Source organism: Lycium barbarum, chromosome 12 (assembly GCF_019175385.1).
Source record: "Lycium barbarum isolate Lr01 chromosome 12, ASM1917538v2, whole genome shotgun sequence".
NCBI classification, from domain to species: domain Eukaryota; kingdom Viridiplantae; phylum Streptophyta; class Magnoliopsida; order Solanales; family Solanaceae; genus Lycium; species Lycium barbarum.
This window is the reverse complement of record NC_083348.1, coordinates 62,786,387-62,930,565: the sequence shown is the minus strand read 5'-3', so window position 1 is coordinate 62,930,565 and position 144,179 is coordinate 62,786,387. Positions and strand designations below refer to the sequence as shown.

At 35.4% G+C, this 144,179-nt stretch overlaps 5 protein-coding genes, 2 long non-coding RNA genes and 3 pseudogenes across 9 annotated transcripts; 4 read left to right on the top strand and 6 right to left on the bottom strand.

The window, feature by feature from the left end:
• Nucleotides 1–1,635: 1,635 nt before the first annotated feature.
• Nucleotides 1,636–5,451, bottom strand: LOC132621252 (uncharacterized). Its single transcript, XR_009575472.1, has 3 exons — nucleotides 3,251–5,451; nucleotides 3,082–3,140; nucleotides 1,636–1,931 (listed from the first exon to the last, which is right to left on the bottom strand). It is a non-coding gene; the product is annotated as an uncharacterized LOC132621252 (long non-coding RNA).
• Nucleotides 5,452–21,055: 15,604 nt separating this feature from the next.
• Nucleotides 21,056–22,686, top strand: LOC132624326 (geraniol 8-hydroxylase-like; annotated as a pseudogene).
• Nucleotides 22,687–22,812: 126 nt separating this feature from the next.
• On the top strand, nucleotides 22,813–25,165 carry LOC132621250 (uncharacterized). Its single transcript, XM_060335441.1, has 3 exons — nucleotides 22,813–23,332; nucleotides 23,746–24,515; nucleotides 24,830–25,165. Exons 1-2 carry the CDS (start codon nucleotides 23,266–23,268, stop codon nucleotides 24,150–24,152), a joined length of 474 nt encoding a protein of 157 aa, XP_060191424.1. The 5' UTR covers nucleotides 22,813–23,265; the 3' UTR covers nucleotides 24,153–24,515; nucleotides 24,830–25,165.
• A 174-nt stretch (nucleotides 25,166–25,339) lies between these two features.
• LOC132621251 (uncharacterized) lies at nucleotides 25,340–28,612 on the bottom strand. The gene is made up of 3 exons (XR_009575471.1): nucleotides 28,373–28,612; nucleotides 26,689–26,754; nucleotides 25,340–25,750 (listed from the first exon to the last, which is right to left on the bottom strand). It is a non-coding gene; the product is annotated as an uncharacterized LOC132621251 (long non-coding RNA).
• Nucleotides 28,613–45,063: 16,451 nt separating this feature from the next.
• On the top strand, nucleotides 45,064–51,155 carry LOC132624325 (geraniol 8-hydroxylase-like; annotated as a pseudogene).
• Nucleotides 51,156–55,518: 4,363 nt separating this feature from the next.
• Nucleotides 55,519–61,419, bottom strand: LOC132622538 (autophagy-related protein 101-like; annotated as a pseudogene).
• A 4,336-nt stretch (nucleotides 61,420–65,755) lies between these two features.
• On the top strand, nucleotides 65,756–73,919 carry LOC132622467 (upstream activation factor subunit UAF30-like). Of its 2 annotated transcripts, none has more exons than XM_060337076.1 (6): nucleotides 65,756–66,224; nucleotides 69,590–69,704; nucleotides 69,816–69,987; nucleotides 70,716–70,817; nucleotides 71,132–71,298; nucleotides 73,459–73,919. In XM_060337076.1, exons 1-6 carry the CDS (start codon nucleotides 65,887–65,889, stop codon nucleotides 73,582–73,584), a joined length of 1,020 nt encoding a protein of 339 aa, XP_060193059.1. In that variant the 5' UTR covers nucleotides 65,756–65,886; the 3' UTR covers nucleotides 73,585–73,919. The 2 variants fall into 2 exon arrangements, with proteins under 2 accessions (XP_060193059.1, XP_060193058.1); XM_060337075.1 differs by having other exon boundaries at nucleotides 65,759–66,224; nucleotides 69,816–69,990.
• Nucleotides 73,920–74,543: 624 nt separating this feature from the next.
• Nucleotides 74,544–78,797, bottom strand: LOC132624324 (uncharacterized). Its single transcript, XM_060339121.1, has 4 exons — nucleotides 78,455–78,797; nucleotides 78,066–78,164; nucleotides 77,885–77,977; nucleotides 74,544–74,591 (listed from the first exon to the last, which is right to left on the bottom strand). Exons 1-4 carry the CDS (start codon nucleotides 78,569–78,571, stop codon nucleotides 74,544–74,546), a joined length of 357 nt encoding a protein of 118 aa, XP_060195104.1. The 5' UTR covers nucleotides 78,572–78,797.
• Nucleotides 78,798–88,989: 10,192 nt separating this feature from the next.
• Nucleotides 88,990–93,119, bottom strand: LOC132625012 (LOB domain-containing protein 36-like). 2 transcript variants are annotated; one of them, XM_060339777.1, is made up of 5 exons: nucleotides 92,821–93,119; nucleotides 92,412–92,475; nucleotides 90,995–91,685; nucleotides 90,333–90,620; nucleotides 88,990–89,224 (listed from the first exon to the last, which is right to left on the bottom strand). In XM_060339777.1, the coding sequence occupies exons 3-4, from the start codon at nucleotides 91,635–91,637 to the stop codon at nucleotides 90,373–90,375; spliced, it is 891 nt and encodes a 296-aa protein (XP_060195760.1). In that variant the 5' UTR covers nucleotides 91,638–91,685; nucleotides 92,412–92,475; nucleotides 92,821–93,119; the 3' UTR covers nucleotides 88,990–89,224; nucleotides 90,333–90,372. The 2 variants fall into 2 exon arrangements, with proteins under 2 accessions (XP_060195760.1, XP_060195761.1); XM_060339778.1 differs by lacking the exon at nucleotides 92,412–92,475.
• A 10,669-nt stretch (nucleotides 93,120–103,788) lies between these two features.
• Nucleotides 103,789–109,358, bottom strand: LOC132624322 (uncharacterized). The gene is made up of 6 exons (XM_060339120.1): nucleotides 109,076–109,358; nucleotides 108,839–109,008; nucleotides 108,179–108,742; nucleotides 104,631–105,329; nucleotides 104,331–104,337; nucleotides 103,789–104,279 (listed from the first exon to the last, which is right to left on the bottom strand). The coding sequence occupies exons 1-6, from the start codon at nucleotides 109,356–109,358 to the stop codon at nucleotides 103,789–103,791; spliced, it is 2,214 nt and encodes a 737-aa protein (XP_060195103.1).
• Between the last annotated feature and the right edge of the window lie 34,821 nt (nucleotides 109,359–144,179).

The following is a 144,179-nucleotide window of genomic DNA, read 5'->3' as shown; positions in this document are numbered from 1 at the left end:
CTTACTCCAGTTGCCCCCAACTATCTATAGAATCAGGTTCAAGATCCGTGTACCAATTAAAATCATTTTTTTAGAGATCAGATGAACTGCTTGACGAGATAATCACCGTACGTCCCAGATCGTTGCAAGTCTCGACGAAGTGCACTATATGTTGTTTTGGATTTCCTTTGCCATCAAATTGTTGGAACTTAGGAGGTTGATATCCAACATGCATCTTTAAGTTATCAATCCTTTGTGTACACGGCTTTGCATACGTGAGAAAGGATTTGGATGAAGACTCAGATTTATCTTTGATGGCCCCCATGATGAAGTCCTTCAATTGGTCAATAGGAATCAGACCTTCAGCTGAGCCTTGGATCTCTTTGATCATTGTTGTTTGCTTTATCTAGAACTCTCCTTTCTCTTGAATTTTATGAAGCTTCATAGGAGCTTGACTTGATTCTCTCTCATCCATGCACTCCATCTTATTTGTCAGCTTGGAAAGTTAAGCATTTTGTTCTGGCACGTGCTTCGTCAGGCTTTTAACTGATTTAGTGAAACTTGCAAGTTGTTCTTCTATAGTGAAAGCGTCAATCATCATTGCTTGCACGACCATCATGGAGGATGAAGAATGATATGGACAACTACTTGAATAAATCTTGGATTGGGGAGCGTTCTGATAGAAAATTAAAGCGTATATAGCGTTTAAGACATTTTCATCTTCTTCTTGCATGAAGAGGTTTTGGGACTCGCAATGTCATTCTTGTGGCAGATTAAGTTGAGCCAAAGTTTTTTTTACCACCTCAGCAATATTATTTCCCTCTTTTAGCATGCGAGAAGATGATATCATTTCTTTTGGAGAAGATGAACCAGAAACATGAGTTTTCTTGGATGGTACTTGAAGTACTTGTTGTCCTAGCGTTTTGATCTTGCTCCTTTTGATTTGGTCAATAATCTCCATGACAGCTTTCAATCCACTTTTAGAGTCAACAGCCGCAATAGCATCGGATTTGGGGTTGATCTAAATTTGAGTCATTTTGATGTTCTTCAACTTTTAAAGGTAGAGATGAGAGGTATAGATTGTCCCACTGGGCGTGCCAGAATTTGTAGACAATAAAATTCGCGTCAAGAAAATAATAATCAAGACAGGAAAATATCGCAACCACTACTAAAAAAACAACGTTTAGTGACGGACGTATTCCGTCGCTAATCAGCATATATCTGTTGCTAAACATGTGTTGCGACGGATTAGCGACGGAATGTCGTCTGTTGCGATTTTGCGCGTTGCTAACCTATTAGCGACGGAAAAATGAAATCCGTAGCAAACTTAGCGACAGAGTAGCGACGTATGAGAGCCGTTCCATATTATAGCAACGGATTATTTTGTTGCTATTGTTAAGAATTCCGTGACTAATTTCATATTTCATTTCGTCGTTTTAGTAAATTAGCGATGAAAACCATTGTTGCTAATTCGTCGCAAAATATTTGAATTATTTGTGCCTGCATTTAGCGACAATCTGTAGCCTACTGTTTTCCCTCTAGCAACGACCAAAATCCGTCGTAAATCTGTCACAAATATTTTTCTTCCGATTTTTTTTTTTAAATACACCTGTTGAAACATACTAAATACAAAGTAATAAATACCCTTAAAAATAACTGACATTCACATAAAATAATATTTATAAAAAAGATTCAAAATAGATAGCGGAATCCTAATCGTTAAGTCCAAAACACTGACAACACCAAGCTATCAACTACCAAAAGAACCCACGCATCCATCAAGTATTGTTAGTGCATAATTTTGTTCTTTCCAACAAAAAGCAAATAACATAAAAAATTAATGCATGGGTGAAGGACTACGATCATTATCAGAAACTAAAGGATCAACATCGTCAATGTTAGCAATAGTAGTGAGACTGTGATTTTTCCCGTAATACTTCTTGATATCTTTCCTGTAATAAGTAGTGAAATTAAAACATCAAGAATACTAATCATTCAATTTCTACCAAATAAAAAGAGAAATGAATTCCAAAGAAAAGGGAGCAGATATTTATCCATTTTTCGTTGGAATTGAAGTCTCACGATGACCAACGAAAAAGAGTTTCATACAACTTGGATTTAAATGATCATATACACTGTCTCATAGTCAAGTAACATAACATGAAAACAAAGACAATTAGAGTTCCTAAACAATAAATGTAGTATCATGTTCAAAATAAGAAAAATATTTAACGTAAGCATCCGAGTATCAACATGAGGCAGCTCTTTCCAACAACCTCAGACTAGTAGTTTTTGACCTTTGAACTTGCTCAAGTATAACAATTTTATCTCCAGCCCAACATCAACTGTTCTGCACTGTATTGCAGTTTCAGTATTTTTGCACTGCATTTTTTGCATTTTCTGCACAGTTTTTCAGCATTTCTGCACGGTTTTCTAAACTGCGTTTCAGTATTTTTTTAGTGTTGTGCTTCAGCAGTGATTTTTTTCTGCACTGCGTATTTGTATTTTTGCACTGCATTTTTTGCATTTCTGCAAAGGTTTTTCAGCATTTCTATACTAAGTTTCAGCATTTTAGTACAGTATTTTTAGCATTTTTGCACTGCATTTCAGAAATGCTGAAACGCAATGCAGAAATGCTGAAACGTAGTGCAGAAATGCTGAAAACGCAGTGCAAAAATGCTGAAAAACTGTGCAGAAATGCTGAAACATTGTGCAGAAATGCTGAAACGCAGTGCAGAAATGCTGAAAAACTGTGAAGAAATGCTGAAACGCAGTGCAGAAATGCTGAAAAATTGTGCAGAAATGCTGAAACGCAGTGCAGAAATGCTGAAAACGCAGTGTAGAAATGCTGAAAAACTAGCATTTTTGCACTGCATTTCATTAGCATTAGCAGTACAAAAATGCTAAAAATACTGTACTAAAAGCACACCAGTAACAACATAGAACATCAACAGCAATGCAACTTTATATCCCATTTGTAACAAAAGCATACATATATCTGAGCATACATATATCTGAGCAGTAACAAAAGCATACATATATACCATTTGTAAAAATATAAAGCAGATTAAAGGAAACATATGAAAATATATATAAATATACCTGGAGATGGCTTGCCACATTCCCTCTTGTAACTCCTTCAACATTCATCAGGTCAAAATCTTCTTACGGACATTAGAAACAGGACGAAAAAATTAGTCCATTAATATGGAAGTATCCATATAATAAAAGATACACAAAGACTAACCACAGTGATGCTAAAGAAAATCACCTCCAATGCATAAATATGACTGCAATTTGCGGATACCATTTATGAGGATGACTGCAATTTGAAATCGATTATAGTAGAAAAATCATAGTACAACAGTAGATGATATACTTTTTTTATCTTTTAATATGTACAAACAAAAAGGTTCCTATATACTTTCATGCAGTAAACAAGAAATGAGATACAATTCTTATGTAAGGTCTGTAAAATCAACTTTTCTAGCAGCAGTGGAACTGCTGAATTGCCTTAAGAAATTACAAATACCAAAAGAAGCTTCAGTTTCCATATTCCAAGGGAGCAAATAATACTCCACACCACCTGTCCAACAAGAAAGTGCTAGAATCATTAATTATCGGTTGGCTGCTATAGTCTTGCAACTACAACTTCATAGTGTTACAAATCACCAAATAGCAAAGGGCATATTATACTCCGTAAGTAGAATCAGTAAAGCACAAAAACATAAACTTGGCATGATGTCAATCTATGCCTGCACACATAGCTACAATACAAAAAGAGCAAGAACTGCCGAAACGCCCTAAATAGACTCAGCAAAAATCATTCTCACCGTTTTGTCAATAATAATTGAATTTTGACATGAGTAATCGTCTTATCTCAAGTAATCGTACTAGTTCTCCACAATACAACATGAACATTTTAATAACAAAATGACGGAAGGAGATCTACGAACTACGCAGATTTTGCAGTCTCAATAAATGTCATTTAAAAAAAGTATATCATCTTCTGTGTTTTAATAAAATGCAGTCATTTCAGTGCAAGAACAACACCAAACTTACTCAAGTTTCAGCCAACATAACACAGCAACAGAACGATCAGAAAGGCTCAGCAGCTATCAAAACAACAACCTTGTCTAGTGTAGTATCTGTTTAAACACAGAATCCTTGATCAGGTATAGTAACCTGTTCATTTTTATGCAATGACTTAAGCCAACAGAGCCTAGCTGCAGCTCAATCACACACACGCGTGAGAGTCAGCATGGCATATGTGTGTTCTTTGAACCAAAGCTGCCATCAGAGCCTAGCTGCAGCCTTGGGATGGGGTTACAAATGCCAGAATCAGTCATGCCTCAAGATGCAGTAGCATCAGCAGTTATGTATAGCAAAGAACACCTTTTCTCCTGGTGCAGCCAAGCATGAAGCCACAAATTGGCTCAAAATGCCACAAAGACGGCTCAGAACATAGCAACAAAATAGCAGGGCTCAAGGTAGTAGTAACCTGATTCAGAATCATCCTCAAGTGTTGTATTTCTTTGCCTTCTAAAAGACAACAATCATGTCAAGTGTAACAGCTTCTATCAAATGCACAACTATATATTAAGAGCAACAGTTTTACCCCAACATACAACAGCAAAATGACTAAAAGTGCAGCAATTTTTATTCAGGATTTTCGCAATGTAGCATCAATTCTTGTTTGGCAAAAGTAGGCACCAATCAAGTATAGGAGTTTCTATCTCAAAGACCACATATGTTTGTTGTAAATGCAATCATTCAAACACAGTAAACAACTCTCAAAGTGCAGATACAAAACTCATTCAAATGTAGTAGCAGTTCATCAAATAGCAAAGTAAGGCACAAAATATGTCTCCACTATAGCAGTTGCTTGCCTAAAAAACAATCAGCAACCTGACACTTATTTCAGCTTCTAAAGATGCAGTAACATTTCAACCAGGATGCATCATTGAAACACTCACAGCAGCAGCAAAAGGCAACGCAGCCAGAAGTTCTGTCTTCGTATCATTAATACAACTGAATGACCTCTAAATGGAAGAACAAGCTGAAATAACTTAGTGAAACAGAAAATATCATTCACCTTTTAGTTAAAAAAAATGACAAACTGAAACTGAAACAAAAAAAATTGAGTAAGAAACCCAGTTCACTAACACTGATTTCAAATCACAGAATATAAAGAATGTTGAGTTCTTCAAGCTTTTTCTCGACATGCAACAAATTAAAACAAACTTTAACCACCAAATAATATTATCCTACAAGATTTAGCACAAACAAAGGTCGAATTTCCATTTTCATCAGATTTTGGCCGAAATAGAGATTCCCAACACTTAACCTTCAAATAAATTATAAACCCAACAGTTTTCAAGACACCCAACTTTGATTTTAGCCAAAAAAAAAAACTTAAAGACACTCTGTCCTTTAGATAATAAGCAAGAAAACACATATATCTTAATTTCGTTTTAGATTTAATGTCAGAAAACACAAAGAAGGAGATAAATAATAAAGAAACTGTCCATAAAACATAGAAAAATCAAAACATACCTTTCCTTTAGATAAAAGTTGCAGTAGAAGAAGAGAAAAACACAATAGAAACCCTAGATTCACATTATTTTGATCTATGTTGTGCTCTCTCTCTCTATGTTAGCAATTTCGCACACACTCTCTCTCTCTCTATCTATGTTGGCTACTGTGTTTGAACTGAAATGAAATAATGTGTGCCCTAGCTAGGAGATATCTTTTTTTTTTTACATTTAACGACGGACTAGCGACAGATTTTATAATCCGTCGCTGAATAATATATTGATTTCTTTTAATAATTAATATTGCGATAAATTTTTCCGTTGCTGCAAATATATATATTTTTTTCGAGAAAAATTAAAGGCCTAGCGACGGATTTTTCGTTGCTGAATCCGTCGCTAATGAAAAATAAAATTTGTCGCGCCTTTTCTGTTGCTAAATCTGTAGTGAAATTTAAGGCGCCAAAAATTCGCGCTAATTATTAGTGAAGAAACTCGGTTTTCGTTGCTAATCCGTTACTATATAATGAGATAAAATTTTAGTTGCTTTTCTCGCGAGAAAATGAGAAATCCATAGCTAATCCGTCGTTAATTAGCGACAGAATATGGTCTGTCGCTAATATTCCGTCACTAAACGCTGATTTTTTAGTAGTGAACAATCGTTGTATTTGATTTCAGAATATGAGTGTTACAATCTCAACGAATCCACTGATTTTTATTTTCAATAATAAATTCAAGGGCTTTTGAGCTCGATGTTGAACTTGATGGGTTTGATCTTGACTTGTACTTGAATTCAAGGGCTTTTGAGGTTGATCTTAAATTTGATGGTCTTGATCTTGAACTTGTATTTGAATTCAAGGGCTTGAAGCTTAGTCTTGAATATGGATTTGATTTTGACTTGAATTGGTTCGTCACGAACACTTTGATGGCCACCACGAACAATAATTCTCAGACAAACAAGTGGATTTGATCTTGAACGCCTTGGTATTTAATTTGCCTTCGTTGACTTTGATCTTGAACGCCTTGCTATTTGATTTGCTTCGATTTTGATCATCGGGTAATTTAAAATTGTAAATTAGTGCTTGAATGCTTGCGACTTGTAGAAAACTTGTAGCGTTTGACCCATGAGCTCTCTCTGGCTTCTTGTTCGAATTTCTGGTCCCCCCTCTGAATTATGAGACCCTTATTTATAGTTGTAGGATGAAAGAGTTGTGATAAAGACAAACCCCTTCTGACCAATTAGAATGAAGTGACATGGCGACATTTGATTGACTGGAACATGTCACTTGTACACTAGGTATGTTGCATCATTTTGACACGTGGCATGATCATATTGGCTCCTTCATTTGACTTGGCGTGTCACATCATTTGACAAGTGGCACCAATTTGGGCCTTTTGGATAAGAAGACATCTTGGGCTTGGCAAAGTGGGATCATTTTGTAGCCCAATTAAATGGACTAGCCCAATAAAAATTGAGTTTAATTAAATTCATATTTATTGAACTTAAATAATTAACCCAATTATATCAATCCATAATATTTATTTGGACTGATATATCTTGAATTTAATATAATCCGAATTTCTCTTGAATTCAAATTCAATATAATTTTGTTATCCACAGATTCATGTCACTTAGAAAATCCAAAAGCAACAAGAAACTTGCACCAGGTCCATTCCCTTTGCCAATCATCGGAAATCTTCACTTGCTTGGTGACAAACCCCACATATCACTTTGCCAACTTGCAAATATTCATGTCCCAATTATGAATGTCAAATTAGGCCAAATAAACACAGTATTCATTTTCTCATCAGTGTTGGCAAGACAAGTCATGCAAAAGCAAGATTTAGCCCTTTCCAGGAGGTTTGTTCCTGACTCACTCCGTACCCGCAATCGCTCTGATTACTCTATAATTTTTCTACCTGCCAATTCTCACTGGAGAACACTTCGCAAGATTATGAACTTTCACATCTTCTCAGAAGACTGGTCATGAACCAACTCAAAGTTTGCCTGGGGCAAACGAGTTGGATTAAGATTGATCAAATAATAGATAATAAACTCAATTTGTCCCATATGACCCAACCTTCCTTTTTTATTTTTTTTATTTTTTGTTTTCTGCATAAAATGTGAAAATTAATTTGATTTTCTTTAGTTAGTAGTCATTTCGTTACAATTTATGTAATGTAGTTTGACTAAGCATGGGATTTAAGAAAGAAAGGACTTTTGAAAAAATTATACTTTTAAATATGTCATAATATTTGTGTAGCTATACGACTTTTGAAACTAATGATTTTGAACGTGTTATATAAATTGTGTGGTTATAAAAGCTTGTTGTTATAAAATAGATTGATTTTGTCACCTCTATTCTCAGGTAACAAGCTTGATGCTAATGAGCATTTCAGGACAAAAAAGATTCAGGAGCTGATTGATTATTGTCACAAGAGTAGCAAAAATGATGAACCAGTCGATATTCGCAAAGCAGCTTTTAGGACTTCGCTGAATTTGTTGTCCAACACCATTTTCTCTAAAGATTTGACTGACCCATTTTCTAAATCTGCTAAGGAATTTAAGGAATTGGTGTGGAACATCATGGTTGAGGCTGGTATGTAAGATATTTACATGATTCAAAGCATGTAAATCATCTGCAGAGCAAAAGCGCAGCGGAAAAATAGATAGCATACCTCCGACCATTGTTTCAGAATCGTTGTTGGCGTTTCCAGTGACGGTTTTCAACTCGGGTGAGTCTTCTAGGCACTTGGAATATCTCACTAGATGGTGTAGTAATTAAGAGAAGATTTTTCTGTGCTTAGGGACCCAACCCATATTTTCCTTTTATACTGCTCGTCCATCAAGAGCAGTTATTGAGAGGTTACCCTAGTGGACATCAGTTTACTAAGTTATGGACAGTTACCAGATATGGGAAAAAGTTGGGAGTTTATCTCTTTCGTATACGGGACATGACAAAGTTAAAGTTTTAAACTTTCAACTAACATTCTCCCACTTAGTCCGTATACATAATGCCCATTGTCATAATACTTACATAGAACAATAATACATGAATCATGGCGATAGTTCCTCTAGGAGTGAGTAGTACCTTCCATGTATCACATTGCATTAAGCCTTCTCAAATGTTTGCCCAAGTTTCTTAATGAACAAACTCAATGTTTATTCTAGGTCCATACTTTAGCGATATTTCTCAAAGCAAACTGAATGTGCACATAGTAATAAATACGAGAAATATCATATAAAATAGAGTTTCAACAATATTCATTGTTACAATGATATTTTACATAGGGGAACTAAGTCCCATTGTGACTACATGATCCTTAAATTTATGCGGTGGCAAGCCTTAAGTTAAAGGATCAACTAACGTCAGTTTAGTGCTAACGTGTTGAATGACCACTTTCTTATCTTTAACACGTTCTCTTATGGCCAGATACTTGATGTCGATATGCTTGCTTCGACTACTACTTTTGTTATTCTTAGCCATAAAGATAGCAGATGAATTGTCACAATATAACCTTAATGGCTTAGATATAGAGTCGACAATTCTAAGCCCAGAAATGTAATTCTTCAACCATACACCATGTGAGGTAGCCTCAAAACAAGAAGTGAACTCAGCCTCCATAGTGGAAGTAGTATTCAGAGTCTTTTTGGCACTCCTCCAAGATATAGCTCCACCGTCTAACATAAAAATATATCCCAAAGTTGATTTGCGTGAATCAACACAGCCAGCAAAGTCTGAATCCTAGTAGCCAATGACTTCCCAATCATCTGATCGTTTGTACATAAGCATGTAGTCTTTTGTCCCTTGAAGATATCTTAAGACTTTCTTTGCATCCAATGGCTTTTACTCCATTAGGCAACTCGAGAAGATCCCAAACTTCGTTACTTTTCATGGAATTTATCTATTCTTTCATGGCATTGTACCGAAATTCTGACTCTTTACAACTCATTGCTTGTGAAAAAGACTCAGGATCATTTTCAACTCCAATGTTAGATTCTTGCAGATACACAACATAATCACTAGGAATTGCTGATTTTCTTTCTCTAGTAGATCTCCTTAATGTTGTGTCAACATTTTCCTGAGGAACATGTTGTTCAATAATTTTTGGAATTTCTTGAACAACTTGATCTACTGGAATATTTTCAGCAGCTTGTGGAATCTCATTGATTATTTGCTCAACACCCGGTAGTACTTGAGGGGTGTCATGAATGATAACTAATCTTTCTCTTGAAGTAGAAGGTTGATCTCTTACAGAATTTGTATTCTGAAAGTGATCACTCCCACTAATCAAGTCATTCTCAAGAAATTTTGCTTTTCTTGATTCCACAATCCTAGTGTTGTTAGATGGACAGTAGAATCTGTATCCTTTAGACCTTTCGGCATATCCAATGAAATATCCACTAATGGTCCTAGGATCCGGTTTCTTTTCTTGTGGGTTGTCGATTCTAACTTCAGACGGGCATCCCCATACGTGTATATGTGTCAAACTCGGTTTCCAACCTTTGAACAATTCAAAAGGTGTCTTTGGGACAGCTTTAGTTGGAACTCGATTTAATATATACACTACCATCTTAAGAGCATCAATCCACGATGACTTAGGTAGCTTAGAGCTACTTAACATGCCATGCACCATGTCTAATAATGTTCGGTTTCTTCTTTCTGCCACACCATTTTGATCTGGAGAACCAGGCATAGTGTATTGGGCAACAATCCCATTTTCTTGAAAAAAATTTGCAAACGGACCTTGGGCTTGTCCATGCTCAGTGTATCTACCATAGTACTCACCACCTCTATCAGTTCTCACAATCTTAATTCGTTTTCCGCATTGTTTTTCTACTTCAGCCTTGAAAACTTTAAAGGCTTCTAATGCTTCGCTTTTATTATGAAGCATGTAGAGATACATGTATCGTGAGCAAGCATCTATAAAGGTGATAAAGTATTTCTGACCATATGCGTCCATGTCTGGACAACATATATCTGAATGTATGATTTCTAATATAGCTGAACTCCTCTTGGCACCTTTCTTTGACTTGTTGGTCTGCTTGCCTTTAATGCAGTCAACACAAGTATCGAAATCAGTAAAATCTAATGTACTAAGTACGCCATCATTAACTAATCTCTTGATTCTATCTATGGAGATATGTCCTAATCTCCGATGCCATAAAATGGAGGAATCTTCATTCATAACACAACGTTTAGTACCAGCTTGGACATGCATAACAATAGGAGTGGAATCATTTTGTAAATTAAGAGAGAAAAGACCATCAAACAATGTACCATTTCCAACAAGTTTAGATTTATAAAATAGATTAGAATAACCTTCTAGAAAGAAGGAATATCCCAAGGGCACAAGTCTTGAAACTGAAATTAAATTTCTAGAAAATTTACGTACGTAAAAGGTCTTTTCTAACTCTAAAATGAAACCACTGCTAAGAACTAAAGTACATGTCCCAATAGCTTCCACACGCGACTGCATCTTGTTTCCAGAATAGATGTTTCACTCAAATATGCATTGTAGAAGCAGAATCAGTCCACCACGTGTTATGATTAATATTAACCATATTAGCCTCATATCATACATGTTACATATCGTGTTTTTGTATGTTAAGATAAGTCATAAGTACTATGTATGCTCAGAGAGAATTATTATTCTTAAGGTTGTAAGTGTTTAAAACCATGTTTGGTATGTGTTGGAAAGATTAGAGGTTAAGCTAAATATTTTTGGACCATTATTAATGTGATCAGTAGCAACATGGGATAGTTCCACATAAGGACGCATACATGCAATGAAAGTAATAATTTTTTTTGTTTCGCTGGAGACTTCGAGTGTGCAAGCTGGCACACATATTCAAAACCAAATGACAATCCTTACATTTCATACATGTGTATTACTTGGTCATAAAAGGGAATTATGAGATCAACTTTTATCATTTAGTAGAAAGCCACTTTACTTTAACTTGTATTAAAGAAAACAAAGGCCATTTCATGTGTCAAAGTCGTCATTTTTTTTTAAGACACAGACAAAACAAAGGACTAGGTGACAATAGTTGAGAGGGATCACGACCAGACCCATTTCCAATTTATCCGAGCCTTGAGGATTTGGTCATATTAAGTATGGGGATCAACAGATCAATGTGTAAAAGGAATGACGTCCCAAAATTATTTAAGACTCGAAAGTGGAATGATGGTGATTGAAAATAATATTTGGTGTGTGTATAAAGAGGCTATGGACTATGTTTTACTACATGATTATGATAATGAGTGTAGGAAGTGTGCTAAAATTATTGCTATTTAAATAAATTGTGATTAAGAATTTATCTTGGATTGTGGAGTAAATAATATAAATAGGGTCCATGCATGATGGACAAGTGCCAGCAATGTATTTAATTGCATGACACATAAGGATGTTGTTGCTTGGTATAGTGATAAAGTTTGCATGAGTAATTATGATGAGTTACACGTGCCTAGGGGGAGTATTATTAAAGGTATCTACTTTTTATTTTCTTTGTCCCTTTCTTATAAAATATGGGCTGCTACACATGTTCTACGTTGGGGACCTTCCCTTTAAGGTTGTAAAGCAAAACCAATATACAACAGCCTCTCAATTGAGTTCTTACAACATTAAAAAAAAAAGACACATGAGAATAACGCATATCTCCCTCTCGGAATGCCCGTGATGCTAGTTAGCTTGATTATCTCATTGTGATTGTAAAGTAGAAGTTGCTCAAAGGGGAAGGAAGATTTGGAAGGGCCGGCTCTGGTTATCAAAGGTAATATTTTTATTTTCCATTATGTGGTTAAGCTTATCTGAGTCATGGCCATATTTTGGATGGAAACTTACGGGGTGACAATTGGGAGTTGTTAAATTAATTGTTGTTGTTGTTTATTATCGTGTGGGCTATTTTGGAAGTAATTTAAGAATGGATTTAATTATAGTTTGATATGGAATTATTGGTATTGTTGTTGTTGGTATTTTTATTGATGTTTGGCTAAGTTGGGATTTCGAGGATTGTTAAGTTTATAGGGGAAATGCTGCTCGAATTTTGTTAAGTTTCATTCGTACTTGGATTGGTTAGTAAGTGATGTGGATAATCTAACTATGGCCTATGTTATCTTAATTTTAGACCTGCGAGCTCGAGAAGTAGACGTTGGACATTAAATAGAGTTCAAGGTATGTGAGGCTAGTCCTTTCTTTCTATGGCATGAATCTTATAGCTGGACTCTCTTTTTATCCATGAGTTTCCTTAAGTTCCGAAAAATACGAGTCTATGTCCATAATTAGCCACACAAGGTAATGAGTAAAGTATAGAAATCCCAATACTCATGTTGTGATGATCCTATGATGTTAATGATGCTATTTATTGCTTACACTCACCTTATATGCTAATTCCTTCAAGGTGAGGCAGGATGTCAATGAATGTTCCATAATGATGTCGGAAGCCACCGACCTTACGTCACTCCGATATAGTTATGGCTTTTGATTGGGCTCTTATGCATGCTTTATATATATACGTATGTATTTTCTCACACCGCGCCGCGCTATAGTCGGTCGGGCAGGCACGTAGATGTGCACACCACTATAGTGGGCAGCTTATACCCTGGACGCGGGAGGCCTGGACGCAGGCTATGATTATCACACCGCTCCTACATGGACGGGAAGCTTATACATTATCACACCGTACCTATATGGACGGGCAGCTTATATATGTATAGATACATGACATGATAATGATTATGAGTAAGTCAGCATGCATTATTTCAGTTATATTTGATAGCCAGTACAGATTGCTCTTTCTTGATGCCTCCTTATCTCATTGATGCCTTCATATTTCATTGATATATTGTTACTGTTTATGCCTCTCATACTCAGTACAATATTCGTACTGACGTCCGTTTTCTTCGGACGCTGTGTTCATGCCCACAGGTATAGACAGGGAGGTGAGCTTGATCCGGAATCTTAGTAGCTGTCAGCTGATTGAGAGCACTCCATTGTTCGGAGGTGCTTATGTTTATTCTTTTGGTTCCTTTATGTATTTCACGCACGACGGAGTCTTGTTCTGTCTATATGTATAATATGTCAGTAGAGGCTCGTAGACGCGCAGTGTGGGTTAGATGGTCTCACAAGATTACTATGTTATATTTGTATATGTTATTTTGATAGCCTAAGAGGCACATGTTATTTTGTTCGGGAATATCACAAATATCAGAGAAATTTGCAGGTTGCATAACTGCAAAAATATACATACATGCTTAATAAATTTGAGGCAAATAATATAAAATTGAATCTACTGACATAAAAATTGCCTATAGGCTAAATTTTTAATTCAATTAGATCCAGTCTTTACGATAGAATTATCAATTCACTAGCAGGATATTCTATCTTTACGATAAAACTATTAAATTCTCGTTCACAAACCCTGTGGGTAATTATGAAAAGTATTTAATATTTTATCCTAATTAATTATGCAACCCAATAATAAAGATTCTTGAGTTATTAAATCGTGCATAATTAATTACAATTATAATGTCTAAAATTTCTTTATGTGATCCTTAACTTTAAAATTTTATTCAATTAAAGATGTTGTGGCTAATTTTCAATCAAATAAAATTATAGACCACTTAGACATCAGTCCTCATTTATTGTCTATAATTTCCTCATGTGATCCTAGACAAAATATATAACTTTACTTAATAAGGTTGTTGTGGCTAAATCTTAATTAAATAAAATCATATGGATCACAAGGCATTAATTTTGAAATTTTATTGCTAAAACATTATGCAATAAACTTATAGTTTATGTGCTTAAATATCTGATTTCAATATATGCATGTAAAACGCCCAACAGTAATATCCATACAGTCATCAAAATAAAAGCACATAAACATTTGATGATTAATGATTAAACTTCCTAAACCTAATATCAGAAAAGGAAGTTATATTAAAATTCTCCAAGAAACATAAACGTAAAAGGGGTCATATGCAGTGGGAAATATCACTGGCAGCCAATAATTTCTTTTTAAAGGAAACTTATATTATAAAATATTATAAATCCATCTAGAAGTGGCCCACATGGGAATCTTATGTCATTTTCTGACCTTTGAAAACAAAATCAGTTCTTATAGATAATCCATAGAACAGTGTCATCTTCTTCCTTAAACCGGGTCAAAACATACCCAATTCATTTTCGCCATAATAGACCCCGAAAAATATATATGAAGTCACTGATATGTTAGAAAATCTGTACTCTTATGATTTCTAAGATTAATTTGCAGCAAAAGTTCAAAAATTATAGATCCGAAATCAGAACGCCATTTTTACATGATTCAAAGCATGTTAATCATCTGCAGAGCAAAAGCGCAGCGGGAAAATAGATAGCGTACCTCCGGCCATTCTTTCAGAATCGTTGTGTCATTGCCGGTGACAATTTTCAACTCCGGTGAGTCTTCTAAGCACTCAGAATATCTCACTAGATGGTGTAGTAATTAAGAGAAAATTTCTTAACTAAACTTATTGGAAATGGTACATTGTTTGATGGTCTTTTCTCTCTTAATTTACAAAATGATTGCACTCCTAATGTTATGCATGTCCAAGCTGGTACTAAACCTTGTGTTATGAATGAAGATTCCTCTATTTTATGGCATCAGAGATTAAGACATATCTCCATAGATAGAATAAAGATATTAGTAAAAGATGGAGTACTTAGTACATTAGATTTTATTGATTTTGATACTTGCGTGGACTGCATTAAAGGCAAGCAGACCAACAAGTCAAAGAAAGGTGCCAAGAGGAGTTCTAACTATATTAGAAATCATACATTCAGATATATGTTGTCCAGACATGGACGCATATGGTCAGAAATACTTTATCACCTTTATAGATGATTACTCAAAATACATGTATCTCTACATGCTTCATAATAAAAGCGAAGCATTAAAAGCCTTTAAAGTTTTCAAGGCTGAAGTAGAGAAACAATGCGGAAAGCAAATTAAGATTGTGAGAACTGATAGAGGTGGTGAGTACTATGGTAGATACACTGAGCATGGACAAGCCCAAGGTCCGTTTGCGAAGTTTCTTCAAGAAAAGGTGATTGTTGCCCAATACACTATGCCTGGTTCTCCAGATCAAAATGGTGTGGTAGAAAGAAGAAACCAAACATCATTGGACATGGTGCTTAGCATGTTAAGTAGCTCTAAGCTACCTAAGTCATTGTGGATTGATGTTCTTAAGAAGGCAGTGTATATATTAAATCGAGTTCCAACTAAGGCTATCCCAAAGACACCTTTTGAATTGTTCAAAGGTTGGAAACCGAGTTTGACACATATACGCGTATGGGGATGCCCGTCTGAAGTAAGAATCTGCAACCCACAAGAAAAGAAACCGGATCCTAGGACCATTAGTGGATATTTCATTGGATATGCCGAAAGGTCTAAAGGATACAGATTCTACTGTCCATCTAACAACACTAGGATTGTGGAATCAAGAAAAGCAAAATTTCTTGAGAATGACTTGATTAGTGGGAGTGATCAATTTCAAAATACAAATTCTATAAGAGATCAACCTTCTACTTCAAGGGAAAGATTAGTTATCGTTCATAACACCCCTCAAGTACAACCTGGTGTTGAGCAAATAATCAATGAGATTCCACAAGCTGCTGAAAATATTCCAGTAGATCAAGTTGTTCAAGAAATTCCAGCAAGTTGAACAACATGATCCTCAGGAAAATGTTGACACAACATTAAGGAGATCTACTAGAGAAAGAAAATCAGCAATTCCTAGTGACTATGTTGTGTATCTGCAAGAATCTGACATTGGAGTCGAAAATGATCCTAAGTCTTTTTCAAAGGCAATGTGTTGCAAAGAGTCAGAATTGTGGTACAATGCCATGAAAGAAGAGATGAATTTAATGAAAAGTAACGAAGTCTGGGATCTTGTCAAGTTGCCTAATGGGGTAAAAGCCATTGGATGTAAGTGGGTATTTAAAACTAAAAAAGACTCATCAGGCAACATAGAAAGATATAAAGCAACACTCGTTGCTAAAGGATTCACTCAACGGGAAGGAATTGACTACCCAGAGACTTTTTCTCCTGTGTCTAAAAAGGATTCCTTGCACATCATATTGGCATTAGTAGCCCATTTTGACTTAAATTGCAATAGATGGATATGAAAACCGCATTTCTCAATGGTAATCTAGAGGAAGAGGTTTATATGAAACAACCTGAAGGATTCTCCTCTAGAAATGGTGAGCACTTGGTATGCAAGCTCAAGAAATCCATATATGGACTAAAACAAGCCTCCTGTCAATGGTACTTAAAATTTCATAATGTTATCTCTTCATTTGAATTTGTTGAGAACATTATGGATCAATGTATATACCTGAAGGTCAGTGGGAGTAAAATTTGTTTCTTAGTTTTATATGTGGATGATATCTTGCTTGCATCGATAAGGGAATGCTACTTAAAGTGAAACAATTTCTCTCTAAGAATTTTGATATCAAAGACATGGGTGATGCATCTTATGTCATTGGCATTAAGATTCATCGAGATAGACATCAAGGTACCTTAGGTTTATCTCAAGAAGCTTATATCAATAAAATTTTAGAGAGGTTTCGAATGAAAGATTGTTCGCCAAGTGTAGCTCCATTGTGAAGGGTGACAGGTTCAATTTGAATCAGTGCCCGAAGAACGATCTTGAAAGGGAGCAAATGAAAAATATTCCATACGCTTCTGCTGTTAGAAGCTTGATGTATGCTCAGGTTTGTACAAGACCTGACATTGCATTTGCTATTGGAATGTTGGGAAGATATCAGAGTAATCCAGGTCTTGACCACTGGAAAGCTACAAAGAAAGTCTTAAGATATCTTCAAAGGACAAAAGACTACATGCTTATGTACAAACGATCAGATGATTTGGAAGTCATTGGCTACTCTGATTCAGACTATGCTGGTTGTGTTGATTCATGCAAATCAACTTCAGGATACATTTTTATGTTAGCCAATGGAGCTATATCTTGGAGGAGTTCCTAATAGGCTCTGATACCAAATGTAAGTTATTTACATGATTCAAAGCATGTAAATCATCTGCAAAGCAAAAGCGCAGCGGAAAAATAGATAGCGTACCTTCGGCCATTGTTTCAGAATCGTTGTTGGCGTTGCTGGTGACGGTTTTCAACTCCGGTGAGTCTTCTAAGCAACTCAAAATATCTCACTAGATGGTGTAGTAATTAAGAGAAGATTTTTCTGTGCTTAGGGACCCAACCCATGTTTTCCTTTTATACTGCTCGTCCATCAAGAGCAGTTATTGAGAGGTTACCATATTGGACATCAGTTTACAAAGTTATGGACAGTTACCGGATATGGGAAATAGTTGGGAGTTTATCTCCTTCGTATACAGGACATGACAAAGTTGAAGTTTTAAAATTTTAACTAACATTCTCCCACTTGGTCCGTATACATAATGCCCATTGTCATAATACTTACAGAGAACAATAATACATGAATCATGGCGATAGTTCCTCTAGGAGTGAGTAGTACCTTCCATGTATCACATTGCATTAAGCCTTCTCAAATGCTTGCCCAAGTTTCTTAATGAATAAACCCAATGTTTATTCTAGGTCCATACTTTAGCGATATTTCTCAAAACTGAATGTGCACACAGTAATAAATACGAGAAATATCATATAAAATAAATTAGAATAACCTTCTAGAAAGAAGGAATATCCCAAGGGTACAAGTCTTGAAACTGAAATTAAATTTCTAGAAAAGTTAGGTACATAAAAGGTCTTTTCTAACTCTAAAATGAAACCACTACTAAGAACTAAACTGTATGTCCTAATAGCTTCCACACGCGACTGCATCTTGTTTCCAGAATAGATGCTTCGCTCAGCTCCCACTGGCTTCCGCTGGTTTCTTAAACCCTGAAATGAATTCGTAATATGGATTGTACAGGCAGAATCAATCCACCATGTGTTATGATTAACATCAGCCATATTAGCTTCATAACATACGAGAGAGATTGAAGTACCTTTCTTTTCAAGCCATTTCTGATACTTGATACAATCCTTCTTATGTGCCCCTTCTTTCTACAGAAACGACACTTGGATTCTTTCTTGATATCAGGTTCAGGTTCAAGTGCTGCTTTTCCTTTCCACTTTCTATTGGCTTGGTAGGTCTTCTTTCCCTGAGTAGCCATGAATGCACTTTCTCCTGTTTCCATCAGCAATCGACCATCCTCTTGAACACACATGGCCATAAGTTTATTAATAGACCATTTATCTTTATGTATGTTATAAGAGATCTTGAAGGGGTCGTACTGTAAAGGAAAAAAGTTTAAAATATAGTGCACAAGGAAAGTTTCAGACATTTCAACCTCAAGAGTCTTTAGCTGAGCCGCTAAGTCTCGCATTTTCATTATGTGCTAACGCACACCTCTCACACTGGTGAGCCTCATTGATGAGAATTTCATAATCACGGTGCTGGCAAGTGCCTTATCTGAAGTCTCAAACTGTTCATCAATAGCCTTCAGTAATGCCTTGACATTGTTATATTGTTCAACAGAACCACGAATACCAGTAGAGATTTTGGTCTTAATGAACATAACACTCAAATGGTTCGAGCGCTCCCATTGTTCATGAAGAGCAATCTCAACTTGAGTGCTAATTTCATTAATAGGTGGTTCCTCTTTCCTGATAGCATAATCAATGTCCATGCACCCTAAGTGATGAAGAATTATCTCTTTCCAAATCTTATAGTTCTCACCATTCAGTTCGGGAATATCACAAATATCAGAGAAATTTGCAGGTTGCATAACTGCAAAAATATACATACATGCTTAATAAATTTGAGGCAAATAATATAATATTGAATCTACTGACATAAAAATTGCCTGTGGGCTAAATTTTTAATTCAAGTAGGTCCAGTCTTTACGATAGAATTATCAATTTACTAGCAGGATAATTCTATCTTTACGATAAAACTATAAAATTCTCGTTCACAATCCCTGTGGGCAATTATAAAAAGTATTTAATATTTTATCCTAATTAATTTTGCAACCCAATAATAAAGATTCTTGAGTTATTAAATCGTGCATAATTAATTACAATTCTAATGTCTAAAATTTCTTTAGACATTGTAAAAACTTCGAGAAAAGGACCAAAATCATCCATAATGTTTGGGTTTGGATCAAAATCATACATATTCTTTCACATGGTGCACTAATAGTACATTATGTTTGCATAAGTGGTGCACTTTTAGTCACAATCCCAAATAAATTTAACGCAAAAGAACAAAAATGCCCCTGAACTTTTAGAAAAGGTATAAAAATACCCTTTATTCATCTATTTTGCTAAAACTACCCCTCAATTCAACTTTTTGAGAATTTATTCCCCTTGACTAACGGACAACACTAATCTTTTTTTAAAAAAAAAAAAATTTAAATTGCACATGACATTTTATTACTGAAAAATTGATTTATTCTTTTAAAAAGAAATCTGAAAAATCGTTATTTGTAGAATAAGGAAAAATAATATTTCAACATCCATTTCTTTAAAAAAACAAATGTAGTAAGCCTTTTATATATATATATATATAAAAAAAAAAACAGAATTGAATTTTCATTAAAACATGTGGAATTTTTTTAAGTTTGGAAAAAAAAATTTAACGGGTGGAAACCCCATTTTTTTTTTAGAAAAATCAATTTTTAAATCTGAAAAACTGATTGTTTTTTTAAGTAAAATGTGCAAAACTAATACTCCATAATTTTCTTCTAGATTTAAAAAAAGATAGTTTTTTGGTTTTTTTTTTAAACACAGTTTTTCCATAAAAAATTTAATTTTTTCAGATTTTTATAAAAATCCAATTTTTCACATTTTGAAAAGAAAAAAAATTAGTGTTGTCCGTTAATCAAGGTTTTACTCGTTAAAAAAAAGTTTTCCAAATTTAAAAAAATTCCAAGGTTTCAGATTTCTTTTTAAAAGAATAAATCAATTTTTCAGTAATAAAATGTCATGTGCAATTTATTTTTTAAAAAAAAATAAAAAAATTAGTGTTGTCTGTTAGTCAAGGGAAATAAATGAGCCAAAAAGTTGAATTGAGGGGTAGTTTTAGCAAAATAGATGAATAAAGGGTATTTTTATACCTTTTCTAAAAGTTCAGGGGCATTTTTGTTCTTTTCCGTTAAATTTATTTGGGATTGTGACTAAAAGTGCACCACTTATGCAAACATAATGTACTATTAGTGCACCATGTGAAAGAATATGTATGATTTTGATCCAAACCCAAACATTATGGATGATTTTGGTCCTTTTCTCTAAAAACTTCCCATAACCTCTTGCAACTGCTGTCCATCACAGCAACTGCTGAAAACCGTCCTTGATGGAAGCACGGTTATATATTCTGCATTTTGGTTCAAGGATCCCTAAGCACATTACTTCTTTTAACTCCATACCATCTAATAGTGAGGTTTTGAGTGCTTAGAAGAACCTTGGAGTAGAAAGGACTCACCGGAAGAAGGCGACGCTGCTGATACAAAGGACGACTTAGTAACAATGGCTGGAGGTATGTCAATCTACTATTTCTGCTGCGTTTTGCTCTGAATCATGTAAATAACTTACGTGGTAAACCCAATTTGTTGGACTATTTTCCTTTTCTTCAGAAAATTGATCCACAAGTTATAAGGCGGCGCATGACTAATTATTTTTACTAAGATAATTCGCCTAATGAGTGATCTAATTGATGAGCGACTAAAGGAACGGAAACTGGGAAACCATTCAAATGTTGATGTCTTAGATGCCCTTCTCAACATTAGCCAAGAAATTGACAGGAATCAAATAGAGCATCTGTGACTGGTTAATTTATTCTCTACTCCGATTCTCTTTCTGCCAATCCTCAACTTTCTGTCATTTCTTTTATCTATTCGTTTTTCTCCATCGCAAAGTATAGTCCTCTGCAAATGTGTTCGGTTGTCATAGATTGACAATCAATTTTTTTGAATGAAGCCATCACCTCATCTAAAAATTTTGACGGCTACATAAAATAATTTATTAAATACTATTATACTCTATTGGTGTTGATCTAATTCTTTTTTAAAGGCTAAACATGTAAAAAAAAAAAAAATTGTTTGTTTTTACTGGTAGTGAATTTTGAAGCCTAGGACCTCTTGCCTTAATTGGTACCTTACTTAATTTTCGAGCATCTCAGTTAAAAGGCTAAGTTGTTAAAGAGAACAACAATTTAGTTAGAGATGGTTCACAATTTAAATTTTATGAGTTCAGATTCTACCGCAACTCATTTAATTTACTGGGTTTGAGATCAATTTATTAAGTCTAATTATTTTGCCCTTTTTTCGGAACAACATTATTTTGCCCAATTGAAAGCAACATGTGTTTTGGAATCTTTAAATTGATTTTATATGGTATCAATGTCAGAGGATCTTAAACTAGTAACTTTTACAGGACTTGTTTGTAGCAGGAACCGATACTACATCAAATACATTGGAGTGGGCCATGGCAGAACTATTCAAGAATCCACATACTATGGAGAAAGCACAAGTAGAACTTTCTCAAGTAATTGGCAGAGGCAAACTAATAAATGAAGCAGAGAAACCTTTCGAATACACCCACAAGCTCCTTTCTTAATTCCGCGCAAAGCGGAGGAAGATGTTGAGCTTTATGACTATACTATTCCAAAAGATTCACAAGTTCTTGTGAACGTATGGGCAATTGGGCGCGACTCTAGTTTATGGGAAAATCCTTTGGACTTTAAGCCAGAGCGGTTTTAGGAGTCAGAAATAGATGTACGCGGTCAGGATTTTGAGCTAATACCATTTGGTGTTGGTCGAAGAATTTGCCCTGGACTGCCTTGGGCTATCAGAATGGTTCCAGTAGCACTAGGTTCAATGCTAAATACGTTTAAGTGGAAGCCGCATGGTGGAATTGCACCTAAACATTTGGACATGGAGGAAAATTTTGGTATTACCTTGGCAAAAGCTCTGCCTCTCCTAGCTATCCCTATTCCACTGTAATTGTTGGAATAAACATTAAGATTCTCAGTACACAAGAATACCACAATATCTATCATTTCTTTGTAAATGTAAGAAAGCTAGAATGAATTAGTACATTATTATTTTAAGAAAAATATAGTCAACAATGTCTATAATAAGCCAAACGCATCGGATGAATCCTTGAGCACTGTCAAAATGCTATATGTCATTGCATATGTAGATCTATCCTCAAGTATCCTTGGCATTCAATTATTCGACTAATTTTCTCTTTTTTTTTTCTTTTGGTTTTCACTCTCTCCAATAAATGTTCACTTTGTTAATGGTAAAGAGTAAAGCTGGAAAAAAATCCGTAACTAATTCTTAATTTTTCGAATATGATAATTATTTTAGGATAACTGGATTTGTCAAACATAACAAGTAAATGAGAATAGGTAGAGTAGCTCTTTAACATTCTGCATATCTCTTTCAATTACATTCTCTCTAACATTCTGCATATCTCTTTCAATTACATTCTCTTCATTTACCTTCATGGTATCAGAGTTAATTCCGGCAAGATTCTGACTGGAGAAATACGATTTGTGGTATATTGAAGTGGAGGTTCATTTTCTGATAGTCTGAAGTGAATCTGTAACTGTTTCTGATTTGTTAATCGCTTCCGCAACAAATTAAAGTCAAGAATTCTTGATTGAAGTGTGTTCTTGAAGATCAAGATATCCAATAATATACAAAGTCTAAATAAATAAAATTCTGAGGAAAATGGAAAACAATGGTTCCACTGCACTGCCAGCTTCCAACAATGGTGGAAATGCTTCTACAAGTGAAGGTATCGATTATAATCATCCCTTGTACTTAAGTCCTACTGATATCAGTGGCATAAGCACCATATCTTTTCAATTGTTGGGTACTGAAAATTACACTCTATGGACTAAATCAGTCAAACTAGCACTGTTAGGTAGAAACAAGATAGGCTTGATTGATGGTTCTTGCAAAAAGGAAATATATAATGAAGAATTATGGGGACAATGGGAAAGAGTAAATGCAATAGTTCTTTCTTGGTTAATGAATTCTGTGTCTAAAAGTATTTTTGGAGGAGTTGTTTTTGCTTCTAATGCATGTGATCTGTGGGAGATTTGAGGGAAAGATTCAATCGAGTAGATGATTCAAGAACCTTCAGTCTTCATAAAGAAATTGTAACCCTACAATAAGGAACAACTTATGTGTCTATGTATCATACAGAACTGAAGAATTTGTGGGATGAATATGATGCATCAGTTCTTGCACCTGGCAAGGTGTCAGCTGAGTTCTTGGCTCATCTCAACAGGCAGAAGTTGTATCAATTTTTGATGGGATTGAATGACTCTTATCAACAAGCAAGAAGTCAAATCTTGCTGATGATTCCTCTTCCAGCTGTTAATCAAGCTTATGGTATGATAATTGAAAACGAGGGACAAAAATCTGGAAGTACTAATGCTGGAAATCTTGGAATGAAACTATTTCTTCAAAACAGTCTGGATTCAATTTCCATGTATTCAAAAACTGGTGGTGGTTTTAATAATGGAAATCAAAGGTTCAATAAGAATTTCAATGCTGTCTGTGAGTTCTGTAGGTGCAAAGGACATAAAAAGAAACTTATTACAAATTAGTAGGATATCCTCCTAATTTCAAGTCAAAAAAGAAGGTTAATGGAACATATGGAAATGAAAATGGTATTGTGAATGCTAGAAATGGAAATTCTGCATATAATGTGATGCAGGATAATGGCAAGGGGTCTGTAGACACTCAACAAAACCAAACATCATCTCAAGCTAACTTCACATAAGGGATGAATACTAATGTTGCTATGCCTATGGTATACAATCAAGGTGCTTCTATAAGTTCTTGTAACTATGCTAAGCAACTAAGAAACTGCGCATTCACCAAAGAGCAGTATGATCAAATTGTTCAGATGCTAGGAGGTGGTGCCATATCAACTGATGCTGAAACCATGAATGCTGCAAACATAGCAGGTAAAGCATTACTTGTTTATGAAAATAGTGAAATATAGATTATTGATACCGGTGCTACAAATCACATAGTATCTAGTATTGATATGTTAACTAAGGATTCAGTGGTGAAATTACAATCTCCAAAACTCGTGTTTCTGCCAAATGGTGAAGTTGCTAAGGTCACACACTTAGGGTCAAGTGCCATTTCAGCCAGAACATTAATCACAAATGTGTTTCATCTTCCGCAGTTCAAGTATAATCTAATGTCTGTTAGTAGAATAACAAAGGAGTTAGGATGTTTAGTCTCATTTTTCCCAGATTTTTGTGTCTTCCAGGAGCTTTACAGTGGCAAGGTGAAGGATATTGATAAAGAAGAGGGAGGATTGTACATTCTACTGAAAAATATACTACAACAAGATGTGAAGAGTTCTTCATTTGCAGTAAAGAATCCATCAAGTAGTCAAGTAGTGCAGACGGATATAGAGCTGTGGCACAGGAGGCTTGGTCATGTGCCATCAATAGTTTTGAATTAGATTTTTAGTTTGAATAAACAAGAAATGAGTAGTAAATTGGACAAATGTATAGTATGTCCTCATGCTAAGCAAACAAGACTGTCTTTTCCTACAAGCTGTATCAAAAGTACTAGCAGCTTTGATTTAATTCATATTGACCTATGGTGTCACGACCCAACCCCGTGGGCCGCGACTGGTGCCCTACTTGGACACCCGGACAAACAAACATATCAAATCGTAACACACTTATCCATATCGAATCACATATAAATAGCATATGCGGCCATAAATACTATATGCCGTCCCAAACTATATCAAACTGTATCAGACACATTTCAGCGCAACCATATACGTATGCATATATCAAAAAGCCGGCAAGGCTATCAAATGTATCAAAAGCCGACAAGGCTATCAAAAGTATCAAAAGCCGACAAGGCTAACAGATGGCGCAACGGCCCAAAACATATACAAAGTGCACGCCGACAAGGCTGCCATAACGAACAGGGTCATACAAACACATCTGTACAGAAGTAGGCACACACACCCACAAATACGTCTACAGACCTCTAAACAGACCAACCGAAACATATGGCGGGACAGGACCCCGCCGTACCCCTGAACAAATATATACATATGTACAAACTAAGATATATGCCAAAAGGTAGGCTCCGAAATAAGAGGAGCACTCCAAACAGCAGAAGAGGGTGTCCTAAACTGGTGGGTCACCAAACTGTGCATTTGTACCTGCGGGCATGAAACGCAGCCCCCCGAAGAAAGGGGGTCAGTACGAAATATGTACTGAGTATGCAAAGCAGAAAATACAGAAACAAATCTGAGGCATAAACGAAATAGTAGTACAGAACATAGTAAAAATCCAAAATATCAAAATTTGTTTACTTTAAAAAATATGTAAGTCATGCGTAGGGTACAGAAGAATATGGTCGCCCGCCCGTCGATGGCGCCATAACACAGCATAACACCAGAATGTTTCAAATCTCCGTATCCCCGTCACATATCACATCACAACATAACGCCATACACAGCATAACACCAAATATATGTGGAACCCGACCCTCCTTTGCGAGTAGCTCGGTGAACCATAAACACAGCATAACTCCGGAGTATATCAAAGTGCGCACGATAACAGAACCGGCCCGGGAACCGGCGAAAGATATAACAAAACGCACGAGCAGAGTCATGAGTAACCATATGCATAAAATCATTATCATAGACTCAAATATAAGTAAATGACCATACTTGAAATTCGAAATGATAATCATACCAAATTCTTTCAAAAGTCGTCCGAATTACATAAAGGAAAGTCGCAGGACCCACGGACGGGTATTGACCCGAATCGGGACCGCCTATGGAAAACATACTCATTATACATCATGCAAACTCCTATAAAAATATTAGAGCAATCCGAGCCTTTATGCAAAAGATATGGCATTTCGTAGTTACGGAATTCTTTAAAACATCTTTTTGTACAAAGTTTGGAAATCAATGCTTTCGAAGACATAATGGTTCATACTTCATCACAACATACATAAGAATGCCAAGAAATATATATATAAAGATCATAACGTGCTCGGATTTCGAATTTGGAATTTCCTCGAGGCTCGTGATATAGCCTATTGAAAACTAAGGCATGCCAAAAGAAAGAAGGGTTGCGCTTTACATACCTCGTACGCACTCCAAGATAGCCAATCTAAAGTAAATCCCAATCTACGCCTCGGGCTCCCCAAGGTCTACAAATATGCCAACGAATATCCAATATTAAACATAGACACTTAAGCCATTCATTCCAAACTAACATTAAATTCTACAGAAAATTCGGCAGCATTTCCCCTGTAAATAGGCCAACCCGAGAATTTAACTCGCTCAATATCAACAACAACAACCACAATAACCAACCTAGCAACTCCAATAACCAATCCGAAAGACAATATTACATTAATACTCTCTTTTTCATCATTCGACAACTTTCCAAATATTCAATTCAACGGCTTACCTTCAAGCCAACATCAACGCCTATACATTCAAATACTAACCCAAACCCATACTAACAACATCAATAACAAGACACAACTCAAGGACATAACAAAATCAGCCCCATATGCACTACATACACCATTGCTATCATTCTTTCTCTTTACATCCATGGAGTACAACAACCACAACAACAAAGTGATTAATACACTAATTCCTTATGTTTATCCATCCCCTTTAACAATGTTAGACCAGCCATCAAGAACAGCCTATACTCCAGCAAATATACTACATATATTGTACATAATCATAACTATAATCCCTGCCTTTCGACTCAACAAGAGCAGCCACGGAAATTACAACAAACAGCCCCCAAAATGTCACCACAAAACAGCCACGAAATTTATAACAAGCAGCCCCAAAACAACCACAAAATTCATCACAAAACAGCCATGAAATTCATCACCAAACAGCCACGAAATTCATTACAAAACAGCCCCAAAACAATCCTTATTTACCACATAACAGTGACCGATAATCTCACGAACATCTAAGAATATACCAAGCAGATCGACACACTTCGCATACGATATTTTATACGCTTCTTTCCTCCAAGTTTGATGATTCACATCAGCAACAACATCAACCTCTATATGCAAGAAAACTATCGTAACATTACAACAAGTTCTAAAACAGCCCCATCCATTATAACGTCACAATACAAATCTTAACTATCCTTAGTTCTCCAATTCCTCAAGAACAGCCCCTAACTACAATTTAACCATAACAATGACAACCTCAAATAGCCATATAATCACATGAGATTTTCCACCAAAAACCTTATCAAAACAGCCCACAACAACAACAACATCAACTATTATATGCAAGGAAACTGCTCTAATTTCACAACAAGTTCTAACATGATTTAAACTTTCCTTTCACCTTTTACACATAATCCATAACATTAATAACAACAACCATCCATGTACAAGAAATTACTTCAATTTCGTTTCAATAGCAAACCCAAAACAGTCCATCAACACTACAACATCGAAATACAATTTTCGACCTTTATTCCACAAAATTACAAACACATGGAATCGAGTGTAATTTTTACCATTGACAACAGCCCCTATACATGTCAATAACCATATTTCCAGCCCTTCAACATAAACAAATATTCTACAAATATCATACCATAATTATGACAACACTAATCAAACTCAACCCAATTAAAACAACTCCAAATCTGCCCACTTTTAACGCCAACTTTAATCAAACAATTTTTCTTACTTCCAAATTCACATAATACAACTTAATAGATCCATTACAACATCATTAACTCCAATCCTATAACAAAAGAAAACGAAATCTTACCTTAACAAGTTGGCTTCTTAATTTGGTTAGAAGTTGTGAAATGAACTAATACTTGTTCTTGTTGCTCCAAATGACTAATCCACGTTATTATAGCCTTCCTAACTGGTTGGAATACTTTGAAAAATCTGATTTTGGATCAACAAATTTGAGCTCCAATTTGCTAGTTGTTTTCTCTCTCTCTCTCTAGCTTATTGTGGAAGATGAAAATGAGGGTTTGGGCACAGATTTTTCACTATATTTTCAGCCCCTAGGAGTGACAAGTGTCCCACTCAAGGCTTGAGCCAATTAAATTTGGCCACATGTCTTGGTGGGACCCACTTAGTGCACTAGTGACTTGTTTAATGAATAATTAAATTTTTAATCCCCACTTAATAATCTAATCATGATAAATTAATCCCAACTTTTCATTAATATTTTTACACTAAGTAAAATTCATAAACAATTCATTTTCTAATAGAGACCGGAAATTAAACATTTTCTGTTTCGTGCCCGAAAATGATCCCGTCTTTAACTTGAGTCGATTCTCTTGCGAATAACTTGACGTATAAAAATACGGGATATAACATATGGAGTCCTTATAAGACAGAAAAATTTGATAGGAATAAATACTTTCTTACAATAGTAGATGATTTTTCTAGAATGGTATAGTTGTTCTTGCTGAAAAATAAATCAGATGTTTGTGTGTCTATTCAGTTGTTTTTGCAGTATGTGAAGACTCAATTTGATAAAACAGTCAAGACAGTGAGGTCAGACAATGGTACTAAAATTGTTAACTCTGTATGTGATAAGTTGTTCAAAGAAATAGGGATCATTCATCAGAAAACATGTCCTTATTCTCAGCAAAATAGAGTTGCTGAGAGGAAGCAGAGACATGTGCTAGAAGTAACAAGGGCACTCAGATTCCAAGCAAAGTTCCTTTAAAGTTTTAGGGTAACTGTGTGTTAATAACATCTTATTTGATAAATAGAATGCCAAGTGGTGTTATTAATAATCAGTCACCTTATGAAAGAATGTATGGAAAGCAACCGATGCTTAGTCACCTTAGAGTTATGGGTGCTTTATGTTTTGCCAAAATACAGACAGAAAGTGATAAGCTGATGCCTAGATCAAGAAATACAGTGCATATGGGATATTCTGAGACTTAAAAATGCTATATTTTGTATGATATGAATACTAGATCTTTTTTTGTAAGTAGAGATGTGATATTTAAAGAAACTGTATTTCCCTTTGCTGACAAAAAAGGTGATGAACATCAGCTGTTTTTACTGATGTTTTCAATGACACTTTTCAAATTTTGAAGTAGTTGTTGAGTCTACTTATAACAGTTCTCATGCTCCTCACACAAGATGTTAAAATACAGAAGTAAGGAGTATGCAGCATGATGCTGCTACTAATGTTCCCCAAAGTACATAGCAATATGCATTAGATCCTATAGATGAGGTTCAGGGTCTACAAAACGAAAATGTGGAAATCCCACTTCAACAAAACTTAGTTGTTGAACAAATGCAGCAGGACCATGGTATACCAGCTCCTGATCATGATGACATAGAGCAGCAAATTCAAGCTCCAACAACTGATACAAGAAAGTCTACTAGAGGCAAGAATCCACCTATTTGGATGAAGGATTTTGTTTCTCTGAACATCAACAAAGAGGCTCAATATCCAATGTGCAACTATATCAAATATGATCATCTGTCACCAGTATATCAAGCATATATTGCTGCTACTTCTACTCTCACTAAACCTAGCACCTATGCAGAAGCAGTCAAAGATCCCAGATGGGTAGAGGTAATGCAAGCTGAGATTCTAGCACTTCAAAGCAATAAAACATGGGTGATTTCAGAGTTACCAGAGGGTAAGACACCTATAGGATGCAGGTGGATATTTAAGATCAAATAAAAGTCCAATGGAGAGGTAGAAAGGTTCAAGGCAAGGTGGGCATATACGTCAAATGGATGTATACAATGCATTCTTACAAGGAGATTTGTTTGATGAAATTTACATGACATTACCTTAAGGTTTCACCAGTCAGGGGGTGGGGGAGGGGGGGGGGGGGGGGGGGGAGGTTTGTATACTGGTAAAATCATTTTATGGGTTGAAATAAGCCCCAAGGCAGTGGAATCACAAGCTTACAGAAGCTCTACTCGAACTCAAGTTCAAACAAAGTCAACATGATTATTCACTGTTTATCAGAAAAACCAATGAAGGAACATTTATTATCTTGGTCTATGTTGATGATATGCTGATAACAGGCATCAGTCTCAAGTTAATTAAAGAAACAAAGTTTTCATTACAACAAGCTTTCAAAATGAAGGATTTGGGTGAGTTAAAGTACTTCCTTGGGTTTGAATTTGCCAAGTCCAAAGATGGAATTTCAATGCACCAAAAGAAGTATACTCTTGAACTTATTTCTGAGGTTGGACTAGCAGGATCTAAACCAGTAGGAACACCTATAGATGTCAATATCAAACTTACATCTAGATAGTATGATGAATATGTAAATCAAGACAAGAAAGTTGATGAAGATCCTCTTGTAGATCAAACGACATATCAAAGGCTTATTGGCAAGTTACTATATCTGAATATGACTAGACAAGATATTTCCTTTAGTGTGCAGAATTTGAGTAAGTTCTTGCAACAACCAAAAAAGTCTCACATGGAGGCTGTAGTAAGATATCTCAACAATCAGCCTGGTCAGGGACTGTTAATATCAAGCAAGGCAAACAACAAGATAAGTGCATACTGTGATGCAGACTGGGCAGGTTGTCCACTCACAAGGAAATCAGTAACTGGTTACATGATCAAGATGGCAGATTCCTTAGTATCTTGGAAGGCAAAGAAAAAAAACAGCAGTGTTAGGAAGTTCAGCTGAAGCTGAATATAGAAGTTTAGCAAGTACAATGTCAGAACTGGTATGGTTATTGGGAATTCTAAATGAAGTTGATGCCAAGATTGAACTACCAGTTCAAAAATACAGTGATAGTTAAGAAGCAATTCAAATTGTTGCAAATCGTGTATACCATGAGAGAACAAAACATATAGAAATTGATTGTCACTTTGCAAGGGAAAAGCTTCAACAAGGTCTGATAATGATCAACTATGTGCCTACTCAAAATCAGCTTGCAGACATATTAACTAAGTGACTCAGCAGATGCCAACATGAACATCTAATGTCCAAGCTACGAACTTTAGACATTTTTACCATTCCTAGCTTGAGGGGGAGTATTAAGGTACGAAAATGTAATTAGTCAGGGCCTTAGTGTAATTACTCATAGTTTAGGAGTTGATATTAAAAGTCCCAAAGTTAGTTAAGTTGGTTACAAGGTAGTTAGATAAACTGCCTATATATCCCTTTGTATATCAGTGTATATTCATTACTTCAAATACTCAATGCAAGAAATGTTCTCTCTAACATTCTGCATATCTCTTTCAATTACATCTTCTTCATTTACCTTCAAAATCCTTACAGTCTAATTAATTACTCTATTCTTATTGTGTGATTTAGAAGTTACAAATACTAAATTAACACCTATCATGCTTAGTTCAAAATTGCGAAAGTAAAACATAGTTTAGGTCAAAAGTAATTAGCAAGAATTAGGTTGATTAAGAAATTAATCTAGCCTCGATTACTGGAGACAAACCAGATCCATTCCTAACGGTACCCACCCTTACAAGCCACTGAGCAAGTTTGTGATATTCTGCAATATTTCTAGAGTTGAGTTAGGGTGTGTTCTTATGTAGGATGATGAAGTAGTTACCTATGTTTCTAGAAAGCTAAAGAATCATAAGAGAAATTATCCTACCCACAATCTTGAGTTGGCAACAGTTATTTGTTGTCAACTATGAGGGGCAATGTGACATCATCTATACAACTCACAGAAGTTCATGATATATTTTCAAATAAAGGAAGTTGAACCCAAGACAGTTAAAATTTCTTGAGGATTAGGATTGTAATATCCTTTATCATCTGACCAAAATTAATTTAGTTGTTGTCGCCCATAGCTGAAGACATATGGAAAGTTTAGTCGAGTTGTCAATAGTCCAACGCCTCACACTGAGGAAAGCCCAGGAAATAGCCAACCAAGGGTTTTGACTTAATGAAACAAATGGTGGGTAGTTGATAGCCAGTGTGATTGATAAATCCACTATAGTAGAGCAAGTTAAAGATATTAGACAATTTAATGGTGCGAGCTTACTTAAGCTCAAGGAAAGGGTCCTTAGTGGTAAGATCAAGAATTTAATTGATTATGAGAATATGGCGTTAAGGTTCAATAGTCGTTTATGCGTACCTGACGTGGATAATCTCTAGAGAAAAATTATGGAAGAAGCTCATACTTCTGTACACCAGTGTGTAGCAAAATCTATCATGACTTTAAAGATATTTACTAGTTGAATACATGAAATAACACATTGCAGATTTTATGTCCCGGTGCCTTAACTTTCAACAAGTAAAGGGAACTATCATCAGACACCTGGTGGTTTGGACCAAATAATAGAGATACCAGAATAGAAGTGGGAGAGAATACTATGGACTTTGTGGTTGGCTTGTTGCAGATTAGAGATACCAGAATAGAAGTGGGGGAGAATAAATATGGACTTTGTGGTTGGCTTGCCGCAGACTTTCAGAAAACATGATCAGTTTGGATGATTGTGGACATATGAACAAACTCAACCTACTTTTTAACAGTTAAGATGACATGCACAGATCCAAAGTATGCATCATTATTTATAAAGTAAATTGAGTGATTACATTGTTCATCGGTGTTGATCATTTCTGGCATGCGCAGTTCACGACCTTTTACCCACAAATAGATTGGCTAGCTGAGTGAACTATTCAAATAGGTGAGTGAACTATTCAAACTTTAAAGAATATTTTGTGAGCTTATGTGATGACCACTTGCCCTTGATAGAGTTTGCTTATAATAATAATTACGAACGAAGTATCCAGATGGCTCCGTTCGAGACTTAATATATATGGGAGACGAATCGTTCACCTATATGATGGTTTGAAACTAGTGAGATACATGGTCATAGGTCCAGATATAGTTCAACAAGTATTTAAAAAGGTGACGTTGATTCAAGAACGACTCAAAACAACTCAGAGCCATCAGATATCATATTCAAATGTAAGGTGTCATGTCTTCGAGTTCAAAGAAGGTGATTATGTGTATTTAAAAGTGTCACTACTGAAGGGTATCATGCGATTTTGTAGTTAAGCCCAAGCTGTATTGGGCCCTATCAGATTCTTAAGAGAGTCAAACTCATGGTGTATCGACTTGCAATGCTACCAAATTTATTATCGGTACACCAGTATTTCATTTGTCCATGTTGAAGCAGTATTGTTATGATTCTAGCCACGTGATTGATAGACGAGAGATAGAAGTGATGATACTTTGTCCTATGAGGAAGTCTATGTAGCCATTGTGGGTTAAAGCTAAACCCTCCCCGCCCCACTGTCATCTCTAAAAGTGTTAGATGAACCCTCGAACACTATCAAAATACTATATATGTCATTGTATTTGAAGATCTATCCTCAAGTATCCTTGATGTTCGGTACCCGCGTCGATAAAATTTAAGTTCGCACCAGAGAGCCTCACATTGAAGGGTAAAGCGCTCCCTAACAAAGGCGGCTCCATACCCAGCAGAGCTCGAACTCGAGTCAGCTGGTTAAGGATACCATTACACCCCAACCCTTATTGCTGCTCTTATTTATTCTTTGAACTTTCACTATATGGTCTCTCTCCAATAAATGATCGCTCTATTAATGCTAAGAGTAAAAGAGGAAAAAGAATTTGTGAATATTTCTTCATTTTCTAGAATGATATCTATATATTTTAGAATAACTATTTTTGTTAAACATAACAATTAGGGATGGGAATTCGGTTCGATTTCGGAAATTCGATTCAATTTGTGGTGTTCGGTTTAGTGACTTCCAAATTTTGGAGATTACTTTTCAAGTCAAAGATAATGAGGTGTCAACTACGTTTATTCTGATTATGTCACGACCCAACCCCGTGGGCCGCGACCAGTGCCCGAGCTGGGCACCTATACGTACCCGATACCCCAAATTAGCATATTAACAGAATAATAATATAATAATAATATTAGTGGTCGCTACAGAACTTAGCAGAAAAGCAGACTTGGCACACATAGGCCGATAAGGCCATCACAGAACAGAATATCCCAAACATATGTACAGAACCCACACAGATGTATCCACAGACCTCTACAGAACATATCATAATCATAAGACGGGACAGGGCCCCGTCATACCCTGAACAAAGTACATATCCAGATAGCAGTGACAGACTGTACCAAAAGATGGGCTCTGTAGAAGAGAGCGCCCCAAATAGCAGAAATAGGATCCTAAACGTGTGGATCAGCGAACCTGTCGTCAGTACCTGCGCGGCATGAAAACGCAGCCCCCGAAGAAAGGGGGTCAGTACGAAATATGTACTGAATATGTAAAGCGGAATCACATAAGTCAAATCATATTGGTTACAGAAAATGAGTACAGAATCCAGAGTGTCAAATGCATATTTCCAAAACAGACAGAATGCGTACAAAAACATATGTCATATCATATCATATCCGGTCCCTGACACGGGACTCGGCAGACAGAATGTGGCCACCCTCCCGACGCTGGTGCCACTATACAGAGGAATCAGAAAAAGGGGCGTGGCCCCGTATCATATAATGTCATATCAAAATGGCCATACAGATCAGATCAAAATAGGCGGACATGGCACATCATACTCCACAGACCCATGTACGCGTATACCTGCCTCCTCACAACGGGACGCGGCGAACAATGCAGAGAATTACGCTTGACAACATATCCTGGCCCGGGCTCAGTGTGGGAAACATTGGGGCATCCACGAACGAGTAGTGAGAAACTAAATGCACTAAAAATACCATATATATATTTCCAGAGACTCAATGAGGCATATCGAATGTCAAATCAAATCAATGAAATCGGACGGAAACATAGTAAGTAAATTTAGATGTCATAACGGGTTACGGAGGCATAATCTATCCGAGATCGTTTTCAAGATTCAAAACAATTTATAAGACTTAATGAAATATTTAAAATAGTTTTTATTTAGTAGATAAAGGAGTAGTTAGAGTATCTCTAACGAAAACGCTCGAAGACAAGTCATAGACACATAAAGGGTAAAATTGGAAATAGTGGGCCCACCTCGGAACCAATGAAGCGGTGGGCTCAAATTACGTATTTTTAAGCTTATGGGGTCACCTACAAAGGTTCTAGGACATTCCATAACTTCCTAAGCAATTTGGGAAAAAATTTCAATTTTTCATCAAAGCATACTTAAGGAATTCAATTCTATTGAATGAAAAAGCGACGATTTCAAACGCGGATTCCGATGGACAGAATATTCCCCGAGGCGTAAATCCAAGCCTAGTACATCTAGGACATGCCAAGAGAAGAATCGGGATAGCTTTACATACCTTTCTTGCCCTTTACGCTTGCCAAAACTCAAATCCCGTTTCGTCCAAAACCTACAAATGGTCACATTTACCAATTTACTATTCATAAGACTTAAAATTTCAACCTTAACCAATTCTTGTCTATAAAAATTTGAGCAGCATCTCCCCTATATATATATCATCCCCGAGGTTAAAACTCGGCTAAAACAACAACAACCATACCAACAACAATATATACAACATCAATAATCGACTAGGAACGCATTCTAGCGTAAATAGTCTTATTTTCCAAATAATGCGACAATTCCAAATCCAACTTTGCACTTACAACCCGATATCAATATTTTCATATTCACATACTAATATAAGACCATTCAAACATAAACCAAAAGTATTCCAAGCTATATATTCAATATTCAACAATTCCATCAACTTCCATATTCAATCCAAAATTCTTATATATGCAACAAAACCATTCCAACACATTTTCTACTTACTAATTCATCTCCAACAACAATCTACCACACGGCCAACATGGCTTCTTTCCAATTTCATCCAATTTTCATTCAACTTCCATTTCCAATACAAATTCCACAATAACCACAACTAGTATACAACTTAAGATTCAACTCATATATGTATACAACATATATACACCCATGGCTACATATATAATATATATACATACCCACTTTGCAAACTTTCATATTTCCATAAATTCTACTCATTTCTACATACTACAACACAAACAAACCTTCATAACATAAGAAAAAGGAATTGATTCTTACCTTGTTTTTATGAAAGTAGCAAATTCTTCAACATCTTATTGTTCCCATGCTCCTCTAACTCCAAACAAAATTATATTCGTGATTATGCGTTGCCCGGACTTCGATTAGTACTTCGTAGCTTGAAATTTCACTCACAATCCTCACTTTTATGTGAGATTTAGGCCCCTTTTTGTTGCTGAATTTTCTGGAAAATTTGAGAAGTTTTTAGATGATAAAAATGGGGGTTTGCCCCTTTTTATAAGGGCTGAAACGGCGTCACTGTAGCTACAGTACTGTAGCAGTGCTGTAGCGTACTGTAGCAGTGCTGTTTCTGCGCGACAGTTCAGTTTGTAGCGTCTATAATTCTCTACTCCGACGTCCTATCGATGAGTGGTTTGTTGAATCATAAACTAGACTTGACGAACTTCATTTTAGGCTTTTGAAACGCCTTAAAACTCCAAATATGCATAGAGATATACCCCTCCAAAGTTGACTAAAAAGCTGTCCAGCATTTCTCAAATTTTCGTCGAACTTATTTTCTTCAACTTGCTCGATCTCGAAATATTCCGAAACCTTCCATACATGATATTTATCACTTATGATAATGACCATATTCTTGTATTTTAAAATACTCTTTCCCGATGACGACTTACAAGATCATAATCATCCATTATTTAAACAATATACTTAATAATGCCTCATTCCTCATACTCCAAAGTTGTTTTACCTAGTCGTAACTCGACATTCTTACATTCAAATTTAACAGTGTTTCTTCGAAGTACGGGGTGTAACATTCTCCCCCCCTTTAAAAACATTCGTCCTCGAATGTTGAGGTAGAGTTCTCCCCGAGGTAGATATCAATGTTTTTTCCCGTATTTATCAGTATTTACTTTACTTACTTTCAGTATTGCTTGCCCGGTAAAACTGAACTTATCCAAACTATGCAATCCATTCTTCTTCTTTTGTAGCCAAGATTTACGCCTGTACTCAAGGTCATCCCTTTTTCTTGTTATTTGTCTGTCCACTAACTCTCCATGCTTTATCGCTTCAGTCGTCTCTTTAGTCTGTCGTCTCTTCAGTCTTCGTTGTTATATCCTTGTATGCCCCTTTCATTTCGTGCTTACCACACACCCTTATCCAATTTTGATCTCATTCTTTCATTCGTCTCTTGTGGCTGAATCTTTGGGATTTCGTACATATTTCCCAGGGGGGTCACCCATCCTCCCACCTTAGCACGCTTAACCTCGAAAACTTCAATACATTTAGGTGCGTTAAGGCCGGTATAATCACGTCAACTGCCCCGCGCGACCTTGGTCACGTAATTTAAGGCAAATTGGGGTTTTAACAACTTTCAAAACGCCCTCGTAGCGGGTCCCACCCCGACTTAGAGGGGATTCTTTTACTTTTCTAACTATATAGTTACCGTATCGCCCCTGTAAATCCTCAATATTCACCTCCATGTGTGTATATATGTAATTTTAGACAGCTCACGAGTTTAAGTTTTTATTCCACAGATCCCATCTCCAATCAGTCGATGAAAACTAATATAATGTTACTGTGAGGCATCTTCCGACTACCAGCAAAAGAAAACTAGAATCCGACGAACTTCGCGGAATCTGTTAGTACTTAATTCACATAATTACCTCCATATTTGTATATATATATATATATTTGAGTCGTAAGCGGACCACTCAATCCTCAACTGCCTGTCATACACTTTGTATTCTTCCAATTAGAGGAAACTTAACCGTTGGGCATCTTTGCCCTTCCACATATTTTTGCCCCTCAACCTAGGCTGTTCTAAAGCAAAATGGGGTTGGAACATATTTCCGGTCCGTTTAAATAAATTGAGAATTTGCTACTCATATATGATTTCTCGGGATAAAAATTTTCCAAATAGGGATAATGCTTCTTACAAATGACATGGAGGGTATCTCTTAAACTTTAATCCAACATAATAGATTTACCCTACGGTATCGATCTTCAAGACACGTTAAGAATTTATATCTCATTTTCCTCTCCGTATTTCTAGAAAAAATTGGGCAGAGGTTCCTCTGTATTTCTTACTATCCCAAAACCTGTACACAGGAAATACCAACCATGCCTCACAGGGCCAACACATATACATATATACATATCGTATCATATCGCCTCATAGCCACACGGGGCTAATAATTTCAAATAAAAGTATAAAGATGCTGAGGCTTACCTCACATGCCCAACTCAAACTGCACCTACTACACTTTCCTGCTTGTTTTTTTCTCTTTTCAATCTTCAGCTTCATGTTTCAATCGTATTTCAAACACCTTACCCAGCATACATCTTTCATACCATTACTTACCTGTGTACTGTGTAGCTTCCAATATCATCAGTCGCTGTCTTACGTCGATACCGTTCTCCAGCTGCAATCAAGGGTTAGTAAAAAAAAAAGGGGTTCATTTCCTATAGCTGGCTCTATCGCACGATCTAAGATTCAAAGAAAAGTAACACACTAAATGTCCTGTAGCCTCCTGTTTATAGATGTGGTGCACAACACACCGATAAACAAGACTCTACTAGACACGGTCTGTAGACATTCCGAGGACGAACTGCTCTGATACCACTTTTGTCACGACCCAACCCCGTGGGCCGCGACCAGTGCCCGAGCTGGGCACCTATACGTACCCGATACCCCAAATTAGCATATTAACAGAATAATAATATAATAATAATATTAGTGGTCGCTACAGAACTTAGCAGAAAAGCAGACTTGGCACACATAGGCCGATAAGGCCATCACAGAACAGAATATCCCAAACATATGTACAGAACCCACACAGATGTATCCACAGACCTCTACAGAACATATCATAATCATAAGACGGGACAGGGCCCCGTCATACCCTGAACAAAGTACATATCCAGATAGCAGTGACAGACTGTACCAAAAGATGGGCTCTGTAGAAGAGAGCGCCCCAAATAGCAGAAATAGGATCCTAAACGTGTGGATCAGCGAACCTGTCGTCAGTACCTGCGCGGCATGAAAACGCAGCCCCCGAAGAAAGGGGGTCAGTACGAAATATGTACTGAATATGTAAAGCGGAATCACATAAGTCAAATCATATTGGTTACAGAAAATGAGTACAGAATCCAGAGTGTCAAATGCATATTTCCAAAACAGACAGAATGCGTACAAAAACATATGTCATATCATATCATATCCGGTCCCTGACACGGGACTCGGCAGACAGAATGTGGCCACCCTCCCGACGCTGGTGCCACTATACAGAGGAATCAGAAAAAGCACCCAAACGTACCCAATAATCCAAACCAGCAGACTAGCAGATTATATAAATATAAAAGTCAGTCGACATTACTAGTGTCATAGAGGAACATATATAACACATGGAAGCCGATAAGGCTATCACAAATCATAGCAACCTAAAACATATACAGAACCCACATGTATGTCTACAGACCTATGTACGCGTATACCTGCCTCCTCACAACGGGACGCGGCGAACAATGCAGAGAATTACGCTTGACAACATATCCTGGCCCGGGCTCAGTGTGGGAAACATTGGGGCATCCACGAACGAGTAGTGAGAAACTAAATGCACTAAAAATACCATATATATATTTCCAGAGACTCAATGAGGCATATCGAATGTCAAATCAAATCAATGAAATCGGACGGAAACATAGTAAGTAAATTTAGATGTCATAACGGGTTACGGAGGCATAATCTATCCGAGATCGTTTTCAAGATTCAAAACAATTTATAAGACTTAATGAAATATTTAAAATAGTTTTTATTTAGTAGATAAAGGAGTAGTTAGAGTATCTCTAACGAAAACGCTCGAAGACAAGTCATAGACACATAAAGGGTAAAATTGGAAATAGTGGGCCCACCTCGGAACCAATGAAGCGGTGGGCTCAAATTACGTATTTTTAAGCTTATGGGGTCACCTACAAAGGTTCTAGGACATTCCATAACTTCCTAAGCAATTTGGGAAAAAATTTCAATTTTTCATCAAAGCATACTTAAGGAATTCAATTCTATTGAATGAAAAAGCGACGATTTCAAACGCGGATTCCGATGGACAGAATATTCCCCGAGGCGTAAATCCAAGCCTAGTACATCTAGGACATGCCAAGAGAAGAATCGGGATAGCTTTACATACCTTTCTTGCCCTTTACGCTTGCCAAAACTCAAATCCCGTTTCGTCCAAAACCTACAAATGGTCACATTTACCAATTTACTATTCATAAGACTTAAAATTTCAACCTTAACCAATTCTTGTCTATAAAAATTTGAGCAGCATCTCCCCTATATATATATCATCCCCGAGGTTAAAACTCGGCTAAAACAACAACAACCATACCAACAACAATATATACAACATCAATAATCGACTAGGAACGCATTCTAGCGTAAATAGTCTTATTTTCCAAATAATGCGACAATTCCAAATCCAACTTTGCACTTACAACCCGATATCAATATTTTCATATTCACATACTAATATAAGACCATTCAAACATAAACCAAAAGTATTCCAAGCTATATATTCAATATTCAACAATTCCATCAACTTCCATATTCAATCCAAAATTCTTATATATGCAACAAAACCATTCCAACACATTTTCTACTTACTAATTCATCTCCAACAACAATCTACCACACGGCCAACATGGCTTCTTTCCAATTTCATCCAATTTTCATTCAACTTCCATTTCCAATACAAATTCCACAATAACCACAACTAGTATACAACTTAAGATTCAACTCATATATGTATACAACATATATACACCCATGGCTACATATATAATATATATACATACCCACTTTGCAAACTTTCATATTTCCATAAATTCTACTCATTTCTACATACTACAACACAAACAAACCTTCATAACATAAGAAAAAGGAATTGATTCTTACCTTGTTTTTATGAAAGTAGCAAATTCTTCAACATCTTATTGTTCCCATGCTCCTCTAACTCCAAACAAAATTATATTCGTGATTATGCGTTGCCCGGACTTCGATTAGTACTTCGTAGCTTGAAATTTCACTCACAATCCTCACTTTTATGTGAGATTTAGGCCCCTTTTTGTTGCTGAATTTTCTGGAAAATTTGAGAAGTTTTTAGATGATAAAAATGGGGGTTTGCCCCTTTTTATAAGGGCTGAAACGGCGTCACTGTAGCTACAGTACTGTAGCAGTGCTGTAGCGTACTGTAGCAGTGCTGTTTCTGCGCGACAGTTCAGTTTGTAGCGTCTATAATTCTCTACTCCGACGTCCTATCGATGAGTGGTTTGTTGAATCATAAACTAGACTTGACGAACTTCATTTTAGGCTTTTGAAACGCCTTAAAACTCCAAATATGCATAGAGATATACCCCTCCAAAGTTGACTAAAAAGCTGTCCAGCATTTCTCAAATTTTCGTCGAACTTATTTTCTTCAACTTGCTCGATCTCGAAATATTCCGAAACCTTCCATACATGATATTTATCACTTATGATAATGACCATATTCTTGTATTTTAAAATACTCTTTCCCGATGACGACTTACAAGATCATAATCATCCATTATTTAAACAATATACTTAATAATGCCTCATTCCTCATACTCCAAAGTTGTTTTACCTAGTCGTAACTCGACATTCTTACATTCAAATTTAACAGTGTTTCTTCGAAGTACGGGGTGTAACAGATTATTTGGGAGTAATCAAAATTTATGATGAGAAGTAGAGAGAACTTTGGGCAGCAACGTTGATTCAAATATATTTTAAAAGTATTGTTGATAAGAATCAGTTACATGAATAAAATAAATAAGAAAGTAATGTGAAAGCGAAAATATAAAGACTAAAAAATAATTTTAAAGATATTCTAAATTGGAGAATAAAATCCCCAAATTTCAAGGTTAAGTGTTAAAAAATAAAAAAAATAAGAAAATAATGCGGATGCAAAAATACGAAGATTAAAAAAGATATTTAGAAATATGGGAAATTCGAGAATAAAATCCCCAAATTTCAAGATTAAGTGTTAAGAACCCTAATTGATCTTAGTATTTAAAATTAACAGATTAAAGTTAATTATGGTACTAATAGAGTCAATTCAAAAACTTAGATCAAAAGGAGATCTAGACCCCTATTCGATGAAATTAGAGACAATAATCAGTATAAGACTAATTGTCTTCTTTAATTAATAAGAACCAAAGATATCCAGTAAATGGATAAATCTTATCTCTTAGAGGATCGTTTTTATAAGGTTGTAAGATAAATCCCAAGTAACCACATGCAAATGTGTAAAGAAGAAAAACTTTCAAATAATAATAATAATAATAATAATAATAATAGTAATAATTTTGTCTTACGTAATTAAAAACAGCAAACTTCACCCCTATGTATATAGGGGAAATCTATCCTAAATAGCAATGGCGGAGCCAGGATTTGCGATAAGGGGGTTCAAAATATGAAGAAGTAAACACACGAAGAAGTTCAAGGGGTTCAAAATCTACTATCTATACATAAAGATAATTTTAACCATATATAAATAATATAATTTTTGGCTGAAGGGGATGAACCCCCTTAACCGTATGTGGCTCTGCCCCTGTTAAATAGCATGAAATTCGAATTATACTTTTATGGAAATAATAAATACTTAAAACTAACTAAGGAATTTTAAATCAGGAAAGCATATAAATCCAAAGGTTTAGCATGAAATTTTAAACTTCGGGAAACCTATCCTAAATAGCATTGAAATTCACGCATGTGGGTCATGTGACCATGGCCGTCCGTTCTATCTTAGCATGTCTTTTCATGGACCTAATTTAAATAGGGATATTTAATTATAGGTGACTAAAAATTTTCAAAATTGAGTGGAGGTAACACAAATTTTTTTAATTGAGTAAAGGTGATAATATTTAGATTAGTGATTACGGACTTTTGACCATATTCCAACTTGCCCAATAATTTTGTTTTTAACACTTTAACCCTAAGTTTTATTTTTAACACTTTTCCTTCAAATTTTATTTTTTTACACTTTGGCCCAACTTAATAAAATCCTAATTCCCTAAAATGGATGGGGAAAAAAAATCCCCCCCCCCCCTTCCTCCCACACCTCAGCCCCATTTTGAAATTTGTTTTTTTCACCATCCCCCCCTCCCCACCCCGTTCCTCCTCCCACCCCCGTGACCCAACACCCCACCACCTCTACCCTCCTAAAAAAAATTAATTTTGGTAAAAAAAATTGGAAAGTTTTTGTTTTTGGTTTTTTGCACCCCTCCAACTTTTTTCTAAAAAAGTTTTTTTTTTTTTAAAAAAAAAAAAAAAGTTTTGAATTTTTTTTTTTTTTTTTTTTGGTTTCTTACTCCACCCACCCACCCTAAAAAATTTATTTTTTGGTTTTTTGCACCACCCATCCACCCCTCCCCACCAAAAAGAAAATATTGAAAAGAAGTTTTGAATTTTTTTTTGTTTCTTACTTGACCCACCCACCCTGCCAACCCCCCCCCCCCCCTCTCCCTCTTTTGTTGCTGCTGCTTTCTTCTTTTATTTAGAAAAAAATTGCTCAAGAAAAAAAAATCTCATCTGATTTTTGTAATTGTCGGACCGGATTTCATTCGTGTAGCACTGAGCATTACTTCATAGATTATTTTCGTTCATTTGGTAAGTAAAACAAAGTTGTTTTAATTCAATTATTCATCTGGGTATACCTGCTGATTTTCCAACAATTTACAGTAGTAGCAAGTGTTAAAGATGTTGTATAAGAGCTTCTGAATTTATTGCAATAGCTGTTGTAGTTTTTGCAATAATTTATGCAGTTGTTGCAACTTATGTACTAATCTGTTGCAACAACTGGTAAAATGTGTATAAATAATTTAGCCTACTTGTTGCAACAATTATGAAAGTTGTTGAAGAGCTTCTACTCTTTCCAACAACTCACTGACTTATCACAACAACTACATTAGTTTTTGGACATATTTTACAGCTGTTGGATGAAACAGAGACAACCGAAGTTGGCAGCAACAACTAAGTGATCAATTGCAACCACTCACCTAAATGATATGTTGATCTTATTCAAATCACAAATGTATGCTCTATTGTTAATAAATTGTTGAAAAATTTCTAACAAGTAATAAATATGTTGCAACAACTCTGTAACATGTTGGGGTTTTCCAACAAGTAACAGGACTTGTTGCAACAACTAATTAGTTGTCGAACATATCACAACAAATAGGAGGACTTGTTGAAATAACCATTTATCTATTGGACTTTATCCAATAAGTGACAGGACTAGTTGCAATTAACAAATCTGTTCTAGCAACTAAGTTACTTGTTGCGGATTGTCCAACAAGTGACACGACTTGTTACAACAATTAAGTTGATTGTTTGAATTTTTCCAACAAGTGGAATGACTTGTTACAGAAACTAGGTAACTTGTTGTGTTTTATCCAACAAGTGATATGTCTTGTTCAACAGCTATGTTACTTGTTGCAACATATACTGCAATTGTTGTAATAGATACTGCAATTGTTGCAACAACTATGATATGGTTCACTCCTATTTACTGATCATCAATGATATTTAGTGATAAACAAAGGAAATTAATTATATTTAGTGATCAATATATATATATATATATATATACACACACCATCATCAATTTGATGGTATTTTGAGTCATGACAGATGATCAACTAAGTCACTATGCACTAAATCGAGTGATCAATATAGTGATTTGATGTCAACTACTTAATTCCCCTATACTTAGCGATGAACAAAGGAAATCAATGATATTTACTGATCAATATATATATATATATATATATATATATATATATATATATATATATATTTAATCAATTTGATGGTATTTTGAGTCAAGACAGATGATCAACTAAATCATTATGCACTAAATCGAGTGATCATTATAGCGATTTGATGTGAACTATTTGATTCACCCATATTTAATCATAAACAAAGGAAATCAATGATATTTAGTGATCAATATATATATATATATATATATATATATATATATATATATATATATATATATATATATATATATATTTAATCAATTTGATGTTGTTTTGAGTAAAAAAAAACAGATGATCAACTAAGTCATTATGCACTAAATCGAGTGATCATTACAGTGATTTGATGTGAACTACTTGATTCACCCATATTTAGTGATAAACAAAGAAAATCAATGATATTTAGTGATCAATATATATACTTAATCAATTTGATGGTATTTAGAGTCAGGACAGATGATCAAATAAGTCATTATGCACTAAATCGGGAGATCATTAAAGTGATTTGATGTGAACTACTTGATTCACCCATATTTAGTAATAAACAAAGAAAAACAATGATATTTAGTGATCAATATGTACACTTAATCAATTTGATGGTATTTAGAGTGAGGACAGATGATCAACTAAGTCATTATGCACTAAATCGGGAGATCATTTGAGTGATTCGATGTGAACTACTAGATTCACCCATATTTAGTGATAAACAAAGGAAATCAATAATATTTACTGATCAATATATATACTTAATCAATTTGATGGTATTTTGAGTCGGGACAAATGATCAACTAAGTCACTATGCACTAAATCAAGTGATCATTAAAGTGATTTGATGTGAATTACTTGATTCACCCCTATTTAGTGATAAACAAAAGAAATCATTGATATTTAGGGCCCGTTTGGCCATAAATACCAAAAACAAATTCACTTTTTTTTGGAATTTTTAAAGTTCGAGTTGAAGTTGGAGTTGGAGTTGTGTTTGGCCATAGTTTTTGAAATTGTAGTTTTTGGTGAAATGTAATGTAAAAAGGTGAAAAAAGTGAAAAAAAAAATTAAAAACAAGTTTTTCTTGTTTTTAGTATTCCGGAATACAACTCCGGAGTTGTATTCCGAATATTTATGGTCAAATGCCTAAAAGTAAAAAAAGTGAAATAAAATTCCGGAAAAAAGTGAATAATTTTTATGGCCAAACGGCTACTTAGTGATCAATAGAGTATTTTACAACAACTAAGTAGAGATGAGCCATCTGTTGTAACAGATAAGTAGCTTGTTGCAACATTTGAGCCATCTGTTGCAACATATTAGTAACGTTTTGCAAAAATTCAGCAACTGTTTGATTTGTTGCAGCAGCTGAGCCATTTGTTACAACAGATTGCTCATCTGTTGCAACAATTTACTCTGTTATTTGATTTTTACCGACAAGGTCAGGAATCTGTTGCAACAAATTATTCAGCTGTTGTAACTATTTACTCAAAGCAGCTCTTTGATTATTTCCAACAGTTGTTTAATCTATTGCAACAGATGGGAAAACTGTTGCAACATCTACAACAACTGTTTGATTATTACCAACAGATTTGGAATTTGTTACATCAGATTTAGAATATGTTGCAATAGATTTGTAACTTGTTTGAAACTACTGAACATAAGGAAGCTGTTGGAACAGGTGAGGAATCTGTTGCAACAACCTCAACAACTTTTTGATTTTTTCCAACATGTGAGGAATCTGTTGCAACAACTTCCTTAATTATTGCAATGACTTCATGACTTGTTTGAAACTACTGAACATAATTTGAACAACTGAAATATATATATATATATATATAAAACAAAAATTGCATAATGTTCATCATCTACCATAACCCACCAAGAACATAAAATACAAACTTATAAATAATTGTTCGTCAGCCCCCCTTAGGGCTTCAAAGGTACAGATTAACAATTATGTTCAACAACAAACTAGTTGTTGCAACAAGTCATGTTACTTGTTGGAAAACCCCCCAATATGTTACAGAGCTGTTGCAACATATTTATTACTCATTGGAATTTTTTTAGCAATTTGTTAACAACAAAACATACATTTGTGATTTGAACAAAATCAACATACCACTTAGGTGAGTTGTTGCAACTAATCACTTAGTTGTTGGTGACTGTTTCGGTTGTCTCTGTTTCATCCAACCGTTGTATGTCCAAAAACTAATGTAGTTGTTGCAACAAGAAGTCTACTTGTTGTGGCAAGTCAGTGAGTTGTTAGAAAGAGTAGGAGTTGTCCAACAACTTTCACAGTTGTTGTAACAAGTAAGCTAAATTATTTATACACATTTTAGCAGTTGTTGCAACAGATTAGTACAAAAGTTGTAACAACTGTATAAATTGTTGCAAGTGTTACAAAAACTACAACAACTGTTGCAATAAATTCAGAAGTTCTTATACAACATCTTTAGCACTTGTTGCAACAACTGTAACTGCCCCTGTAAATTGTTGGAAAATCAGCAGTTATACCTAGATGAATAATTGAAATAAAACAACATTGTTTTACTTACCAAATGAGCGGAAATAACCCATGAAGTAATGCCCAATGCTACACGAACGAAATCCGGTCCGAAAATTACATAAATCGGGTAAGTTTCCCCCCTCCCCCCCCCCCCCCCCCCCCCCCCCCTTTTTTTTTTTGAGCAACTTTATTCTAAATATAAGAAGAAAGCAGCAGCAGCAAAAGAGAAAGAGGAGGGGGGGAGGGGGTAGGTGGGTGGAGTAAGAAACAAAAAAAAATTCAAAACATCTTTAAATATGTCATAATATTTGTGTAGCTAAAAGACTTTTGAAACTAATGACTTTGAACGTGTTTAAAATTTGTGTGGTCATAAAAGTTTGTTGTCATAAAATAGATTATTTTGTCACCTCTATTCTCAGGTAACAAGCTTGACGCTAATGAGCATATCAGGACAAAAAAGATTCATGAGCTGATTGATTATTGTCACAACATTAGCAAAGTTGGTGAAGCAGTCGATATCGGCAGAGCCACTTTTAGGACTTCACGTAATTGTTGTCCAACACCATTTTCTCTAACGATTTGACTGACCCAATTTCTGATTCTGCTAAGGAATTTAAGGAGTTGGTATATCAATGGTTGAGACTGGTAAACCCAATTCAATTTGGTGGACTATTTTCCCTTCCTTAAAAAGATTGATCCACAAGGCATAAAGCGGCGCATGTTTATTTAACTAAAGGAAAGAAAACTAGGAAACCATGCAAATGTTGACCTTCTCAACATTAGCCAAGATAACCCTGAAGAAATTGACCGGAAACAAATCGAGCGACTGTGTCAGGTTAATTTATTCTCTACTATGATTCTCTTTCTTCCAATACTCGATTTTCTGTCTTATTCTCCAATTGCAAAATATAGTCCTCTGCAAATGTGTTAGGTTGCCATAGATTGACGATCAATTTTATTGAATGATGCCGTCACCTCATCTAAAAAAATTGATGGCTAGAGATTTATTTAAATACTTAATCTTATTGTATCTCATTATACTCTTTTTGAGTTGATCTAATTCTTTTTCATAGGCTAAACATGTGCAAATATAATTCTTTTAATTTTAAAGGTAGTGAAATTTGAAACCTAAGACTTCTTGCCTTCGCTGGCACCATGTTTTTTTTTTTTTTTTTTTTGGCTTAAACGGAAAGATTTTATTTATATATTAATGTTCGTCCGTAGACATACATAAAAGAACTTATCTATATGAAATAGTTCCACAAGCATCTCTATCAAGAGTAGTAGTTTCAAAAGAAGGAGATGCTTCATAAATATAAGGATTATTTCTTTCCATATAAGGTCCCATAGACTTCCTTCCGTATTCCGCCCGCAGATCTGCAATCATATTAGTTTCCCGGGGATGTGGTGCAGCGACGGGTTCCCCGGTTGAAGTAGAAGTGACCTGCAATCAGTGAAAATATTTGAGTGTAATAAAGTATTACCATTCATAGAGTTTAATAATACCTGCGAATCAGTCTCTACCATTAATGGCAAGAGATTTTTTGATCGAGCTAATTTTAGCCCATGTAGCAATGCTAGCAATTCTGCATGAAGAGCAGATCCAACTTTTATGTTGCATGTATAACCCATGATCCACGTTCCTAGATGATCACGGAAGATTCCTCATCTGCCTCCATTTCCAGAAGTAGAGTCAAATGATCCATCAATATTTAGCTTTATGAAACCTTCAGGAGGGAGTTTCCATGAAACAGGGATTACTTGTTGTTACCATGTTTAATTGTTGGGCATCTCAGTAAAAGGCTAATTAATTGTTAGAGAGAACAACAATTTTGATTAAGATGGATCTAGAATTTGAATTTTATGGGTTCAGTTCAGATTCTACCGCAACTCATCTACTTTACTGGGTTCGAGATCAATTACTTATTTCTATTTAATAAAAAATTTAACACTAGAAGTTACTGAATTAGGATAAACTCGTACCTCACTGTCTAGATCCACCCCTGATTTTGATAATTTAGTTGTATATTGTCTCTACTAGCTTGTGTTAAAGGCTTGTGGCAATAACGCCGCGCCTTATTAACAGGGTGTGTCCCCTTTTTTCCGTGACAACATTTCAATTTGTCCAATTGAAAGCAACATATGTTTGGAATATTGTACTTGATTTTATATGGTATCGACTTCAGAGGATCTTACACTAGTAATTTTTACAGGAGTTGTTTGTAGCAGGGACTGATACAACATCAAATACATTGGAAAGGGCAATGGCAGAACCACTTAAGAATCCACATACTTTGGAGAAAGCACAACAAGAACTTGCACAAGTATTTGGGAGAGACAAACTAATAAATGAAGCTAATGTTTCACGATTACCTTACTTGAGGTGCATCTTTAAAGAAACCTTTCGAATACACCCACAAGCTCCTTCTTGGTTCCGCGCAAAACAGCGGAAGATGTTGAGCTTTATGGCTATATTGTTCCAAAAGACTCGAAAGTCCTAGTGAATGTATGGACAATAGGGCGCGACTCTAATCTATGGATAAACCTGTTGGTTTTTAAGCCAGATTGATTTTGGGAGTCAAAAATAGATTTACAGGGTCAGAATTTTGAGCTCGTTCCATTTGGCACTGGTCGAAGAATTTGCCCGGGATTACCTTTGGCTATTAGATGGTTCCAGGAGCACTAGGTTGAATGCTAAATTCATTCCATTGGAAGCTACATGGTGGAATTACACCTAAAGATTTGAACATAGAGGAAAAGTTTGGTATTACCTCGGCAAAAGCTCAGCCTCTGGTAGCTATCCCTATTCCACTGTAGTTGGGGAAAACTTAAGAATTTTAGTATATATGAATACCACAATATCTATAACTTCTCAGTAGATGTGCCGGCAGGATAGAGTAAGAGTATTTTAGGAAAACACAAAGTGTGTACAATGCTATCCTACAACCTTCATGTTGTAGGTTAGCAAAACTCATATATATATATATATATATATATATATATATATATATATATATATAAAAGTACATAATATGTACTTATTATCTAGTGTATAATATGTACATAATAAGCCCATTGGATACCCTCAAACGCTGTCAAAAGCTATATATGTCGTTGTATTTGTTGATCTATCTTCAAGTATCCTTCAAATAAGAATTATTCGACTAATTTGCCCTTTTGTATTCTTTGATCTTTCACTACATTGGTCTCTCTCCAAATAATTCTATCAATGCCAAGGGTAAAACAGAAAAAGGAATCCGTAATTATTTTTTAGTTATCTAAAATGACAAGTATTTTAGATTAACTATTCTTTGTCAAAAATGGCATGTAAACAAGAACAGGGATAGTAGTTTTAGGAATGTTAATATAGAAATCTAGCATAAGAAATTAGTCTTGTTAGACTTAGTATGTTTTGATGATTTGGGCTAAATGAATGAGCCGGACCAAATGCATAAACATGGGATAGATAGGCTAAACTTCATGAACTACGTAAGCAGTTTCACGTTCCATTCCAGAATCCAACATGGGTAGGAATCTTGGAATGAAGGAGTCTTTTGATACTAATATCGTGTACAATATCTTGGAGTCTATGGTGTATTTATTTGGGATAAGCTTTACACATAATTGGACTTCCTTCCTTCATTCATATCTACAACCGTGTGATAGCAAAGGAGTTGCCTCCACCTCAAACACTATCACATTTCCTAGTCTTTATCATATAGTGTTTGTGATAAACCCGTTTGTCTTCATAGTTTGCTAGGTATATGCAGGTCTTTCATTGAAGAGATCTACGCACTTATACTGGGAGTAAAAGCGGAAATCAAGCAAATTTGCAAGAGCATATTTGAGAGAAATCTGAATAGCTATTCAAGTGTGACCTGATACAAAGAAGCAGTTTGAAGAACCTGCTTCATATTTATATGTCTTACGGTCTTCCAAGTCCAGATGACTTGTATTAGAATTGTGATTGAGTTGTACCTATTTTCATTTTTCTTCGAAGCATTGTTTTAGGTAAAAAGAAACTTCGAACAATTCAGCTCCAAATTAAGGGTACCTCATAGGGGACTCAACAGTCTATGTAGATTGTTGTAAGGGGGATTAGAATTAGTTCCTAGATTGCATCTCTTGTAATCTGAATTTTGTTAAGGCTCACAGTTTTAGTGAAGTTGGGAACAAATCCTATAAATATGTAGGTCGTGGTTTTTCACCTTTTGAGTCAAATGCTTTCCACATAAAAAATATAGTGGTATTACTTTATTGTTCTTTACATTTTGCAATTTAGTCTAAAGAAATAGATTAAATAACCTGATACATCACCTAAGCGAAAATTAGGCATAACTCAATTCAACCCTTAGAACTTTTTAGATGTGCGTTATTGGAACTCTTTTAAGATAGTTTAGTTATTGACATAATTTCTAGTTTTCTACTTCATATATATAACTTAAATACATCTTTGGTAATTAACTAATTATTATGTCCACCAGATGGACTTATGTACGTTATTTTTAAGAAGAAATATGGTTGTGAACTGAAACAAGAGTACGACAATGGATAAAGATTTTCCTTTGTACTTAAGAAATCTCTATACTTCACATGCGGTCAAGCGACAGATGGTCTGTAGAATCTTTGGCAAAAAATACATGGATTTTGTAGAAGGAGGATGTAACGTGAGGGAGCAGATTGTTATGGAAATTAAATAAATGAGGTATAAAGCTACTAGATGGACACATATTTTTTATAGTAATTAGACTTCTTCGTCCATACTCTTTAGGGTGTGCTCTTCATACTGCACAGAAAATGGTTCATTGTCGTACATAGGTATGTAAATAGGTGGGCAGGTCTACCCTTGACCTGCTAGGATTTTGACCCGCCCTGTCCTGCCCCACCCCCTTCAGCATTTTCTTAATATTTTTTCTCTTTATGTTCACTTTACAATGTCGTATTTAGAGTTTTTTTTTTTTTTTGAGATCTTTGAAGTAATTTTTTCAAGAAAAATACTGAATTACTTACGATATATATTTTTCTATATTTATTTGGGTATTTAACAATTAAGAATCTCATGTTTTCATAAAATTAGGCTTTCATAGCTTTACTTGTGACTTAGAGTAACGGAAATAGACTCACAAGTCACAGCTAATATCTAGTCGATTTATTTGTCATTCGTGGGAGATATTATAATAGCTCAAACTACCTCATGAAATGGAACATTGCTGTATAAACCATATTTTCTTATTGAAGTAAATTCTTCTATATCATCACTAATCTAAACTCTATTAAAAAAGATCCAGAGTATATTACCAAAAAAAAAAAAAAAAAAAACAAAGATCCAGAGAAACTAATCTAAGAGTTTTCACCAAGTTGACTTCTCTAAGCTGCTTTAGGGTGCGACGGTAGGAAAAAGAATATGTGAATCCCATTCTCCACTCTGCCAACAGCAATTTCATTTTTTATACTGAAGTGAATTTGAGCAAAACTCTGCCGTACCACCTGCCTTGCCCCGTTTAAAATTTTTTGAAAATGAATTTTGACCTGCGCAGCCGTGCCCTGCCCTATTGTCATTCCTGGTTGTATAAAGTCAAAATCTATTCAATATTCTTAAGTTGACTTTCACATCAAATCGTAAGAAAAACAAGATTTCGGCCATTAAATATAAATTCGTTCACCTGGATTTCAACAAATGCGAACATGACTTGTCGTCTCCATGTCAAGATTTTATTTTCAAATTGACTATTGTGTTCACCTTTGCCTGCCTCTACTATAAATTGCACTATTTCCATGCGTTTTGCTACAAGGGAAGAAACTGCTCTTGCTCAATGGGGTAAATGTTATGACACAAAATTGAATTGACAAATTTTAGTTGAAGAGGCCAAAAAAGATCATTTTTTTGCACGGATTGCCCTTCTTTTGGGGTGGTCTTTAAATTTTGCCCCTCATATTTGTGGTCTTTAAATTTTGCCCCTTATATTTGTGGTCTTTAAGTTTTGCCCTTCGCCTGGAAAGGTGGGCGAATACCTAAGGCTCTGGGTTCAAACCCCCGCTCAGGCATAAAATAAAAAAATAATTTCGCAAGGCAGGGCTAGGGGAGTGTATGTCGGATCTGGCATACACTTCTTAAAAAATAACTAAAGTTATGCCGGACCCGACATACTTATGCCTTATGGGGCAGACTTTTGGTTAAGGCATAACTAAAAGTCTGCCCCATAAGGCATAACTTTTCCTCAAAGCATAGTTTAGTTATACCTTATGGGACAGAATTTTAATTAAGGCATAACCAAAAGTATGCCCCATAAAGCAAGAAGTTTTCCTTAAGGCATAGACTTGGCCTTATAAGGCAAACTTTTAATTATGTCTTAAGGAAAAGTTCTGCCTTATGGGGCATACTTTTAGTTAAGACATAACTAAAAGTTTACCTTTTAGTTAAACATAGCTAAATGTCTGCCGGAGAGGACATAGCGAAATTCAAACTCTGCCTTGCAATTTTTTTTAAAATTTTTGACTGAGTGGAGGTTTGAACCCGAAACCCATGAGTTTTAACCGAAGGCCAAAATTTAAAGACCACAAATATGAGGGACAAAATTTAAAGACCACCCCAAAAGAAGGCTAATTTTGCGAATTGCCCAAAAGAGATTAATCAGTCCAAGTAAAACTCCAATAGGCCCAAAATGAAATAAGTGAAATGGCGCGTATTTGTTTGTGATCTTTATTGTTATAATGGATAAATTTTAGGGATGATGCATGATATTTTTTTTTTTTTTTTTTTTTTTTTTTTTAATGTTGGACAATCGACACTCTAGTATACGAGGACATTATGAACTAGCAATAATAAAATAATCAAAGGCCTTAAGCATGCCCAAGTTTTGTGATATGCTCAATCAGAAGTGCTGCATTGAATTATCAAGAAAGCGGGGGGGGGGGGGGGGGGGGGGTGTTCTTTTATTTTAGGGGAGGTGGGGAGTGGTTGTGGAAACAAAAGAAAGAAAAGGTTTCTAACGAGGATAGAAGAGCCTGTTTGGATGGGCTTATGCCTATAAGCTGTTTGCAGCTTATAAGCTAAAAAAATAAGTTGGGTAGTCTAACTTATTTTTTTTGGTGCTTTAGATAAGCTAAGTCAAATGGGCTCAATTATTTTTTTGAGCTTATTTTAAGCACAAAATGACTTTAAGCTGGCCAGCCAAACACTCAAAAAAGCTAAAAACAGCTTATAAGCAACTTATAAGCCAATCCTCTGTGACATGGTTTTAAGCAAACAACCTAAAATGTAGCAATGAGTAATAGTTGCAGGACCAAATAATCTGGGCCAATCTCACTCAAAAATTTTAGAGCTTAGCGGAATTTGTTTCTGTAGCATTTCAGAGATTTGGCAGAATGCAAAATCTTTTACCTTCGGGACTTCATTATGCTGGATGCAGACAGAATTTATGGAATAAAGATTCAGGCGGGCACCTATGGCATGTCAGGAAGCATCATTCATACAAGTTAAACTATCTTGAAGAAACTAAACAGGATGCGGAAAACAAAAACATCAGACAGACAACAGGGGGGAAAAAAAAAAGGATACGACCACCCAGGCTGATTCAGAGATCAAATCAGCTGGAGTAAACAAAATAGAATATACGAACAAGAGGGGAGAGGCAAAGCGGGCGGGGGGTAGTAAGCAAATTTAATTACATTGATCATGTAACAATATTCAGCAATATATTTTGTTTACTATAATATGAAACATGAAAAAAAAAAAAAAAAAAAGGATAGTACATTAGTAGTAGCAAATATGTACATATAGCTTCCATTTCTTTCAATTGTGTGCGAGTCCTTGGCCACTAGAGAGAACCCATACTCGACTTCGGCCTGTATTCACATTACCAAACACTGGATGAACAACCACTTTGCCTCTAAATGAATGAGATAAAGGGAAGATTGGCCACCATCAGGGCATTCTCCAATCAGCTGAGCATGGTTGGATGCCCAGTCTGTAGCATCCTCCTGATCACATCCATCCCAAAAGCAGAATCTGATGAACTAAAGAAGGTAACACAAAACTTAGCTGGTAAGGTGATACATGTTAAATATTTTAAAAATAGAGCTACATATTGGTATAGATGTAAGTCAAGTAGTACTTTGTACTAGTTTGTTCCAGAAAGCTATCCTCTAGCTTCCTACAATGACCTCCCTATAAAGGGCTTCAGCAAAAACATGTACTTATTCACTACCATGAACTTTCTGACAAATATGTTACTTCAATTTATCTTACACAATATTCAACTTATTTTTTTATTGTCATCCTAACCTTTTCGTTTTTCCCCTAAAGAGTGGAACTTAAACTCAAGATCTTATGACCTCGTCTATTTGAGGAGTCATTACCAATAACTTGATGTCATTGTCAATCTTATCATGGTAGTAACTTATGGAAGGAGGAGCTTAACACGCACTATAGTTTCATCAGCTAAACAAGATATCTTGTGCGGCGATATAAAGTAAGGTAAAGTGTAACTTATCCTCTATATATGTACCTACATGTCGAAATATAACCACGACACTCAAAACTATTGAGTCAAACCAGAATTCTAGGGCACTCAGATTGGTTCTCAATTGTAATTAGTCGTCCATTTCCGAACTACTTTTCCTCACACAACTTTGGCCAAGACTCCATAGGAACACCCAGAACTTCGACCAGAGGAAATAGTTTATTGACCAGCCTTTAGAAGCAGAAGGAACAAAATTGAAGTAGAAGGAAGAAACTGATCTAAGTAGTAGACTCACAGTTGAGTGTACGTCTTTTGCACAAGGCAATTACTCGGCAAGTGCTATAGCTAAAACATCGGGTAGAGGAAATAGTTCATTAACCAGCCACTAGAAACAGAAGGAAGAAAACTGAAGTAGAAGGAAGAAACTGTTCCAAGTACTAGACCCACGGCTGAGCATGCAGCAACTGTTATAGCTAACTAAAGTTGAGGCTCAAAATCCACATATATCCTACAACAAACTTAACCTTTCATTAGCAGTTAAGCTTTAGCCAAAATAGCACATTAACCAATTTTTTTGAGTCAAAAAAAAAAAAAAAAATTGGTTCATGTGCTATTTTGGCTGAAGCTTAACTGCTAATGAAAGCTTTCAACACAGTAAAGTGGCACATGTAAGTGCATTACTTGTACAGATGAGCATACATGAGAAAAAAAATACCACAAGTAGATAATGAACATTATTAGCCAAAATAGTCAGTCAAGTCATCATACCCAGAAATAAGTGCCTACTCAGTAAACTGCAACGTCAATTTAAGCTAGAAGTATGAGAAAAGGAAAACGGAGACTAACATAGGATTGCAGACTATAACTAGTTATCATAAGCCGATTCCACTCTCGCTTTTATGCACACAAGAAGAACATCTGTACTGAAGCTATAATTCTTTTTTTCCCTAGAGTGATGCCTTAGGTCAATTAACCCCACAAATGTGAAGATTTTGAAGATATATCTCATGTAAAGGAGATATATCTCATGTAAAGGCCCTAGTATATTTTCTTTCAAAAAGGAAAAGGACATTCATATAAGCTGATAACCTATTTACAATGGCAACAACAACAACAAACCCAGTAGAATCCCACCATGTGGGGTCTGGGGAGGGTAGAGTGTACGCAGACCTAATCCCCACCTTGAAAGGTAGGGCGGCTGTTTCCGAAAGACCCTCGGCTCAAGAGAGGAAAACAAGACAAAAGGTCAGCTAGGGCCAAGCATATCAAAAACAATATGAAAACGAGGAATAACAAAAGTGAGGAAGTCATGGTAGAAAGGAGCATTAACTACCATTGATAAATAAGATAATCAAAGTACAAAGGCCCAACAAATATAAGCAGAAATCAAATGCAGAAATCAAACGGCAATAAACGAATGAGCAAAACTACAACTACTATGGTGAAAGGATAAGCAACCTAGCCTTCTATCCTAATTTGAGTCCTCCACAACCTCCTATCTAAGGTCATGTCCTTGGTAAGCTGAAACTATTTACAATGGCAAAAAGTTGAAAACAAAAAATAAATACCACATTGCTCCTACCAAAGCAGATTATAAGCCCTGTTTGGCCAAGCTTCTGGAGAGCCAAGTGTGTGTGTGTGTGTGTTTTTTTTTTTTTTAAGTGTTTATTTTAGATAGTTGGGATGTTTGGCCAAGCTTTTAGGAAGAAAGAAAAAACAAGTGCTTTTGACTTTTGAGTAGTAGCAGAAGATTTTTTTTTTTAAAGAAGCTAAAAGAAGTAATCAAGCAACTTCTCCCCCAAAATCACTTTTGGAACCTTGTCCAAGCATAAATTGTTGCTCCAACATTGGCAATTGCTTTTCAAATTGATTAGCCAATCACAAACTCCTAGTCTCCAAACATACTTTTTCGAAAAGCACTCCCGAAAAAAAGCACTTTTCAAAATACGCAGATTTTAGAAGCTTGGCCAAACAGGTTATATAACTTCTTTCATCCAGGAAGAAACTCAAGGAAATCAAATGCAATATAAATCAGAAAATTAAAGCAAAAGCAGCAAATCAATAATGATAGTTTGAAGTTAATAATAGCAAACCACTTGTATAGCGATCTATGATGAGTAACAGAACTTAATTACATGTTCACAACTTAGAGAAAGGAGAAATTACCTTGAGATAGTGATCTCATAGGGAAATGTGACACACTCGAGATTTGGTATCGCAGGAATATGGTCTTTTTTCTCATTTACAAATTTTATTATCTGAAACATAACTTCACGAAGAGATGATTCTAACACTGTGCGTCGAGCACTGCCCTCCTCAGATGCACTCTCTGCACAAAAACAAAAACAAAAAAAGTTATACCACCTTTCCAGAACTGATAAATGAACTAGTATATGAAAAAAATGTTTTTCAAGGAAAAGAAGAAAAAAAAGATTGGTACCTCCTGGGTCAACTACTTTTGAGAGATGAGACTTGCCAGAATGAGCTTTTGGATGATGAGCCACATTCAAATTTATGTACCAGTATTCCCAGTAGAAACGTTCAACTTTGCTCGCGAACCATGAGGTCTGTTTGTTTTTTACTTCACAGAAGGATAGGCAAATCTGCATATTATTTCCATCCAGTTACAGAAATATGTATGTAACAGAAAGTTCCTTTACATATTTAGACCAGTACTGATTTCACTACTGATTAAAATTCCACAAGATACTTACGCAACTAGTCAAAAGGTTACATGCAACAATATCCTGAGAAAAATGCAACATACAATAGAAGAACTAAACAGTATGAAATAAGAAACCACCACAAATCACAAGAAATTCACCTGATCAAAGAGCATATTTAAGAAAAAGAAATGGCTAACAAAATATGTAAACATTGAACAGAATTATAAAGTATGAAAGTGATGTTACCTTCTCAAAAAAAAAAAAGTATGAAAGTGAACAGCCATTAGCCAAAACAGTGATCATCACCAACAGAAACAAAATACAACCACTAACCTGATTTTTCCTGTTAGGGTGCTTCTCGACCCTATCAATGAATTGGTTAATCTTCTCTTCAATTTTCTTTTCAACCTCTACATCACCACACTGCGTCTACATAATGAAAGAACAATAAACCAAAACTATACCATAAAAAACAAATCTCAACAACTTATACTGATCAAAAAATAAATATAAGCAACTTATTGCCACCACCATAAAAGACCCCTGAAAAATAGGGAAAGGAAAAACCACATGGTATATCACAGCATTACGCCAACCTCTCCTCTATACTGACATAATTTAAAGGACCTCGCCTTTGGTTCTAAGTTATACAGCGATTCCCTCAAGTTCAATGTGTCATTGTAAACGTCTTTCACTAATAGCAGATCGTTTGACCACTTATTCACATTCTCTAAAAATTAAAACATATATTAGCTTCTAACAAAAGGTCATAGCTGTCATCCACTCCCTTATCAAAGTTCGTAATGTCGTATCCACATCTCATGTCTCGTCTTTGAATAATCAAGAGTCCTCCTGCCACAATGCCTTTTTCATTTTTGTTTTCACACACCACACTAATTAAAAAAGAAAAAAAAGAGAATGATGAAAAATTGATAAAGCCTAATACTATAAAATTTTATTACTTACATATGTAATGTCAAAAAGTTCCAAATCAACATCCTTCGGCCGCAACAGGCCTAATGCTCTGTGGAACATAATTGTGTGTAAAATACCTGCAATTCACCTCAACTGTTTAGGTTACAGCTAAACGTGTATCCAAACTACAGCCAAAATTGTTAGCAACCCTGAGCTTGCAAATCTTTGAATGATGAAATCTAGGAGGAACCGACGTCAAAATAGTAAACAAACAAAAGCACAAAAGGAGGAATGTCAAAACAACAACTGATAGGATTTCCAGAAAACATCGCACTTTAGAACACATGAACAATGTGACATGTGAACAAGTTGTTCGGTTATTCATCAACATAAGCAAAAACCTCTAGACTGAAGTATGTATCTTGTACAATCAAAGTCTTATCTAAATCAACTTCTGGTATCTGATTTTCATGCCTTAGTCCATTTTAGTCCTCAGGACTTCCTCTATAGTATTTCAGCTCTTACTAGGTGGTATTTGGAAACTAAATATGTAGATATCTACTGTTCATGATTTTCTACCATCCAATACTTCCATATCAAAAAGAAAAATAACATCGTCAACAGGAACAAATTCCAAATTGTCTTTCTAGAGAGGAATCAGTTACTCCCTCCGTTTCAATTTGTTTGTCTTACTTTTCCTTTTTGCTCCGTTTCCAAAAGAATGTCACTTTCCTTTTTGGCAAATCTTTAATTTCAACTTTCCACATGGCATGTTTAAGACCAGACAAACAAATTAAAGGGCATTTGGGTACATTTTACATATCGACCACAAGATTCAAAAGTCTTTCTTTCTTTTCTTAAAGTCAAAACCAGACAAACAAATTGAAACGAAATCTAGATAAAGCCAATGCTGAGATCATTGAATAAGCCTAGGATCATTCACAAAACTTAGTCAAATATAAGCTATGAGTTGAAAGTAAATCAAAGTTCAGCCATCAAAACGCCCTAATTGCATATGTATTAGAACAGAGACAAATCTAAGGAACAAAACTTACATCGGAGAACTTCTCGTATCTCAAAGTGCTCCACATCCTTGAGCAAAAAGCGAAATATTAAAAGGAATTCATAGCTCATATATTTGCATACAAGTCAAAATTAGCACAAACTTACAAGTTCTTTTAGCTGACAAACTTCACAATTCATGATTGACGATTGATAGAGGAGATGAAACAAGTAGTAATAAACCCTAATTACAGTAAAGTTTTGAGTTTCGCTTGTAAACGAGGAATTACATGAAATCGATTGTGGTTACTTCGGATTAGGATTTAAGGAATTTCAGTAGTGTTTCAATTATGGACTTCTTCCGGATTTAATTAAATCAATATATTATATTTAATGAAGCAGCAAAACATCTTTTTTGCAAATAACTATGTTTCGGAAATTAAGTACTGTAATTTGTATTGTTAATTGTTATGTTGGGTAATCGAAAAGCCAGAAACAATTTTTCACTGTCTAACAAAAACGGGAATAAGTAGTACTTGTAGGGATGTAAATGGTCCGGTTCGGTGGTTATTTCATAAAATTTATATCATATTAATTTTTTAATTATTATTAAAATTAGATTTTCCGAAAGCATTCCATCATCTCGGTTTTTTTTCAGTATCAGTACAGTTCGGTTAATTTTTTTTATTTTTTTTTAACATAACAACATCATGTCATAGTCACTAGTAAAAGTTAAAGACACAATATCATGTGTACTTCTATAGGACTTTGGCAAAAATTCTAGACATTTTTACTTTTTAAAAGGTGATGAATCAAGAAAATATAAAAAACGACAAGAATAAAGATTTATCCCATTATTTTACGGTAGTGTAAATAATGTTAAGCAAAGATAAAAAGTATAATTTATATCGCACGAGGGGACAATAATCAATCAAATGGGACTCCCGAACTGAGACTACTAAGATTAAGTTGACATTGAAAGTAAAAATTTACTGAGTTAAGTTTGTTCTCCTATCTTTTGCCGTCAGAGCTCTAGATCACTTAGCAACCTATGTTAGCACCTTTCCTGTTGTTGCAAGTCATGGTGAAACTTTAGAGTTATACTTCCTCTTTTAAATCATGGTGAGATTTTGCAGCTCTTTATCTATCTTTCAGTTATTGGATGAATACTTTTTCACGATCTTACACCAATATTATACGAATCAAAATATTTATTAAAAGTATACATGAGTTGACATGTTACATTACTAACTTTTTCATTGAAGGTTGGATCTTGGAGATGGGGAAGAAGTACTTCTTGGATCTTGGAGATGCGAAAGAAATACATCTTCAAGTGCAAGAATCCTATATGCCAATGTATTTTTGGTCGAAAACAACAATAAGGTTGCAATATTATTTCTTTGTAATTTGGATTCTATACCCCACAACTAGGAGTTAAGCAGGAACGCAGTGGTCAAGTATGTTTTCCAGTGGATTTACTTTTGTTTCCTCTTGCTTCATGTATGAGCCCGTTTGGATTGGCTTATAAGTTGCTTATAAGCTGTTTTCAACTTTTTTGAGTGTTTGGCTGGTTAGCTTAAAGTCATTTTGTGCTTAAAATAAGTTTAAAAAAATAATTGGGCCCATTTGACTTACTTTATCTAAAGCAGCTTATAGGCATAAGCCCATCCAAACAGGCTCATTGCAATCGTTAATCTAAAAGTTACTACAACGTCATGTTGTTTTATTTCTAAGTTATCATACATAAACGTACTTTCATCACATGAGCTCAAACATGTAAGTTAAAGTGTTGGGCCCGTGCTCAACTCTATCTAGTCAAAAGAGAGAGAGAAGATAAAACAAATTATGAGGGACACCCATGTGATATGTTGGTTGTTATGCGTGCGTACAGAAGCGGATTCAGGATTTGGAGGTTAGGGGTGTCACGTGACGTTACTATTTACAAGGTCCAAATAACGTAAATATTTGGTCGATCGGTTTGATCAACTTTGGGCTTGGGTTCAGGTTATTTATTTTTCGATTTATAAAGACAAATCGGGCAAACGAAAAAATAAATTAATTATGACAACTTATCCCAAACAATTACTATTATTTTTAATAGTATTAGTAATTAATATCATAAATATATGTCGTCCATTTATAATTGCACTCAACAAGTTTTCATATTCTAAAAAAACTCAATGATGATAAAATTATTTATATTATATAAATACTTCACGCTTTATGTAACAAACTAAATCTAAAGACGTCAAAGATCTTCACATACGAAGTCATATTTAAAAGTATCGACTGACAGTAATAAAAAATGTAAAGAGGCTAAAGAAATCAAATGGAATCCAATCTAGTTTTCATGTTGTCTTTTGTTGCAACATTTTATTCTGTAACAGTGTAAATTAAAATCTTCACCAAGATTTAAACTATCACGATTAAACTGATCGTTTAATATGCATCCAAATGATTTAATTAATAGACAAAGAGTAAGAGAAACTTACCGCATGGGTTTCTGAAATTTTGACGAATAGAGAGGAGAAAAATTGGAGAAGAGAAAACTTGTTGAAATAAGAAAATTACTCATTTTTCACGCCTAAAATAAAACAGAAAGAAAATAAGTCAGCAAAATTTAACAAAAACAAAAAAGGTCAACGAAAAATAAGTTTAAAACTTGTAAGATATGAAAGACTTGATAGTAAATACGATATACTCGTATTAATGTATTTGAACATCATCCAACCCATGGGCTGTTGGATAAGGCAATTGGCTTCTAACCAGGTGATTGTGGGTTCAAAACCTGGCGCAAGATAATTTTTTGCAAGAGAAGCTAAAAAAGCAAAATAAAAAGATGTAACTTATCGTGTTAAAGCGGGATCGAACTCGCGTCCTTTAGAGGATAACTTAACTACTTGCCACGAACTCGCGTCCTTTAGAGGATAACTTAACTACTTGCCACTACCACCATGCTCTGCTTTGTGACTATGGGTGGCAAGAGAAATATATAATGGATATCTTATACACATATACATATATACAAAATTCCGAAGGAGGAGACCGGGTGGCGTGTCACCCCTACCCACGTACATAGATCCGCCCCTGTGTGCGCATAATTGATTTCGGTAGTATGGGGTTCAATGGGTACCACAAAAACTTTTATTAAGTGCCACCTGAAATGAAATGAAAAATGGATAAGTGAATTGAGGAAGGACCACGGAAAGGGGGAAGAAGAAAAACAAAGATTTCATTTATTTTATTTTATTTTATTTTGGTAATGAAACAAAGATTTCATGCTAAAACGAAATCCTCTAAAAGACCCCAACATTTGGTTTTTATTTTTCTGATTTTGCCTCAATTTTTTGCCTTTCTGTTGTTTTATGTGTGCAGAGTTATAAGAAAACAGAGCATTTTTTTTGAGATAATCCATGCATTTGCACGATTATCCTTCAGAGGCACTGGTCTTTAATTTTCGTCCCTCAAATTGGTGGACTTTAATTTTTAACCTTTGCCTAATATCATGAGGGTTGAGGTTTGAATTCCAGCTCAGTTAAAAAAAAAACGCAAGACAGAGTTTCGTAGCAAAGTTAGGCCTCCTTGAGAATCCAAACCTCTACCTTGCGATTTTTTATTTTTTTTTACTGAGCTAGAGTTCGAACCCAAAACCTCGAGGTATTAGGCGAAGGACAAAAATTAAAGACCATCAATTTGAAGTGCAATCCGCACAAAAATATGTTGTTTGGTATGCATTCCCTTGCTCTGGAGAAAATATACAGAAAACTTATATACCCAGCTTGCATGCCTAGACTTTGAGAACGTAAATATCTTTTTTTTTTGTTTTTTTGTGCGGATTGTCCTTCAAAAGCACTGGTCTTTAATTTCTTTGCCTTGCGAATCGAAACACTACCTTGTAATTTTTTTAATTTTTTTTTTACTGAACGGGAGTTCGAACCAAAATCAATGAGTTCTAACAAAAGGCAAAAATTAAAAACCACCTATTTAATGGGCAAAAATTAAAGACCACCCCAAAATCAGGTATTCATGCGAATTGCCCCGTAAATATCAGGGCTCACTATGAATCTCAGACAGAAAGCCCAGCCCAATTTGGCAGGCCCAAGTTTGTTTAATCGTCGAGTCCCTTGGAGATATGGTAAAGCTTAAAAAGCAACGGCCAGTCGCTTTTAGAACACGTGAAATTCGAGTCCAATGGCACCACACAAAATAAAGATAAGGGTGGATTTGTCAATTCACTGGTAATACCCCCCAACACCAAAAGCAGCGAAAATGATAATTACTTAAAAGGGTGGACAGTTGAAAAAACTATTTTGCAATTTATTTTATATTATTCAGGTGCACAAAATTTATATATTTTCCTTCCATTTTTATTTGGTATGTTTGACTTGACACATCTTTTAAGTAATTAATATCACCTAAATTATTTAAATAATTGAAATCATTCAAGCATACTTTTAAGAGTTGTTCAATCACTAACAATTCTTTGAAATTTTCAACCCAATAATTAATAATAAAGGTAAAATATGAATGAAATGACAAATTATCTCTTGATTTATTAAATCGGACAAGTAAAAATGGATATTTATTTTTAATATATTGAAAAAATAAAAATACAGAAGGGAGTAACTAAAATGATTACCACAAGTACTCCACAAGTTACGCGACACTCTTTCCTTTTAGCTTATCTCAAAAAGAATATCACTCTTCAACTTTAAAATTCTTCTTTTATAAATAAAATAATTTATAGCTATATAAATATTTAAAATTCGTGAGAGACGATAAATTACATTATTGTAGCAGAAATGGCCTTGGTTGTTACTCCTGGAGACCCACGTGTATAGGTTACCCCACCAAATCCAGGGCAAATTTCCCCCTTTACTCCACCTCACCTCTTCTTTCTCGTCTCTTCTTTCAAACCTAATACTAACTTTACCCAAACAAGAAGCAAGAAATGGTATCAGACACAGAGCTCATCGGGCGGCTACGTGAATTCCTAAGCACGTCAGACCTCACAACCACCACCACCGCTACCGTCAGGCGTAAACTCGAAGAGGATTTCGGTATTGATTTGTCTGATAAAAAAGGGTTTATTAGAGAACAAGTTGATCTTTACCTGGAAACTCAGTTTCAAATTGACAATGAAAATAACGATGAAGAAATCGAGGGAGAAGAAAACAATGATGATGGACAAGTTAAATCGGAAGTAAGTGACGAGGAAGAAGAAGAAGAAGAAGAGGAGGAGGAAGAGGAAGTTGTTGTTAAAGTTAAACGAAGAAGTTCTAAGAAAAAGTATGTCTTTTTATTAACGCATGTCAAATTTAAATATATGTTTGTTGATATTTGTTTTGATGTCTTGTTCAAATATTATGTATTGTACATTTTGTTGATTCTATTTTAAGACTACATTGTTACAATCATGCAAGAATTATATAAGATTGTTTGACTGGGCACGGAGCTTAAGAATGGAAGGAAGACTTTTTGAAATTTGTAGTCTAAAATAAGCTATAGATATTTGTGTGGTTATAAATCATTTCATTAAGGGTAAAATAGACGGTCTAAAGTTAAATTGTTGAATTGTTATTCCCCTGTTTCAATTTGTTTGTTTGATTTTGACTTGACATCTAGTTTAAGAAAGTAAAGAAGACTTTTGAATCTTGTTGTTGTTAACTAAAAGATATGTAAAATGTACCAAAACGTGCTTTAATCTTGTGGTCTTAAACATGCCATGTGGAAAGTTGGAATTAAATAGTTGCCAAAAAAGAAAAGAGGCATTCATTTTTAAACGAACTAAAAAGGAAAGTAAGATAAACAAATTGAAACAGAGGGAGTATTATATTATACATTTTGTTGATTCTATTTTAAGACGACACTGTTACAGTCATGCAAGAATATAGTGGTTTTACTCAAACTGTCCTAGAGAATAAGGTTTTTTTGTTTTCATTTTTTCTTTCTGCATTTTTTTTGAGAATGGTAACAGATTTTTTTTTTTTTTTTTTTTGTAAGAATAAGGTTTTTTTCTTTCTGCATTTCTGGTGTAAAAATGATATAGGTAATAGCTTAGAACTGAATGGTAACAGAAAAAAAGGTTGTAAGAATAAGGTTTTTTTCTTTCTGCATTTCTGGTGTAAAAATCATATTGGTAATTGCTTTGAACTGATGTTAGACTTAGTGCACTGCCTATATAGATAAGGGGGGTTACTGCTAATGATACAAATTTCTGTAATCTAGCACTCTGTTTTAAATAAAATACATTACCTTTCTGAAATAAGATTAGTAATGCGGGATTCTTTTTGTTGTTGTTCGGGTTCTCTTTTCGTCAGCTCCACCTATGTGATTTGTACAGCTGGTTCCATGCAGACTATTTTTATTAGAACAAAGGATAAAGATAAAGGAGAAAGATTGCAATAAGTTGCCAGCATGTGAAAAAATAGCCATAATACATGAATTTGTAAAAATGAATCCTCGAAACATTGAATATGAAGTTGACCCAAATAGGGCTGAATGGATATAGAAGATTCATATACTTGACCCAATTGGTTTGGGATTGAGGCGTAGTTGATTGCGTCAATTGTGGTATACGTATAGGTCTTCTTTGGAAGATTTTCAGTTTAAAGGATCCCGTATGTTCTTATGTTGGGCAGTTGAAACAGTTCTTTTGGTATATTTTCCATCTGGAGGTGTCAAATTGCTATGACTTATGAGTTATAGAAAGGATGAAAAGATTCTGGGATTGGTAGGAAGGCGGGCAGTAGGGAAGGAGAGGGGAAGTGGGTGGGAGTGAGAGAGAGATTAGAAAGTTGAAATCTTGCGGCTATCTGTTACGGCCTGCTTTGTTCTTGTTGTTGTCAAGGTTACAATCTATGCTCAATTTGTTATCCTTATGTTTCTGTTACTTCCGTTTCTGTTTAATAATTAAGTTAAGAGTATTTAGATTGCATTATGATTTGCTTGAGGAGGTGTAAACATTTGACCTCTAATTGTTGATATATTGGCAATATCTCGTTGTTGTCAAGGTTATACTCTATGCTCAATTTGTCATCCTTATGTTTCAGTCACTTCCTTTTCTATTTAACAATTGGAGTATTGGGATTGCGTTATGATTTGCTTGAGGAGGTGTAAACATTTGACCTCTAATTTTTGATATATTGGCAATATCTTTCAACACTTTTTGATATATTGGCAATATCTTTCAACTCATTCATTTTGTTCACTGCTCAATTGGAAGTCTAAACCGTGACCCTCATTTTGCTATTAAGCTTGTTAAGATGTTGGGCGCTTTTCCAGCGGTGTAAGATAGTAGTGATGGGCGGCCATGATATTAATGTTGCCAATTTTTCTTTTGATAAAAAGTAAATGTAGTATTTCTGGATGCATTAGCCTGAGATACTATTGTTTGTTCCTCCTCTTGTTTGTGGAAGGCCTTAGCTGCTCTCGCTATCATTCTTTCTCATGATTGAAACAGATATGTTTCGAGAAACCAGCATAAAAATCTTCTCGAGAGGTTATGCAAAACTATAGCCAACCCCATGCATGTGTTGAATCGAAGAACCTCTATGTGTAAAGTGAGTGAAATCTAGAAAGTTACTTGGTTATAGTAGGCTAAGCAAAAAAGATGATAAATTCCTCGTATTAAGAGCGAAAGAAGATGCAAACCAAAAACTTTAAAGGAAAGAGGACAAAAATCTCTCAGAGGTTGATCGGCTTGAAGGGGTAGGAAGGAAAAAGGAATGCATAAGAAAGCTGGTGCAATGTTATGTCAAAATACACTATCATGCTCATTGTTCCCATTTTATTTCCTTTCATATACCCTATTGACCCATCAGGCAAAGCGTAAAAGAAGAGGAGTAGCAGAACTAAATAAGAGCGAAAGTTGACATCTTACTGAACAGCCAGGAAGATCTAAAGTAGACACCGAACATAATAGTGACGAAAATCTTACTTTCTTTCCTTTGAATAGTTACAATCAGAAAACTTGGGTAGATTATATTTTCCATAAACGCTTAGGCAGATTATATGGTCGGGATCTCCCTTTTGTGGCCTGAGAGTTTATTTTCCGCTTTCATAACGTGAGAGTTTATCTTGCTGGAAGTTCAGTTAGTTTTGCTGAGAGAGTGCTCTCTCTTTCTCTCTGGGAGAAGTCACTGCTGTACTGCAGGGGAATTTATCATGTGTGTAGTTTAATTCTGCTGGTTGTGTGACATCTTAACTCATTTCTGGATCTGCATTACTTGGTCCTGTTAAGTCAAGATGATATTTAAACTAATAACAAAAAGGTTCTCGCAAGATAAAAATTACCGTAATAACAAAGAGCTTAGGTGATATTTGCTGATTAGTGATGTTAAGCTGGTTTATCGCTCTTTGGGTTATGCGCAGATCATGTCCTCTCAATCATTACACATTACTGAAAGCTGACTATTCTCGTGTATCAAACCTGTTTACCCAGAAATTTCGAACTTCTAAAGTTTCCAGTTAACAATTAGTATCATTATATTTGATTAGTTATGAATCTGGGCATGCTGAGTGGGAGAAACAATATGAATCTCTGCATGATTTTGTATGAAAAAAATTATTTTTCTTATTTTCCTCTGAAGGGGAACTCTGTATTTTAGTCTAGTCTATACTGGTTGAGCTAATGGTACGTTAAATCCCATTAGGGCTGTGAAGAAGAATGAAAATGTTAAAAGGAAAGCTGGTGGATTTACCAAAGTATGTAGCCTTTCTTCACAACTTCAGAAATTTACCGGGGAAGCAGAACTTGCAAGGACTGAGGTAGCACAATTCTGCATGCTTCTCTCTCTCTCTCTCTCTCTCTCTTTTAAAGCCTCCATTGCCATAGATATTTTCTTGCATGAACTAAATCCTCACAAATGTTCTATGAAGGTGGTGAAGAGGATGTGGCACTATATTCGTGAAAATAATTTGCAAGACCCATCAAATAGGCGGAATATAAACTGTGATGACACATTACGCGAGCTTTTTGGTGTGGATACCATAGACATGTTCCAAATGAACAAGGCCCTGGCAAAGCATATCTGGCCTTTGGATTCTGATGGTGGTATTGGAGACGCTTCTCTTCATTATTTCTTTTTCCTTCTGTCCTTTTTCCTGGTTTGCTGAATACTTTATGATAAACTCTACTATGACAATTGATTCTTCCCATTTGGAAAGATTTGTACATAATTCGCTTTCATGGAGCTTCTTGCTATATAAGCTGTTACTGACTTATGTTAAGTTCTTATAAAGTTTTGCTGCAACTCTTCTCAGATTAATTACATAGTTCGTGTTAGTATGTAGTTGACTTATTTATGTTCTGCCATGTAATACTGTATTCCTTAACTATCTAAATCAAGACGGGTTTCTTCGAGTTCTTATAAGTACATTGTGAACTGGTTTTCATGTCATACTGTGGCCACCTTATTTCTTCACAACTGTTTTATCATCATTTATCATTCTGTGCAATTAATAAACTTTTTCCATGTGTTGCATCCAAAGGCTAGCGTGAAGTCCATAATAATATATGAGGACATAGTAATTTTAGCTGGGATGAAGAATGATAGAATGTTACCTCATGTAGGTTGTTTTGTCTTAATTCCAACTTGTGATGAGCATGTAACTCGATAATACTATTTGAGGAAACATTAATCTTATATATGTAATATTAGCTGATGTTGCAGCTTGTTAGTTTAGGATTTAACAACTAAAAACCTGTTGACTGATTAATTCTTGACATGTTCAAAGTCTTGCATTTCTAATTTGTACTTCATGTGACTTATGAAACAGCTTCCACAATAACAACTTCTGGTTCGGTAAATTCTACTGCAAAAGAAAAAAGTTCTACTTCTACAACAAAGAAAAAGCGGCAGAAGCAAGAGGAGGATGAAGGTAATAACTTAGGTTCAACTACTATTCAGATTTTTTTTTTCTCTCTCTCCCAGCTGTGAAAGTTGCTTTTGCTCACTGTCCTTGTGCCAAAAAACTTTCTTTAATCTCTTAAATGTACCTTGTAATATTTATCCCTGTAACTTTATTTCGATTCTGCTCCATGATTTACATTTAAAAATGGTAAAGGATTTTTATTTGTCCCTACATTGTTTTTGTTGCTAACAAATCTAGATTCTTATATAGTTTTATTTTTGTCCATATGCAATGCACTATTTGTTAACAATATATTTGATCCCTCCTTTATGTGATAATAGATTCAGATGAGCCAAAGAGAAAGGAAAAGCGGCAGAACTCTGGAATTCTTGCTCCCATCAAGCTTTCTGATGCCTTAATAAAGTTCCTCGGTACTGGAGAGAGTGAACTGCCTCGATCCAATGTTGTTAAGAAAATTTGGGAATACATTAAGCAGAATGACTTGCAGGTAGAGATTAATTTTTGGTATCTGTTCTAATTTCTTTCTCCGCTAGATTAACCTCAACTTATTTCTTTTCTTTTTAGTCCTTAAAAAATTAGCCTAAAGGTCACTATAGTGTGTCTTTGTTGTTGCAATCCGTTACTTCTCGCTTTGGAAAGATCGCTTTAGGTAGGTCATTGTCAATATGGCTTGCAGTAGGTGCTCACCTTTTTTTGCCTTTAGTTAAGTCAATGTTGCTGGTAACAGATACATACTTGAATGTTGCTTGATTTTGTCAGATATTTGATGCTTTCATTTGCTACATAAAATAGCTTTCTTGCAATATTTAGTGGTAGCTTCTAATCACCTGAAGCCAGTATAGATGTCTACTGTTATTGCCTCAATAGGTCTGATTTTAGGAAGAAATAAGTCGGTTGCAGGTAGTTTTGGAAGGAAACTGCTCTATCTCATGAATTCAATCTTCAATTAAAAATTCTAAATAAAATGGAATGTCCAAACCATATAAAAAGACTACAACCCTAATCGTCAACTCTCCTCCCTAGGTCCAGGACTGAAAATTTGGAATGCGGACAATATAACATGGGGACGCAATGTTGGGTAACCCAACATCAAGGATGGGTCTAGGTTGATACTATGTTATGAAGTGGACCTTGGGCCAGCTCAATGTCAAAAACTAAACTCATGAGGTCTGGATTATCCAAGATATATGACGAGACTGCATTCAATACTCTCAACCAATTTTGGATTCTAATAAGAATTTTGAAATCTCTTGAAGGACATCAAAGACATGATTTTTTTTTTTTTGATGAAACATCATAGACATGAATTGTCACTGAATCGGGTCACTTATGTTTTCATGGTTTGCTCCCTAAGGATCTCCAGCCTCCAGCATTTATCTTTTACTCTCTTTATAGCGGTGGTGTCTGGGCTAGCTTGCGTGCATCTTGACTATTACCGAGTACTTGTTACCTCCCGTCAACACAAATATTTGGTAACTTTGTCCACCAAGGCTTAAGAAAATAGGAAGAATCACTTCGTCTTTTTTGTCTACGTTGGGATCTGAACTCGTCTCCAAGGTTTGCACCCACTTCACTGACCATAGGCCATGCCCCTGGGTGTCTCCAACATATTTACTATGTTGGCTCCAAGAATGCCAAGAGTAGGGACATTAATTCATTTACTTTTCATAGGGAGATATGTATCTTTCCGAGGATGGTTTTTTTCTTTAAAAGAAACTTGTTGTAGAGGTGAAACAAATTTATTTCTTTTCTGCCTCATTTTGGTTACTTCCGCCTCATGCTTCCTGACCAATGAGGGAATTCTCCCTTGCTCCTCTTTCAATTCCACTCGTTACCTCCTCCCATCGGTCCAACCAAAAATTTGTGTTATTTAATTGCTATATCTCCATTTTTTGCATTAAGTTAAGTAGTGGTTTCTTACGATCTGCCTAAGTTTTGGTGAGCAGAGTTGTCCGATACCTAATGCTAGAGGAAGGCAGCAGGTACTCAGTGAAACAGTCGACGTGTGTGCAAGTTGGCTTGGACGCTACCATTATAAAACGAAAGATAAAGTGTAGAATTTACAAAATCAGAAACAATTTCAGTGGTCTACTTTTTCTTAGAAAATGTTGTTAATTAATTAATTTCAGAATGTTGCTTGAGCATTGATTGTAAAATATGGCATAATCTCTTAGCTACTATATTCTTTATGTTTGGCTTGAATTTCCTTTTGGTTCTCTCACCAAGAGTGGATGATGAGACTCTCATCATGTGGAAAGTCACCTTTTTTAAACAGTGGAAGTATGTATCCTGCGGGCTAATTTGTTGAGAGTTTTTATGTTCTTTGAGTCCTAGTATATATCATGAGAAGCTAGAGTCAATTCAGTAACTAGGCAACTTAACTTTGCATCTAGAAAGAACTTTTGATGAGCATGTAAAACAGGATGCAAATTTCTTATGTACGAGAAAAGAACACTTATTCATTAGTGGCTGCCAACTTAAGCATTTAATATTTCCTTTTGAGTATGTTTGGTTGAGGGACAGAAGCTGCGTTTCCAGATTCAATTTTATGATTTGTATAATGATCTGACTGGATTGCCTTGGTTTGTTAAGTATAGACTTTAAGGAAGTTCGGCATTAGCTAAAGTTTTCTTTCTTTATCTTGAAGGATCCGTCTGATAAGAGGAAGATAATATGTGATGAGAAGTTGAAAGAACTGTTTCATGTTGATACCTTCTTGGGATTTGGAGTAATGAAACTACTTACTGCGCATTTTATTAAGGCAGAACGGTGATATGGTGGTCTTCATTTCGCAAAAAGCTCAATGGCTTCAGAATTTTGCTTTAAGTTTGAAGCTAGATGCTAACATCTTTGTTATCTTTTCTGTTGTATATGTTTTTGGACACTACTGGACTACCGTGAACCACTGTAGGAGAAGGGGACACTATTCTAAGTTGATTCACGTGTCTTCTCCTATGCGAATATAGAACTCGTTTTGCTCAAACTGATTAACTTAGGAATTGTACTTTGATGAAAATTGTGAATACTCATGTTGTTTTCATGTACTTTTTCTGTCTCTGTTCTGACAATATAAAAGGAAGTATCAGGTAGCAGGAATGATTTTCAACATTTTAAATATTCTTAATTGGTATCAAGGCTTAGTTGTCTCCATAACATTTCCATATTGGTGCTACCAATTAGTTATTCTTTTAAGGTGATGCCAATTAGTCAGGACTAACGCTTAGTTGGTATTTCATTTAACTTGATTGACATGTCTGAATGGAGTGACCTGAATCATGAAGATTCACATAGCTGATTCCAACTGGCTTGGAATTGAGTTGTAGTTGTTTATATTGTTGTCAGGATCTCGTATGCGATTCAAGAGGGATTAGGATTGCAATAAGCTAATGAGAGATTGAAGAGGGATTAGGGTTGCAAGAAGCTAATGAGATTCAGTTGTGTATGCAAATGCAAACTTAAAGTAATGGATTCAACTTGCTACTCTAGTTGCATCTCATTGTTGCCCTGAAAACTGAAATTAACTTCAAGTAATCAAATTCAAGAGCCTGTCATGTTCTTATTTCTCACATAATCAAGTCGTTCTATTGGCTATGAGCCTATGAGTAATTCTGATAGCGTATGATGAGTTATTTTTTCAAACTGATTGTGAAGGGAAGAAATGGAATGTGATGTCTATTTCCTTGAGATAGATGATCAAAGTAGGTCTTGTAAGGAATGTGGTAAACGGAACTGCTACACATTCTGTTGCGATGGCTGTAAAAATTGCTTCAAAGCTCTAAGCTGTCACATAATTGCAAAGAAGGGTTCTTGAGACTTGAGAGTATCTAGAGATTTATGTCTATAATGTTGAATTGTAGGAACTTTTATTTCTTTTTGTTTGCAACATGTCGTGTTATATGTGAGCTGCTTTATTAGATTTAATACATAAAGTTTTTAATATCTTATTGATAGGTGGGTGAGAGACTCAAACCTCAGACCTCTGGTCGTTCAAATACTAGAGTGAATATTGGGTTGTAGGTTTTTTCATACAAAAAGTTAAAACGGTTAGAAGAGTACTTCTATTTATTTATCTGTTTACACAGAGAATTGTCAATACGCACATAATAAGGATCGGAAGTTCGAACATTTCTACAAATCTAAAGATTTTCTATGAGCAAACTTAAATCTCGTAAGAGAACGTTAGACTACAATCTAAAATTTTGTAAGGAATAAATTGTATTCGCACGACTTTTTAAAGATAAAGATAAAATTTAAATGATAATCCACAAAAGAAATGAGATTACCCTACTGTCCCTTACTAGCCCGTCTATCTATCTTTCTAATCCTAACCTAAAGGGGAAAAGAAAAGAAAAGAAAAAAAGAATAAGGAAAACTAAGTTTAGTTTGTACATTTTTTGCTCTTTAAGGGATAAAAAGATCACATCGGTACCTTCTTGAACATATGGAAAAAAGAACATCGGGTCCAAGATATGTTGGTTCAATCACATAAAAGAGTTAAACTATGTTTGCTTTACGTATATAAAAATTCACCCTTAATTCTTGCCTTGTCATAATGGGGAACTACTTTGGAATACGATCAATTCTGTTAACTATTTCACCTATTCTTTTGTCACGAGAGTTACTTCTTCCGATTGTACTTTCTTATAAAAATATCGAAATTTTTGTCATTTTGTGCCTGGCATGCAAATCTTTGTATCCTTGCAAAGAATATGAGCATAATCCATCATAAATATCCCCAAAGAATAATTCTGTCTTGCAGTTGCTTAGCTGATGTCACATTCTGGAAAAATAAGCCCAAATATGTATTTTTTATTTGATAGCAACGTGTGATAAAGATAACAAAATCTGCCAAATCTAAGAAAGTATCCCATCCACTAATTAGGAAAGAAATGAGTTTACCAACCAAATCTAGAAAGTACTAAGTAGCACTTATATTGGCCCAATCCTTTTCTTTTGTTTTGGTTTCGGTTTTTCTTTTTGCCTGTTATTGGCTGACATTAGTGGAACCTGCCACGTTTAAAAAATTACTATTTTCCTACTGAAAAATATGAAGTGGTTATTTCTCATTAAATATCAGTGGAAAAAATTTAAATACTATTGTTTTCACATGAAAAAAGTATGAAATTTCCTTGCGTTTCAGTGGGAACCAGTTTCTCATCATGAATTTTCCCAATGAGCTGGTTTGATGAGGTGGAAAAATCATGTTTTATAGCACAAAATTTTCACTGAGTGCCGGCGGAAAAAACACCTTTTTCTAGTAGTGTTCCTCACATTCCATCATTGTATTAAATGGTGAGATATTGTTCGATCACGTATCCTTAACGAGCTGATTCTTGCCACCCATAAAAAAATATTTATACTGTTATTTCTCTCCAAATCTCATTACAAATAAAGTGTTTATAGCAAATATATAGGGATAATATAAACAAGTCATATAATTAATTAAATCGGTTAGATTATACTATCTCTTTGCTAACTTATATGGCATGTACTCTTTCTTTTTTACCCGTTAAAAATAATTAACCCTATTTTATATGGAGTATTTTTTACAGACTTCTTTTAACTTTAAACCTTTTATTTTATTGATAATAATAGCATGTTCTTATAATCGTTGGAATGTAAAGACACATTTAATATTGCATGTTCGAATTTTAAAGATACTTATAATATTTTATTAACTTTTTTTCTTTTTCTCTGAAATTGTCAAATACCGCGAATGTTATTAAAGAAAAAAGAGAGGGAATGAACGTGATTTTACCAATTTATGTCGGAGACCAATGGGTTCACCAGGGGACTTCCACGCAGAGACCAATTTATGTCGGAGACCAATGGGTTCACCAGGGGACTTCCACGCAGAGTCCGGAACCAAAATGTCTAAAAAAAAAACATTTTAAACTAAAATACCCCAACAAAAAAAAAAATTACTAAAGTACTTATAGCGCAGTATTTTACTGCGCTATAGCACTAACGGAGACGGACCCGTCAAGTCCTATAACGCAGTAAAATAATGCGCTATACGAAATACGGTCCGACCTATAACACATTATTTTACCGCGTTATAGGAGGGAGAGAAACTCCTATAACGCAGTAAAATAATGCGTTATAGGAGTCTCCCATTTCCATTCACTCCTTTTTACGTAATTTATCTTTTTTACGTAGTTTAGCCGTATATTAATCATGCTTTGAGACTCCGAAACTTCAATATTTTATATAGAACTCTAGTTATATTTGTACAATTAATAAAATAGGCTCAACACATCAAGAATACGTGATACTTTAAATTGTCGTTTTAATAGTTGAAAAGTGCTCGAAGTCCCTTTTTGTTTGAAGACTTGTAGTCATTAGCTTTAAGTTATTTATCTTTTAGGGTTTCGTCTTATTTTTAAATTAATGCTTAACTTTATTTCGAATGTGTCACATTTTTTTATTATCAATAATAAAGACTAATGATAATATTTATAAATATGCAAAAAATATATAATATTTACGATAAATTGTACAACACTAATGTATATACACTATCGAGGATGGGTCCCACATGTAGCATGCCGGAGACTATCCCTAGGTCTAAGGCTCATACCATCCCCACCGCCCTCGCCATCGTCTCCGTCGCCCTTTTTCCTCTTAATAACCGGGCGCTCCAAGTCGTGATCATCTCCTCTTCCCCTAGCCCTTGCGCCCTTAACTAGAACGTGCTTCTTCTTGGGATCTTGTCCCGCTAGCACACTCAGAACCTCAGGCTGAGCTGGGTCTGGAAATTCGACCTCTTCCTCGTCGGGAGTCGCCACCGCAGGCGCTGAAGGATGAACCTGAAAAATATATAAATATTAGTACCATTTCTTATTTATGTTGAATACATTAACGTTATTTATTTAATAAAACCTATGTGTCAACGGGCGCCTGAGAAGGCTCCTGAGATGGGTCTGTAGCCTCCTGAAATGGGTGTGATGGTGAATATGAGGTAGTCTCCTGGACGAGATGTTGTTCGAAGTCCAAGTAAAAGTTATAAAAATTAAATAAACATTTACCTTATATTGAATAAAATTAGTTTTAAGTAAAAAACATACATGCGCCTCGGTAGTCTCATGAGAAGACACCTCTGCCTCGGCAGGCTGATGAGAATGCTCCGGAATGGGCAGCTCCTGTGGATCCACTGGCGCCGAATCCTAAAATATGAAGTACTTTAAATGATTAAATATGTATATTAAATATTGACCTTATATTGAATAAAATAAATTTTAATAAAAATCTTACCTGTGGCTCGGTAGTCATATGGGAGGACACTGCTGGCTCGGCAGACCCATGAGAAAATGCCTGAGTGGGTGGCTCTGATGGACCCGCTGGCGCCGAATCCTAAAATATGAAAAAAAAAAAAGAAAAAGAAATAATAAGTACTTTAAATGATCAAATATGTATATTAAATATTGACCTTATATTGAATAAAATTAGTTTTAAGTAAAAAACTTACATGCGCCTCGGTATTCTCATGAGAAGACAGCTCTGCCTCGACAGGCTAAGTGGGTGGCTCTGATGGACCCGCTGGCGCCGAATCCTAAAATATAAAATATTACTAAATAATGAATATCATATATATATTTAAAATAAATAATTTAAATGAACAAATAAGTATTTTAAATACTAACCGGGATCAAAAACTCATCAAAGTCAAGAATCCGGGCTCCCTCTAAATTCCTCACAGGCCGCTCATCAGCTAATGAAGCGCGTAACGCCGCCCAATCAACATTATCACGCTCCTCCATGTATGCATTATGGCTCGGTTGTGATGAAGACCCGAGTATCTCAGCAAGTAAGAGCGCCGGCGTAAACGTAGGTGAGTATCCAGGTGAGCTGCCACCGGCCTGGAAGGGTTGCGGATGGACTAGACCGTGAACGCCCTCTGGAATGGGATCGGCCTCATCCGCCTCATCTACCAGTCCTTCACCACCAGGTCCTCTAGCAGCAACGCCGTGTCCTCTACGCGCACGGCGTCCTCCGGCAGCACGACGTCCTCTGCCAGCACGGCCTCCTCCTCTGGGAGCCCCCAGTGCTGCCTGATACTCAACCTCCGGAACAGGCTCCGCCATGCGCCTAATCTCGCCTGCCTGGCGGATACCATCTTCGGAAATCCTAACCATCTCCGCGGCAAGCCTTGCAAGCCCACGGTAAGGCATATGCTCTAACCCCAAGATGCGTAAACGTTGTACTGCCACCAGCTGCATTTGTGTTTAACAGAAACAAAAAAAAATTATTTTTGAAACGTAACAATTAATGAAATTAGATAAATCTAAATACGATAAATTTACCAATGCCTCGTACTGCCCCGTGAGTGCTGAATATCCTACATCCCTAGAGGGACGCAAAGCTGGGTTACCGATCAATCGGCGTGTGATCTGATGATACCAGCGCATGTAATGCTCAATGGGAGTCAAATGGCCGACCACCGCTAAAGTGCCCAACCTGTTCTCCCAACGGTGGAGCTGGACATCCATGAAAGCCAAAAAATTATCATCAATGGCAGCCCGATCGTCCCGCTGGTAGTGTCGGAGCTCATGATGGACATCAGGGGGTATACTCTGTGTATGCCCAAACTGTCGTAAGACACGCTCGGGCATGTGATCCTCTACGATGTCCATGTGTATCAATGGACACCGCGACCTCCAAACTCCCTGCCCTACAGAAGGGGGGCAAACCATCTAATATAGCAGCGTATGACGTCCATATAAATAGCTGCATAACATATAAATACAAATCAGTGATCACCATGTAGAAAAGACGCTTAATTAAATTATTAATGTAAATTTAAATAGTTTTACCGCATCATCCGTCATGTGATCAAGCTGGTCCCGGAATGGAAGAATACTGTGGTGCGTATCGACATCCCGGTCAAAACCCGCTGTCCACCTCCTCGCATAAGGCATGTCAATCTCGAGGTGATGCTTAGGTACGGGATGAAAAGGTAGCATCCTCTCCCACGCCCATAACTGTAATCGATATTAGAAACTACGATTTTTTAGTCGCCCTTTCAAGAGGTTTGTTGACATTAAAGGAACGCACACTTAAATATTACCTGGAGAAGAGAAAAAAATCCACACACATCTCTGACAGCACCAATAGACGCTCGGCACAGGCATCTGTAAAGATACGCCAAAACAGCACCGCCCCAGCTGTAGTCTCCCAAGCGGTCCAGATGCTCCAAAAAAAATAAGTAACGTAAACTGACAAAGGCACCTGATGAATTCGGGAACAAGATGCCCCCGAATATAATAAGCAGGTACAAACGGGCATGACGATCAACATCGTCCTGCGGGGTGCCGTCGTCAACTGGATCCAGACCCTCCAAATAAGTGCAGAGTGCACTAAGCTGAACCCGACTCTGTCCGGATATCTGGGCCGCGGCATCAGACACGAAGTGGGTGAGCCTAGTCAACTCTGTCACCCACGTCTGACCAGGAGGAGGCTCGTACCGAGTGTACAGTGGCTCTCCATCAACCCGCAATCCAAAGAGGACCTCTACATTCTCAAGTGTAATCGTGGCCTCACCAGTGCGAAGATGGAAGGTATGTGTCTCTGGCCTCCACCGCTCAACCATGGCCGTGATGAGCGCCCAATCATGTTGTACCCGACCAACGGACACGCAACGGTAGATGCCGCCCCGAAACAATATCTCCAACACGCGAGGGTGTGAGGGGTGCTCGCGTAAAAGAGTCCACGCTCTCTGCAGCCTACGGGGACGGAGCCTAGTAGATATCCCTATAGTACCGGCCCATAATAACTCTGACCTATGATTGTCTTGCAAAGACAATACTGATCTATCAGCGGGCCCCGGGTGAACAGCGGGCCCCGGGTGATCATCGGCCCCAGGGGGAACATTCGGATCCATGAAAGAGTCCGGTCTGTACAAACTAAATTAGTCATTATTCTTGAAATGAAAGATAAATTATATTAACTAATCGAAATTTAGCAGTAATATTTGTTTGGAACTCTATTTTGAATATGTGATATATTTTTAGTTGACCAAATAGCCAACACAACTACGATAAAATTAAACTAAGAGTTCATATTCATCGACCACATATTTTCCTATAAACTTTACATTTTTATCGTTAGCTTATGTATTTATGAAAAGAAGAACTTTAACTATTCTTTTTAAGATAATTTTTTTTATTTAACATATATATTCATGCTTTTAAAATTGTATAGATTAACATTTCATAATCGTTTACAACTTGTTTGGATGGTTGTTACCTATTGTATTATATTATGTTGTTAGTATAAATAAAATGTTTGCTTTGATTGCTACTTTAATTTTATTGTTATGTAATGACGAAAGGTTCTATTTTATGTAACCACTGATTTGGTCCTATATAATACAACACAATACGATAAATGTCAAAACAATACATAACAATCATCCAAACAAAATGTTGACAATATAATAATTCATTACCAATCAACTTCTTTCAATTCATAAAGAATATTTAACAAATACTCAATTAAAAAAATAATAATTCATTAACAATTCATAAATAATTAACCAAATTCAACTCATAAACATATAGAAAATTAACAATGTTAACAATTCATAAATAATTAACCAAATTAACAACTCATAAACATATAACAAATTAACAAATTAACAATTCATAAACATTTAACAAATAATGAATTAAACCAAAAAAACAAAAAACAAAAACGGAACAGTGGCCTAAGCCACTGCCTAGCTGATCAAACCCCCCCCCAAAAAAAATGAAATTTGATTTTTTTTTAAATTAATGACGATTAAATGTTAAACATGCATGCAATATAATGTATATAAAAAAATAATAACAAAAGTAGAAAACCTTAATCAAAGATTTTTTGTAGAGTTATTTTCATCGAGTTGTACGCCGCTTTTTCTCAAAATTCGAACTTAGAATCTTGCTCCTTGACTTGAATATACCGAGAATCTAAACTTTCCGGATGAAATTTAATAGAAAACAACGTTTTTAATGCGTGGGAACCACCTTGGCTCGCCTCCAATGGCGTTTTTAATTTTTTTTTGCCACTGGAGGGGCCAGTGGTGGAACCCGATCTGGTTATAGTGGAGGCCTATAACGCATGATTTTACTGTGTTATAGGAGAGAGGCAAACTCCTATAACACAGTAAAATAATGCGTTATAGGTCAGACCGTATTTCGTATAGCGCAGTATTTTACTGCGTTATAGGACTTGACGGGTCCGTCTCCGTTAGTGCTATAGCGCAGTAAAATACTGCGCTATAGGTACTTTAGTAATTTTTTTTTTGTTGGGGTATTTTGGTTCAAAATGTTTTTTTTGGAGGCATGTGCTATACAAGACAATATGGATCTTGTGCAATGAATTATTGACTTGTTAAATATCCTTCTAATTTGTCCTTACTGAACATCAATCACTATCCTCATTTTTCATTAGGAGAAGCAAACTACACGTTGGTACCAAGCTTCCCCAATCACGACACTAACCTATGCTAGAGTATTAATAGTTTGCTTGTCCAAGCTTTTGAGTAAATAAAACAAGACATTTATTTTAAAGAGTTTATAAGTATTTATAAATAAATGGATCATGGGGCTAACTCAACCCCAAAAGCTAGCTTTTGAGGGAAGGAGTGTTCAAGTTCATATAAGGAGTCCGCCCATCCCTTAAGCCACCGATTTGAGATATTTTAACAGCATTTGATTAAGCTTTTAGGAGAAATAATAATTTTTTTGTTAGTAGCAGCAAAAATTGTTTTAAGAAGTTAAAGAAAAGTAAATTTTGAAAGTTTAGCTACACAAGTTATATGTCCTGGTTCGGAGGTAAGACTTTAAGGAGTTGCGCGGAATATAGTGGAAAATCTCCATCAATATGTACATCCACATAACCTATTAGTATTATCATTGCATGACAAGTACGATTGTCAATTTTAACCTAAAAATGTATAATCCATCTAATCCAATTCGTTCGTGTTTGGCCAGACGGAACAAAAAGGTTAGGTCAATTTAGGCCATATTACTACCTCAAAATTCAATCATATCAACATGTAGTAATAGTTTGTTAACAGATAATTGGAAAAAAAAATGGTTTTGGAAATTTAAGTTACAAACTCTATTTTGTTGCACAATACATCACTTTTAGCAATTTAATTACAAAATTATACATTTAAAAATAGAAATAAATGAATGAAAAAATAGTTTTAGATTAGGTAAGAAGGGTTATGATGCATTAATCAAACTCACCTGGCAAACTTAGACAGGTGAAGCCATTACTCGTTTATTAACTCATGAACATGTTTTAGTCTATCTAAATTTAATTTAATTCGATTACGTGACAATCCTAAATTGGCAGATACCTTGCACTTGGTCTTCCAACTATGAAAGGAGGGCCAGGTGCAGGAGATCTAAGAAGTCTACCAATTTTTCATAGACTTCAGTTCTCTATGTTTTTTGGGGAGCTTTAGAGCATCCCAACATTAACTAGTTTACACTAACCTCCATATTTTAACGGAAATTAATGTGGATGTCCATGCTGCAAAAAACAATATCCGAAAATAGTCATTTTTAAAAAATATTACACTTCATATTTATTTAGAAAAAAGGCATTTACAAAACGCAGCATGTATGCACGTAGTATGCATTCGGATATATAATCACACTAGTGTCATTTGTCCGGTGCTCCAAACTACATTAAAATTTATATTTACAACCTATTTTGTGTGTTTTGTTTGCTACTCTTGCTTTTTGTTTTGTTTTTGTAACACTATATTGTTGTAAAGGTAGTTCGACAATTTCTCAATCTTTCTAAAATATTGAATCAAATGAAAGTTTTTGTAAGTTGGAAAAGAACATTTTTCTTAGAGTATATTTAGACTTTCTTTTTATTTTCAAACAAATGCATGTACCAAAGTTCTTCTCCTTTTTATTATGCTGAAACTAATTAATTTTTCCACGCGTACTTGACTTTAATAAACTACCAAAATGATCTTTTTGTAAATGTAATCGGCATAAAATATATGATTTTCATATATACACATGTATATAAAAGTTAATTCCATAAAAGATGAGAAAAGAAGGGCGAATAAGGATATATCAGTACAATATTCTTGAAACATTTTTTTTTCTTTTCTTATTATAGCCATATGAATAGTATTAACACAATTTTAGTTTCTTATTATATATTTATCTCTTGTACTTTTTGCTCATATTTCTGCACCTTGTAGTAGTAACTGAGTAATGTAATTAGATAATTTTAAGCTTTTTATAAAAAAATATAAACAAAAATTTAGGGAAACAGGCAAAAGATGAACCCAGAAAAGGATATACGAATTTTTTGATCTAAAATTTATCACACACACATATTTTTTACTCGTATTAAGTCTTCGTACCATTTAAATGAATATGCAACATATCTCTTCATATACATCTTCATAACTTAATCATAATAAATAAATATGATTGATGAAAGCATTGGATGTTCATAAGTTTTTAACTATCCTAAAAGAACATATCATACTGTACATTAATGAACCACGGGAAACAACCATCCAAACAGAGGGTAACGAGTATAATTTATTCTGATCGTGAGACTTTATACTGAGCCCACATTTGATAACTTATTTGAAAAAACGTTCAATATCGCGACACTATAATCAACAATTAACAGTCATTTACTCATTTATGATATCTCCTTTATCTTTGTGAAAAAGAGACACTTCTGGTCCCATGACTCCCATCAAATGGAACACACTTCAAATAACTGAAATATGAAAGAGCTTAACATAACCTGGGCAAACTAAACAAATAAACAAAAGACAAAGTCCATTCATCTTCAAGCTTTCTACAACCAATTATGCACTATGAAACAGGAAATAATTTTATTAAATATTTATAATGGAAAGGATAGAAAATGCTTTTCCAGAAATTTCATGTTTTTATTTTTAGAAATAGATTCTTTTCTTCTTTTTCATGGTCATTTGACAGGAGTACAAATATTTGATTGAGAACCTGTTTGGATTGTCTTATTTTAGGTGTTTTTAAGCCAAAATAGCTTTTAAGCACTTTTGTCGTGTTTGGGTAAAATAAAAAAATGTTTTTAGGCACTTGTGTTTAAGCTAAAATGACAAAAATAAGTCAAAAATCATAAGCTGGAATTCCTAACTTATGACTTTTGGTTTATAAGTGAAAAGTCATAAGCCCATCCAAATAGGTAGAGAATTACTCCTACCATGAAACTCCTCAACACAAAGAATTACAAATGCCGATAAAACACCTTTTGGGGAAATATATTAGTAAGAAATTACAAAAAATTATTAAGAAATACTTGAGGAAAAATAGCAATGGTAAAAGACCACGACAATGAGTTACTGTATAAGCTATATTCAATGTTTTATGGTATCACAATGCAGTACTTGTCGTGGAAATATGTCAAGAAAAGCTCAACAACAGACCATAATTTCTCCTTCGCCTTTGTCAACAACTGCAACATCGGGAAAATATTAATTTCTCCTAGTTTAGGCAGTACTTAGGGACCACCTGAAATCTCTTCATCTCTTTACCCTTTAATTGAGTAATGAATTTGCATTGATTAGCTTATACGTTAGCAGATGGAATTAAAGGGAATTAAATATGTAAAACCAACCGTGTTTGGAAATTTCAGAAGTTAGTGTAAAGTTTACTTTTATTGCAAACGATATGGATTAGTGTCGTCACAAAAATTTAAGCAGTAATGGATATAAAAGATTTAATTTACAATAAGGAATATGGAAGGATGTCTTTCCCTTCTAATTTCGCAATGAATGTAATAATTATTAGACTTATTGATAGAGTAATTTTATTTTCAGCAAATATTTTGAGGGGAATATAAGAGAAAAAACTCAAAAAATTGAGAAAAAAGATAACTATTAATGGAGATCGTAGAGAGGTGTCACATCACCTTATCTATGCCTAGCTTTATAATATATATTGATTTTTGGGGTTAAAGTCTTTAATGATTCAATTTGAGTTTTACCTTATGTTGGATTAACTTATTTATTTTTTTCTCAATTAAACTTATATTGGCTAACCCATTTTTGGGGAAAATAAAATATTTACGGTATTCAAGTAATATAAAAAATATTTGATGCTATAAATTGTTATATGATGACGTCAATGAAGTTAACTTATAAATAAAAATTGTATTTAAAATTAAATAAGTAAAATTATTGATATGACGAAATACTTTTTTAGGTGTTCCTTTGAATTAAATCATACAAAAGGAACCGAAAAGTTAATGAAATTATTGGTTTTTCTTACTTTAATCTTTCCTTTTCCTAAAAAAAATTGTTAACAAATGATGTATTTTTTATTTTTTTTATTTAATTTCTTTTTTTAAGAAATATCTATTGTAATTCCATAAACGTGTATGTAATTACTTTTTTCAAATATTTTTAGCTATATATAAAAATAATTTTTAATTACGGAAAATGGTCAAATATGCCCCTGAACTTTGAGAAATAGTTCATCCATACCCTTCGTTATATTATTGGGTCAATTATGCCCTTGTCGTTATACTTTGAGTTCAAATATACACTTCTTTTATACTTCGAGTTCAAATATACCCTTTCTCAGTTAAAATTGTCCAAGATGGACATGAGATATGACGTGGTACTAACAACTCGGCGACGTGGACACCACATGGCATGCCACCTCACCACCCCAACCCATTTACCCCTCTCTTCCCCTTCTTCTTCCACCACTACCATCTCCTCCCCTCCACAACCTTTGCAACCATTAGCACCACCACACCGATTGATTCAGAATATAATAAAGTACCGATCACGATATATCCAGAATATTTCGAATTCAATTAATTGATTCAGTTCAGTCACTTCTATTTTCCCTTTGATTTTATTACCATTAACGACAAAGTAGGGAAAAAAGAGCGGACTGAGGAAAATGAGAATAATATGGAGGAAAATTGGGGAATTAGGTGACTTTACTACCATTATCAAATTTCTGTGGTTTTAATTATTCTGTCACTTCCTCTTCTCCAAGGATGAACAAAAATGTGAAATTTCTTTATGTCAGATTATTCATTAGTTAATATGGGTCTATTTAGTATTCAATTTAGACAGGAAAATTTGACTACGGATTTTGGTGTGCGATAGATGAGATTTGATAGTGCTAATGGTTGCAAAGGTTGTGGAGGGAAGGAGATGGTAATGGTAGTGGTGGAAGAAGAAGGGGAAAAGAGAGGTAAATGGGTTGGGGTGGTGAGGTGGCATGCCATGTGGTGTCCACCTCACCAAGTTATTAGTGTCACGTCATATCTCACGTCCACTTTGGACAATTTTAACGGAGAAAGGATATATTTGAACTCAAAGTATAAAAGAAGGGTATATTTGGACTCAAAGTATAACGGCAAAGGCATAATTGACCCAATAGTATAACGAAGGGTATGAATGAACTATTTTCCAAAGTTCAGGGGTATATTTGACCCTTTTCCATTTTAATTAATAATTGAGCATGTACTAAGGTAGAAAGAGAATGTCACGATAATGTTTTTACTTGTCTATAGAATATTTTATAGGATAAAATAAATTTGAAACAAGTGTAATAATAATTTCCATATAAAAGAAAGACAACAAACTTTTTGATCAATTTTGAATTGGTTGAATAAATGAATTTTTTGTAGTGTCACTATCACCTTTTCCACATCATCACTCCTTATAGCATTAAAAAAAACCCATATAGCTATTTATATTTACCAAAATAGGTGAAAACTTGCAAGATAATTAAAGCTTCAATTATGTGTAAAATGGATTAAAAAAACATTTAGATTTGGTTGAAAAATAGATTTTTGTAGTGTCACTATCGCGTTTTACACATCATCACTCTTTGTAGTATTAAAAAGCCCATATAGTTATTCATATCTACCAAAATAGATGATAACTTTTAAGGTAATTAAAGCTTCAATTGAGAGTAAAATGGACAAAAAAAATCATGTGAGAACTACAAAAGTTAGGGATTCTCCCTTATATATAGTAATGTTGCAAGTATACAACAGTGTATTTCAACAATTTTTACTCCATGATACCTTCAGAGATTAGAATTATGTAAATTGTATATCCCGAAGGTATATAACATTCAAAATTGTACTGTACAATTTTGTAAATGGATACAGACGGATAGTTTTTTTACTCAGCCTGAATAATCATGTAAAAGTCTCATATTTTAAAGTCAAATAGCACATGGCCATCGAAGCGATTTCATGAAATCTATGAGTCCAACTGTAACTGGACAAAAAATATTCCTTAATACTGTATCCTTTATGGAAGCTCTGAAATCTATAACAAAATTGAGCTTTTAGGAGACAGTGGCAACAAGATTATAACCAAAAAAAAAAAAAAAGTTCAGGTCAATAATGTCAGTTCTTATTCTCTTTCCAGATGCAGCTGTATTTGTCTCTGATAATTTAGTATTTTAGTGCCAGTTAGAAGAAGCGTCCTATACTCATATTATGCTGATATATGCACAGTTCCTTAATTGCATTGTATGGGAAACGTACTATACTTGTATTTTCTTTCCACTTTTCATTCATGTATCTTCTGATTGACGTTAACGAGTATAGATTAACCACCAAACCCAAAGGATCCAAAGGCTAGGTTGATCCAGAATTTAAAATTTATGAGTTGTTACAGTAATTTTAAATTAATTTATAATGAAACTGGATTTACAATCAAATATTTATAAATTTTAGTGACTTTTTTTTTATACAAACACTATTGGGTTCCCGGGATCCCGTACCTAGAGTTTTGGATTCACCCTTGGAACGATCTATTCTTTTTAAAATATTAGTGTCCGTGCTGGTTCAAAAGTGCACACCTCGACTACTTTACTAGATATATACTTGTTATCTTTCATTAGCATAAGTATACGTAACTCATCCACGAAAACTTGGACAGGTGAAAAAAATTACTTAATGTATCTTGTCTTTCTTGAAATTTAAACTCTGATCTCTCATGATTGTTACCCAGTTATTAGAGAGTTAGGCCACACCTTTGGGTGCAACAAGAGAAATTTATTCGCACTCCTCTTGAGAAAGAGGATATAATTAAGTGACAATAAGCTAGTCAAAACTGAAAAAAGGAAAATATAAAAGAAGTCTAATTAACAACAAAGGAACAGAAAAAAGAATGAACTGTATGAATAAATCTGTATGATTGCCGCACAAAGTCAGCATCTATAGGTAAATGAAAGACAATAGTACTAGTTTTCTATGGTTCAAAAATTCACCTCCCCAATAATTAAATCATGTCCTTTAACAACCCAAAAGGGGGTGACAAGAAAGAAAATTCTGAAAAGAAGGCCAGATACTTGCCACCTTTCACTATCAGAGTTGAATATCCTCATTTCTATCTCCATCTCTCTTTTCTTTGTAAACTGGTTTATGCATCAGCCACAGAAAAATAAATGTTAGACGAAAGGTAGTTGCATCCAAAAGTGTTTTGTGCACAGACAATTTAAGCAGAATTATATCATTGAATAAAGTTAACCTACAAGGACAGGTAATTCTTCATAGAAATTAATATGATAAATTGATAAATAGAGTAGTAATAAAATATTATAACTGATTAAATTGCAATGACAGTGTAATCCTTTACATGACATATAAGTTATATCTTAAAGCCTTTAGTATAATTGCTTGTTGAAAAAAAACACTAGCTATCTTGCTTTACGAATATAGTAAAGGAAAGAAAAGAGTACAAGTCACAGAATCTTCCTTTTTTTTAGAATAAAAGAAATGAGAGCAACCTAAACATAGAACTTAATTAAACCTACAGTCTAATGTCAACTTCTGCACATGGGTTTTAGGTTTCTTGAAGCACATTTCAGTGTTGACCGTCCATGAAGAAATGCAAGAATTGCATAACTGCCACAATAAATGTGGATGAGTTCAACAACTCTAGGTCATGTAACTTTCTAATAAGACTGCTTTTGTTACTTGCAATATAATAGTTGTAACATGTACAGTAGGTAAAACTAAACTATCATTTACACTATCTCAGTATTGATTATTAAAATCCACTGCAATATGCATCACACTAATAAAAAATCTCAATTTTCCCACAAATTTCTCAATGAAAAAAATTCAGTGCTATTTCCCACTGAATGTCAGCGGAAAAAACATAAATAGTAGTATTTTCACACGAAAAAGGTTAGAAGTTTTCCAGAGTTTCAATGAGAACCTGTTTCCCACCATGCTTTTTCCCACTGAGTTGGTTCAGTGAGAATGAGGTGAAAAATCATGTTTTATAACACAAATTTTTCACTAAATGTCTGTTGGAAAAATGCCTTTTTTCTAATAGTGTCAGCACTAAACTACTATACCTGATATTGTATCTATGAGAGAGAGAGAGAGAGAATATTTAAGAAGTATAGAGAATTAGAAATAAATGCGACCAATCATCCCTCAAGGAAATCCAATTACACGAAACAAGAGCAACAAATTAATGTAAAATATGGCAGAGTCAAGAAAGAAGAGACTTACCAAGATTAAAAAATTGTTAAATAAAAAGTCTTGAATGACATTAACATGAAGGACCAATGCTCCTTTCCTCTTCACTTTTGGCTGTTTGTTGCTGTTGTGGTGTCTGTGGCTGTTGCGGTAGCTGCTGCTGCTGTTGTTGCTGGAGCAATTGATGCGGTTGAACCTGAACCTGAACCTGGCCGCCATGCTGGTCCTGCTGGGTTTGCTGATTCTGATAAGCATTATTGTCAAAGGAGGCCAATGCCAATGGAGAACTCATCTGATGAAATCCGGTAGCAGTTACTGGCGCTGACAGAGACAGATTCAGAATTTAGTATTGATGAGTTCAAAGGTTGCGAATTCTTTAAATTAAAGAGTTCAAAACACATAAGGGAAAAATGTACTTTTTATAAATGGAAGTCATTTTTCTTTAGACTGTCGAAATTTTTAACTTTATATTGCATGATACGATTACACTTGCAAATTATTACTACTATAATTAATCATTAGTATTCAAAAATTTCATTAGAAAACGTTGTGATTTGCTACTGGAAAATGCTTTTCCCTCACCAACCACGCATTAAAATATTTTCAGGTGGAAATCTCCGGTGGAAAATTTACTTCCGTTATGCAATATTTAAACTAATTTTCATGATTTTCACACACACATAAAGAGCCACTACCTGCAGCATCAAATCCATTGTGATATTGCTGTGGTGGTGGCTGTTGTTGCTCATAAGTTCTCATCATCTCCTGTTGTTCCCTCGCTGCCATTACTGCGGCTAATTGATGAGCTTCAATCACTTGTTGTTGATTCTGTTGTTGTTGTTGAGGATCGCGCATCACTAATTGAGCGCCATGTTGTTGCATCCCTGCTGGCATTCCTAACATTGGTTGCATATTATAAGGCATCATAGTAGACGAAGACGGATTATTCGGATGCTGTTGAATATACCCCGGGTGTTGAAGCATTGGCAACATTGCTTGCGGACCAATATACGTTGCTAACTCTTTCTTAGCATTCAATAAATCATCTTGGATTTGCTTGAGCTTATGCTGAAGTATAGAAATTAGGCCAACACAACCGTAAACCGGATCACGAAGGCGATATTCAGCCTCATAGGCTAGGGAATTTACAGCATCTTCACGTTGAGTCGCATTTAATTCGTTGAGTAATTTAGCCACGTTACTAGCCCCAAACACCCTGTGGACATTGGCGAATTTTTGAGGTTGATCTGGTGGGAAATACGGTGCAAAAACACATTCTTGAGTGCATTTTCGACGCAAGAATTTGCATGCTGCACATGGAGAATTGGACGATGACATCTTTGGCCTCCCTATTGCTGTAGACAAATGAATGTCACCTTGTTGCTTCTATAATAGCAAGAAAAATTATGAAGCCTCAGAAAATGATTGACCTAATTTAATCTGAGAAATATGTACATATACTGGTAAGTTGTAACAAGAGGCATTTTGCAGTATGATAGATAGAATATTAAATCAGTAAACAAGACATAATAAAATTGAGTATGTTAAAGGATGCATGGTATTTAAAGAAGCTGTTTCCTTTAACCATTTTGGAGTAGAAAGGCATTAAAGTCATATTTAAGCAAACATGGCAAGTAAATATATTACAGTATTAATTTATATCTATAGAATAAATTAAGAGGTCCTTTAATTTATTCATTCAAGGAAACTAGGGAGGTGTGAAAATGGAAGTTGAGGGTGATTAGTAACAAAATTGCTGTTCTAGCCAATTCTTCCTAAAATTTGCAAAATCAATTAAGAAAAAAAAGCAAAAGGTGGGATTTTTAATCATTTATGATGTCTTTGCACCCAAAAAAAAAAAAGAAGAAAAAAAAAAGGCGGTTATGTAGAGAGGCAGTGGTGAAGAGGAAACTTGCAGTTGTGGTTTAAGATCTGAAGTTCGTAAGTGAATCAAGATCTCTATAGATCAACAAAAAAAATTATGGATTTTCCTTACAAAACCAAACTTCTTCTCGAATTAACAAAGGAAATATTACAACAAACACAGCAGTAAAGATCCAAAACTCAAAACGAGGGGATAAGAGAAAAACAAAACATCAACGAAAATCTCACCTTTGTATTTTCAAAACCTCTATAGATCAAATTTTAATCCTTCTCTTTATTTCTCTCATATCATCTGCCAAGAATGGAGTGAGTAGAAAATGAACAGAAAGACCATAAACAGGAACTAATACTTAGATCTTCAACTTTCCGAAGGGTCTCATGTTATTATATGATACTGAATAAAATAGTTAAGGGCATGGTTGACGTGTATCTTTGTACTTTTTAACTTTATGTCATACTTATAATCAAATGGTTCGAGTTTTATCCATGAAAATTGAGAGACTTCTAGTAGAGCGTGCTTCTTCTTAATGGGCCTAGTGTAATGCTAATCTGAATTAATTGAACTAGTAGATATCATATACTAGATGATTTTAGAAAAACAAAAAAATGGAAAACAAAATGAAAATCGACTACTTACCTTTATAAAAAGAAATCAGGGAAAGCATTCGAAAATGAAAGATTCATTCTTGATCATAGGAGAGAGTGGGGCCTTAGGGTTGCAGCCAGAAAATTCTCGATTGGATCTTCAAGTTTTCACGATCCCAATAGAAAGAAATAATACAACAAAAAAGAGAAATGTTTATTCTTGTAGGTTTTTATTATGAATACATGAGACAGAATTTGAGTGCGAGGGGGCTAGTCGATGCAAGAGATTAAAAAGGAAGAGATATCATTACTAGTAGTACGAAGTATAAGTCATTTTATTATATAGGGAATAGGAGTGTAAATCAATCAACTTCCGGGGGCCTAAATGTGAAAGATGAGTTGTGGTGACCGCGTAAAAAGGAAGAAGCCTCCACTCTGACTACAATGAATATATGTGAATCTGAGTAGCCTCTTTGTCCCTGCACCGATTTTTTACGGTCAAACCTCTTTACAACAGCATCGTTGTGTTCGAAATTTTTCAGTTGTTATAGTGAATGACTTTTATATACTTATAACAGCATTGACATTTATTTAATATTTAGCTGCTATAGGCAAAAAAGATGCATAAAATCTAATTTTTATTTTTAATTATCAAATTCTAAACTTAATCACACTTTGTATAACGAAGTAAAATCTTTTATGATGAAAATATATATATTCATATAATATTTTTTTTGTTGTAATAGTGTATTAAATGATTAAATATTTTGTCAAAATCTGTACACTTATTATTGGTAATCATAGATATTCTATTTTTTTAAATATGGTTAATTATTATATTACCAAAAAAGAAGATAGCCATTATATGGGGGTTAATTTTACAATGAACGTTCTGTTATAAAGTTGGTTGTTGCTGTTATAGGTGAAATGTTGTTATAGAATATAGAGAAATAAAATATAACATAAAAAATCTGTTCCGAAAAAAATTGGTTGTTATAGAGAGATGTTGTTATATGCGGATGTTGTTATATGCGGTTGCCATTATAGAGAGGTCTGACTGTATTTCCAAATTTATCCTTATTATATTACGACAATCCTAATCTAGATTAACTTCTGTTAGTATAGTATAGACTTTGTTATAAACATTAATTATTAAAATCATACAGTAATATATATGCACGAGCAGCAAGTCTAAAATTATAGGTAAAGTATAATTTGATCAGTGACAACTTAGTAAAGATAATAATTAACTTAGGTTATGCTATAATAATAACGTTAAAGTTTTTAACTGATGGTGCATATAATTTAAATTATGATCATAATTGTTGCAAATATTTTTACCCTAACCCCAACCTCAGCCCCCAGTAACGCATCCAACATTATAGGTGGGGTTCAATTGGAACCCCTTAACTTCTGACATGGGGGATAAATTTATATGTAAAAAATTATTAAAATTATAATAAATAGTAGATTTAAATTTTGGATCTGCCTCTGCAAGACCAACCCCCTCGTCAACCCCCCCCCCCCCCCCCCCACACACACACAACAGAAAAACTACTCTACGTGGATTTCTGCAAAGATGAAACTGTATAGTTTCAGAAAATTTTTTTCCTCCTAAATTCGTCTAATTACACATTTATTGTTGTGCTATTTATGTAATAGTCGGTGTCTACATCATAATAAAATTATAGTATCAAATTATTACAACTCTCAAAACATTATTTAAACACATCGTACAATATTCTCACGTGCATGAGAAAAGAAAAATTCTTAATAGACGTAATGCATTAAATGAAAGTAATTTTATTTGAAAATTGTACTTATTATGATTAGACTCTTGGTATATCTTAAGATTAAATAACATAGTTGACCAAATTATGAGTCAAATTAATATATGTGACTTCAACCCGAGGTGTTATTAATTAATTAACTATTTGGATGCTATTCTAATAAAGTCTCGTATTCATAGTTTCATAAACAGAGTTTTTCAAACCCTCTAGTCGTTTCTCTAAATGACGGTGAATTAAATTTAAAATAAATAATTATCAGAAAAAGAAGAATATTAGCCATATATCTAATTTCGGAACAGACATACAGCCAAATAAGGGGGAAAATTGATAAGTGAACACAAACTTAATGTTTGGCTCGATATGAAATCTTTATGTTACCCGATCCCTGTCCATGTATAGGCTCCGTATATGTAGTGATCTGTAATTTTTACATAATAAGTTCAGTAGAATATAGTTTACACAATTTGAACAGGTCGAATACTTTTATTTTAATTTGCCCGATTAAGATCATTCAAAATCTGGTCAAATCTTTAAATACAAGTTATTCTTCTACATGGATATGCACATTGCCTTAATGGTCCTAAAATAATATGGGCTACTTCTTTATTGTTGGTTTTAGACTAAAGTATTACTCTCTCCGTCCATTTTTACTTATCATGTATGTTAAAATAGTTGTCCACTTTTACTTGTTCAGTTTGAAAAATCAAGAAATAATTTACCATATCATACTTGTTTTACCCTTATTATTAATTATTGAGTTGAAAACTTCAAGGAATTATTAGTGATTGCAAACTTTTAAAGTATGTTTGATTGATTTAAAATGATTGTTAGTGGTGACAGGTACTTTTTCTGAGTCGAGGTCTACTAGAAACAGCCTCCCTACCTCACAAAGATAGGGGTAAGTTCTACATACATCATACCCTCCCCAGACCTTACTTGTGAGATCACACTGGGTTTGTTGTTGTTGATTTCAATCATCATTAGATGATTTAGTAATAATTGAGGGTAATATAGTAAAATTGCCATTCTATTTATTGTTCCTTAAAGGGGTATGCAAGTCAATACAAGACAAGTAAAAACGGACGGAGGGAGTATTTAACTTAATCTCATCCATCCAAACTTTTGTGAGTTTTCTTTCTGTTAAAAAGGAAAGAGACATATATATAGTTGGAATAAATTTAATCTTAAACTACCACTTACCCTTAATTAGAAGTTCTTATAGCCACAATTTTTTTTTTTATTTTTTATGCACACTGCATTGTCTATTATTTTCCTCAAAAAAATTACACTGGCTTGGAGGGGGGCTTCAGTACCTGACCTCCTTGATTTTTAGAACAGTAGGTTACACTATCCTTTTAGCAAGCTACAAACTTCTATCAGTCACAGTCTTAGCAAACTATATATATAAAGATGCATTGAAACTATAAGAAGTTAATGCATTTACAGAAGGTTTGCTCACGGAGGTTCGAAGAACCAGCCGGAGTTTTTCTTCACTTGTCTCCTGAAGGATGGGAGATCAAGTTTGTTCATTCTTAAAGGACCTCTAGCCTCCATAGGTAGGTCTCCTTCAATCAAAAAAATTCTTGGGGCCTGTACTTGTGCAGCGTATTTGGCTAGAGCATCCGCAACCTCGTTCCCTTCTCTGTAGCAGTGTTGAACTGAGATGTTTCTACCTGTCATCTTTGCCCTTATTTCATCGATAATACCTTGAATCCTCCATGGGGGTTTAAGTGTACCATTTAGCATTTGAACCACCAATAATGAGTCCAGTTCCACTTCTAATGCCTCAAACTGTTGATTAACACACCAAGAGATTCCTATCAGAGCTGCTTGAGCTTCGCTATAATTGTTCGTGTAGAATTGGGATGGATATGAGAAGGCCATGATCATGTTCCCAATTCTGTTTCTAACAATACCACCAGCTCCAGCTTTTCTCTGATTCTTCAGATAACTTCCATCTGTGTTGAGTTTCCACTTGTTGCCTGTTGGTTTAATCCACTTGATCATTTTACTTGTGATTACTGCCTTGAAATTCTCTGCCATAAGACAGACCTTGTTCCAGTTCCATGTGTAATCAATGTACTTGAATTTCTTCCCAATGCCCACCTTGATCTGAAAAAGAGATTTGAAACATATATTAGAGACTGTGGTCTTTTTGTTTTCAAATTTTTGTTTACACCTTGCTTTCCAAATTTCCCAACATACTATCACTGGAGTGATAAGTAGCAAGAATTTATGGACTAAGCTCCTTGGTTTTTGTTTCCACCACTGCCAAAGAATGGCTTGGACTGAATTTGCAGTGACCGTAAATCCCAGAGGTCTCGTTATATTCTGCCATGTTTTTTTGGCCAGTTCACTTGCAGCGAAGACATGGTCACCTGTTTCCATGCATGCTACCCTGCAACAACAACAACTGGGGCCCTTGTTAATGTTAAATCTTGATAAGTAAGCATCTAGAGGAAGATTTTTCTTTAAAAGTTTCCACATGAAAAATGAAATCTTAAAAGGAATCTCTTTAGTCCAAATGTACTTATAAATAGGAGGGGCCACATTTTTATTCCTAACAATTTCATAAGCAGTTGAACAACTAAATGTTCCATTGCTATTCAAATTCCATATTGCTTTATCATCCTCCCTTTCATTGCCAATAGGGATATTTTTTATCATTTCCAGGATGTTCCTTGGAATAAAAGGATCATTTTCATTCAACTCCCATTGCTGATTATGTAAAAAGTGTTTAACCATTACATTTCTAGGTTTGGGAGTTGGATTAATCATTTGATAAAGGGACCCTTTAAAAGTCCAGTTATCCCACCAGAATAAAATTTTACCAGAATTAATTCTCCAGTTGATATTGATCTCCATTTTATCCCTAATGTGAAGCAGGTCCTTCCAAGCAGCAGAGTCTTTTGAAGCTATCATTTTGGAATTGAGATTGCTTCTTTGACAATATTTGGCTTTTAAAAATTGTGCCCACAGAGAAGGCTTAGTTCTTAGTCTCCACCATCTTTTAGCAGTGAAAGTATGACAGATGTCCAGCAAACTTTTGAAGCCCAGGCCTCCTTCTTTAACAGGAAAGCTCATGTTCTCCCATGAGGACCAATGATAGCTGTTTTTCCCGTCTTTTTCACCCCAAAAGAAGTTAGCAAACTGCATTTCAATCTCATATAAAACTGTTACTGGTGGCATCAGTGCAGCAAATATATGCAGAGTTTGAGATTGTAAAATATGTTTAATAATCACAGCCTTACCTCCAGGTGATAAGAATCTACCTTGCCAACCTGCAATCTTATTGATAATCTTTTTGGAGATATCAGAGAAATAAGAGATTCTTTTTCTTCCACAGTATATAGGACAGCCTAAATAAGTGAAGGGGAAAGTAGCCTGTTTGTAACCAGTCCACCTTCTTATCCTTCTGTTATAGATCCTGTCAGTCTTACTATGAGTTAGAAAGCAAGTCTTATCCTTATTAATTTCCTGTCCTGAAGCTCTTTGATACAACTTCAACTGTTTCATAATAAGCTTAATAGAGATTCTATCAGCAGATGTGAATAGAACAAGATCATCAGCATAGCTCAGGTGATTAATTTGAGGGCCTTTTTTATGCATTGAGAAACTAGCGAACCTTTCATTATGGTGAAGATAATTCAAGGCTCTGGTAAGAGTTTCAGCTGCAATAATAAAAAGAGCTGGGGACAAAGGGTCTCCTTGTTTTAATCCCCGAGAGGATTTGAAGAAACCAAATCTAATGCCATTAATAATCACAGAATACCAGTTATTAGAAATTAGTCTATAAACCATGTTAATAAAGAAATCGTCAAATCCCATCTTCCTAAGAATAGAAGTAAGGAAATTCCAAGATAATTTATCATAGGCTTTAGACATATCAAGCTTGATAACAACATTGCAATCATTAGATTTGGATCTCATACCATGAATAATCTCTTGTGTCAAGAGAATGTTTTCGGTAATCAGTCTTCTTTTAACAAAACCAGTTTGATTTTCTGAAATAATCTTAGGCAAAATAGTGTTGATTCTCAAAGCAAGAATTTTTGATAGAATTTTGTTAGAAAAATTGCTTAAACTGATAGGTCTAAGCTTTGAAAAACAATCAGGAGAAGTGACCTTAGGGATAAGAGCTAAACAAGAGTGAGTATAAAACTTAGTGAGTTCAGCTCCATGAAAAAAGGAAAGAACAAAGGATAATACCTCTCTTCTGATGATTTCCCAGCAGTGTTGGAAAAATAAACCATTGAATCCATCTGGTCCTGCACAACTATTAGGATCCATAGAATCTATTGCCATTTTGATTTCCTCAGCTGTTGGAATTTTGGTCAATAGAGTATTGTCCTCTTGACTAATCAAGTTGTCACAGTCTTTAACAAAGTCCAAATTTAAATCCCTCTGGTTTTCAGAGAACATCTCACTGAAGTAATCTGTGGCAGCTTTAGAAATGTCAGTATTACCTTCTACCCAATGGCCCTGTTGATATTTGATTTTAAAAATCTGGGCTCTCCTTCTTCTAGCCCTGATAGTACTATGAAAGTACTTAGTATTGGAGTCTCCATCTTCAGCCCATTTTATTCTAGCCTTTTCCCTGATGATAGAGTCTTCCATTTTCAACCATTTTATATATTCAGCCTTAGATTTATTGAGAAGCATTCTATCAATATCAGAGTCTGAGTTCAAATAAGCTGTTTCAGCTTCTGAAACTTGTTTTTCTAGCTCCTTAAATTTCTCAAAAACATCTCCAATGCTATGTCTAGACCATTTACTTAGTTCCTTGGCTAAAAACTTAAGCTTTTGTTGTAACCTCCACATAGGATTACCATAAACTTCAGTGTCCCAAACATTTTTAACCAATGGAAGAAAGTCCTCTTGCTCTGTCCAGAAATTAAGGAACTTAAAATACTTGATTACCTGTCGATTGTCCTCTGTGCAGTCGACCAGTAATAGATTATGGTCTGATCCAGTTTTTGATAGATGCTCCACATGAATGTTTTGAAATTTGGTAGACCATTCTTCATTGTACACAAGTCTATCAAGTCTCATATGTATCCGTTCATTTCCTCCTCTTCCATTGCACCAAGTGTGTATATTACCTGTAAAACCTGCATCAGTCATTCCACAGTCTTCCATACAATTAATAAAGTCAAGACAATTGCTTAATCTAAATGGAACACCCCCTTTCTTTTCTTCTGCTTCCATTATGGAGTTAAAGTCCCCTCCAATGATCCATGGGCCATTTATGATATAATTTAGCTCTCTTAATTTCTGCCACAGGTGTCTCCTTTTATTTGCTTTGGATCTAGCATATACAATTGTTATCCAAGACATGTCTGCATTTCCTTGTAGCTGAACCTGCAAAGTAACTTGTTGTCTACTTTTGGACAGTACTGAACAAATGATGTTAGCTTTCCAAAAAATCCAAACTTTACTATGAGAATTGGAGATATCATGATCAAATCCAAGCTTTCTCCTAAATTTTTCAATTTTATTACTTTGTAAAAAAGGTTCCTGCAAAGCAATAAAATCAATTCTGTGAAGTTTAACTAATTTAGTAAGTCTATCGAAAGCACCTTGAGAGGTTATCCCCCTAATATTCCATATTATGAGCTTAATCATAAAGAAATTTTAGAGGGGGTAGCCATTTTTTCAGCTTGTTCAGCTTTGTTTCCTTTTCTACTGTTTTTACCTTTCCTGTTTTTGCTACCTCTTGGTGATAAGCCTTGCTGATTTATGACTTGTTCTCTTTCCTGTGTGATAGGGTCATTGATGTCTCTTGGACTTGGAGCAAATACTTCAACCAAGCTGTCCAGGATTTGCTCCTCTTCTGCTGCAGTAATATTCTCAAAACTGTTTGGCACCTCCTCATCTGATGAAATTCGTGCTATTTGTTCCTCGCTGGTGTCATAACATAATTCCTGATCTGAATTATGTTCTATATCCGGGCCATGTTTATCTTCAAGTGGAATGAACTTGACATATCCCAAATCTATCTCCAGTCTGCCTCCTTTTTGTTGCAAACATTCAGTATCCGCAGTAATAGGAGACATATGCCCTTTATGTTCTCCTTTAGAGCTACTTCCCTGGCTGTCTAATAAATCATCTCCAATTTCTCCTTTATTAACCTCCATGCTATCTAAAGATTTATTGTTCTTATAATGCTCTGTTCTATCCAGATTTTCCCTAGCATATTCTTGCTTTGGTTTCTGTTTATCCCATAGCATATTCTTGAGGAATCTAGCAGCATTTACTTTCTTCCTTTTCTTTCTTTGCTTCTTCTTCTGCCCTTTAGCTCCAACACTTTCCAAATTTAATTTTTCCTCTATGCTTCCTGTTAAAATAAGAGGTTTTTCTGGTGCCTTTTCTTGCTCTTTCTGCTTGCTTTGTTCAGCTACTAAAAGCTTATTAACCTGATTTCTTGTATCTGCCACCTGTTGACCTTGATTTTGATTGCCAGAATAGTTCTGAGCATCTTTGGTGTCAATACCTTTCGTTGTATTGACTGGGTTTGTGGGCTTATCAAAAACTTTCTTGCTCTTTCTCTTAGTGACTTCTATGAACCCATCCTCATCTTGCTTCTTTTTTCCCATGTTGGAACCACTTGGTACATTGCTGTGTTTCTCATTGTGCCTGTTCTTAACCCCTTCCCTTTCCCTTTCATGATGTTGTGTTTCAATTTTTTCCTCTTGATTCTTGTTATTTTGTCCTTCGACAGTAGCCTCCTGTTTACCCTCCTGTTTATTTGTTTTTCTCCTAGCTTCCACTTTGCACTTGGATTGATCATGACCCTGTAATCTACAAGTTCGACAAAAAGCCGGAACACCTTCGTATTCAATTTTTTGATAGTAACCTTTCAATCCAGCTCCTTTCTTTTCTATCCCAATGAAAACAGAATTCGGAAGAGGTTTCTCCGGGTCAACCTCTACCCTTACTTTAGCAAGATTTGGTCTGGTTCTAGTATTTGTTGCAATGTCCCCTTTTATAGGAATCCCTACTTGCTCGAGTATTTGACTCAGATAATTCCATTGATACAAATGATATTTCAAACCCGGAAGCAGAACCCAAATTGGGGCTAATGAGGTTTCCTCATTTGGGTCAAAATCCGGAGACCATTTAAACATTCTCATCAAAGAGTCATTAGTAGAAATAAATCTTCTAAAGTAAACGTCGTTGAGATCAGCTTCATTATCAAAATCTAAGAAAATATGTCTATAATCGTAAACACCTATGCGAACCTCACCTTTTAGAGGAATCTGCTCACGAAATTTGCTCCGAATTAGGTCGATTTGAGGTCTGACATACGTATATTTACCCACCAAAGTCCATTTGCACTGTTCCGTCATCACCCCGTAATAGTTATCAGCATCAAAGATTGCCGCCGGTGTGCCGTTGTGGGTTGTTTGCCTTGCCTTCACTGGGTAATTATTAATAGGGATAAATTGTTTATGGGTTCCTTCGATTGCCCCTTTATAGTTGTTGTTTTTCAGATTTGGGTGTGTAGAAGAGGTCGCCTCTGTTGTTGGGTCCTTTGGCTGCTCACTACGCGCCAGAATTCCGGCCGTCGAAGTTGCCATAGGGAGGCGCGTGGGTGGACGCGCAGTGGTTTCAATGGCTGTGTTGAGTATGGAGATAGAAAAGTTGCTAACAATGGTGTAAGGTAATTATAAGGTACAACTATCACACTGGAAAGTAGCAAGATTATTGCACTGGGAGGCGCGTGGGTGAATCTATTGCCATTGTAAAGGTTAGCAACGGTAATGTTTTCTAGAGAGAAGGCAGACCTTCTCTTTCTAACTAGATAGCCACAAAAATTTATGAAATGGTTAAGACCATAAATTTCAAATGTCTTACTTTGTTTTCTTCAATTTCATATCTTTTTTTTTTAATAAACCATCTCCACTCCTGGAGCATGGCTTCCATTTTATTCATTTCATCAAAAAGTTACAACATTCAGGGGATTTGAGGTCACTCTGCACCTACTTGATGGAAAACAATTCCATGTACAGCCTTGTAGGATTTCATTTACGCTTCCAAAAGAATCTAGCTACTATGAGAGGGTGGACCTCACCATTCTAACTGAGTTGTTCAAGGCACATCAAACAGGAAGTTCCTATACATTGATCTATACATGCAGAAAGAGTTTTTAACTATGGAATTCCTAAAAGATGGTATTTGCATTTTGTCAACTTTCAACTCTCCTCTTGTTTCTCTTGGTAGTTCTTGAAAGTTGTTCATCCATATGGTGTGTCTTCGGCTTAGTCCCCAGTTGGCAAGGCTGTCCGCAGGCTTGTTGGATTCTCTGTAGATGTGATGAATTGATTTGTCTTGGATAGACTCTGGGTTGTGTTGAATCAGTTCTACCATGTACATCAAGCTCCATGGTGGTTTAGACTTGCCAGTGATCCACTCAACCAGAAACATAGAGTCACTTTCTATTTCTAGTTTACCTCCTCCATTATTCATAAACCATTCTATTTCAGCGCCATTGCCTCAGCCATATTGTTTGTAGTATTGCCGAGAGGCATAGCATAGGTGATAACAATATTGCCCCTTTGATCCCGCATTAATCCACCCCCTTCACTGGGACCTGGGTTCCCTTTTGAGCATCCATCTGAGTTCAGTTTTAGGGACCCAGGTCCAGGGAAATTCCATTTAACAGCAGTTGTTTTGAAGAGGGGATTTGCTTGTTCTGTGATTTCCATGAAATTACTCCAGTGCATGACAGGATTGATTGTGTTAAATTGCTTGTGGACCAATAGCACCGTCTGTTGATAAGTGTTGCTTATTACTCTAGCCTTGGACATTTTGATATCTTCGAATCTGCTTTTGCACCTTTCTTTCCAGATCTGCCATAACATGATGCTAGGAATGATTTGTAGGACCATTTGCTGGACATGATTCTTCTCCTTCGTTAGCCACCACGACAACAGCCTCTGCCTGATGCTTCCCCCTCCTTCTTTGATGCCAAAGATCTAGTGGAAATGCTTCCATACAACTTTGCTGATCATGCTATCATGGAAAAGGTGTTCCTGAGTCTCCTGATGACCAAACCTGCAGCAAGAACATTTTGATGTTAGGTGTATTCTAAGTCTGCTGAGATTGTCATCAACAGCAGTTCTGTTCCTGAGCAATCTCCAGATGAAAAATGAGATTTTGAATGGCATTTTTTTATGCCACATCTTTTTGTTGACTAGAGAGGTATGATTAGCCTCTCTCATAGCATTCTATGCTGATTTACAAGTGAACTTCCCATCACAAGTTGGAGTCCATATAGGGAGATCACTATGATCTAGAGAATGAATTTTGATATTCTGAATGTTGTTCACCATCTCAAGAGGAAAAATTTTTAAAAGCTTATTCGTGTCCCACTCCTTGTGGTGGATATAGTGGTGTAAGGGGCTGTTGATGGAGGTATTGGTGTTAAATCGAGCAAGTTTTCCTGTCCCCATCCAATTATCCCACCAGATGTGGGTATTGCCTTTATTGATCTTCCAGTGGAGTAGATGATCCACTTTGTCTCTAATCTTCATGAGTTTTCTCCATGTGTGTGAATGAGTATAGTTCCACTTTCTAGCCATCGGGTGAATTCTCATAGAATACTTGTCCTTCATAAACTTGGTCCATAAGGACTCGGCTGTTCTGAATGTCCACCATAGCTTAGCAGAAAAGGATTCTGCAATTTCTTGCAGAGATGTTACACCAATGCTCCCTTCATCTGTAGGCAGACAAAAATTAGACCAAGTAGACCAATGATATTTATACTTACCATCGCACTGACCCCAGAAAAAGTTAGCAAAGATACTTTCAATTTGTTTAAAAATAGTTTTTGGAGGCATGCATATTGAAGTAAATGTACCGGAATAGCACTAAGTACATGTTTAATGAGTATAATTTTACCACCAATTGACAGTGTTTTACATTGCCAAGAATCCGGTTTTTGGAGAATTTTGGTTGCCATGAAACTAAAATATTGAATTTTTTTCCTTCCCACAAAAATTGGGCAGCCTAAGTAAGTGATGGGGAAATTAGCTTTTTGGAAATTTAGGATGCCGGCCACAATATTCACTCTTTTAGTAGAAATAGAGTCATCCATCAGAAAACAACTCTTCCCTTCATTGATCATTTGCCCAGAGTTTTCCTGGTAATCTTTTAGGCACTTCATGATTTTCATGAGGGTATAGGTTTTTCCAGAAGAAAATATGATGATGTCATCAGCGTATGAGAGATGATTTATAGGAGGGCCATTGGTAGGCATATTGAATCCATTGAATTTATTATCCTCGAAAAGCTTGTTGAGCAGCCTTGAAAGCACTTCCGAAGCAATAATGAAGAGACCCGGCGATATTGGGTCACCTTGTTTAACCCCCCTCTGAGATTTGAAGAAACCATTTCTTTTACCATTAATGCAAATCGTATACCAGGCATTGGACATCAGATTCCAAATGATGAAAATCCAGTGCTCATTGAAGCCCATTTTCCTCATAACAACACAAATGAAATTCCAGGAAATCCTGTCGTAGGCCTTGCTCATGTCCAGCTTTATCACCACATTCCCCCCTTTGTTAGGCTTTCTAATATCGTGAACAATTTCTTGTGCTAGGAGTACATTCTCACCTATAGCGCTTCCTTTCATGAAGCCACTTTGATTAGAGGAGATAATCTTAGGAAGGATCTTGGAAAACCTGTTATTGAGAACTTTAGAAACAATATTGTGAGTCACATTGCTGAGGCTAATTGGCCTGAACTCTGAGAATTCCTGAGGATGCTGGGATTTGGGTATTAAAATAAGGCATGTGCTGGTGAAGTACTAAGGCATAGGTGTGCCTTTGTACACCGCCTTCACCATGCTGACCAAGTCATGCTCAACTATACTCCAACACTTCTGGAAAAAAAGACTGGAAAAGCCATCAGGTCCTGCAAAGCTATTAGGATCTATGTTGAAAGTGGCATCTTTTGTTACACCCCGAAAAAATTTTGCGTCACCAAAAACTGTGGACGGCTTAGAATGGGCCAAAGGGCCAATACAGCGCGAACGCACCCCCACATGGCACGAACGCGCTGAACAAAAAAATCTGAAAATCAATTTCAGAATGAAGGTTGTGTTATAAGAAGGTAATAATGGCATATATATGACATTTGGAGACCATATGGTGTAAATAAGTTCCTATGTTAATTGACGAAAAGTCCTCGTTGCTGCAAGCTAAGTGGGGCCCATATGTCGGAGTTTTATAAATGACATATGAAGATACATACGGATAGTATATGGAAAGTTGAGCAAGTCCTAAGGAGGACCCATAAGCCAAAAATGGGCATAAGCCCTCCAAAAGGACGACTTAAGGAAACATTTTAGGATGATCTGACTTCCAGGGGACAAAACGGCATTATAAATTTAGAATTTGGCAAAACGCTCAGAAATAGAAGTTGTAGATAATTGAATTAGCTTTCCAACCATAGGTCGTGGGCCCTCATACGATATCAGGATCAAAAGTTATGACCGTTTTACTGAACGAACATCCAGTCAGAAAATTTAACTCTGCGCGATCGCGCATGAAGGCAGCGCGATCGCGATGAGCAATTTTCCAGCTACTTCTGGCAGCTTCCAAAACGGTAATAAAGAGGGGGAGACCCCCTCATTTTCATCCTAAACCACGAAAAACACCCCCAAAAACTCTCCAAAAATCTGGAGAGTTCTCCCCAACTCCCCAAGCCAAATTTTTGCCCAAACCAGGTATAATTTTCCAATTCCAGTCCGGATAGCGTATAGTTTTCGCTGCAGAATCATATGGCAGGCGTGTGGTGGCCTAAATTTAGCATGAAAAAGTGGAGATTAAGAAATATTAAAGGGATAAAGGTATGAATCTCTTTCTATTTGTGCTAATACTAGTTTATTTACGAAGAATACGCGATTAAATAATTGTATACTGAGTTAATTAGTTATGAAAGTTGGAAAACAGCGTGTGGGCTGTTTTATGAGATATTTTGGAGTTGGAAACATTATAATTGATGTTGGTATTGTTGTTGTTGTTGTTGGCTGCTGAATTAAAAATTCGGGCTAGGCACATAAACAGGGGAGATGCTGCCTGATTTTCGGCAGAATATAAAATAGTATAATTTGAAATATGGTACAAGTGTACGATGAAAAGGCTAACATTAGTGTGAATTATCTTAAATGTAGACTTACAAGCTCGGACACATAAGCGTAGCTAATAGGACGTGGAACAGGTATGTTAAGGCTCGTCCCTTTTCTTTCAAAGGCATGATCCCGATATTGTGAATTTAAAATTGTCCCCATATCTTACTTGTTTTTAAAAGTTAAATGTCTATGATTCTAAGGTATGATTACTTTCCCGATAACCCGTCAACGTTTTCCAAAATGTTCGTATTTTTCCAAAACAAAGGTTTATGGTATTGTAAGCTTTTATGACCAAAATGATGGATATGTATTACAATGACAACGCTGACGTCAAATATGAGAAAATGTCTATGACAGATATGTTGACGATATGTTCCTACCATGAATATGACAATATGAAAATGTTAAATTATTTCTTGATTTCTCAATTCTATTATGAATAAGGACTATTTTAAAGGTTCTAAGTATGTGAAACGATGCCTTATGACCCGGTTCTATGTTTTCTCATGATGACACTCTCCATTGATAGTCTCGCCTTATATTAATTGTCCCTTTAAGGTGAGGCACGAGGTCCATGGCTAATCCATAATAAAATCGGAGATTACCGACCTTACGTCACCCCGATGGACTTATAGCATTTCTTGGGCTCTCCTGCATGCTGCTCACATGATATATGTATATGTATATGGGAAAAAGGGCCAGAGCGCTATAGACGCTGATATATGAACATGATACATGTATATGTATATGGGGTAAGGGGAAAGGTAAGGCGCTATAGACGCACAGCCACCTGATCAGTTGGAGTATGATACATGATATCGTCCCGGACGCGGGATATATGGGCGAGCCGACGTATTTCGGCGCTATGACATGATATGATATGAAATGATATGATATGATACGACCAGACAAGCATGCATGGCATTCGCCCCCAGGGGCACTCATATGTACAGGTTACTCTTTTATCTTATGACATATTCTATGTTCCATACAGTTATTATTCATGCCTTACATACTCAGTACATTGCTCGTACTGACCCCCTCTTTCCTCGGGGGCTGCGTTTCATGCCGCGCAGGTACACCCAGATGAGTTGAAGCTAATATAGAAGATATTCCAGCAGAGTTGGCGAGCTCCACTTGATCCTGGAGTGCTACCGAGTCAGAGTACATGTGCTACGATGTCTGATAAATGTTAGAGACTTTGCAGACAGAGTCGTGGGTATAGGATGTCGGTATTGTGAGCGGCTCCACTAGCCTATGTGTCACTTTATGTGATGTTATAAAGTCCATATGATCACAGATTATATTGATTGAGTACGATGAAAAAAAAATTGAAAGCTTTACTATGTTTTCCACTCCTTATTAATGCAAGAGTCTGAGGAAATTAAGTACGTAATAAGAGTCAGCGGGTTCGCTCGGCTCCGAGTATGGGGTCGGGTGCCCATCACACCCCAGTAAGATCGGGGTGTGACATCTTTAACCTCTTTGCTAGAGATTTCCTCGTTGAGAATCTGGTTGTCCTCACAGGTGACAAGGTTAGGAATGCAGTCCAGGATGCTGAGATCAATATAAGTGTGATTTTGGGTAAAGAGATTCTGGTAAAAGTTAATAGCAGCTCTAGCAATATCCTCTTCTTCTTCTATCCATTCATCGTCATATTTAATTCTTTGGATCCTCATATGATGCCTTCTTCCCCTTACCACCGAGTGAAAGAATTTAGTATTTTCGTCACCCTCTAATTGCCACTCGAGATGGGCTTTCTGTCTCCAATAAGCATCCACCTTTTTATGATGAAGAACCACATCGGCCTTAGCCTTATTTAAAAGCATTCTGTCAGTTTGGTCTAAAGTATTCATATATTTCTCCTCTTGTTGAATGACAAACTCCTCCAGTTGGTTAGCTTTAATGAATATGTCACCAATCTTGTTTCTTGACCACTCACTGAGGGCTTTGCTCACTTTTTTCATTTTCTGTTGGATTGACCAAAAAATGTTACCATAAATATTCTGATTCCATTGTTCTTTGACGGTATCTTGAAAATCTTCCTGATCAACCCAGAAATTCAGAAATTTAAAATATTTGATAGTGTTCGTGGGCTGATTTTGAAGAGTAATAAGTAAGGGGCAATGGTCCGAGCTCACCCTAGCAAGATGTTGGACAGAGATGGAGGAGAACATAGATCCCATATCATCATTAGCAAGCATTCGGTCTAATCTTTTCCAGATGATATCCTCCATTTTCCTTTCATTGCACCATGTAAAAGCGTTTCCATTATAACCCATGTCAACAAGCCCACAGTCAATAAGGCATTCTATGAAATTCAAACTCAGTAAGGCATTCTATGAAATTCAAACTTTTGCTCAGTTTATAGGGGTTACCTCCAAGTTTCTCTTCAGGACCTAAAATACTGTTAAAGTCCCCACAAACCATCCAAGGATTATTGAAAGTAGAGGCAAGAACTCTCATGTGTTCCCATAGCTGCTCTCTAGCCAGAGATCTAGATTTAGCATAAACCACCGAGAGATAGATGAACGAATTATTACTAGAGGTATGGATCTTGCAAGTGAGCATCTGTTCATCATTAGCATACACATCACAAATCAGGTCAGTACTCCAGAAAATCCATATTTTATTACTGCTGTTTACTGCGCATCCCTGCATACCCAGAATCTGTCTTTAATTGTCAATCTTTTCCTCTTTGCTAAAAGGCTCTTGAAGGGCTACAAACGAGATTTTAAACTGTCTTATAAAACTTTTGAGTCTCTCAGTAGCTGCTTGGGACTTTATGCCCCTGATATTCCAGTTAAGGACCTTAAACATTAAGGTTCCTACTGGATTTTTTTTAAAGTCATTCTTTCGACTCCTAGTGGTAGGAGCCTTCTGGACATGTTTCTTTTTCTGCTGGTTCATACTGGGGATAAAATCAGGGTCTTTATCCGTACCATGATCACCCTTGTTATCTGTGGACTCCTTCTTCTTTTTGTTGGTGGTGACATGCTGAATTTCCTCCTCTTCTTCCAGAGAAACATCTGATGAGTCATCTGAGGTATTCTCCTCAGTGGAGTCTCCTTCTGCCCATTCATCAGGTGGAGTTTCTTTCTCATTGTTCTCTTCCCCAGTGATTAGAAGCTGTTCACGGTCCTCTAGGGCATTAAATCTATTCTTTGATAGGTTGGGATCATCTTCATCGTTAGGATAATTCATAATCCTGCTGCTCTGCCCTATTTCATTTCTTTTCTTTGGGAGTTTCTTTTGCCTTTGCTACTGACTGTTTGCCATTCGTGTTAGTGGATAACCACTTGCAGGTCGTTGGGATTCTTGATGGCATAAGAGATGATTTTAGCAGCTGCAGCTGGTGACGCTTGGACTTCACTTCGAGGGGGACTCACTACCTGGTTCATAAGCTGAGTCTCCTGTAGTGTTTCTGAATCAATTCCTCTGTCCATGAGCAGGTTGGCTGCCCCGTCATGGTCTTTACTTAGAGGTACACTCACTTTATGGTTCAGCGATTGATTTTCCTGGTTTGTCACCACATTGATAGGATTTCCTGAGCCATTTTCTATGCATATCATTTGATCCTTTGCTCCGTCCTGATCATGATCAGTCTTCTCATTGTCAGAGTTGTTTGGAGTAGCATCTTGTACCACATCTGCTGTCTTATTCAAAACTAGATTATTGTCATTTGGCTGCTTGTTGATGTAAGTTGCAGGATGGGGTTTATCAACTCCAAAAATGGCTCCTGTAGGTTTGAAAGTTTGCTTTGGAGGAGCACTTTTCCCTCTAGTCTACTTTACAGGGGCACTTTTCCCCCTTTGGATTTTATCATCAGTGTTCCTTTGAGCCATTCTGCCTCGCTGATCCTGACCCTTGTTTTCAGCCAGAGTTCCTGCAGATACCACCTCTTTCTGAAGATTTGATCTAGATTCTTGAGGATCCGAAGGGGGAGGGTCCTTTTGTTCCCTAGGAGTATTGTACAATTTGACTCTCTCCAATTCCTTTCTTTCGTTCGCCTTTTTCTTTTCAAGAACACGACACTCCATTAAAGCATGGCCGAGCTTTTTACCGTGTTTACAGTACTTAGGTATGCTTTCATATTCAAGCTTTTGCACAAAGCCTCTATGAGGCTCATTATCATCCTCTGTTCCAATCCAAACGCTGTGCACTAACTCTACTCAAACTATTAGCCTGTTTGGCCTAACTTTTGAAAAGCCTCAAACATTTTTTTCCAGGAAGCACTAAAGAATTTATTATATCACATACTTAAAGAAGCACTTTCCAAATGAATTGACTAACAAAAATTGATTCTCTTGATCAAAAGTATTTCTCTAAAAGACTATTTTGAAAAAATGCTTCTCAAAATAAATCGTTTTCAAAAGTGTAGTGCATCATTACAATTTGCACGTATCATCATATAAATTCAACTTTGAATATATTTTTCATGAACATTATTTAAGTCTAATCTAATCAGAAAAGTAATAACATGGAACTGATTGAAGTCTATAAATTAAAATATAAATATTTGAAAATCTCCACAATCTTGTTTGAATTCTAAGATATATTATTAATCATTGTTAACAGCAAAATTTGACATTTACAGGTCGAATAATTAGTCGAGTTTGATCATAATCTGAATGATCGCCAGGTCAGCATTGGACCAAGCATGTTTTAGACTCAATTTATATTAGAATATATGGCTAGGTCCAAGATCTGCAATCAGAAGATTATGGTTAAACATAATTAGTTACCACATTGTGGAGGAAAAATTATGTAATTGTTTTATGTAATTGTTTAACTAAGTCAAAATAAGATTTTGAAGCGGTAGAGAATCAGTCAATAACTGTTTCTCCATTATCATAGGATAGATAGACTGTCAACATTTACAAATATTGAAATTGAGTTTTACTAAAATACTCTCACAAAATTATAATCTTTGAGGAGGTAAGGTAGTACTCTCTTAGTTCATTAATAAATAAGGTAGAGGGGTCTGGCCAGACCTCCATCACCACAGGAGTTGAAAGCCTGAGTGAATAATATTAATTAAAAAGAATATATATTTTCAAATACTCGTTTGACTATCAACATTTACAAATATTGAAATTGATTTTCACTAAAAATACTTTTTAAATACTGAAATATTTGTTTAATATGATCCAACATTTACAAACGAGTATTTGCAGACATTGAAATATTGTTGTGGCCAAATAGGGACGATTTGGATCGGAAAGCAGTCTAGAAGGAATTTAGAAAGCTTAATTAAAAAGCGACAATGAGGGTGTTTCATGTTTTAGATTATAATTAATTTTAACTTTGTCAATGCGTTTGGTAAAAACACCCAAATGCTATAGGTCAAAATCAGCTAAAAGTGTAACTTTTCAAGCATTGACCAAATATTTTACTATTTTATCTGTAATATCTTTTCTAATTCTCAAAATACTCATCCCAAAATAGAATTCCTTACTTTCTATTCATTCAATTTTCGTCCTTCATTCTTCTCCTTTTACTAATATTTTTAAATTTATAATTTTTGTAAATAACTTTAAGGATATATTATTCATGGAATATTACTTATCACTTTTAGTACTTTTATCAAACATGTAATTATTTATATATAAAACCAGCTTCTACCTCTTAAACGTGTTTTATTCTCATAAAACAAAGGATTAGGAGTTTATGTATTGTATAGTTGGTAGCAAGGTGGATGGGGTATGGAAAAGGTTACCTCAGCCGTACGCTAAAGTTGCGTCAGAGAAGAGGTACGTACTTGCCTTGTTTATAGGGGGACAAAAAGGAAATAAAGAATATGAGTTTAAGTTTGATGGACACTAATGCATTAGTTTTTTTATATCAATAGATAATATTGACTTGCTATAGCAGATTATCAGGACAACTTGGACAACATTTTTAGTTTTTTTTTTTCTTTCTTTTTTATTAAAAAATAAACACATATTTTTGCCCTTTTCCTCTCTGTCTCTCTCTCTGAACCATCCATCTTCCCTCATATCTCAACAGTCACTACACAAAAAAAAAAAAAAAGTAATTTGTTGAGATTGAAAGTTATAATTCGCGGGGGTTTACCTGCACTAATTGCTTGAGGAGGCTAAATCGCGAATTGCAACTTTCAACCTCCGCAAATTACTAATATTTATGTAGTGAGTCCATCCATTTCTCTCTCTCTCCCTCCTGTGAACCATCCATCTTCCCTCCTATCTCAACAGTCACTACAAAAAAAATAAAAGTAATTTGCTGAGATTGAAAAATGCAATTTGCGGGGGTTTTGCCTCCACTAATTGCTTGAGGAAGCTAAACCGCGAATTGCAACTTTCAACCTTCGCGAATTACTTTTTTTTTTTTGTAGTGAGTCCATCCATTTCTCTCTCCTTGGTTTCTTCTACCACAATCCCACTTTACCAATTTCTTTCCTTCTCTTGAATCAAACCTAACTTTCTTTAATAAGTTTTTCTTGTCTGGCTTGTTTCAAGGATTTAATGGTACTTTAATTAATTATTTTGAATTGTTCATAGCAAAGGAGAGAAGAAAGGGGTAGTGGGAAAGGAGAGGGAGGAAGAAGACATATAATGAAAAAAGGTTCTCATAATTTCCTTCATGTTCAAACTGACATAAGGTAGTGGACAATGAAACGAATTTCATCTCTTATAGCCACTTCTTTATATAATCTAACCAGTTTACACATTATTATTCATAGACATAGGAATGCCATGAATTAGATGTTCATGAAAAAAGAAAATAACCGATGATTTAAGAGATGGAGGTAATAAAACAGGGAAAGAAAGAACTGCGACTTGCCGGTTTTTGCCGCTGCCATGGCATTGCCGGCGAAATAAAGAAAGAAAGGTGGTGAAGTGGGAAAGGAAATAGTTTTTAAACTAGGAAATAATATTAATTAGAGTACAATTAAGATTCAAATTGCTTTTAATATCTTTCTTAACTTCTAATTATCATTTTTAAAAAGATACTAATATTATTAAAGAAAATTAAGGCACTTACCTTTAAAATTATCGGGTGTAAGAATTTTATACATTGACGATGCTCCAAACTTAAACTCAAATATTAACTTATGAGTTATGAGTGAGCGATGCCTACGTGCCAGAGGACTTTGGGAGCCTGTCACCACTACTGAAACATAAGTTCAACTTCTCCCACTTTTTCCCTTTTAGAGAGAATCATCATATTCCCTCCGTTTCAATTTAAACGGAGGGTGTTTGATTGGACACAAAATTTAAGAAAGAAACGAGAACTTTATAATCTTGTGGTCTAAAAAAAGATAGAGAAATTTTTGTGGCTAGAAATTATTTTATTAAGGATAAAATGAAAATTTTAGATTAAATTATTGTTAAATATAGAAAAGTTTCATTCTCTTTTGAGACTGACCAAAAAGGAAATAATGACATATAAATTGAGGCGGAGAGAGTATATATGAAATTAGAGAAAATGGAGGGTAACAGATAATATGATTTGAACTTACACAACTTTTGTGTGAGAAATTCTCGATTGATACCACTAAAATGTGACCTTTGATGGTCACGGCTTGTTGAGTTTCTATATTACATGAGCTAATTTTTGAGGTTAAGTTAGATTGTTTTTAAATTTATCATTTCCTGAAATAGTTAGATTACCATGAAAGTTTGATTTAGTTGATACACCATGTGTCCAATTTGTCTCTCGATACTATTACTCCATTAGGCAGCTTTTGATTTTAATTTGATATATAAAAAAAACCCCACTTTTCAAACTGAAACTGTTTGACAAAAAATTGTTGACTGAATGAACTTAATAATTAGTTCCTCTGTAATGTTTTCTTAGAATAGCACCTTACTCGTTCAATCGGCTAACTTCTCTCAAAATCACAAAGAGGAAAAAAGAAGTCTTCTTAATTGGATTTATTTATGTGAGAGACAAAGCACGGAATTAGGTGTAAGTCTATGGCGATCAATTGCGTGCATGCAGAGGTTTCTTATTTGTCCATCAAATATATGTATGTCAAGAAATGGTAATTGAATGAGCCTTTCTCTCATAATTGTTTTCTTTTGTTGGTAAAAGTTGACTGAGACTTGGTATGCTACTGTTTGGTGAATCACAAAGCTCCACAATATTTGCTCAAATATTAGTGTTTTTGGTAAAAAATAAAAATAAAAATCTGAATTTATAGTTATTTTTTGATGTTTGATTGTCTGAAAATTTTCAAGATTTTTTTTTTTCACAAGTACTCGATTTTTAACTCCATAATACTACTCCAATAATACGAGAAGACTGAACATCATTATATCAACATTTTTTTTCTTCCTATTTTACGAGACTCTGCTGCTAAAGCGGAAATAATTGCCTCTTTTTATTTTTCCGCATCCATTTTGACTTCTCATAAAACCTGGGGATTGATGGCTGAGTAGGCAAGATTATCACGTGCATGGGTTTGACATCGTAATAATGTTAATTATGTGGCCATTACATTTTTTTCTAATGTAACACCAATCAAATGCATCGAGATTATCAACCCAAGCGTGCACTTCCATTCATGTGAATTTCAAATCAATAAATACATTTGAGTCATCCATGCAAAAGGTTAAGCTACCTTTTGGCTTTTTGCAAATTATCAAATCTCAGGGTTTGCTTTGGTGTAGAATAAAGTGTCCCTTCGTTTTTGACCATGATGTTTAACGTGAACGTGCAAGGCTCTTTGGCTTTTGTAGTATTGTAGAAAAACCTCACAACTAGACAAAAGGTAGTTACAGATTGATATGGATCTCTTGGAGTTCCAAAGTCTTTAACAAAAATTCTTGTATGTTTAGTTGGGGAAAACTATATAGTACAAGCCAAATATATAAACATAAATTAAAGATATCATTCTATCCTTTTCGTTTATGCCGTCCGCTTTGATCCAATTTTTAACTGTGGCAAGCAAAGACTACTATGCTTAAGTCATAATTGAGACTAAGCGATTTGAACATGTCAGGTTGGTTTACAAATACAAAATTAATGGTGAAGTTACAAAGGATATATTCACTCTTAAATCTACTTAACGAAGGACAGCAAAATGACATGTACCACAATTATGTTTTGGAATCGCACTATGTAGGGCTAGCCGCTTGTGATGACACCCTTTAAAATACATCCAATTTTAAAGACTATTTAAAGCTTAGCCAGTGTTGACAAATTTAAGACCTTCTCCTCCCCCTCCTCGTTTTTCCTCTTGATGAATTGTAAATAGTAAAATTAAACATTACTAACACATCTGGGATCCATTCTGGTGCTTCTTTTGAAGCATATGCATGCCGTTTAATTAGGAGGGTAAGTTTTTAGTTTGTTAATACATGCACCCCCTGGTGCTTTAGAAATATCAAAATTGAACCATATTTATAAAAGAAAATGATATTGTAAAAACACTTCTAAGCATGTTAGAAATATCTTCTCTAGAATTTTTGAATCTTTTATGCGTACAAAGTTCATGCAGGTGAGATAGTAATGTAAGTTTCAATGGCTACGCCAACTTCAAATTTGGGTTATGCCAAGCCCAACTACAAGTCTGAAGTTGTCTTTGCAAAGCCCAATTTCAGACTCGTATGGCTGAAATTTGAAATTTCAAACCTGCGATTTTCAAATTCAATCAATGCAAGTTTAAATTTTATTCTGAGGCGGGTAAACTTTAAAAACTTTGGTTATTCTTTAAACAGGGGTCCTAAAACAACTATTTTTGCAATTCCACCGCAGCATGGTCCATATGATTGCATATAGGGATTTTTACCCTGCACAATAACCCAATAAAATCTACAACAAAAGATTATCCTAATTTTTTAGTTTTACACATTTTAGCCAGTATGCAGCGTACAATCAATGTATTAGCTGTGTCTAATTAGTTTGTACACTGATTATATATTTATTATATATTGAGAATACACCGACAAGGCGGACGAAATTGTTTTAAGCCTGCTGACTAAGAATATTGATATCCCTTATGTATACTTAGCCTTCCCTCATTTGGGACTTAAAATCTACCTTATTGTTTATCCCGAATTTGGATAATCAATTGAATTTATAAATGAGGTATAGGATATGTGGTTGAGCTTTAATCTATTTTGATTAAGAGTAAATGGACTAGGATCAACTATGAGTAATCTGAATAGTAATTGATGGTTTGCAACAAATGCTTATATTAAATAATATATGGTACTGTTTGATTGAACAAATCTAAAGAAGAACACAATAAATCCGGACCAAAATCAGGTAATAAGAGGGAGAGGTTTATATATTTTGCTATTACAAATGTTCTAGATCTGAAGAAGCTCACCCTTAAAAGTAGGGTAATGACCCCTATTTATAGTTTTTGCCTTATGGGCCTCATACAACATAGAGCCCTTTTGAATAAAGAAAAACCCTAAAAGGATAAGGTTGGTCATACGGTCTGACACCCATACGATTGGCAGTACAATGTGGCAGAACGGTCTTGACGCGTGGCAATTGTGTAACGAATTACCCGGACCAACGACCACGATCAACCGGGCCAACAATCACGATCAACCGGGCCAACGATCACGGTCAACTCGGCTATGGAGAAACCGGACCAAACAATGTTCTTCGCTTTCTTCGGTTCAAGCACTCCTCCGGTCTCGAAAGAAAGTCTTCATGCTCGTGCTGGCTTCTTTCTTCCCTCGGTCTTACCAGTTTAGCATATATCCGATTTTTACCGTATACACTTATAACTGTACTGAGCCCAGACTTTCGGTACCAGTTATTTGGGTCGATCCATTTTAAAAAGCCCATTATACAGACAGAAGCCTTAAACGTTCCAATAATGGATCCCTAGACCTGGAATTTCCCAATCAATTTGTTATATGTATTGGGTCATCTTGTTTACTGACATTTTTGATTTTATGAGAATGGTCTTATAATGTCACTGATATCTTAATTTGTAAATTTCTTGTTTTTCTAATAATGACATATGTAGTAACTCTTGGCTAGGAAATTCATCCGAGTTAGCAGCATTTCACTAGTTTCTTTTATGTGCTTATTTAGTAATCGATCTAAGTTTTACAGGTTTAGCTAGCTTTAATCACCCAAAACCTTTAGACTAATTGTTGTACGCATAATGGAATGTAGTGATTGGTTGATAAAGAAGAGCACGTAAGCTTTCCCGAGGTTTTGCAGTCATTTTAGTTTTTTCCATTCGGTGCTCGGTATCTACTTTGAGGCCCTGATTAATCCAAAGTACCACATAAGATCCATTAAAGGAGGAAACTAGTAAATATATACCTACCATTAAAGTCTTTTTAGCTTTAAGCATCAAAAACTTAGACGGGAGGAAATACACATAATAATTGAACTTTAGGGTACTTCGAGGACATCCAATAAGGCAATAACTATAAGAAAAAGATTGAGCTTTGAGTATTGGTGAACTGTGAATGTCACTGAAACATTAGTATGTACGTAAGGCCTCTCTAGCACATTCTCATTATTCATAACCTAATAAAATACAACCCACATACTATTACAGGTTAAATTATATATATATATATATATATATATATATATATATATATATATATATATATATATATTTATTTATTTATTTATTTATCTTAAGTCCGCTCTCTCATTTAGATTATGCAAAAATGTTCTTGTATTGGTGAAACATATGATATGTTCTTGTATTCGTGACTAACATGACCTTCCCTTATAAAAGATTCATTTGTATCAATTGAGAGTTTAATTTACATACATTGCAATTATAAATATTTTTTTACACAATTGGGTCAATTAAAAAACATCCAGAAGTTCGCTTTCTTAGAACATGTAAAAAGTTCTTACACTATAACCCTATAAGACTTGACAACAAATTAAAGAGTTACTAGTTCAACGGAGGACTGGGTCAATTGCATGGTGTGGAAGATATATGGGTGCTGACTGATGAACAAGTCTCTCCAATAATGGAAGCTCCTTTTGGTAGGTGATTACCAAGAATCACATTTTGTCTCTCTTTAGTCCGTATGCCGTACGAATTAAATCTTTGTCCCCTTGAGATGTTGCGATTTTCTTTCTCATTTAAGCTAGAAGTCAAATGGATATAAAGTACAAAAAGATGTAGGGCTACTCCATGACGAGTCCGGAATCTAAATGAACCAAAAAAAGAGGAAATGAATCAAAATACTCCAAGAAAAAAAAATCGGTACCAAATTATCCTCAACTTAGTAATTTACTGCATTAAAGGACTTAACTGTAACGGCTTAGTTAAGTCCTTTAGCGTAGTAAATTACTGCACTATACAATTCCTGCGTTATACAAGTCAATAAAACTAGGGCAGAACCTTCATCTTCCAACACTTCTCCATTCTCCTCCATTTTTCACTCTTTTGCCATACTCCCCCCCCCCCCCCTCCCAACCCTCCACCCCCCATAAATCATGTCTCAAAACTCCGAATCATCATTCCATGCTATAGAATCTCACATATGTTATTGCAGTGTATATTGCCGGCTCAAAATATCAAGGACCCAAGAACAACCTGGCCGTCGTTTTTGCCGTTGTAAAGTGTCTGAAGTAAGTTTATTTTGCAACTTTTTATAGAGTTTTTGTCACATTGTCCACATTTTCTACTTTACAAACTTATTTTTTATTTGTTATTTTATTAGGCAAATGGTGGGTGCTCATATTTTCGGTGGGAAGATCGAGTTCCCGTGGATATAACGGTGGCACCGAAGTTTAAAAAGGCACCGGTTGATAGAGATACCGCGACTTCATGAAGCAATGTAGATACTGTGAAATTTGATTTGCAGTGTCAACTTAGGGAAGCTCTAGAAAAAATTAAACTTCTGGAGATGTTGCTGAATGAATCGGAAGAAAAAAAAAATATTTTTTCAAGGATAATCTTAAAGACTCTCAACGCGAGACAAATGTTTTGAAAGAGAAAGTGAAATTGTGGAGGATGATTTGTGGTCTCTTGTTGTTGTTTGTAATTTTGAAGTGTTGCATTGTCGGCTAGGTTTATTATTTCCTATGTAGTTTGTTTTTATTTTTAGTAGTTTAACTTTTTATGTATTATGTATTTTCTACGGTTTTTCTAATGTATTATGTAATCGTCACTTTTTATGTAGTAGTTTATTTGTGTTTTCTATAAAAATTTGAATCGTTGCACTTTGAATTTATGTAAATAATATTTGTCAATTCTAACATGCTTAAGTAAGTAAATAATAAAATATAAGAATAAATGCAAAACTAAACACACTAATATTCTTCTAATTAATGACATCATCATAAATTAAAAATATTATTAAAATCACAATATTCTTAATCATTAGAATTGAAGTTGTTAATATCATCCTCAGATAAATATCTTGGGTTTATTGAGACAAATCTTCTTTCTGCAGATGTTAGTTCCTTACTGGTTGATGATGCTTGTTCTTCGGCAACTTGAGCATGTAAAATCTACAACGTGGTGCTAGCATTCGGTTATTCTCTTTCCTAATCCTCTTTACCGCAACCTCGCAATAATCTTGATAAGTTCTAGGCATGATCATTGAGAATCTTGTTGGGATTGGAGCATTGAGAATTTTCAAGTCATGAACAAGATGTTGTGATTCGGCTTATCGATATGCCCATTCGCAATGTAAACAACAATAATATTCAGGTGGATATGAATATTTCAGCTAGTGAAAATCAACATTACGCTCTATTAAAAGGTGGGGCTTATAATCGTCTAGCACGAATTCACTGTTATCAGTTGAGGAATCACCGGAATAGCTGCTATGATTTGAGCTGTCATCACCACTGCTATTCGGATCCTTTGGATAAAATATCGGCCAATCTACATTTCTACGATTTGACATTGTATTTTTAGTAGTTTACTAAGTAGCGAAAGATACTTATATAGGTATCAAACTCAATAGGTTGTGGGATCATGACTATGATCCCACCTACCATAATTTAAAACAAATATTACTAATATCATAAGGAATCATCATCATCGGACATCTCAGAGTCTGAGTCCCACTTGGATGTGACATAACCATTTCGACTATATCCAGCCCTAATGCAATGTATTTGCATTCGGTTGTTCTCTCCGCGAAAACGATTAAGAGAAAAATTCAACTCTTGTGGAGTGCCACGAGGCATTGACGCATCACGACTTTTTGGGCGTTTAAGTCCAAATGCCCTCAAGTTTTGTTCCAGTGCTGCAACCTCCCTAACACACCAATTCCACTCATATGTCATTGTATTGTAGTAATGTTGATTGTATCTCTCGTTCGGGGTTATTCGAGTGTTCACAATCTTCACCCAATTTCCATGTCCTACCCATTGCTTCGAATATGTCTCCGGGACAGAATGATGTAATATGACTAATATTTTGAAATTGGTTAAAAAATGACATAACTCGATTTTGTGTGGTTGCTAGTTATTCGTCAATTATGTTATATAACACTCATTGGTACTTTATTTCTATATAACATTGATTTTATCTGCGTTATGCATGGTGGATTTGTGACGTTTCTAAATGACAACTCTGATTGACAACACAATAGACGTGTTTGACCACTTTGTATGACACACCTATATAGCGCCAATTTTAGATGTGTTATGCATGGTGGATTTATGACGTTTCTGAATGACAACACTGATTGACAACACAATGCACGCGTTTGACCACTTTATATGACACACCTATATAGCGCCAATTTTAGATGCTTTATGCATGGTGGATTTATGACGTTTCTGGATGACAACACTGATTGACAACACAATGCACGTATTTGACCACTTTATATGACACACCTTTATAGCGCGTTATGCATGGTGGATTTATGACGTTATAAACACAACGATTATTGTATTCATTGAGCTAAAAAAACCCACATTTTCAGAATACCTAGAAATATTACATTCAATAGTTGGTTTAGAAATAGACAAAAAGGCGAAGGTAGCTCAAGGAATCCCCATGGTAGGACAGAAACAAACACAATTGAATCTTATCTTGGACAAGATATATTAGGATGTTACACAGATTTATCAGATGAAAAATGGTAGGGTGTTGTTCGGCCCCTTGAAAACCGACCTCTCTATATCCATGTTGATTTTTAAAAGTTGTTGGACACATCATTGAGGGAGATGCACACTCCTCAAAATGCGAGGGAGTTCGAATTTGGGGGTGAAAATCTCCAATGGGTTGAATTATATTCGGAAGGTGTGATTATGAGGTATTATATTGTTGGCATAATTTGGTCGTGCCACAAGCATTGTCGCCTACATTTCAAACCTCCAAATTCTGGTTTATCCAGCACTTGATGAAAGAAATTTTAGAAATGCAAAAATCATTAGATGTGTATCATGCTTTGGACGATCTTAAATTTCATGGAGCGGATGAAGAAGAGCATTGGAAACTGTAAGAAAATAAAAACCTTCACCGAGATTCTTCTTATCCAGTTTTTCCAGTCATTCAAGAATGGATAGGCCTTCCAAAATATTTACCACAAACATTAAATTGTGGAGTGTCATATTGTTGCGTAAACCAAACAAGTGCTCCTAATGATAATAGTTGGGATCTAGACTACAATGAGTATGATGAAGATGAAGCAGGGGAAGTCAATGAAGAAGAGAGAATAAGTAAAGATGAAGATGAAAATGACGATGATGATGAGGTCGTCCCAGATAGTGACGAAACTTAATCATTGTATTTTACGAGACTTTGTCATTTTTATGTCTTTATCCTTTTTTTAAGATAAGTTATTTTTGAATTGCATCATTTATAACAATCTCAAAATAATTAAATTGCATCATTCATAATAATCTGAAAATACTAAAAGTACATCATTAGTAATAAACCGAAACTACTTAAAATACATCATCAAAGAAAATACTTAAAATAGATTCATCAATTCATGGGCATGACTAGATGTTCTGCCACCACGAAATGTGCCGCCACTGCTGGATGTTCTGCCACCGCGAAATGTTCGGCCAACGCGAGATATTTCGCTACTACGAGATGTGCTGCCACCACGAAAGTATCTTCCGCCACGAGAGGTACTTCCACTGCGAGATGTACATTCACCATGACCCCGTAAAGGACACTTACACTTATCATGACCAACATAATTGCAAATTGAGCATTTTCGAGTGTATCTCCCCAATGGAACATCCATTTCATTAGGAATACGATAATACACTCACTTTTTCAATTTATGGATAAATGCTTTGTTAGCAACCATGAAAAATGACTCTGGTGGCCAATAACTATCATCACCAAGTGGGTAGAACTGACCGGCATACGTTTTTGCATAATTTTCCATGATATATTCCAGAGCCACATATTGTGAGGCGTTATTTGCAATGGTATGAAAACACTTGAAGGCATGAGAACATGGAATGTGGTATGATTGCCACTTTCCACATATGCATGTTCTTGACATCTCACAAATTGTGTGAATGTTACCTCCACGATCTTGGTGCACACTTGTCGTGAGTTCAAATATACGCTGTGCCAGGTTGTACTCAGTTATTGACTGTTGCTAACACTTAAACTTGTGATACTTGAACAATTGTGTTGGTTTTGGCATCTATTTCAGGCTGTCTGCCACAAATCCTTTGGCCGCCTTTGATCTAGTGACGAGCCGCTCCATAACTTGCCTAAAAGTCATTCTCACCGTTGCAGTAATGGGTAGTCCTTGTGCATATGTCAACAAGTCATTGAATGACTTAGAGTTGTTTGTTGTTAGCATCCCCATCTCATACCTTCATCTTTGTGTAATGTCCATTTATCTTTATCGATTTTATTCAACCATTTGAAGACTTCCTCATCCGCCCGCCTAATCAACTCCATCCGTATATGAAACTTCTTCTCCTGATGCTCTGTTGCAGCCACCCACATCCAATTGTTCAGTGCTGGGTTTTAATATGCCTTTTGAAAATTTGCCTTCAAATGCCTTAAACAATAGCGATGGTGGGCAAAGGGCGGCTGCCACCCATGCAAGTCCCACATATTGGTCAATATGCCAGCATTTCTGTCTGATATATTGCATATACCCATTCTATCCTTAATAACATGTTGCCTCTAGTAGGTCAAAAACAAACTCCATTTCTCTGTGCTCTCATTAGATGCAATTGCAAAAGCCAAGGGGAATATAGACCCATTCACATCCATTCCAACTGTAGTTAGTAGCTTGATGTCGTATACCCCGTACACATGGGTTCCATCTATTGATATTATTGGCCGACAATGAGCAAAACCATCAATGCATGGTTTGAATGCCCAAAACACAAACTGAAAAATATTACTGGCTACACCAAGTTTCGACTTGTGCTTTCATTCAACAACAGTACCAGTATTGAAGTGTTGTAGAACTGCTATGTATCTCGACAACATCTTCAACGAGCCATCCCAATTTCCATAGACAATCTAATGTGCACGCCTAAGCCCAAGATATGCCTTTCGCCTACTTATGATGTTACGGTATACTTTTAGAACGGCTGTAATGCAGTCTTTAATTTGAACCTGGAGAAATTTCACTACCAACATTTATCAATAAGGAACCTCATATTAACATTAAAATTAAAATAAACTTGAGCGAAGGGGGTACCTTGAGCTTTGTGCAATGTCGCCAACTAGGACACAACAATCATATTGATATCTAGATTGAAATGATCATCTGAGTATTCACCCATGTCACAAGTGTGCTTTGGATAGAACTTGGAAATAGTCCATATCTTATCTTCAGTCTCTTTACCACGGAGCATCTGTTGACAACCTTGATTTTTTTCGCATGTAGACCAATCACCAATATTTTCGAGTGGAACCATCAACTTTGAACTCCCTCATATTCTGGATGCAAAAAATCTTAACAGCCCTTTGCAATGACTTTTTTGAGATGAATATCATGCCTTTTTCAATGTGAACATCCTCTTTTATAAGATTGTTTGGCTCTTTCCACAATCTTTGATGAATATGATCATCATCGCTAGTAAAGACAAAGGCATTAGGGCGACCTTGAAGATGATAAAGATAGGGAATGTCCTTGGAATGCCACTGAATCGGGGTTTCTTCTAGTATCGGTTCTTATTGCTGAAATTGTCTTTGCAGCATCGACTTTGCTAGTGAACTGGGTGCTGTGAATTCAGTTCTTCCTGATATGACGGACTTTGCATCATCGCTTCTAACAGTGGTACTTGACTTTGAGGATTAATATCATCTGCATCCTTACTTTCACTCGCTGGAAAAAAAAGACTTTATCCTCTGATTCCTCCACATTAGGTATGTCATCACTATCACTGGTTGACGATTCTATATAATTCGGATAATCAACATTATCCAGTAAAAGGTTTTTCGTGAAGAAAATAAGTACAACATATTAACTACCAAACATCAATATTATATATATATATATATATATATATATATATATATATATATATATATATATATATATATATATATATATATATATATATATAAATGATGGACCTACCAATAAAAATTAACGTTGCACTGGTTTAAGGAATGATCCACATTTGGTGCAACGAGTTTATTTTGTGTAAAAGTTTCCCTACACAAGAAAGTAGAGTATTTTAACTACTAAACATCAAATATAAAACTATTTATATTCAAAAAATAGACCTACCAATAGTAATCAACTGCACCGAAACTTGAGGAAGTAGCATCGTTTTGAATAGTTGGATAACTGAGGATGTTCCATCATGATTCATCCATCCTGATTGAGTGGGTTGCACGATATTTTTCATATCAGGTGTAACCTCTAAAAATTACAATCAACATCTTTATTACCATACAAATAATAAACATATGCTACTCCACATAATAAAAAAATAATAATAATGAATATTTAACACTGTCCATCAAATTGCTGGCTTAAAGCTTCCAGAGGCATTTGACTCCTCAAAATGTCTTCATAAGTACTTATGTCAGGATAAGTGTTAACATGAGTAGGCTCTGCATTAGCGACTTCAGGCTGAACTTTCTGGCGAATTCTAGACGGGGCTTCCCGACGAGTTCTATTTGGGGCTTCCTGAGGGGCTCTATTCGGGACTTCAAGACGATTTATGGGGACCTTGTCGACATACATCTCAAGGACGTGCAAAGTGATACATTCCCTATAATCATCCGGCGCCTTCAAAGAATCAGTCAAAGAGACAACGTCTACGATATTCCACACGCCATAACTAACTAATCCTTGCGGTGAAATAGATATTGGATATCTCCCTATTACAGTTAAATCAAATTCTCGCCTACTAACTTTAAGTCTACTATACAAGGCTTGGAGTAGTCTTGAATATTTTAGGTCAAGTGAAAATTTAACATGGTATTTTTGGAGAATATCATAACTCAAATTATTAGACTCATTAATTATTTTTCTGTCCCAAAACAAAGAGACTCTAATAGTTGGAACATCCTCCATTTTTTGCTACTTTAGAAGTTGGATGATTTTTTATGTTTTCCTTTCGTCCAAAATCTACTTTATATAAGGTTTGAATGACTTTAAAGGTACCATATAACGCAATAAATTATTGCGCCATGTAACTTTACGTTAAATCAAGTTCGAATGGACAATAGAATCAACTAAAAAATTAGTGGAATTATTGACTTGTATAATGTAGGAAATTCCTACGTTATACAAGTCAGTATAGCGCATTAATTAACTGCGCTAAAGGACTTAACTGAGCCGTTACAGTTAAGTCCTTTAACGGAATAAATTACTGCGTTAAGGATACTTTGACACTAAGTTTTTTTTTTTGGGGGTATTTTGGTTTTTTTTTTTTTCCGGTCATTTGTGTTTCGGACTCCTCCATCACGACACATAAAATAATAGAATAATTATATCACCAAAATGTATTCTCCATTCCTTTTTAATTTAATGAAGCTTTTTTCTCTCTTAGATTCTTTTGTCCCATTTATAACGCTTAATTGATTCGGGGTGCATCTTTGCTCCTCTAGTCATTAAAAAATTAGAACGAAAACAAAAAATGGTGTGTTCAATTGGGTCAAGCTCTTGAAATCTACCCACTCCTAAAATATCCTGAAGATGTAATTCCACTTTCCAAAAGCTTAAAGTGAGTATTATTATTATGTACTTCCTCCGTTCAAATTAGTACTCCATATTTCTTGTTTAGTTGGTTTAAAAAAGAATTATGCATTTTTAAATTTGGAAACTGTTAATGTAAAACTTTTTATTTTAACCTTGATGAGAAGTTTTTATAACCTATGGTTCCTGATGCAAGCAATGGGGAATATAATGGTGAAACATATTTACAGGGAGATGAACTTGGTGGCACACAAGCTGACTGACTTAGGAGCAAAATCTGATCAACTGATGGGAGAATTAGAATTTTGGGATTCTCCCCCTTATCTTTCATTTCTATGTTAAACAAAGACAATTTCGAGAAAACATCATTTAGATCTATCTCATGGCGAGATTAGTGCTCGGAAAGTTACTAGGAGGTAGTTGGTGCTCTTTCGGATTTTGTTTTCGAAAAAGAGTCACCACCTAATTTTTAGGGAATTAGGAAAATCGGGTTCAAAGGATTTATTCAAATGCCGTGAAAAAGCCTTTGTAACCAATGTTCTAGATAAGGATTCTGATGATCCCCTAAGGAAGGTGTTAGCACCCTAATATTAAGGATCCGTACTATACGTTGACCTTCGAATTCCAATGTATGAATTATGCATGAACTGTTTATATTGTGTTTAATTTCCCGCTTTTATAAAAGATTGTCATTTGGCATATCATTTGAGATTTTTTGAAAAGAAAAGAATATATCCCCTTTATATAAGGGTACTTTAGGTTCGAATTTATAATATCTGAATAAAAGTAATTTCCTTTTATATATAAGGACAGTATATCTTGTTTGGAAAATGCCAAATTATTTGGTTTGCAAATATATATATAAAAGTATACATATCCCCTTTTATGTTCATGCATAGTCCTTGCATCGTCATTCTCAGTCAAGTCATATACTACTCCAAAACATCCCGCTTTAGAAACTCGTATTTTACGAGTGCGGTTTCATTTATTTGAATAAGTCCGGCTTTATAAAATCATTCAATTTCAATCCTATTCCAATCCGTATATATATGTGTAAATAAAAAAACTGTTTTTTTGGTTAGAAATTGGGCTTGGGCCCAAAATCCTGATTCTGTAAAAAATGTACTTTTTTAGATTTGGGCTTGGCTCAAAAATCATTTTGTATTTATGGTTGGGTCCTGGCCCAAAATTCTCATATAAACATATTGGGGTTTAGCCTAGAAAATTGCATTTTTTTTCTTTTTTCAGATTTTAGTCCGTCTATATATATATATATATATATATATATATATATATATATATATATATATATATATATATGAAACCTCTTTTGTCATTGATGAAAAAAATTTGGTTTGTGGTTCAAAATAATATCCAACACTTTAAAGTTCTAAAATTCACTTGATTTTTTCAGATAAAGGCTTGTATTTGGCAAAGTCATTTTGTTATTCTCAATGTCACACCCCTATCAGGAGTATGACGGGCTCTGACCCGTAGGCCGAGAACCACCTGACTTATATGTTACTTTGAACATTATAAACCATAATTCAAAGAACACCTGCACGCAGAAAAGGCCCAACATAGAAATATCCGATCATTCAGCACATATGTTCATATGCGGACCAACAAGGTCGCCACAACATAACGCATATCATAAAGCCGACAAAGCTAACAGTAAAATATCAAGAGCTCAAAATAAGGCCGACAAGGCTACCAAAATATTATACAACAATATGAACCGGTAGAGCTATAAAACATCTAACTGTACACACACGTCTACGAGCCTCTACATAGAATACAATGATAATAAGGACAATACCAAATAGACTGCAACTCCGAAGTAAGTGGAGTGCTCGTGAGAATCCGCTGATAGAACACCTACGGGTCTGATCCATCTCCCTGCCTACCTGCGGGCATAAGCGCAGCATCCACAAGAAGAGACATCAGTACGAATAATGTACTGAATATGGAAGGCATGAATAACAACATAATATAGATATGGAAGGTAACATGGAATAAGAGAGATAACCTGTATATCTTGATGCCTCATAAGGCAGATGTCATGCATGCTTAGCCTTTAAAAAACCAATTCTATACATATACATAGTACCATGCCCGACCATTAAGGCTCGGTGAAATATATATAGTATTATGCCCGGTCATTAAGGTTCGGTGTCATATATATAGTATCATGCCCGGCCATTAAGGCTCGGTGTTATCATCATTAGCCCGCGCCTGGGCCTATATCATAACATGCCCACTGCAGTGGTGTGCAAATCTACGTGCCATGCCCGGCCGACTATAGCGTGGCGCGATGTGAGAAAGTACATACATATATATATATATATATATATATATATATATATATATATATATATATATATATATATAAAGCATGCATGAGAGCCAAATAAAAGCTACGACTCTATCGGAGTGACGTAAGGTCGGTAACCTCCGATTTATATTATGGAGCAATCAACATCGCTATATCTCACCTTGAAGGAGCAATTATTATAAGGTGAGGTCAACAACAATGAATAAAATTGAGAAAATCACGAAAATAACTCAACATTCTCATATTCACATTGAAATCATAAGCTTGGGACTTTTAAATATGAAATCATCATCATCATCATCGTAATCCTCAAAGAAACATTATCATCTTTAGCATCGTCATTCATATTGTAAAAAGCATGTCTGTTGTTGTTGTTGTCATAAAAGCTTATAGAATCATAAATCTTTGACTCGAAAAATAGGGACATTTTGAAAAACATTTATGGATTATGAAGATAGAAGTCATGCCTTTGAATCATGGACTCTAACTTTTGGAATTAAGGAGGTTATGAAACATATGTAGGGAATTATAACATAGGAGTTTCTAGAAATAGGATCATCGTCATCACAAAACATGTTTATCTTTAGCATCATAAGATCTCTATGAATCATGAATCTCTAGCTTTTGAAAATAAGAATATTCTTGGAAAATATTTATGGATTCACATAGAGGGATCATGGGACATTTAGAAAACACCTATTGGATTCATAAGAAAGGAATCATGCCTTTAGAAGAAAGGGACTAGCCTTAACATACCTGAAAGATAATTTCTCGACTTCCAACTTACTTCCTGTCATGCAATTCACTTAAGATCATTTGTAGCCTCATAATCTACATATACGACCATTCATACTATTGTTAGGCTCATCCTCATACGCTCGTCTTAATCCCTTAATTTAAATCCATTTAGAATCTGCCGATATTTGGGCAGCATCTCCCATGTTTATATGCCTAGCCCAAAATCACAATCCAATAAACAACAACAACAACAATACCAGCATCACAACAACATTATCAACACCAATAGGCTCCATAAAACATCTCACACGATGTTTTCCAAGTTTCTCAACTATCCAACTTATTATACGACTATGTAATAACTATCTCCGTAAATAAACTGAAATTAATATTAATAAGGAGGGATTCATACCTTATTCTTTCTAGAGCAGCAGTATCTTCAATATTTACTTAGAATCCAAGCCAATTCCAACGCAAGACAAAACTATAATCGTGACTACACGTTATCCGGACCTCGATTAATACTCCGTAACTTGAAATCTCTCGATATCCTAGCTTTTATGTTATATATATGCTCTCATATGTGGCTGAATTTTCTAGAGCATTTGGGAAATTTTTGTGAAGAAAAAATGGGGTTTTGCCCCTTATATAGGGTGCCAAAGTCGGCATCACTGTAGCACTGTAGCCGTACTGTAGCAGCGCGCCCTGCTCTGCCCGCCTAACTTGTAACGTCCATAATTCTCTATTCCGACGTCGTATCGATGAGCGGTTTGTTGCGTTGGAAACTAGACTCGACGAAATTTATTTTAAGATTTTAAAACACCTTAAAACTCCCCATATACCTGGAGATATACCCCTCTAAAGTTGACCCAAAATTCTGTCCTTAATTCTGCCAACTTGTTCCAAATTTTCGACAAACTTATTTTCGTTGATTTGCTTGGTCCTAAAATCTTCCGAAACTCTGATTACATGATATTTATCACTAATCATAATTGATAATGGTCATGTCCTTTGGTTCCAAGGCTGTCTTTCTCGGTTACGACTTACAAGATCATAATTCATTCTTTACTTAAACCATATACTTAATAATGTTTCGTTCCTCACACTTCAAAGTTGTTTTACCTAGCCATAGCTCGACATACTTACATTCAAATTTAATCAGTGCTTCTTCGAGGTACGGGGTGTAACACTGAAAGCGCGGGGTGTAACATTCACCCCCTTTTAGAAACATTCGTCCTCGAATGTTGAGGTAGAGTTCGCTATGAGGTAGATGTCAATGTTCTTACCTGTATTTGTCAGTATTTACTTTACTTCCTTGCAGTCTTACTTGCTCATTTAAAACTGAACTTATCCGAATTACGCAGTTTATCCTTCTTCTTTTGTGGCCAAATTTACGCCCGTACTCAAGGTCGTCTCTTTTCTTATTATCTATCTGTCTACTAACTCTTTATGCTTTATCGTTCTCATTGTCTCTTCAGCCTTCTTTGTTTACATTCTTGTATGCCCTTTCATCCAGTACTTACCACATACTTTTATCCAATTTTGATCCCATCTTCTTTTTATTCAGAAATTCTTGTTCTCTTCGATCTCCACGTATCTTTCTTACGTTTCACAAATGTCCCAGGCCTTTGTCTTCTTGTTTACTTATTATTATTCTTCCTCCCTTAAAGATAACCTCGAGATTGGTCACATTTTATCATCCTTTGCTTTCCATAGCAGTCGAATTAATCTTAGCGGTATTTTATCTTTCGACTAGTGTAACACAGAAATGTCTCGCTTAATTTCTCTTTCCTTCAATTGGACTTCTGGCACTTGGCTAACTAACGGTAATTCTTGTACTTATATCAAAAACATCTCAAACCACTTCTTTAATGATTCCTTTCCTTCAATTTACTCTTAAAGTTTCTTATCCTTAGTTCGACTAATAACTTAGGGGTGAATTCAGAAATTTGTCAAAGAATAACTAAGATTTCTAGTCATGCGGCGGATTTGAATCTTTTCATTCTTTCCTTTCTCTGTAACCTTCATTCATCCCCTTTTTCCAATAAGAGCCATCATGTTGCTTGTTCCACGAGGTCTCATTGTCAGCCGCTTGTCCCAATCAGACGTGATATCCTTTGATCATTTCCTTTGGGGTTCTCCTTCTACTTTTAACCTTTGCCCGATTCTCACTTAATAAGTCTTTCCCATAGTTTGACGCAATTATCTATCATTTCGGTTTATCAATCAAGCGGATCTCTTAATTCCTTAAATGTCCATCTCCTTTATTTATATCCTTGAATCCTTTTCCTGCGATCTTATCTTCATCTACTTCTATGACTTCATCTTTCGTGGACTTAGTCCCTCCTATTTTGCAGCCCTCTATTTCTCTACTAGTGGGCAGCTTTCTTATTTAGCTGTGACACTTTTCCTTGCTTGCTTCTCTAGTGCTACTTTAGATTATGCCCTTAGTACTAATCGATTTTATATACATATCATTCCATCTTTTTTTTAATGCTTTTGTCAAACTCCTTAATTCCTTACAATGTCATCATAGTTCCACCTATGGTAGCGCCCAGATGGCTTGCAATAGCATTTCCTTGCCAATGGCTTATTATTCTCATTAATTACTTTACCTCAGATTACTCATCCAATGCGTCAAAAATACCATAGCCAAGGGATCTATATTTAAATGGGACTCCATTCGACCCATACAACAATCCTCAGCACCATTTCTTATACACTTGTATACAACATTTTCTTATCATCGTTGTTATCCCCTATCACAAGATTGTACTTACAACATACTAATGATCATATCTCAAGCTAATCCACTATTCAAAATATTTTCAAATCCATATTTGAATCTTTCCTCCAATTTCCTCTCCTCCAATCTTAACATCATTACAAAATAACTCATAAGCATGAGACTAAAATAAAATCCTACTTAAGTACAACTTCCTTTCAATATGAGTGTGCTTCCCTCTTTAAGTCCTTGGCTCTCCTATACCAGCGGCTAATTGAGACTCAACTAGCTTCCATCATTCTTCAAATATTTGTTGTCGTCCCTACACCGTTTTACTAGCCATTTCATCAGGACGGTTATTTGTATGGTCCTATGACATATACTTTCACGATTTGATATCAACGGTGACTTATGATTTCACGACGCAGGAGATGTTTTCTAGTCTCAGGTAGTATTGTTGTCATGCTATCCATAGGCATATTGTCTTTCTTTCGTTTGACGATCATTGAAATTCTTAAAAATATTCCTCTTTTAAAACTCTCACCTCTTCCAGTTCTACGATTTCTCTTTACTAATCCCGACTATGCTTGATACTTAACCTTGGCCACTTGTATGCCTTCTCACTTCTTTTGCTACCTTTTTTGGGGTACGTTGCTGCATATTTAATTGTAACCAAAAATTTCTCTGGTACGAGCGATTCGAATCATAGCCCGGAACACAATGTATTGTAGTGACAAAACTTAATTCCTTGATTTTCTAAACCTTTATTATCTTGTCATGCCTCTGTTCCCATGTCTGTCTCATAATATACATGCATTTAGTCCATTTCCATTTTTTTAGCACATCCCTGCTATATTATTTCATCTCGAATTTCGACTCCTTCAAGCCAGTACGTTTCCTTCTTCTGTACTTGGGAATATTCTAATTCGTCTAAGAATGTTCTCATATACCAGTAACATTCGAGCATTGACCGTCTTTGGTAGTCATTTGGCCAACCCTAGCAATCTTTTAACTTCTCTAGTCCATATAATGTCGGAGTTACTTCCATCGCATGGGTTGAATTATTTCTCTTTTGCTAACTGGATTCTTGTATCAAGTCATCCATATATATTGGACACAACTCAAACCACTTCCTTCCTTCATGCCTAATAGTCCCCAGGTTAATGAATCAATGGTGACATCGGAATTCGTTAGGCTCCTTATAGTATGCCTGACTATACCATGCTCCTTCAGCCGCAATTTTCCTTCATAGCTATCCTTTCCCCAGTACCCTTGAGATTCCTCTTACTCTTGGTTCCTGATTCTGAGTTGAGTTTATACCATACCAGTAAAAGTCGATACTCTCTCTCATTCATTCTCACGATTCGTCCTTTCTTTAATTTGGCTCATAATGTCCCATAGTTTCTCTTAACTAATTGTTTGTATCATAAATATTCATCATAATCCTTCTAATGTCCCGCTGATTCTCGTTCTCATTATGAAATTTTAGTAAAATACGCCCTTTTCTTTCTTCCTTCGTTTATTTCTTATTTCCCTTACGATACCATAGCTTGCTTATGTATGTCTATTTCTCGTATATTTATCATGTTTCCTTTATAATCGCATCTCTATTCCAAGTCCACTATCGTGTGCCATCACTGTCTACCTTTGGCCAACCTTACTAATTTATTAAGCTTCCTCTTATCGTCACCGATCACATAACTTCCTTTAATTAATTTATAATCGCGCTTTCTCATACTTCTGTCCTCAAGGTCCTCCTTGGTTTCCTTTACTCTTAAAGGGATCTTTCCTGTTTACCACTTAATATTATCTACCTGGAAATCTACAGAACATTCCACGATGAGTACAAACCCATCGTGATCTTGTATATATATATATACACTTCTAGGGTGGAACTTTACCGTTCTCGTTAACTTCCTTTCCCATATCAATATCTCTTTGTTATCACTTACTAACCAATCTAATCTATAAATCTTAGAACTGTATTTGAGTTCCAAATGTCAACTCTCTTTATGTTTCCAACAAGTCTCAATCCTCTGAAATCTCGGATGCAACTCATTCCACTTTCTTTAATTACTAATCATTTTTTTCCCTCCAGGGTTTCTCCTTTAAATTAAATTAAGATCATTCTAAAACTTCTCTTTGAAAGAGTTTCGTAGTTATCCCTTCAATCATGACTTACCAACGGCTGATGGTCACATTTTCCCTTCACTCTTTCTATATAAACATGCAAACAATTCAATTTGTAAAAATTTCAGCAGAGTTTCCTCTATAATTATTACTACCTCATTCCTACACACAGCCCAGAAAACACATCCAATGCCCCACAGAGCAATCACAAATACCCATAATATCTTGCTCAAGTTCTTATAGCAACATCTATCCATATTAATAAAATAGGAAACATACCTTTCGAATGAATAACTTCAATTCTCAGCAATTTCCTCGTAGCAGCATAATCAACTGCTTATCCATGATCAAAACATTTGGATTAGGATTAGGGACATCATATCCTATGATTTAGCTCTATGGCATGATCTAAGATAAGAAAGAAAGGTCTATGGTTCCTAAATGCCCTGCAGCCTCTTATTTATAAGTGTGGCGTGCTTCACACCCATAAACAAAACTCTACTGGGCACGGCTCGTAGACATTCCCGAGGACGAACTGCTCTGATACTAATTTGTCACACCCCTATCAGGAGTATGACGGGCTCCGACCCATAGGCCGGGAACCACCTGACTTATCCGTTAATTTGAACATTATAAACCATAACTCAAAGAACACCTGCACGCAAAAAAGGCCCAACATAGAAATATCCGACAATTCAGCACATATGCTCATATGCGGACCGACAAGGTCGCCACAACATAACGTATATCATAAAGTTGTCACGCCTAACAGTAAAGTATCAAGAGCTCAAAATAAGGCCAACAAGGCTACCAAAATATTATACAACAATATGAACCGGTGGAGTTATAAAACATCTAACTGTACACACACGTCTGGGAGCCTCTACATAGAATACAATGATTATAAGGACAATACCAAATAGACTGTAGCTCCGAAGTAAGTGGAGTGCTCATGAGAATCCGCTGATAGAACACCTACGGGTCTGATCCATCTCTCTGCCTACCTGCGGGCATGAGCGCAGCGTCCACAAGAAGGGACGTCAGTACGAATAATGTACTGAATATGTAAAGCATGAATAACAATATAATATAGATATGGAAGGTAACATGGAATAAGAGAGATAACCTGTATATCTGGATGCCTCATAAGGCGGATGTCATGCATGCTTAGCCTTTAAAACAAACATTTCTATACGTATACATAGTACCATGCCCGGCCATTAAGGCTCGGTGTCAAATATATAGTATCATGCCGGCCATTAAGGCTCGGTGTCATATATATAGTATCATGCCCGACCATTAAGGCTCAGTGTTATAATCATTAGCCCGCGTCCGGGCCTATATCATAACATGCCCACTGCAGTGGTGTGCACATCTACGTGCTATGCCCGGCCGACTATAGCGCGGCGCGGTGTGAGAAAGTACATACATATATATATATATATATATATATATATATATATATATATATATATATATATATAAACTACATCATAACATTCCCGCTGCAGTGGTGTGCACATCTACGTGCTATGCCCGGCCGACTATAGCGCGGCGCGGTGTGAGAAAGTACATACATATATATATATATATATAAAGCATGCATGAGAGCCAAATAAAAGCTACGACTCTATCGGAGTGACTTAAGGTCGGTAACCTCCGATTTATATTATGGAGCAATCATCTTCGCTATATCTCACCTTGAAGGAGCAATTATTATAAGGTGAGGTCAACAACAATGAATAAAATCAAGAAAATCACGAAAATAACTCAACATTATCATATTCACATTGAAATCATAAGCTTGGGACTTTTAAATATGAAATCATCATCATCATCATCGTAATCCTCAAAGAAACATTCTCATCTTTAGCATCGTTATTCATATTGTAAAAACATGTCCGTTGTTGTTGTCATAAAAGCTTATAGAATCATAAATCTTTGACTCGGAAAATAGGGATATTTTGGAAAACATTTATGGATTATCAAGAAAGAAGTCATGCCTTTGAATCATGAACTCTAACTTTTGGAAGTAAGGAGGTTATGAAACATATGTAGGGAATTATAACATAGGAGTTTCTAGAAATAGGATCATCGTCACCATAAAACATGTTTATCTTTAGCATCATAAGAACTCTATGAATCATGAATCTCTAGCTTTGAGAATAAGAATATTCTTGGAAAATATTTATGGATTCACATAGAGGGATCATGGAACTTTGGAAAACACCTATTGGATTCATAAGAAAGGAATCATGCCTTTAGAAGAAAGGGACTAGCCTTAACATACCTGGAAGATAATTTCTCGACTTCCAACTTACTTCTTGTCTTGCAATTCACTTAAGATCATTCGTAGCCTCATACTCTACATATACGACCATTAATAATATTGTTAGGCTCATTCGCATGCGCTCTTCTTAAAACCTTAATTTAAATCCATTTAGAATCTGCCGAAATTCGGGCAGCATCTCCCCTGTTTATATGTCTAGCCTGAAATCACAATCCAATAACCAACAACAACAACAACAACACCAACATCACAATAACATTATCAACACAAATAGGCTCCATAAAACATCTCACACGATGTTTTCCAAGTTTCTCAACTATCCAACTTATTATACGACTATGTAATAACTTTATCTCCGTAAATAAACTGAAATTAATATTAATAAGGAGAGATTCATACCTTATTCTTTCTAGAGCAGCAATATCTTCAATATTTACTTTGAATCCAAGCCAATTCCAATGCAAGACAAAACTATAATCGTGACTACACGTTGTCCAGACCTCGATTAATACTCCGTAACTTGAAATCTCTCAAAATCCTTGCTTTTATGTTATATATATGCTCTCATATGTGGCTGAATTTTCTAGAGCATTTGGGAAATTTTTGTGAAGAAAAAATGGGGTTTTGCCCCCTATATAGGGTGCCAAAGTCGGCATCACTATAGCAACACTGTAGCAGCGCGCCCTGCTCTGCCCGCCTAACTTGTAACGTCCATAATTCTCTATTCCGACATCGTATTGATGAGAGGCTTGTTGCGTTGGAAACTAGACTCGAAAAACTTCATTTTAAGATTTTGAAACACCTTAAAACTCCCCATATACCTGGAGATATACCCAGAGGCGGAGCCAGAATTTGAAGCTTGTGGGTTCGGGATTCTAATTCGTTTAAGTTACTGGGTTCTAAATTAACAATTTATACATATTCACTGAATTTTTAAAGACCAATACAGGGGTTAGACCAAAGTTACTGGGTTCGGCCGAACCCCCGACTACCATGCAAGCTCGGCCCCTGGATATACCCCTCTAAATTTGACAAAAATTCTGTCCTTAATTCTGCCAACTTGTTCCAAATTTTCGACAAACTTATTTTCGTTGATTTGCTTGGTCCCAAAATCTTCTGAAACTCTGATTACATGATATTTATCACTAATCATACTTGATAATGGTCATGTCCTTTGGTTCCAAGGCTGTCCTTCTCGGTTACGACTTACAAGATCATAATTCATCCTTTACTTAAACCATATACTTAATAATGTTTCGCTCCTCACACTCCAAGGTTTTTTTACCTAGCCATAGCTCGACATACTTACATTCAAATTTAATCAGTGCTTCTTCGAGGTACGGGGTGTAACACTCGAGTTCCCAAAATCGTTGTATTTAATCCAGGTTTTTTGAAAATCGTTTGGGGACTTAAGGTCTACTAAACAGCATAAGCACCGTTGTCCTAAGGCGACTAGTTCTAACCATAATATTCCAATAATAATATGAGTTTTTACAAGTGTATAAATACAATACAACATTTTGAAATAAAAATTAAATAAATGAAAGAGAAAAGTTAGGCTAGGGGTGTACCAAGCCCCTATTTAACCATTTTTACCCATGGTTGGGCCTTCAATGCGCGTTCATATATATTAGCTCCCCTTTAACTCATCCACGAACTGTTTGGCAAAAGAACATCTGTTGGGCCTCAGCCCAATAGTGGTTTTGACACGGCCCAAATGGCGGAATAGGTGGAGAGGAGAAGGAAGAGAAAGAAAATCCGGTTAGACATTATTTTATGCACTTGTCATAAGCATGTATACAACACACACACACACACACATATATGATGGCTGATTTATAAGCACATCATATAGTCAATATCTAGGAAATGGGCATGGCAGCCTAATACTTAAGCTTCCTAATGGGCTACGCCAATCCCTATTTGTCCTCTTTATTTTACTCTAAGTGTGAGAATGGGCATTCTATATTAATCTCAGGTGGGCCGAGCCCAAACTTCTATTAATTATCGAATTGACTAAGTGTTGAGGCTTAGAGACCAACTATCCCTCAAGTGACTGATATACACCTCCTATTCATTCTACGCAACTATGTATATACATAGTATATCACTTGATATACACTGGATATGTATATTTCATGTATATACCATGTATAACACCATCAAGATTACTTCTTTTATGAAGAAATACTATGTATATCTATTTTAAACTTAAACTAACCCTCAAATCCTATTGTTACCATTAAGCAATCCTAACTTTTTATTTTGGTCGAACCGTACTAAGTTGGGTTGAAATCAACTCCGACCTTTCCAGGTACAACCCTTTAAACCTTTGACTCTTTTAGCCACCTAGTTAACTCTCCATTTTTAAACAATGTGATCATAAACTAATCCTAAGGCAAAATCTAGATTTATCCTCAACAAGCAAGCATTAAACATGTACCAGCTCACAGTAGGTCCAAACATAGTCTTAACTAATTGATCAATAAGTTCTCAGAGTAGTCATGAGGAAGTAAATCAAAACACACACTGCTTATAGTTCTGGACAGTGCAAAGACCAGTAAAGGATACACATTTAACAAATAAAGCTCACCCCAAAGAAATACTACATATAAGGGCTTGCAATTCAACAAGTCAGAACACCAGAAAAGGAATAAGACTATTAGATGACATTTTACTTTTTCATACTCTATTAAAAGACCAACATATCCTATCAGTTTTTCCAGGTTTTAAAGGACAGATATGAAAAGATTAGGCAATTCAAAGGGTCATCCCCTCTTGCGACCTATCCTTCACCTTGAACTAGAAAACAGGTTCATATTTAATCCAAAACAACCAATTTTGTGCAAGACAAACTCATTTTGACCCACCTTTTGATCCAATGACAGGGGAAGAGAATCAAACGTATAGGTTTGTAAGTTGCACCCATGGGCTTATAAGGCATGACATGACAACCTTTTATTTAGAAAGAGACATTGTGAACCAAATGAGACTTGGTTCTTTGTCCATCTTCTCTCAAGGTGTCTTTTAAAAGACTTCATCATTTCCAAGTGGCCTATAACTTATTTATCTAAACATATGACACTCTTGCCTTTTTTTTTTTTTTTTTTACCTCTTTACACTACTAAAAAAACGGAAAAAACCGTTGACAAAAACCGACGTCTAGCGTCGGTTTTTTTAACCAAACCGACGGGAAACCGACATTTTAACGTCCGTCGATTTTAATAGCCTCGCTTTCAGAAAAACGACGGACAACGTCGGTTTTTACCGACGGACAACATCTGTTACGTTGTCCGTCGGGTTTTATTCAAATATTTTTAAAAATTAAAAAAAAATTAAAAAACCGACGGACAGGGTCGGTTTTATTAAATTCGGATTTTTTATCTTATATATAAATAATATATATATTATGAAAAAACGACGCACTGCGTCGGTTTTTTTATATAATTTTTTTATTTTTAATTATAAAACCGACACAACGAGTCGGTTTTTTTGTAAAATATAAGCATTAATTCCAGAAAACCGACGGACAAAGTCGGTTTTCTAGAAAATCTGCAAAATTAATTTCCAGAAAACCGACGGACAGAGTCGATTTTCCGGAAAATTTTCAGCATGCAAATCATGCATTTTCTGCAACCACACCTGCACAAAAACCAGTACCAAAATCTGCTCAGAAACCAATAACAAAAGCTGCTCAAAACTAGCATTAAAATGCTCCAAATCAATTCTAAAAGAGCTACAACACATAAAATCATCCTAAGTAATAATAAAACACATCAAATACGATCTAAATAAACCTTCAAAGTTCTGAAATATTTAAATGACCAACCAAAAGTACCATTAACTAGTTTTAACATAAGTCCATTATTAAATTCAAACTACTACAACTGATCATCCGGTGTTCGGGCTACGAAATCACCGTCATCATCATCTTCTGGGTCAGAGGGAGGGGGAGAAGGGGGCATACCAAAACGTCCACATGCGATGTGGCTTTTAACTTGTGCCATTAGCAATTCAATATTCGCTTTCATGGTGTTACTTTCCTCAACTCTTCTTGCCTCAGTTTCAGCTAATTTTCTATTAAGTTCAGCAATTTGCTGCGCCATAGCTGCAACCTGAACATCATCAACTCCCTCGGCTTGTCGAGAAGACCCTTCACCTCGCAATCCTGACCGAAGGCGACTTAAGTTGTTCCTTGGGCCTAGACCGTACGCTCTACCCTTTTGTACTCCCCCAACTGCTCTACACCAAAAATCTATCTCTAATTCCGGTGGAGGACGGCTCGGATGCTCAGGCTGAGTTTGGCTGTACTGGTCCACATGATCCATATATTGCCTCTGTATATTAAAAAATGAAACTTAGTATATAACGAATATTATCATAATTAAACTTATATATAATTACTTAAATAATAAAATTATCACTTACATAGGAATCACGAGCCCTGTCCTCAACCCATAAGGTCGGATCCGACTCGTGCTTCTTCTTTTTTGTATGGGTCTTTAGGAATAGCTGATCCTAAGTTGGCATCTGTCCCGTAGCTTTTTTCTGCAAAAAAAAAAAAAAAAAAGTTAAACATAAAATTAATAGCTCAATAATGATATATTGATCGTAGGTAACTTTAAAAGTATAAAATTACTTACCATTGTCCTAGCCACGTGCCCCTGACTTCTTGCACCCGCAGTGTGCAAAGAGCCACCTTTCTGGGATGCACGGGCAGCCTTTGCCTGCTCAGACTTGGCGATAAACTCAGGAGTTTGCCAATATGCCTTAAGTTTCTCCCACTGTTCAGCGTTTAGCCATTGGGGCATCGTCATATACCTTCTAGCCCTCGAAAACCAATCAGACAACCTTGCACTCCCCTTCTTCTCAAAGTTTGCAGCAATACTATCATTGTCCATTGGATCCCATGTACAATACATCTGCAAATCAAATAGCTAATGTTAGATGATTTATATAAAAGTAAATTCAAGTTATAAAATATGTATGGAGTAAGAAATACAGGCGGTAGATTATATGGAGTAAGAAATATAGGCCAACAAGAATAGGGTGCAGCCGAAACAGAGTATGGTGTGAAACCATCCGCACACAAACCCAAACGAATGTTTCTTGATTCACTAGCAAAATCAGGATAAGTTCTATCAAAATGTTTCCATGCTTCTCCATCCGATGGATGACACATAACACCAGGTGGCCTTCTATTTTCGCTGTGCCATCTCATGTGAGGAGCAGAACTCGGTGATGCAAACAACCTCTTTAACCTAGGTATAATAGGTAAATAATGCATCGCCTTAATTGGAACCGTCTTCCCACTTGGTGTCCGCTTATAACGCGCATGTCCACATATTTTACATTCATTTAAATCAACATCTTGCTTATAGAACAACATACAACCGTTTGGACAACAATGAATTCTATCATACGACAATCCTAATTTGGAAACCAATCTCTTTGCTTCATAGTAACTCTTAGGTATGTCGAATTCCGGACTAACTAGTTCCCCTACAAGCTTAATCATTGAATCCATAGCAGCTTCAGCAACAGTCCAATCTGATTTGATGTTAATCATTCTAACTGCAATAGACAACTTAGAATGCTGACTCCCTACCCAAAGTGGATGACTAACCTCTTCTAATTCTTGATAGAAGCGCATTGCTTCTTCATTAGGAGGTTCCTCAAAATTTTGCTCAGGTTCAAACCCAGACTGTACGCCAAAAGCATCATTAACCATATCATTAACTCTATCATATTGGACGTGACTATATTCTTGCGACACACTACTTTCACCGACAACCATATTGTAAAATATACCATTGACCCCATCAGTCTCTCCATGATCAGTTCAAACATAATATTTCTGCTTAAACCCACGACTATATAAATGAACCCTAACCGCTTCCGGTTTCAAATACTTCATACACCGGCAATGAGAATAAGAACACCTAATTACCCCTTCATTTTGAAAAGGGTAAAGTGTCATTGCATGTTTGATAAACCCATCAACACCTTCAACAAATTCATCATGTACACCCACACGATTACTATTATTCATATTATACATCCACATACGATCCATCTACAAAAATATACCCACAAATTATTGAGGTTATAGAAATATATTATAACTTAAGAATTCTGACTTAAAATATAACTTAAGAAAACACAATCCCAACCATTTCTAACTTTGGATTCTCAATAACAATTCTAACTTTAATAATTTATAAATTCTAACTTTAATATAATTTTGAAAAGCACAATCCCAACTAATTCTAACTTTGAATTCTCAATAACAATTCTAACTTTAATAACTTATGGATTCTAACTTTAATTCTAAAAATTGAAAAGTAAATCTAGTCAAATAAAATCTACATTTTAGTTTTGAGGTTATAGAAATATTATAACTTAATAATTCTAACTTAATTTGAAAAGCACAATTCCAACCAATTCTAAAAATTTGAAAAGTAAATCTAGAGAAATAAAATTTACATTTTAGTATTGAGGTTATAGAAATACTATAACTTAACAATTCTAACTTTGAAAAGCACAATCTCAATCCATTCTAATTTAGAATGATCAATAACAATTCTAATAACTTATGGGTTTCTAACAAAAAGCACAATCCAACAACAAAAAAAAAACTAGTCAAATAATTAAAGTATATATTTTTGCACATATTCAACATCAACAATATTACAAAGAATGATAACTAAGCTAACACAAATACATTGACAAAGAATATGAAATATAGCACAATTTCAACCCAAAAAAAAAATGACAAGTAAATTAAACTAGGCAAATAAAGTTTACTTTTTTTTTTTTCACAAATTCAACATTAATAACATTGCAAATGATGTTTAACAAAGCTAAATAGACGAGCCTTAGGCCTAAAATCTACAAATAAAACTAAGATTAAAAGAATTTTAAATGCCCTAATTTAAGAGAAACTAACCTTCAAAATGGGTTTGGGGTAGGGGGGAAGGAGCTGCGCAGGCAGCGGCGTTGGGCGGCGGCGAAATGGGAGGCGGCGTCGGGCGGAGGGGAGGGGGGCGGCGGCTAGGGTTTGGGGAGGGTGGGTTTAATTTTGAAGAGGGATAGCTGAAATGGGAAAGAATCCCGTTACTGCCAATATATAGGAAAAGCCGACGGACAAAACCGACTCTGTCCGTCGGTTTTTTCCGCACATTTGACCGGATTTTGACCCCAAAAATTTAAAAAAAAAAAAACGAAACCGACACTG

What these genes read in the sequence shown, in the direction of transcription:
- LOC132621250 (XM_060335441.1), top strand. Translation starts at nt 23,266, where the DNA reads ATGGAAAACAATGGTTCCACTGCACTGCCAGCTTCCAACAATGGTGGA. An exon ending in AAATGCTTCTACAAGTGAAG is followed by an intron (nt 23,333 to 23,745) that starts GTATCGATTATA and finishes TGTATCATACAG; the next exon opens with AACTGAAGAATTTGTGGGAT.
- LOC132622467 (XM_060337075.1), top strand. Translation starts at nt 65,887, where the DNA reads ATGGTATCAGACACAGAGCTCATCGGGCGGCTACGTGAATTCCTAAGC. An exon ending in GCCTTTGGATTCTGATGGTG is followed by an intron (nt 69,991 to 70,715) that starts GTATTGGAGACG and finishes CTTATGAAACAG; the next exon opens with CTTCCACAATAACAACTTCT. An exon ending in GAAGCAAGAGGAGGATGAAG is followed by an intron (nt 70,818 to 71,131) that starts GTAATAACTTAG and finishes ATGTGATAATAG; the next exon opens with ATTCAGATGAGCCAAAGAGA.
- LOC132624324 (XM_060339121.1), bottom strand. Translation starts at nt 78,571, where the DNA reads ATGGAGGAGCGTGATAATGTTGATTGGGCGGCGTTACGCGCTTCATTA. An exon ending in TTGATGAGTTTTTGATCCCG is followed by an intron (nt 78,165 to 78,454) that starts GTTAGTATTTAA and finishes TTCATATTTTAG; the next exon opens with GATTCGGCGCCAGCGGGTCC. An exon ending in ATATGACTACCGAGCCACAG is followed by an intron (nt 77,978 to 78,065) that starts GTAAGATTTTTA and finishes TTCATATTTTAG; the next exon opens with GATTCGGCGCCAGTGGATCC.
- LOC132625012 (XM_060339777.1), bottom strand. Translation starts at nt 91,637, where the DNA reads ATGTCATCGTCCAATTCTCCATGTGCAGCATGCAAATTCTTGCGTCGA. An exon ending in CAATGGATTTGATGCTGCAG is followed by an intron (nt 90,621 to 90,994) that starts GTAGTGGCTCTT and finishes TGTCTCTGTCAG; the next exon opens with CGCCAGTAACTGCTACCGGA.
- LOC132624322 (XM_060339120.1), bottom strand. Translation starts at nt 109,358, where the DNA reads ATGCAGGGATGCGCAGTAAACAGCAGTAATAAAATATGGATTTTCTGG. An exon ending in CTGTCCAACATCTTGCTAGG is followed by an intron (nt 108,743 to 108,838) that starts GTGAGCTCGGAC and finishes TGGGTTGATCAG; the next exon opens with GAAGATTTTCAAGATACCGT. An exon ending in AGGAAATCTCTAGCAAAGAG is followed by an intron (nt 105,330 to 108,178) that starts GTTAAAGATGTC and finishes CCCAAATCCCAG; the next exon opens with CATCCTCAGGAATTCTCAGA.